This window comes from Panthera onca, chromosome A1, assembly GCF_046562875.1.
Source record: "Panthera onca isolate mPanOnc1 chromosome A1, mPanOnc1 haplotype 2, whole genome shotgun sequence".
In the NCBI taxonomy this organism is placed as follows: Eukaryota; Metazoa; Chordata; class Mammalia; order Carnivora; family Felidae; genus Panthera; species Panthera onca.
In genome coordinates this window covers 111,485,144-111,629,322 of record NC_138339.1, presented here as the reverse complement: position 1 = coordinate 111,629,322, position 144,179 = coordinate 111,485,144, and the positions used below count along the sequence as shown (strand labels likewise).

General features: G+C 38.2%; 1 protein-coding gene across 1 annotated transcript; it reads left to right on the top strand.

Annotated features, from left to right (window-relative positions):
• Positions 1-56,412: 56,412 nt before the first annotated feature.
• Positions 56,413-136,708, top strand: LOC144617350 (uncharacterized). Its single transcript, XM_078452617.1, has 3 exons — positions 56,413-56,475; positions 133,914-134,921; positions 136,403-136,708. Exons 1-2 carry the CDS (start codon positions 56,413-56,415, stop codon positions 134,586-134,588), a joined length of 738 nt encoding a protein of 245 aa, XP_078308743.1. The 3' UTR covers positions 134,589-134,921; positions 136,403-136,708.
• The last annotated feature ends 7,471 nt before the right edge of the window (positions 136,709-144,179 follow it).

Genomic DNA, 144,179 nt, shown 5'->3' with positions numbered 1-144,179 from the left:
TTGAATTCAGGAGATTCTAGGCTTCAGAATGTTCTTGCTTTCGGTAACCTTCACTTAAAAGAAGCAAATTATTTACAAGCTAGTCGTCTCATAAATGGCATGTCATGTGGATGCTCAGAGATTAGGCACTTTGTCGATGATAATAACTAAGCTAAAATGGAAGATATAATAATTTCCTATAAAAAATTTCATTGAGGGTTTTGGATAAACATGGACTAAAACTGAACTAAGACATTCTGCAAATCTCCCATTGCTTTGGGGCATGTTAAAGGACTCCAATGTAGACGCAGAATTGGCTGCCTGTTTACAGGTTCCCATTTCCTATCATTATTTGTTCAATAACCTAACATCTACAATTACCCTCCTAAATCCCTCAAAAAATCTATGGTACTCATGATGCCTTTTGAAAATAAAATTAATTTTGTTTTCAGAATTCTTTGCCATTCCCCCCTTCAGAAAACTTAGAAAACCCTATGGTGTTTCAAAATCATGCTTGAAAATCACTGCCTTAGGAAGTACAAATTGGAAAGTTCTGAAGATAACCAAAGGTGGGTGATGTTTGGATAAACTGGCAATTTTCTTTATAATAATGCAGAGGGTCAAGGAAACTCTTCCAACAGGAATGCTATACAGCTTGCCTTTTTTTTTCTTTTTAACAAAATGTCTTTCAAATTAGCTGCCAGAAACTTTTCTGAAAAACACAGTACTGCAAATGACAGCCAAATAAGGCCTCAGGTTTTAACAAGTGGAAATTTGAAAGTGGGCGAAATGTTTTGATAAAGTTACCCACGCCTAGAACAGCAGATAACATCTCTTAATTTCATAAAGATTTTCCAAAATACCTTTTTGTGAATTTTCAAAATTTGTTTTTTTAGATTATTCGGATTTCTTGATAACATTCACTTAACTAATTATTCACAGGCAGCAAAACAAATAAGAAACAAGATGTGTACGGGCTCTGGAACAAGGTTTGAAAAATGTGCCCCTGTGTAGGTAAGATACACGTAAGGCTGGATTTCCCACAACTGAAAGGGAGCTGTGCTGCAGCTTATTCAAAAGGATGGATAAAGTAAAATGATTTACACATGACTACAGAATGCAACATATGCTTCTCCCAACTATATACTTTTATTTTATTCTGTTTTATTTTTGAGAAAGGGAGAGTGTGAGTGGGGGAGGGGCAGTGAGAGAGAGGGAGAGAGAGAATCCCAAGCAGGTTCCTCACTGTCAGTGCGGGAAGCTGATGCAGGGTTTGAACTCGGGAACCCTGAGATCATGACCTGAGCCAAAATTGAATGCGTAACCAACCTAGCCACCCAGGCATGCCCCCACCACAGGAAGCTTGTTTTGACCCCCAGCTATGATACTGTTTTACTTTGTGGCTCAGTTCCTCATCTGTGAAATTGAATAATAGTAACAGCTATTGCATAAGAACCCTGCAAAAATTAAATATGTTAATACCCATGATATAAACTGTTGAGAAGACTGCCTGGTATAGAGTCAACACCCAATAAAAGATGCCTGCCACAAGCTGATACAAGGAACTTACAGAAATTTATACATGGTAGATATCAACTATGTGCCAGGTATCTTGCATTTCATTTCATTTAATTCCTGCAATAACTCTTAGGCTATTATTTCAGTACCACTATTTTACTGATGAGGGCATAAGGAGGTTAAATAACTTGCCCAAAGTCATATAGTTCAACAGTGCAGAACTGAGATTTCTTTGTCTATGGACAAAGAAACTCATTTAAACTCTGTACCAAATCACCCCAATAAAGAAAGCCGATCCAGTATTTAAAATTGATGACAGATATTTTTATAAAACATAGTAAAAATCTTAGTGTGCTGAGCTCTTGGTCCAGTTAACACTAATTTCTGCCCTTGGCTCCACTCAGGACATAACCGTGGCAACCAGTGAAGCCTGCCAAGTCACGAAATTTTTACAAAGGCACGGTATTCTAGGAAGGGCAACTTGAGGGGGAATTCCTGAGTGTTTTTTCATCTATATGTCTGTACTCCTTTGATACAAAGGAGCTTTTATTAAACTCCATGGTAGTTTTCCATTTTGCAAAATACTATATTCTTAAATTATTTCACTTTAAACTTTCATTGTGATTATTTTTCATTTAGGATTTATATCATTATAAACTCTGATGATAAAATTATATCATCCTTATACTGAAAAGTGCATCTGGACATGGCGGAACAGGGTTTTCAAATCATCATCATCACTAAAATTTTATTACTCTTGGGCTGATTAGCAGAGATCAAAAACAATAAAATACCTACTTGAGAACAGGAGATACAGACAACCCCTCTAATAAAGAGAAGGAATGATAAATATCAAACTAATAATAGAAACAGTGCCTCAAGGGTTTAGAGGAGTAACATATATATCTCGACCATGTAACTTGAAGAAGCAACAGAAGATGAATTTGACATTGAAAGAAGGTACCTATGGAAGAATAATTTTAAGATAGTTTGGAGGAGGTAGATTATCATGAGGAGGCAAGAAATGTTGGATTTTAGACTGTTTCCTATGGAAAAATTAGTAAAATTTCTTTGGGATATAAGTAAATAATAGAGATATCTACATAAGATTAATTTGGTGGCAGAGTGTACTATAATTTGGAGGAATCTTGAAGGCTGTTTAGTTTAATAGTTGCATCTCAATATGAATTTGTGTAGAAATGGAAAGAAAGGGGCTAATGACCCAATATTTGTAAGGAACATTCAAGTCAATGGGGAAGTCAAAAAGAGATCAGGTATTTCTTAACATAATCAATTATATTTTCCATCTAACTAAGTATGGTTCATCTAATGAATCATAAAAAGTCTGTGAATGTAAAAAGAGTATCTAGGGTTTATTGAACACACACACACACACACACACACACAAATATATATATATATATATATATATATATATATATATATATATATCTGTCTTGATTTATATGAGAGCTATATTTTAAACATACAATGTATTGGTCCCAGCTCAATTTAATAAAAAAAGATTAATTTTTTTCCTAGATTAAATGTTAAGTGTGCTTTTTCCCTCTAGACCAAAACTCAATGTTAGAGATACCTCTAATGAAATAGTAAGTCAGTATTTCATTTAAAAGAAAAAATATTTTATAGGACACAATTTATAGTAGCAACATTAGCACAGCATGTTTACTTTATTTCTGAGAAAACAGTTGCACTACAATTTAGGGAACACTCTTTCATTCACTTATAAAACCTTCCAGTTCTGGAATAGAATTACTCCTGATTAGTATGCTAAAATGATACACTAGAATGCCCTCTCTAAATATTAGCCAAACTTCAATAAAAACCATAGGTTTTAACGGCTACTAAAATTTTAACATATTTTAACATTCTCTATTTCTGGGTCTTCTTTCTGTGGTTGGAAGAGCCAAGCACTTTGCCTTCATCTTGCTGACAAAAATCTCCTACATCCCACTATATGTGTAGTAGACCATCCCCTACCATAATGAATGACTGAAAAAGTCACTAGCTGTAAGTGCAAAACAAAGATGCCCTAGGCATAAACCCTTAGCATCATTACCTAATTTGGCCATCACAATCATTCCAATGAGGTAGGTAATATTACCTCATTTTCAAGTTGAGAAAACTGAGGCATGGAAGTTAACCAACTTCCCTAGGGTCATACACACCCCGTAGGTAACAGAGTTTGAATGTTAAACCAAAGAGCCCTAGTCCAGTGTCTCTGTTTGTAATGACTACACTATACTGCCTTTGGATTTATAAAATAAAGTCAAATAAATTAATAAAGGTACTCTTAGCAAAATGAATTCATATAACTTAATGCAAATCTAATCGCACTACAAAATATCTATTTCAACATATTGAAGAAAAAATATCTCAAAAAACTAACCAATGCCCATTAGCAATGATACTTTTGAGGCTCCGATAGGTATTTCTTCATAAACAAAACATATCCAAACTCCCCAAAATTGTTCATCTTATCAGACCTTCAGAGTCTTTTGCTGTTTTTGTCCACATAAACACACATGCTAATGAACAAAACTCAACATGTATCCTAAATTCAGAGTAATATCATACAGTAGTAGTCTATTCAAAACTTCGACACTAAGGAGCACAAATTCCTCATCTCTTTTGTAGTCTCTGTACACATCCACCACTAGCCCCAGGATAAGGATTTTTAGTCTTTTTTAAATTAGCATAATATGACTGGAAAGCCTCCCTCTAGCCCTGACACATAACATCTGTTTCAGTCATTTTGTTTTTCGGACATGGTTTTTATGAGACAAAATAGTATATTTCACTGAAAGTGTCCATAATTCAGGGGTTTATAATTGTGGCTGGCAATTTGTTTTCTAAAGTTTAACATATTTAGCCAATGAATCCTCACAAGCAAATCGTATTTTTAGTGTGATACTTTTCATATCTAACTGTAAAGAACCTTCTCTAACCTAGTCATTTATGGGGCATGTTTTACAAAAGGCATCACAGAAACTGTAGTTTTATTCCCAATTCTGTAATTAACTAGCTAAGTTAACTTGAACAAGTTTATTCAGTTTCTCTGAAACTCAGTTTTCTATTTACAAGTCCTATAACTTTCCTAAGGTGTTATAACCTAAAAAAAAGAAAATGAAAAAGAAAAATCAGAGGCTGTCTTTGATTACAAGTTTCAGCTGCCATTTAAGAAAAATCATCCCAAACGCATCCTGAGGAAATACGGTCTCATCTATTTGCATGTAGTGATAGTATGTTCCACAGATAATGCTTTAAAAAGACAAACAGAAAAGATATATTCAGTGTTTAAGAAAATAAGAGGGTGCTGCACTAACCAGGTGCCTTGCTAATATTTTTATGGCCCTGAAACTTGTGAAAATTCCTTCCCGAACTAGGTAACAAAATTTATTCTGACATCTGAGTCACAGCTTGAGAGACAGAGTGGGAGAGCAATGCCTAAGTTAATTTAATATTTGGAATCAAAGCACTGTTTTACTTCTAACATAATGAAACTACAGAGCGACATATATTCACTATTACATAAGTCAGATTTTCTAACATTTCAGGACCTAACTTATTATTTAATAAAAGAGAAACCTCTGCACTCATCTTTCACAAAGTGTATCTCACCAGACTAATTTTACTCAATTTTAATGAGCACTGAATGGGGGAGAAAGCTTTTTGCGATTAAAAAAAAGGGGAAGGGGCTACATTGAATATAATTAAACAGGTTTCCTTACAATAAGATCTCTTAGTATTGTAATATGCTAATATGATTTATGAAAGCCAACTTGGTTGGCTCTGAATTCACCTGCATCTTCCAGCATGTCCAGAGATGGGTATTATCCTTACCTTGGCTTACTACAAACCTGTCTTTGAACACAGCTGATAGATAATGTTAACCTTCCCAGGTTTCTGATATGCTTTTCTTTTCTTCTTCTGAACTGCAGTGGAACAGAATGCTTGCAGCAAAACCAGGAGCAGTCCAGGTACTGCCTGGTACCAGCCTCTATTGGACTTACAGTTATTGTTATGCTCCTGCTCTGAGCCTGAGGCTAAGTCCACCCTCCTCTTTAACCGGTGTACCTCCTCTTGTAAAAGCCTTAACTTTAGCAGAGACTGTGAAATAACTGGACTGTGAGTCTAAATGCCAACTCTGTTGATAGCATGGTAGTTAGAAGGCTGTGAGCAGGCTAAGGAGTCAAAGAAATCCTCATCTAGAAGCCACTGTTGGTGAGAAGGTGCACAAAAGCAACACAAGGCCAAACAACTGCATTTCAAGATTTAAATTTCTTAAGAATCACTTGGAGAACACACCAAAGAGAGATTGATTCAGTAGGCCTGGAGTGGGGCTCAAGAGTTTGGATTTCCAAAGCTCCCAGGGGATGGTAATACTGGTCCATGGTGCCCTTCTTAAATCTCCAAGGATTAGAATAAGTAGCAATTGATAGCAATTGAAATCTATCTAGCAAATGAAGGCAATTAACTTGTACCCAGGTGATGCCATTTCAAATTTATATCCAGCCATTGGTGTAGTGTTTAAATTTGTTGCTGATTTTTTTCAAGGAAGAGATTTTTATTTTATTTTTTAAGTAAAATCTACCCCCAACATGAGACTCAAACTCATGACCCCAAGATCGAGTCACATGTACTCTTGACTGAGTACAGCTAGGTGCCCCTGTTGCTGATATTTTAATAAATAATGGATTTTTTAAAGTAAGCATTATTGGGATGCCTGAGTGGCTCAGTCAGTTAAGCGCCCGGCTATGGCTTAGGTCATGATCGTACGATTCGTGAGTTCGAGCCCCTCATCTGGCTCTGTGGTGACAGCTCGGAGCCTGGGGCCTGCTTCGGATTCTGTGTCTCATTCTCTCTCTGCACTTCCCCCACTTGCGCTCTGTCTCTCAAAAATAAATAAAAATGTAAAAAACAATTTTTTCTAAGTAAGCATTATTACATAACAGTACCATAAACTATTTTTTCAAATGAGCACAACACTATAAAAGATTCAATTCTAAAAGTAAATATTAGATCTGCATTTTTAAGGTGAGGCAAAAAAAAAAAAAAAAAAAAAAGAAGTTGAAAAACACACTCCTGCAAGTATGGTGAAATTCTTTGCCTGTTTCTACATTACTAATTGAAATTAAAACACAAACCTTACCTAAGACTTATAGATGACTTTCTGGATGCAATTTAATTAATTTGAAAGCATTTAACTGGATCAATACTATGTGTTAAGTTAAGTATGGACATAATGGAGATGCTGATCATTGTGTATCTGAGGACACCAGATTCATTCTTTTCTGTGTTCACAGTTAGCTGAAGCTTTCAGTCAAGTCTCCTGTGTGTATAGCATTGACAAGGACACTCATACTCAAGATTTACCACCACACTACTGACCACTCTATCATCTAAAATCTTAATCAAGAAAGTGTGCTTCCATCAACCCAATACTCCTAATCCTCCAGTAAGTCTATGTATAACTGTATAAGCGAGTATATGCTTTTCTTTCCAGTGCTTTCAAAGAAGTTATTCTGACCTGGAAATGCTCGAATGATGGCTAAATTATAAAGAACAATATGAGTTTTTTCCCCAAAATTATTATTTTTCAGCCCTAATAAAATAACTATGAATACTTATTACACTAATATATAAATACGTATTTTAACTAGTTTAAGAACCACCACTTATATTCTGTAATTATGTAACCACTGCATAAAGTCAGCCAGTAATTATTTAATCAGTTACAAAGGAAAAATAATGCATGACAAAGAAATCCTCCAGCTGTGCCCACAGTGAAGACTCTTCAACCTGAGCAGTGGTTGCCTTGTGATCCTTGTATTTTAAATGCCTGAAATATAGTGTGCCCAGAAGACATGTGTTAAAGGAAGGGAAGAAGGGAGCCAATGGTTTGTACACCTTGTTTTAATATTTGTTGTGCATTTTAGATAGTTAGACTAAAAGGACTGTGTGTCCAAATCAATTTACACTGATCTACCCATTAAAAATTTAAAATGTTTTAGAAATAGCATTACGAGGCATGTCTGCAATTTTACAAATGCATTACTTTTATAAATTATCCATGTAATATACAATCTATTCTCATTGCAAAAATTGTCAAAATTACCCAAAAATCTAGAGGTCCTATAGACCACCATCCCCAAACTTGGCCCTCCTCACAGGAAACCCTATGATCAATTGTGTCCCTCTTTCCAGACTCTCTTGTCCATTATAGGAACCACTAGGCCCATATGGCTATTCAGTACTTGAAATGTGGCTAATGCAATTGAAGAACAGAATTTTTATGTTTTAAATTTTTACTCATTTAAATATAAATAGGCTTTTGTGCCTAGTGGCTATGATACTAGACAGCAAAATTCTAGATCTCCATGTGATGTCATGAAAGTTATGTGCCTAGAGGAACATATACTTCTGTTTTCCGAGGCTTTTGTTTTTAAACACGGTGTCATACTTAATGATCATTCTGATCATTCAGCAACTTGTTTTCTTTTCATTCAACAAAGATCTCCCTTGTTATCTTTAGCTGAGACACAGTATTACACAGAATGGTCATTTCTCAGCTCTGTTAGCCGTGTCCCTATTGACGAGCCTTCAGGTGTCTAGATGTTCACTGTTACGTACAAACAACAGCCTTACAACCTCCTCACTGGGCACACATCCCAAGAATTTTTTTTTTTTTTTACAATAGGTACACAGAAGCAGGATTCTTAAATGATAAGGTATAAGCATTTTTCATTTTAATAGAAACTGCCAAATTGTTCTTCAAAGTGGCTGATTCAATTTACACTCCCACCAACAGTGTTTGAGTTCCCACATTTTTTTCTCAAACAGCCTTCTACTGCCATCAATTTCCCTGCACTAGCTGTCAAAGCCTTTTTTTTTCCTCCCTCAAGAATATCTTTTATTTTTGTAGGGTGGAAGAAATTAAGCAGTGCATCAGTGGCTACCATTAAAATTCACAGAAGTGGGAAAATATATTTCACTTTACTTCCAAGTCAGTGTTCAATTTTTTCTCTTTAACAATTTTAGTTGACCAAGCATTTCCCTGGAGTGCCTCTAATATGACAATATCTACACATTATGGAGGGCTTTTTCAAAGGAAAAAGCATTTACTTTCTTTTTTCAGTAATGTTCTGGCACTACTCAGTAAAATACGTTTTAAATTGCTTTTACTGTAATAAAGATAGATTGTGTTGAGAATTTATCCTTCTTGCCTAGTCCCTGTTTTATACATCAGCATAGAATTTTCCAATGCATGACCAAGACTCTATACTTCATCATGGCATTTTTTTCCTTGAGCAAAATTAATGGTCTAGATAAGGACCATTGTCAATTCACTGGATCCTGGTCTGACAATAGTATCAGTGCAGCAACCTCAGGTAAACATTTTTGTGTGACTGAAAGAGCCCTTGACTAGGAGTCCAGTTCTCAGTCTACTACTACCTGTTCTAAGGCCTGAGGCAAGTCCTCTACTCTCTAGGTCTCGATTTCCTTAACTGAATATGATGGCGATGAAACAGATGACCACAGTGGTCCCCTTCACTGGTGAAATGTACTGCTCCTAAGAACACATCACCCCCCCATATTTACAGGTAAATATTACTTGTAAAAATTACGGTAGTTGCTGAAAAAACAGGAAGAAGTCATCAGGAATGGTTTTACATAATATCAGTAAACACTTATTAATATGTGAGGCCAAGTACATGTGCTGTGTAAGCGCACATAATATTTATGCTTTTCTGCCTATCTGGAATGTTCATTGCAATCCCATCCTACTCATTCTCCAAAAGTATTGGCGACCTGCTTAGGGAAGATCTGGGAATCATAAGAAACAACTTGCAGAAATGTTTTAAAGCCTTATCTTCAAAAGACAGAACAGAAGATTAATAAAAATTAGAAGTTTTCATTCTAATCCCTGGCAAACTCTTGAATAAATTATTCAAGCAATTAACCACGAACCTTCTATGATGTAGGCACCAATATACAGGATTCAAATTAGGTTATTTAAAATTTGTATCATTTCCTTTCTGGAGACAGCGACTGTGCTAATAGATAATGGAATGAGTATCTTGTGTCATATTTTACCTGGTTTTCATAATGACATTTGACAAGATCTTTCAGATTATACTTGTGGGCACAAGGGAGCCAAGTGGGCTAGATGGATGGATAAGTGGTCCATAAAAACTTGGGCAATTGTCCTCAAAAAATGTGGAGTAACAGGGTCCACATAATCCCGAAAGGCAGTCACTACCATCATATGCAGAGTTATAAGCATTTTAAGATACAGACTTTACGATATGCATTTAATGTTTACCATATCTGACTCTAACACAAAACTGACAGGATGGCTAAAGTGGTAGGTTAGTAGTTTTCCAAACCAAACTGATCATTACAATTTTCTAGGGGAAATGTTAAAACAGAACTCAGAACCCCACCCCACAAATACTGAATTAGAACCAGCAGAGTTAGGTCCAGGAAACCTTTTCTAGTGAGTCTCATGATCAGTCACGATTGAAAGCCACAGTCCTAGATGATAAAATCAAACCCCAAGAACAAATCTGCTTTAAAAGGTAAATATTTTTTTAAAAGAAAATAAAAAAGAAAATCTTCAGAGCGTAGAAGAGCAGATCAGATTTAACAACATTAAAATGAATTTAGAAAAATGCAAAATCCCGTAGCTCAAATGAAATGTTAACAGCAATTCAGATTTATGGCTATTAATCTTATAGCTCTAACAGAATCAATGGAAAGAGATAACAGAAGCAACAGAAAACAGTAATGTCATCAAAAGCTGCATTTGCAGAAGCAGATTATGTGGAGTGCAATGGTCAGGGCTGTAGCATGTGGATTTGTGGCATATGCATGGGCAGTGCCCAATCCCAGAGGGAGACATTCACAAATTCACATGTAAGTGGTAAGATCCTACTGCGTTCTGACCAAACTGGGAAATTGTTGTCAGTCTTGGGGGCCACTTTTTAAATGAATGTTTACTTTTTTGATAACATATACCCTAAATTTACATTAAATACAAAAATGATAAATGTACATCTTGATTTTTTAATGTGGACATACATATGTAGGTAACATCCAAATAAAGATATAGAATATGTTTTTCTCAGTCAATACTCCTCCCAGAGGTAACCACTATTTTGAACTCTCACCATAAATTTGTTTTGCCTGTTCCTGAACATCATACAAACGGAAACAAACAGCATATACTATTTTGCATCTGGATTCTTTCATTTAACCTAATGACTGAGAAAATATTCTCACCTTGTCTGTAACATTAATCTCTTTCATTGCTCTGAAGTATGCCCCTGTTTGAATACACTGCAATTTATGTATCCTTTCTACCAGTGATGGACATTTAATATGTTTCCAATTTGCACGGTTATAAATCAAGCTGGAATGAATATTCTTGCTTATATATTTTATTGGACATAGCCCTCATTTTGTTGAGTATATGCCCAGGAGTGGATAGATGTATCATAGGCAAGTGTATGTTTATCCTACAGTAGAAAATGCCAAATAGTTTCCAAGGTGATCTTTCCAATTTAAACTCCTATCAGCACTGTGTGAGAAGAGATACTCCATATCCTTGCCCACACTTGGTATTTTCAGTTCTTTTAATTTTAGCCACTGTGATGAAGGTATAGTAATATCTTATTATGATTTTAACTGCATTTTGCAAGTGAAAACTGCATTTTGCAAGTGATGACTATTTTTCCATATGGGTTGGCAGTGGCATTGTAAATGTTTAACAATCTTCTGGGGAAAAATAGACACGTAAAATTTATTATAAATTTTACTATACCAAGTATATGTAACACATAATTTACAAACAATAAAAACTACACAATAGCCTTTAATTTTGAATTCTATAAAGCCAATTGATTCCCACAGAATGCATTCATTGGTTTTTTGCTGAATTCTTGTATATGTAACCAAACTGAGGTTGCAATTGACAAGAGTGTAGTTCTTACACGACTGTGGCTTGATAATTTGGTTTACATTAACAAGTAAGACAAAAGTGAAGCAACAAACACGTATATTTGATTTCACTCATTTGTCAGTAACTAGGGTCAATTCTTTGCTGCATCAGATCACGGTTTTAAAATTCCATAGGAAAGTTCCCTCACTTTTTTTGTGTTCTAATACAATGGCTGCAAACATAGCACACTTAATTTTAATCTGTATTATTAACATTTCTCTGTACTACTTTCTTAAGTCTAGACTGTCAGCAAAACAATCAACCCCTGATTTGTAGCACTTACTGATTTCCTTGATATAAATAACTTCATAGTCAATTTCAGGCAACCAACATGACATCACTGAACAGAGTTGGGAAGAGAAGTACAGTCACTCACTAATATGTGCTGTTTCCATCATACAGATACAGCAGACAAATAGGCTTAAGAGCACAGATAATAAAATGTAGTAAAATAAATAGGAGTGATAACTTCTGAGTATGTATTACCTGTTTTTGATATAATTTATGTATTTATCTTTTTAATTTTTTTTAAATGTTTATTTATTTTTGACAGAGAGAGAGAGAGAGAGAGAGAGAGAGCACAAGTGGGGGAGGAGCAGAGAGAGAGAGGGAGACACAAAATCTGAAGCAGGTTCCAGGCTCCGAGCTGTCAGCACAGAGCCTGACGCAGGGCTTGAACTCACAAACTGCAAGATCATGACCTGAGCCGAAGTCGGACGCTTAACCAACTGAGCCACCCAGGAACCCCAGATATAATTTACTTTATTGGAAGTTTATGTACGTTAATTTTAAACAATGATGTATGTAACAATTAGCTCACCAAATTTATGAATATTTAAAAATTAGTGCTTATGAGCCAGTATAGGCAGACCCTGGAACGTTAATGTTGTATATCCTTTCATTTGAAATCCTGTTTATTTGTGATTTTTCTAAATTTGGGTTGTACCATTGATTTGTAAAATTCTCTATAATGTCGAGATATGAGGCCTTTATCAGATATATATTGCTAATATCATTCTTAAGCCTAAGTCCCACTTTTTAAGAGAGAACTTGACAAACCCAGTATTTTGTTTGCTTAAACAAGCCATGAAAGGGGATACAAACATCTACAGATTATTATGAGCCTCTGGATTCAAGCCATATACGAGATATGGGAAAACTTTAGAGAAGGTTCATCATTAATTTATGGCATGTTTCGATATTTCACAAGCACATAAATGACCTACTGTAGTGATCACCAGCCATCCCACCCAGAGCTGGAGCACCTACAGGTACAGAATCATGTTGTCTTCAGATTGTAGAGGAATTCAAAGACCCACTATTGCTTTCTCCCTTCCACCTCACCATTCTATGTTGGATACATACCCCAATTAGCATCCTCTCCACCAAAGCGCTACAATCTATGCATTCATTTAAGAAATGGTAAAGTATAAGCAATTTTATTCTAATAATCCTTGAGGCGTTTGTGACAATGTATTTAGAGATATGTGGTAATTACAACCAAGAAGAAAAGACAATGAATTTAAATTCAACTTATGTGATGTAAGGTGATGACCCAACATCTCCTTTTTGTTCCATGGGTTTATACTGGGCCCCTGAACACCATGCAAGTCTTCTAATTCTTTGGGTGTTTCCCTAGTCCTACTTTTCTTCCTTCCCCAACTTTGCTTTGTTTTATTGTCTTTTCTAAACTATGTTAACACCTAGATGACAATACAAATGTGTTAATGCATAACCCCATCCAAAGTAATACAATTCATACTAACCAGGAGCTGCTAGAAACAATGCCCAAACCCATTTAATAAACTATAATGAGTAGAAACTCAGACACCAGAGTGAGCCTAATTTTGGTAAAGTTCAATCTACACAATGGTGGCTCTCAAACGTAACTGCATCTGGAGAGTTTTAGAAATTTCAGGGTCCATGCCGTGTCCCAAACCAAATAAATGAGATTCTCTGAGGGTGAGACCCAGCGTCAGCATTTCTTAAAAGTGGAGGTGATTTCAATGTGCAGCCAAGTTTGAGAATAACCCCAGGTTGAGAAATATTGGTATAAAACAGAACCTGCATCTGTAAATTAAGGTCATTCATTCCTCCCTGTCCTAAGTAAAAGAACACATCTGCGTTCCACCTCTGTGATGAAGCAGTACCTACTAATCAGAGATATCCTAGATCATCTTTTTCTTCCCTGGGCTACATAATCTTAGCTCTTATGTCTTCTCTGTCTTCAGTTTTCCTTGTTCAGGCTCCTATACCAGTTTTCAATTCACTGTCATGTTCTAACATAAAAATCCATTTTTTATGAAAGCACAGATATAAATTTCTGACTAAATTGGAGCGAGTTGTAATTCATATATGTGTATTTACAAAATACATTTTAATATGTGGCCACATTTAATGGGCCTGGGAAGCATTTAAAACTTTTTCTTGGTATTCCATGTTATAAATCAAAAAGTGCCAAACAACTCATTTGAGCTCACAAAGGAGCTAACCTAGGACTGAAACAGAATTTATCCACCTCAGAGATCAGTAACAGCAAATCAGGGAAGAAAATAGGATTTCCCACCAACAACTCACAACTCTCTGGGAGAACAAGGAAGTGCATGTCTATGATGCCCAGCAGCAACTTCCAAAATTAAAAAATTTACAACACTTTGAAAAGGGATTGTGCTTTAACATTTACACTTGTAAATCAAAGTCTTGGATTCAGAACCAAAGGTTAAAGTCAGTACAAATGATATTCTAAATGTGCAGAAGGAAGCTCCAAATCCTCTTAGTTCTTTCTGACTAAAAGAAAAGTAGAGAGTAAAAAGTAAAGAGTAAAAGTCTACAGGTCCTGACAGGGATATAACAAAAGGCATGGCACAGAATGGGTTGAAACATGCATTTCTAAAATTTGTATGGTAGTAAACCAGGTGTCACCTTTTTCATTTGTTAGGCTAATTAGTTTCATTTATTAGGCTAATTAATATCTTATAACATATTTGGGTTATTATTAATATGGTAACTAAGCAGTATTTGGGGGGAGTCTGTTTCAAGAACAAATATTTTACAATCTTAATCACTGAAAATTTAAACAATACACCAATTCTATTTTTCTAGCACTAAATTAATGTTTTAAACTAAACCTACTTTGAAACGGACACCACATTTCGAAAAACTTTATTAAGCATAAAGACATTCTGGTCTTAAACAGTGGCATGGTATTTCCAGTTTGCAATACCAGGTGTAAATACACAAGTTCGTAACTAAAGCCCATTCTCTCATTTCATAAGCACAAAAGGAAGTGCATCTGAGAACCTAAGGTTCAGGAGATGGAAAGACTGCTTATAATTTCACTATTCAAATATATTTAGTTTTCATATGTGATGACAGCAAATTTCTCCTACTGAAAACTCCTACTAGAAAAATATTCGTAACAATGAGCACTTCATTCACTGATTCACTCATTCATTCATTCAACAAGCATTTATTAAGTACCTACTAAGTTCCATGTTGGGATTATGTGTGAATGGACGGTATCACTGACCTCTCCTAGTCTCTAGAAGGGAATCTGACTCAGTATGTTTAGGCCAAGGATGGGGAGCTACTGAAATGCCCTTTCACTTTCTTGGTGTTTTTTTTGAGAGGATGAGAAGGAGGAAATTGCTGCTGTTGTCCATGCTCAGTAGATAGACAGGTGGTTGTTTTAAGAACCAGCTTTAAGCCTGCCTGGGTGGCTCAGTCAGTTAAGTGTCTGGCTCTTGACTTAGGCTCAGGTCATGATCTCAAAGTTTGTGAGTTCAAGCCCCACAGTGGGCTGTGCGCTGCTGGCACAGAGCCTCCTTGGGTTCTTTTGCTCTCCTTCTCACTCTGCCCATTCCCCACTCATGTGCTGTTTCTCTCTCTCTCAAAATAAATACACTTTAAAAATTTTTTAAAAAAAGAACCAGCTTTAGACACAATAGTTTGTAATAGCATTTATGGGAAAATTGTCAACATAACTAACCTGTACACGTGTTTTCTTCTTAAAATTTGATGTGGAATTTCCGATGAAGGTTTTTTGGTTTTGTTTGTTTGTTTGTTTGTTTGTCTGTTTTTTAGTGTTATGTATTTAATAAAGGGTAGTGCCACATTTTTGCAGTTTATATTCTAGCTTTCTGCTCTGTGGAGTAAAATGTGGGTTTACTTGTGATGCAACTCCTGTGTTTGTTGCCAATGACAACCGCTGTTTTCTTGATTAGGTTTCATGTGGTTGGTCAGGTTATGTCATGAGAATTACATTAAGGAGAAGTACTACAGGTTTGTCGAGTGCCAGCTCTGAGCAGTAAGAAGGTGGGAGCATGGCATTGGGAGTTGGCAGTGTTTCTTTTGGCCGGAGATTAGAAATGCAGACTCCTGGCACTCTACATATGCCCTTCCTCATCAATTGGCTCCCCTCTCCATTCCCCTGGCATCTGTTTTCTAGCCTCCGGGAAAATACACATGTGGAAAGCACCATCAACCAATTCTCATTTGCAGTTCTTCACATTTTTGTGGTTTCAAGAAACCTTGAACTGCAATCTCCTTCTGTCAGGATATGTATCTGAGAACAACCTAAATCAACTGTAATTTTCAACAGATTCTGAACCGGGATTTGGAAAGGTAAGGTAGTTATTGAATTGAATTATAATAAATTCAGGCCTCCAACTGCTTCCAGCTCTTCTCCCTCTGCGGGTTAACAAGTGTTTCCAAAGCCATAGGGCATTAAGAATCCTGAAGCAGCTAATTAACAGTGCTGAGCCACATCATGTGTAGCTTTTGGGTTTCAGGCAGCTGTAAAACCTCAGCTTCCTCAGGCTATCCGAATGTTGAGAGGGAGCTCTTAGAATTGTATTTTGACATTCTGCCCCCTGCCTGTGGCTGAAAATAACCTTTCAATAGGCACTTTAGGCCAGGATAGTACTCTGGGCATAAAAAAGCCTCATTGCCATGACTATGAAAAAGTAAACGAACATTTCCTCATGTCCAGACTGTGACTCACAACTGGCTTGTTAATGGACAAAGGAGGCCTGAGGCATTCTCTTGACACATCACCCAACCAAATAAAATATGACAATGGTGAGACATTGAGTTTCATAGCTTTGGATCAGTTATCTTCTAAAAGACAGATAACGCCTAGATGAAGGAGGTTCCTGATAGCCATTTTGAACGTTTTCTATTTTATACCTATTAAAAGATTTCATCAAGGGAAATAGAGGACCAACCTACTACACCCACAGGTAAAAAAAACAAAATCAGTAATAAAAGGAGTACCATTTTCCTAAAAACCTTGGACACGATGAGATGAAGCTGTTTTACCTTGTATATATGTGACTATAAGTTGTGTGCTTTATTAATAAAAGAGCCTGTCACACTGACAAAGAAAAGCCTTATCTCTTGCCTCCAGCCTATAGTCCATCCTCCATAGTGTTATCAAAAATGTCTTTCTGAAACATCTCATTCTCCTATTTGAATAACCTTGATTTCTTTTTTCTGTTTCATGGTAAATAATATGCACATTTCTTATGGTCCTTAAAGGCTTTCCCTACCAGACTCACATCTTTTCAGCTTCATCTCAGGGTACCAAGAAGGGTACTGTGGACTCAAAATGCTGTAGCCATAAAAATTTACCAAACATGCCGTGTTCTTTCAGGTCTGGTACCCCACCCACATAATTGCTGGCTGAATTGTTTGTTCCTTTAACAGTATGACTTAAATGTCACCTCTTTGAAATCCTTCCTTCTCCTACCAGAAAGTAGGAATCACATCCCTCATCACCTCCATTTACTCCTTTATAACCTACACTACAAGGACAGGATCTGGGGCATACCTTTTTTTTTTTTTTTTTTTTTTTTTTTTGGTTAGTAGGCTGTATAGCCAACATAAGGCTTGAACTCATAACCCTGAGATCAAGAGGTGCATGCTGTACTGAGCCAGCCAGGCATGGGGCTTTCCAATTTATACTCCATATTTATATTGTCCCTAGGATATATATGGAAGGTGCTAAGTGGCTTGTTGGAGGGAGAGATGGGTAGGTAGAAACATGACTGAAGTTAAGTCACAGAACTAGACCATAACTAAACGTTCTTTTAATTCCGTAACTTACTTTATACAATTTATTTTTAATGAGGAGGGTTTGAAGTGATTCCTAGGAAATATATCAGTTAGCAACTGACATTAATATTCAGTGACATTTGAAATTACAAGTGAAATTACAACATGAAATTCACTCTGGCATATACTGTCTCTCTTTCATCAAGAGACTTTACTACAAAGGATGGAAGCTCCATAGCCTGAAATATAAAAGCTGGGACTATAAGCAGCTAAAATTCAGTGTGATGGTTCAACATTTAGAGGCACATCTTAAAAATGCATATCTGGGGCACCTGGGTGGCTCAGTTGGTTAAATGTCTGCCACTTGATTTCAGCTCAGGTTATGATCTCACACTTGTGAGATCGAGCCCAGAGTTGGGCTCCACACTGAGCATGGAGCCTGCTTAGGATTCTCTCTGTCCCTCTGGACCTCTCCCCTGGTCACTCACTTTCTCTGTCTCTCTCTCTCTGAAATAAATAAATATTTTAAAAATGCATATCTAGGGGCACCTGGATGGCTCAGTCGGTTGAGCTTCCAACTTTGGCTCAGGTCATGATCTCACGGTCTGTGAGTTCGAGCCTCATGTTGGGCTCTTTGCTGACATCTCAGAGCCTGGAGCCTACTTCGGATTCTGTGTCTCCCTCTATCTCTGGCCCTCCCCCATTCATGCTCTGTCTCTCTCTGTCTCAAAAGTAAATAAACATTAAAAAAAATTTTTAAAAATTTAAAAATGCATATCTGAAGCCAAAAGCTATGAATGATACTAATATATACCGAATGCCGTAATTCAGATATTTAATTATCTATATTGTTAAAAATAGGCTGAATTAAGAGTATAATAGGAGTAAGGTAAATCATACTTGTTTAAAATACCAAAGTATGTGTAAAACCCAATGTCCTCAGCAACAGAAAAATGGGCAAATAAGTTCTAGCATGGTACATCCATAAACTGGTTATTATGGAGGAGTTAAAAGTTCTATCTTTGAAGAACATTTAATGATTTGCTAAAAATGTTCACGGTATAATGTTCCTTTCAAGAGGGAGAAAAGACAGGGTTTGAAAAAATCTAATCAAAGACTATTTGCAGCACGGTTAGTGGCTTCTTCACAGATCTTGGTACAGTGGCAGGACTTGGGCACCAGAAGCTCAGCCCAGTAATAAAGGCTTAACTCTGAGATGGGAAAGCCACTCTGAAGGGAACACAGTGATTACCTGAATTTACTGCCAGAGATGAATCTTTGGGTTGTGGAGAGAGCAGAGAGCTGTAAGTTAAGGATGTTGAAAAAAAAAAAAAAAAAGTGGGGAGTGCCTGACCAGCTCAGTGGGTGGAGCACGCAACTCTTGATCTTGGGTTGTGAGTTCAAGCCCCCCGTTGGGTGGAGATATTACTTAAAAATAAAATCTTAAAAGGAGAGAGAGAGAGACATGTTGAATATAACTTTGTACAATATTAGGAACAAAGGGAGAAAGTTAAATGTCAGTGGAGGAGATGCAAAGTAGAAGCATGGTCCCTGGGTAGGAACAGGACCTGATGAACCTTGGGGAGTGCAGGGGGCTGCTGGGCCTTTTGGAGGAGCAGGGGTTCCAATAAAGGGGGCTTGTTCTTTTGAAACACCTTTGGGAACTCCCAGAAATAATTAGTTGGATTGCATAGAAAAACTACCTCAGCAAATGTGGGCTAAAGCTAATGAAATGTACATTATTAAAATTAACATAATCTCATTTGTTGTCACAGGCTGGTAAGGTCTGGCAATTTTTAGGGTAAAGATTCTTCTTAAAAATTGAGGGCGCCCAGCTGGCTCCCTCAGTAGAGCATGCAACTCTTGATCTCAGGGCTGTAAGTAAGCAGGAGCTCCTATTGGGTATAGCCATTACTTAAAAATAAAATCTTAAAAAACAATCATTATATAGGTATAGGAGAAGATTCATAATGCTCATTTATCAAGTTTGTTGTAAGTAGTGATGTAGGTTTTGTAAAAATAAAATAAAAAAGAAAAAGCAACAAAACAAAATCCAAAATAAACCAGTGTAATTTTAGACCTCTCTGACCTTAAGGGTAAAAATACTGTCCCAAAGGAGACAATCAGTTCACTGTTCTCTGAGTTTGTTGAGGGGTTGCCTGAAGCAGCAAGCCACACTGTTAATAGAAACAGGGATGTTGATGACTCTAGAAATATTTCATGAGGGAAAGGGCTCCAAAATGGGGAAGCCAAACCTAAAGAAAATACTGAGTGTGGATATACCAGTTGTTCCAAATAGTGAAGGTCATTTCAAGGAAGAAAAATTGGTAGAAATCTCTTACTCAGAATTAAGAGCCAAAGGTGGGCAGTGCAAAGAAGCAGACAAACAACTCCTTATAAAGACTGGTTTCTAAGTGACTGGAGCCTTCTCATGACACATCAGGCTTCCTTGAAAGGCAGTATGTGTTAGGTCATTTTATGTTCCCAGGAAAAAGCTATCAAACGCCTGATCACGGCAGTCTCTGTGTCGGATAAGTGATTAGACTTAATGATGTCTGTGTTCCTTCCAGTGCTAAGAGTCAAGATTCTCTGGGTTTTGTCTCCTGAAAAAACTATTACTTGGAATTATTGCAATTTTCTTTGGCTCATTTTTTAAAAATGTCTTGTATTTTATTTTTGAGAGACAGAGAGTGAGTGGGACAGAGGCAGACAAAGAGAGGGAGACCCAGAATCCGAAGCAGGCTCCAGGCTCCAAGCTGTCAGCACAGAGCCTGGCGTGGGTCTCGAACCCACAAACCGTGAGATCATGAACTGAGCTGAAGTTGAACATTTAACCAATTGAGCCACCCAGGCATCCCTTCTTTGGCTCATTTAAAGTCACACTATGTGTTTAATTGTATTTAAAATACAGTGGTATTTTAAACTTTATACAGGTATAAGTGTATTCCTCATGGGAGTACAAAATATGCCCCAAATGGATATAAGCGATATTTTAAAAATTGAAATCCTTTGGTTTTGTGAGCGTTTTGGACCCTGTGGCCTGGTCATTCAGTATTCTGCAAAACAGGAGTTTGGGGTCAGCATCCTTGTAGGAGCAGAATCAGATTTAGGTAAAATGTTACCCAGAACCAAAGTTATATTGTTCTGAGATCAGAGGACAGAGCTGCAGCCCTGAAAACAGCTGTGCATCTTGTGAGCTAATGGGATTATTCCATTTAGTGGGATCAATGGAAATTAAAAGGCAGAGGCAGGAAGAGTTCTTTATGTATTTTTTTTTTTCACTCAGTGGGAATACCACTGGAGGGGGTCTGGGAGGGAGGAACTGAGTCATCATTTCTGTCTACTTTATGCCAGACCTGGATGTGGACACACAGGGTATCATGCACCCTCATGAGAGGCATGCAGGCATGGGCTCTCCGTGCTATAGACAAGGACACAGGGGTTTACAGGCAGTGGCAGTTTAGCCAAATGTAGAGCCTGTATTAAAATACAGCTGCGCTGAATCAAAGCTTATAATCTTTCAAATGACTAAAGACAAAATAATGATAATAATGCTAATGAATATTTTAAAATTGTATATTTCAAGTATTGTAGAAAGAAGCCACTTCACTGAATTTTGGAATGGTTAAAGTGGCCCCAAATTAAGATTAGAATAGAAAGAGTCAAGACCAAATGCATAACTTTACCCATTTCAAAACATTCTGGACTGTGTGAGAAAATAAAGCCATAAAAAAACAGCCCTCCAAGATTGAAAATAAGAGCAGATAAGCAATTTCCCACTAAAGAAAGAGGGCTACAAAATCATTGTAGAGTGTATGGAAATTTCAAAGGGTAGTGACAATGTCCTCTGATGCCCAAAGTGAATAACAGGATGTGTGAGTAAAGCTGCTGACCTATGACCAACTATCTCACCTCAGAACCCAGGAGCCGCTGACGTTACTTTTCATTTTCTTTCTCTTTCCTCTTCCTCTCTTTGTCCTGGTTTTTCATTCCACCCTCTGCCTCGATTCTGTTTCCTCCTCTTCCATACTCTGTCCTCTTATCATCCTCCTTTGTCTTTCCTTTTATTACCCTACTATGAATGGCAAATAATTGAAAATTTGTTGTATGTCATGAAAAACTTCTGTTCACTACTACTCTTCATGTTCAACCCAGGTAGGTGCAATCTGTTCCTTTCTCTGATAGTAGTTTTACTTTCCACTCTAACCCTCACCCCTGCCACAATGCATGCATGTTATGGGGACAAGGGGGCAAAAGTATGATGTCAATACTCTTTGTGACAAAGAAAATGTTCCTCACCCCTGTCTAAGGAACAGTTCTTGGTATGCAGGCTGAGTCACTACAGTATGTCCAGCATCACAGAATAATCTACTATGGCATTTTATAGGAACAATGTCAATAGAATGGCATCTGAGAAAATTCAAATCTATTGTTTAAAACTTCTCTGTCAAAGGAGCTTAATACTTTTAATGCACATGCAGTCTAAATGTTATCCTTGGGTGGAGAAAACATCAGTTGTTAAAAGCCTCAAAAGCTACTTGATCTTAGCCAAAGGCTAAAAGCTATGAATACAACTGTGGAGTTCAGAGCACTCAGAGCCACACAAAGCCACTTTAGAAAACCTGCAATGTGAATTCTGTTTCTTCTCAGCTGATGACACTGAATGCTTCCTTTAACCTCATGATTCTGTGTTTTAGAATAATGACATTGTGTAATCCTCAGAGAAATAGTGTAAATGGTGGAGAGGCCAAGCACAAGGTATCCCACCCCCAAATATGTAGAGAATTGGTCCTCAAATCCTGAGTATTATTTTACATTATTAATACTGTCTATAGTATTCATTTATTTACTCCGTTAGCAGTATCTATGATTGTTTTCTCAAATTTCTCAGTCAAAGGGCTGTGGCCTGTGAGAAATAAAAATTTTAAATGCTGAAATGCATTTAAATATAAATTTAATTACTGAAATGTAAGCAATCAAAAACAAGTTCCTGCCCCTAAGATTTCAGCTCTGGGAGGGAGGCAACAGTCCTGGGCTTAGCATCACAGGACTTGGATTCAAGTGTTACTTCTGCCATTAACTCTCTGAGTGACCTCAAGCAACTCCCTTAAGCCTTCTAGCTCTCTCTTTCCCTTTCTACAAAAACAGGGATTCTATCTATAAGTCAGAGAATGTGTAAGAAAGTGCAAGGAATACCATGACCACTCAAAAATGAAGCACTGTAACCAAAGCATTTATAGTCCAGTATCAGACACGATGTGGACTTCCAGGACACAATGAATACTAACACAGGAGGCACCTCAAAGAAGCAAAAGACGACCTTCCAAAGGCATGATAAGAGAAATCAGAGCTGTGGGCTCAGAAGAGAGGGAAATCTGTGGTGGTGAGGTCATTAAAAGCTTCCCTGGGGAGAAAAGATGATAAAGGGAACTTAATTAAGGAGGACTTAATTAAAGAGGTGCAATATGCTAGAAGGCATTATTCCCATTGTACTAATGTGGAAACTGAGGCTAAGAGGTGTTCTATAACAAGCCTGAGGCCACACTAGAAGCAATAAGTGGAAACACCTACATCTAAAACAAGTTTATTCATCTATTTTTTAATTACGAAGTCCAGGCACTTGAAATACTAGCAAAATCTTTGAAGTTTGTGTGTGTGTGTGTGTGTGTGTGTGTGTGTGTGTGTGTGTGTTTGGCAGCAGTGGCATGGAATGAAGGAGGATAGCAAGAACAGATAGGGAGAAAAAATGAACAGGGAATGCTCAATACAGATGACATATTTGAGGGCCTGAATCCTAAGTCCACCTGGCATAGAAATTTGCAAAGTGAAGCATGAAGAAACATTGAAGGAAAGGAGTGTTGGGACCTAGTAAATATGTGAAGAAGTTTGATCATTTTCCACTAAGAAATAAAGCCTCTCTGAAAGTCTTTAGCCAGGAGAGTCACCTAATCCAGGTTGCTTGGGAAGATTTGGTTCGGTACCATGTAAAATAATTGCATGGGGGAGAAAACACAGAAAAGGAAATCTAGCGATAGGTGGGGGAGGGGTGGCTCTGAATCAGGGTAGAAGAGACTAAAGGAAAGGAACTGATATGAAATAATTGAGAAAACAGAGTGATTGAGGAGAATTGGGAGTTGAAAGTGGTGGCTTCATCCAAAATTGATGATAGGCTTCAAGCTTAGGTGGCAAAAGAACAAGGACCATGTTAACAGGAATGGAAAAGTCAGTGGAGGCATTGATTTTGCAGGACTGAGAAGTCCACTAACAAACATGGATTTAAGGTAACAGACAGTCAAATGAAATCTCCAAAAGGGTAGCTGGGGTAGGACAGGGGCCTGATCATAGCCTTGGCAACCTCCACAGGAATTGGAGGGAATGGTGTGTGTATAATGTCCATGGAAGGGACAAACTCAGAGGCAATGATGTGAGAAGCACTCCTTGGGAAATACCCAGTGTCCAGCTGTGACAACTGAAAATTTCCATATATCATGAAGACAAAATAACAACCCTAGACTTCTGGTGTTTTTCCCTTAAGTGAAACTTAAAAATGGTGACCAAGCAGCTAGAAGGATGGAATTGGTTTTATGATTTGTTTATTTCATGCTCGATAATAAATGTCTAATTAATAATGTCCTCATACAAATCAGAATTTAATCGGAGACTTGCTTTCTAACTGGGTAGTGAGATTATAAAGAAGTAGTTAACTTTTACCATCTCAAATTTCAAAGGCAGTTACAAATGTCCAACAACAGCAAAAAAAAAAAAAAAAAAAAAGAACAAAAACAAAAACCCAAATATGTTCATAATCCATACTGGTTTAGGTTGGTTGCCAAAAGAGTTGAGCCTGAGAATCTAGCCTTCTAAGGAAAGAAGATTCATTCATAATGGCTTATTACCTAAAAGAAAAGAATGCTGTTTTGTTTTAAGTTGATGTAGTTATCTCTACACCCAATGTGGGGCTCGAACTCAGGAGCCTAAGATCAAGAGCCACAGGCTCTTCCAACTGAGCAAACCAGGCACCCCAGGAATGGTCTTTATCAATGTATTGCAAGTTATTTTAATGGCAAAGGAAAAGTTTTAGTCAAATGATTAACCACTTGACCTGTTCACGTCATGAGTACTGGGATCCATACCTTCTGAAAAACATCTGCCTGTTCAGTGATTAATCTGGACAAAGGGCTTTTTTACATTATTTTTCCCCTTAGGGGCTCACTCATGTGGTGACAGAGAGCAATTATATCTTTAAAATGTGACTATTTAGCTATACATGGTGATAATAGGATTTAAATATTTCAGTGGACTGTTCTAAAAATATAAGAATCTAAACAGCTCATACTTTATGCAGGAGGTTACCACGTGGTCCCTGCCAGTGTGGGGCTTTGCCTACATGCCTACATGCACAGCCACACGGACGTGCACACACAGATACATAGGCATACACACAAACATACAGCTGTGTGTGCGTGTGTGTGTGCACGCGCACACACATACACACACACCCCTTTAGCTATCTTTGAGGTAATTAAACCCTCCATCTGGCCTCATCTTCATTTTCAGAACAACTGAAGAACAATCATATCTGAGGAAGAAAGGGAATGAGTCACACTGAGATAAAAATTCTTAAATAGAAAAGGTGCATAAATGCCTCTTCAAGATGTTCATAAAGAAGGGACAAAAGGAAAACCATTTCACTGAAATATCATCTGTGATGCTGGCACAGCAAAGCAAAGTCCTCTGGACTTCCCAGGGACTGTGGAGAACATGTCTTCCTCCCTCTTTTCTCTTGGCTTGCAGAGCCCCGTTTTTTGAGTCTTTCCCTTGGGGCTTATGTTCCACTGACCTAGAAATGTTCACTGTAATTATACCAATTTCCCCCTCCTGCACTGTTCACTGCTCTTCTCTATTTTTTTATATTGCCTTTAAAACAGCAATCTTTACAGTAAAAACCTCAAGTAAAATATATAGTAAAACCAACAAAACATAGTTAACTAAGTTATGTAAAACAACTCTTAGTAATGACATCTTAAAAGTTACTGAATTACTAATCTATTGTGCAAAATGAGAAGTTGAAGATGTCAACTCTACTCCTATGTCACTTTTCTTAGCCTGGAAAACCAACAATGAATGAAAGAACTGGATGGATAGGGGTGAAACATCATCAGAGAGGCCGGTCCAGGCAGGGGCAACACAGCACCTCTAGAGCCTGGAGCAGAATCATGGGAGGTGGTTCCTGGAGGGACACATTGGGCCCTCTCCCACTCCCACTGTCCACTCAGCAGAGATCCTGTGTGCCTGAGTCTCCATCTCCTCAGTTGCCACACTAGGTCTCACATCCTGGGGGGCTGTGGGGATGAGGGGAGACAATGTGAGACTCTGCCGAATGCTGTGCTCCAAGAATGTTTGCTGTAGGAATTAGCTAGAGAAGTCACAGAGGCTAAAGTCAAAGGTCAACCTGTTTTTATCAATGTGAATTAAGTGCTCACAATTCAAAAGCTGGTGCCTTCAAAATCTAACAGAGCTTTTGCTTTGTCTGAAATGGGTCATAGAATAACCTGTGTATGTGAAGATTTAAAAAGGTAGTTGATTGATTTCCACGGGCAGAGAGGAACACGAAAAATTAGGGGATCTCTGAGGGAAAAGTGAAGATATGGGGCACATCCTCTCATCTACAGCTCCAAAGCTGGGTCTTACTAAAAGAAGCCAGACTGGACCAGATCACTCATTAGACATTTATCTCTGTGGCAAATAGGTAAAAGTAGAAAGACGAAATCACCTTTCTAAAGACTTTAATAAAACAGCTGTAGCAAGAAAATCTTTTAAATATATTGCATCTGGGGCACCTGGGTGGCTCAGTCGGTTAAGCGTCCGACTTCGGCTCAGGTCATGATCTCGCGGTCTGTGGGTTCGAGCCCCGTGTCGGGCTCTATGCTGACAGCTCAGAGCCTGGAGCCTGTTTCAGATTCTGTGCCTCCCTCTTTCTCTGACCCTCCCTTGTTCATGCTCTCTCTCTCTCTCTCTCTCTCTGTCTCAAAAATAAATAAATGTTAAAAAAATTAATATATATATGTATATATGTATATATATACATATATACATATATATACACATATATACATATATATATATATGTATATATGTATATATATATAGTGTCTGACCTGTTAAAATAGAATCCAAGTATGACATAAAATATTATAGCAGCAATCAGTCAATCTAATTGGCAACTTTCCTCGGGCCACAACACTGGATACCATGCCTCTATTTCCATATATTTCTCTGGTTCAGAAGCCACGTTATGAATTGGATTGTGTCCCCTCAAAAACATATGTTGAAGTCCTAACCCTGAGTACCTCAGAATGTAATATTTAGAAATACCATCTTTACAGATAATCAAGTTGAAAGAATGTCCTTAAGGTTGCCCCTAATGCAATACAATTGGTGTCCTTATAAGAAGAGATTAGGATGGAATGAGAAGAAAAGAGGCGTGGAACAAATCCTTCCCCAGTACCTTCAGAGGAAGCATGCCCTCACTGACACCTTGATTTCAGACTTCTGGTCTCCAGAACTGTGAGACAATAAAAGTCTTTTGTTCCAAACCACCCATTTTATGATACTTTGTTAGGGCAGCCCTAGGAAACTGATACAGCTGGCAATCAGAATTTTACTCAAATAACAGGGTAGGAAGCAGGGTTTGGTTTCTCTGGAGGAAGTTTTAGATCATGGAAGTCACTTAAACTCCTAAGTTTGAAAGATAAATCCACTTCAAATATTGCCTGTATGCAAAGGTCCGTAGAAATCCAATTACACAAATTTACAGTCCAGGCAAGGGAAAGAAATCAAATTACTATTCATGGAAATTTAAGCAGAGTTTATGACTGGAAAAATAAATAGTGCTATACCAACTGTGAAGCACTGTGATTAACAACTCAGTCACCAGTTTGAGTCTCAGCTCCGTCATTTGCCGAGGGCATGACCTTTAGTAAGTCACTGACACTCACTGATCCTCAGCTCCCTCCAAGGCTACAGTTGTGTAGACTCTCAGATGTGATGTATTTGAGGTGTTCAGCATGTGGTTTGCCACACGGTGACTACTGACTAAATTTTAGCTATTGGGATGACTATAAAGGGCACATAATACCTTTTTTTTTTAATTAAAAGGCAAACACACCCAAAAGTTCAAAAATGAAAAGTTTATTTGTTTGCTTTTCATCTTTTTAGAGGACACTTAATGTTTTCCTTTTTTTTGTAACTGATTCCATTTCTCTTTTCTGGAGTATCACAGTCCTTTGAAGGCAATGAAATGCACAGATTACAAATGTGAATATCAGATGAAAGATTGTGATATCCCGCTGAGCTATCTAGTTAACCAGAGAAGTAAAAAGCATTTTTTTGTTGGTACAAAAAGTTACTCTTCTCATGAACTTGGAAATATTTCAAAAGAAGTTTGCTGAGCTCTTAATTGGACCATACTATCACAACGCCAAGCCGCTTTTGGACAAACTACGCCCACCTTCTCAACTGTTGTTGTTCAGAATTGGAAGAAAGGATGGAAATTCAAATTCCCTGTCACACATATCAGAGTTGTTGTATCAATTTGTTGGGTCAAGCCTAAAATGCAGTGCTTTGTGGAACAGGAAACAAAATGAAACATCAACCAAATTAGTTTTACTTTTCAAAGTAAAAACAGGTAAGCACTCTACACATGGAAATGGAAGCTCCTGTTGGCTTGTGGGAAATAGAGTAGTATTTGTTATGAGAAAAATCTAGGAATTAGATCAGTAGGTGTTTTTTTAAGTTGATTTATTTCAGAGACAGAGAGAGGTGGGGGGGAGGAGACAGACAGACAGACAGACAGATGGAGGGGGAGAGAGAGGGAGAAAGAGAATCCCAAGTAGACTCTGTGCTTTCAGCACAGAGCCCAATGCAGGGCTTGAAACCATGAACTGTGAGATCATGACCTGAGCCAAAATCAAGAGTCAGATGCCTAACCGACTGAGCCACCCAGGCGCCCGTGGATGGGTAGTTATAATGGTCATGGACAAGCCAAAAGGGGAGAGGAGGAAACCTGTTGAGAAAGCTCGCTGTGCACTAAGAAAATCTCAAGAACCAGTTCACGAAACTGCCACCCACTTGCCTAAGTGGACCAGATATTTAGCTTCTCTTGACAAATGAAAATACTCTGGGCAGTTATTCTGTTATGCCAGGAGCCATAAGATCTCCATGCAACATGAAATAGTATCTGGATTCTTATAATATAAATATGGCTTTTAGCAACATTCACATATCTAACTCTCCAAGCTCTTGAGGATCACACCTGAACCTTAGGAAATATGTCTTACAATGTGCTCAGAGACAGTCAGACTTCATCTAGAAACAGACGGACTGCTACAAACACAGAGTCACTTCATGGAAGCTCAAACGGTGACGGCCGAGCCCACTACCACCCCTTCCAGCAGGGACTAGGGCAAAAAAGTCACAGGCTTCCTTCAGAATATCAGGCTCTGCTCTAAGAGCTTCACACATATTCATGGATATAATCCTCATAAGAAAGTCGCAGGCAGGTACTGTGGTTATCCTCATTGAAGAAAATTTTGTTTTTACTTCCGGCCAAACCAAACTGTACAATTTGCCATTTTTAACCATATACAGTTCAGTAGTGTTACATATATTCACACTGTTACACAACAGATCTCCAGAAATTTTTCATCTTGCCAAATTTAAACACTAAATCCATTAAACAACAACTCTGATTATTCCCATTGGTGCAAGAAAAAAACTGAGGTACACAGAGCTATAAGGTCACACAGCTGGGACCAGAAATGTAGTTCAGAAGCATGCAGTCCTTCTCTAACAGCTAGAGTCTTAAATATTTAGCTGTGAGAGAAAATTATTTGAAACAGAAAAACACACATTGGAACTTAAAAATGTATTCTTCTGAATACATAATAGTTACCGGATGGAAAATTAAAATTACCTATCATATGCACACAGATGAAGCTTTATATACGTTATCTCTGTTTTGAATCGACTGAGTTTCTCCTTTGTCCCACAGGGAAATACTTTTATCTTATTGCATACTCTTTCAAAGTATCTTGATGTAAATAAAAATATAAATATGTATTATTATATCTTCTCCCACTTGTACACAAAAATATAATAGCCTCCTTTATTACACCATTTGTAACATCCTTTTCTCATGGAATGTTTGTGGATATTATTTCTTGACTATTTATAGATAGCATATTATTCAACTGCACGGAAGTGTAATTTATCGAACCAGTCACATTTTGATGGGCCGCCATGTTGTTTTCAAGATTTCACTATTAGGTATTGTTTTGTAATGAGTAACATTGTACACACGTCATTACAAACGTATAAAAGTAACCTGTGGAATACATTTGCAGAGGTGGAACTGCTGAATCAAAGGGTATATGCATTTGTAATCAGTAAACGCTGCCAACAGCCCACCAGTCAGTTCCTCAGAGCCTCACTGATAGAGTATGTTACCAAACTTTCAGCTTTCTGTCAATCAAGTAAGTGTAACCTGGTATCTTAGTGTCTTTGTAATTTGCCAAAAGCTCAAGTTTTAACTGCAGGATAACATCATACATGGACACTGAAGTGTAATGCTACTTGCTTCAAGTATTAAAGTGTCCCCAGAGAATACATATACCGTATTATAAGTATTTTATATCCTCCATACATAAAAAATACATAATTTCTTTGTTCTGTTAACGTTTTAAGTATGATGCAGGGGTTGATATCAGGACTGTAAAATCATGGCCTGACCTGAAATCAAGAGTCAGATGCTTAACCCAGCGAGCCAACCAGGTGCCCTATAAGTAAATGGTAGATACTCGTATTCAACTTACCAGAAATGGAATCCTAGAACTTTAAAAAAAAAAAAAAAAAAAAGGAAAAGAATGTCAAGTTCACTCATGTATATAAGAAAGTTTAGGGGGAGGAATTAAAACATGAAAAGGAAATAAAATTTACAGACTAGGATAATAGAAGTGGGTAGGAAAGAGGGGAGTCAAAGAGAAAGAAACATTAAATAGGCCAGGACTAAGTGACTAGGCCATCCCTGCCTCTACCTCCTCACTCCAGTCTACACAACCATCATTCAGACTCCATCAATGGTGGCCAACTGGCTCCCAACATCTGTAGCTGTCCCTGCTATCCATTCCACATACCACAGACAGAATGATCTTTTCCAAGTAAAAAAAAAAAAATCATTTTCCCTGATTTTTCCTGTGAAGGACTAAAAGAGTCTGTTCTTCCAAGATTTATATACTGAAACCCTAACACCCAGTGTGATGGCATTTGGAGATGGAGCTTTTGGGAGGTGATTAAGGTTGGGTGAGGTCATGAGATAAGGCCCTCATGATGGGATTAGTGCCCTTATAAGAAGGGATGCTAGAAAGCTTTCTCCTTCTCCCTCTGTTTTCCATTCCATCCTCACCTTTTCTCTCTCTCCCTCTCCTCTACGTGAGAAGGCAGCTGTCTGAAAGTCAAGAATTAAATCTTTACCAGAAACCAACCATGCCAGTACCCTGATATCAGACTTCTAGCCTCCAGACCTATGAGAAAACAACTGTCTATTGGTTAAGCTACCCAGTCTATGGCATTTTGTTAAGGTAGCCCAAGCATACTAAGACATTTCCTGTTACAGTTTCTCACAGCACTGCATACCCTTCCTTCACAGGAATTACTACAGCTTAGAGGAAGACATGGACACTTGTGATTTTTTACTTATTCACTAGACTGTCGTCTTCAACAGAGAATAAACTGTATTTTTATTTGCAAGTAAATGTTCAATAACCATTTGTTGAATGAACGGAGGCTAAGACTGCCTATATGGAATTTCGATATCAAATGTAAGTTGAATGGACAAGTCAATTTGGTCATTCTACCCCATGTAACCACACACCCGCACCAACCATTTATAACCAAAAGTGTACTCTAAAGGTATACTCTATTGAAGGGGGCACTAATAAATAAAACGCCATTTTGTTCTGCTGAGCACCTGGGTAGATCTGGGAGTTAAAAGATGTTTGGAGCAGAAAGAGAGAGGTAAAGTGCTAAATCCCATTAAGTGAGAAAGATTTGCAGCTCCCAAGAGAAATGTTTGGGTGAGGAGGGATACAGAAGGGAGAGAGGAAGACCGAGCCAAATGGTAGAAGACTAACACTTTAGTTGGAGAAATGACTAGGTGACTTTTTTAAAGTATTATTTATTTATTTCGAGAGAGAGAGACACAGAGAGAAAGTGAGGAGGGGACAGAGAAAAAGAATCCCAAGCAGGCTCTGCATTGCCAGCACAGAGCCTGATGCACGGCTTGAACTCACGAACCAGGAGATGGTGATCTGAGCTGAAATCAAGAATCAGATGCTCAGTCAACTGGGCCACCCAGGTGCTCCTATGACTAGGTAACTTCTTAAGAATATGAGTGTCTAAATACCATTCCATTTCACATTACTTGTGAATGCAAATTGCTTTTATTTCTTCCAACTGTCAGTACAGTCTGACATGTACATAACTGTCCTGTGTGAATAAGTTTCCTTTCCTAGGGGAAAGGGAAAGCTGGTGGCTGGGAAAATGGAGGCAGAGGCTCAATTCTACCACGGGTCTCTGTGATGTGGAAAATGGAGGTCATGATGACTACTGTGAGCTAATTCCTAAACCAAAGTAATTCTGCTGAGGCAGAGCCTTGGGGCCTGATGTCATTGGGAGATGGGCTCTAACTCTCTTGGAAATTCTTAAAAGCTTTGGAGAGAATACGGGACTTTTCACAATCTGTACCATGGGGCTTTGAGCCAATTTTTTTCTAGATCTTAGGAAACAGGGTGACCTCAGTTGACCCCTATGAGGAAAAATTTCCATATCCCACAAACAATAAAAATCACAACTAAAGTTTAATATGGTAGCAACGAGGAACCCAGCTTCATGGGGCCCTTGAGCAAGTTCATATTCACACACCCAAGTAACCACCACCGCCCCCACACTGGGCAGATGAACAGTTCAAGTGGTAACTTCCGGGTCTGATTCAGTCTCGGAGTTCTGTTAATTGCAGAGAATGACTGCAAAGAAGGACACGTTACATAAATGCTTATGTTCAACAATGAGAAGACTTTAAGGAAGTATGAACATGAAGTAAAATTGTACAGAAATAATTCCTGGAGGATGTGAGAAGCCCAAAGGCATTATTCACTGAATAAAAATGGGATGGCATCTCATTTTTTTGATTGGGTGTGTAAAGAATGAAAACCTGAAACACAAGTTTGGTTATAAAAGTGAGTTAGGAAAGAAAACTTACTGTGTTAGGAGAATCAACAGTCACTGAGGAAAAAAAAGAACAGGAAATGGTTGACATTCAGATTTCATGCTTAGGTGACTAATAACAAATATAGTAAACCCTTGGTTCATGTCATGCAAATAGCTAGTGTAAATGATGTTTTGTTTCTTCTACTTTTGCTAGGGAAATCAGGTGGCCTATATAAAACTTAGAGAAGACTTGTATTGGATTGTCCATAACGACTTGGTAAAAGTTTGGCAATGTGACATCAGTAGCAGAAAACAGTTTGGGACCAAGAATGGTTCAGGGGTACTCTGAAATGTGCTTCCAGATACAAATTCCCAATTGTTCCCCAAGATGGCAGCACACGTCTCTAATCCTACTGTTGTCATGCTTCCCCAGAACACAATGTCCAGAGAAAAATCACTTTGTCTTGCACAAAGTTTAGACCAAATCCCCACCAAAGGCAGGGCTTATAAACGACATCATTAAAAAAAATAATAATAATAACGTTTATTTTTGAGAGACTGAGAGAGATAGTGTGAGCAGGGGAGAGGCAGAGACAGAGGGAGACACAGAATCTGAAGCAGGCTCCAGGCTCCGAGCTGTCAGCACAGAGCCTGACATGGGACTTGAACCCAGGAACCGTGAAATAATGACCTGAGTGGAAGTCAGGCATTTAACCGACTGAGCCACCCAGGCACCCCTAAACTGCATCATTTAAATAAAACCAGGATGAGGGGACAAATTTGTTCAACAAGTAGTATGTGGTAGCAAGGGTATGTATAGAAGGAAAAAAGGTTTAGTCATAAAAAAACAAAAAACAAAAAACAAAAAACTAAAGGAAGACTCTGGAATCACAAAAGTCCTTAGTCTGTTCCCACAAGGGGAAAACAGCCTCCCTGTATATGACATGTTTCCAGTCGGAACGGAAGTTCCAATCCCAGAGCTTATCTGACATTACTGACTAAAGACTACCCTCTAGTGGTCATTTCCAAGAACTACAAGAACTGGCAAAGCACAGACTTTTAAAAAAATGTGATAAAGAAAATGCAATAAAAAAATAATGAAACAAATAACTGATCACTCTTAACAGTAAGTGCAGATATGGAATCAAGCATGATTGTTCTTAACTACTCCAATTACCTACATGAGGTTGCAGAGTCCCAAATGCAGATTTATAGTTGTGATGTTTACAATATAAATATAACTCCAGTATAGATACCTTTCTAACAAAGACAAATTGACTGTAAAATATAAAAATACTTCATAAAAGTGATAAAAATACAGTAAGTATAAGAATTTCTGTGTTTCTTCATTAACCTCCACAGCTTTCTCAATTAGCTACTCCATAAGTAGCTGGTATAGCAGAGTCAATTCAGAGTCAGAATATCTGGGTGGTTCCCAAACTGCAGTCTGTGTTGCCCTAAGTTATTCATTTAACTGACAGGGAGTCATTTAATACTCCCTGGGGAAAACTATGTTATGTGTAAATCATCGTTGTTCTTCCAATCTCCCTGGGTTTGGGGGAAAATATACTAAAATGTATATGAAAATACTTTGTAAATCTAATGTGCTACATAAAAGCTTCTATTAGTCTTAAATCTTTAGATGAGAATGATGAGGTTGATAAACTGGTATCTGAAGGTGCTATTTAATTTTTTTAAGTTTATTTACTTATTTTGAGAGAGAGAGAAAGAAAGTGTGAGCAAACGGGGTAGAGGCAGAGACAGAGAGGGAGTGAGAAAAAATGTGCACTGTCAGTGCTGAGCTGGATGTGGGGCTCGAACTCACAAACCATGACATGACCTGAGCTGAAATCAAGACTCAGACACTTTAACTGAGCCACCTAGGTGCCCCTACTTAAATTTATGGTTTTTTTTTAATTAAAAATTAAAAAAAAATCAGTTCTAAAATTGTTTACTAATCATGCTTGAGGAGCACTGAGTGATTGTACTCCCAAGTTTTCCTGCAAATTTATACATGGAATCAATGACTAAAAATAGAACAACCGTCATATCTTGTGTTCTGAAGTTTATCTCACTAGAAATCCTATTTCCTTGTTAATATTTTTCGTGGCAGTTTAAATTAGTGCAGACTGATGGTTCTAAATTAAAATGCCCATCAATAAATCATAGGGGCACCTGGGTCGCTCAGTTGGTTAAGCGCCTGACTACGGCTCGGGTCATGATCTCAAGGCTCCTGAGTTCGAGCACCACAGTGGGGTCTGTGCTGACAGCTCAGAGCCTGGAGCCTGCTTTGGATTCTGTGTCTCCCTCTCTCTCTGCCCCTCCCATGCTCGTGCTCTATCTCTCTCTGTCTCTCTAAAATAAATATTAAAAAGATTAAAATCATAACTAAATTTCTATCGATGTTTAATTATTCTGAGATACAAGAATTTTTTAGAAAAATCAAATAGAAGAGAGCCTGCATATGGGACATACTGATATCATTATTTTTGAGAAAGAGCTATTTCCTAGGCTTATTCTATGGGTGTCTTTCATCTGGTGAGATCTAACTTTTTGGGTGGGATAGATTACATTAATACAAATGGATTACACTTAAGCTATTTTCAAGTAACTCCACTTGACTGAAATCAATATATTTGATTTTCCAAACCACTGGGGCAGTCGACACAGGGTCATTACATTTAGAATGACATGACATTGTTATAAATCTTAGTATTCAAGTGGTACTTTTGCTTTTTGTATAATTGTTATACAATGGGAAAATGTTTCTGGAGAATTAGAGAACTGTTTCAAAACGAATCATTTACTCCTAACAAGTCTGTTCTAGTCATGAATTACAAGAATAGCAAACTCTTTCCTGACAAGTCCATACGGACTTGCTAAATTGAGATAGGAAATGCAGGAACCAGTAGAATTTATTATTTTTCATCTCTAGCTTAGAGTGCATTTATCCAAGACTCAAAATGAATCTAAATATTTTGGGCAACATGTAAAGAGTAATTTATTATATTTCCTTGTTTATGGAAACAAAATTCAAAAGGAAAACATCCACAGGAGGCACATAAATAAAGCAAGGATAGGCGTTTCTGAACATAACCTTGTGGAAAAGACATGGCTACTCTTTCAACTCATAAAGAGAACAAGGTACCTCAGAAGTTCTAAAAATTTTCTATGTGTTAGAATCATCTGGAATCTTTGACAATGTCATGGCCAGACCAAAGCCCCCATCAGTTAAAATAAAAACTATATTTTGTTAAAAAAAAAAACTGTATTTGTTAAAGTTCTCTAGGAGATGCCAGTGTGTAGCCAAGTCTGAGAAACACTTCATTTTAGTTGAAAAACATACTTTACAGCATGAAAAGTTGTGGTTCTTTTTTTTTTTCAGACTAGTCATGATACGATCACAGATTATTGTTATAACCTCACTATTCTTACAACACCAAGAAGCAAAGCTTCATTTGATAGGTATTTAAGCAGATGAACAAAGCACATACAGGTGAGAAGCAGGAGTTACAGGATTTAATCAAGGAGTCAGCAGAAAATACAGCAAATGAGTTCAGCAGGTGCATGGAGGACGCCCTGTCAGGGGCTGCAGGGGGAGACATGCACAGGGTTCAATGTCTTTAATGGGTGACAAATAGCTGGGACCGCCAGTTTACAGGTAAATGAAGAAGAAATGAAATATGTGTTCCCAATGAATGATGAGCAGAGTTGCATTGTAGGGAAGAGCATGAGAGTAGGTGTTAATGATTTAAGAAGGTAAACGTGCCAACAAAACTAGAATCCTAACTGGTTCATTCCAGGGACTTTGAAAAAACAATCGCATGTTGTCACCAGTGGGACAGGGGAAATCAAGAGAAACATAACTTTATTTCCCAGAGCTAAGGCGGTGGTTCTCAAAATGTTACTCCAAGACAGCAGTATCAGCATCACCCGGGGGCTTGTTAGGCACATGGCTGGACCCCACCCCAGATCCACAAAATCAGAAGCCTGGGGAAGGGGCCAGCAACGAGTTTTTACAAACGCTCTAGGTGATTCTAGTGGCGTGAGAACCACTGCTGTAAAGTTTTTCTTGAGACTAAAATTCTCTCTGTAGTCTGGAACACACTTGGAATAACATATAAAACTGACCATTATATCATCTACATGTACTGAAGTAGGGACATTATAATGGTACAGGGTGACACGGTCACTGATACTTCACCTCTGACAGGAATTTGTTTTTCCTGGGAACCACTCAAAAGGACAGCATTCTTAGTTGAGGTCTTAAAATACAGAAAACTAGTTACTGAAAATATACCAGCATTGAGTGAACAGTGACGTTAGTGCAAATTTGTGACTGCAGGTACTAATATTAATAAATTTCCATTTTGTATAAGTCTTAAAATACTTGAGACATATGTCATGACCATCTCTTCCTTTATTTTTAATCTCTAGTTCTTTGTTAAACTTTTTAAAAAGAAAAATAGAAACATGATACAAAAACAAGAACGAATAGACTATAACTACATGCAACCATGCCGATAGATCTTAAGCACGTAAGACTGACCTAATGAGGCTAGACACAAGAGCAAGTATGGCTTCATCTACAGAAAGCTTAAAAACAAGAAAGAGACTCACTATTTTTTAGTACGAGAAGTCTTACGCTAAGTATCTGGGGGGCTAGTAACTGGCAGGAGGCTCCCAGGAGGCTTCTGGGGTATTAAAAACATTCTGTCTCTTGTTTTGGGTGCTGGTGACCCCAGTGTGTTCACCTTATGAAAAATTATTGATCTCTACACTTATAATTGGTGTTATTTGTATCTATGTATCTATTTATCTTTGATAGAAAGTTTTAAAATGTAAGAATAAGATTAATGTTATGTTAGAATTTTAAGAAGTTAGGATGTCTTCCTTTCAGCATTTCAAGTCGTGTTGGATATCAGGGTGGTGTTCTCGGTGGCTGCTAGGGAGGTCAATGGCATGTCAACCACCACAGTGAACGAAGCTGAGTGGATAGTGCAGTTTGGTCTTTGGACTCCAAATTTCCAAAAGAGGACGACGTGGGAATGATCATGTGCCAGTGAGGCTGGGCAATTCATTCTGGCCTCAGTGAGGTCTTGCCTAGGTCAGAACAAGACAAATCTGCAGAGTAGACAAGATTTTCAACAGTGCTCCAAATAACCGTCCAGCGGTCTATACCTGAGAGCATGTTTGTTCACCAAGTCTGTCTGGGCCACGCTTCCAGGCAGTCACTGGACACATGCCACCATGTCCAGTTGTGGCCCAGATCTTGATCTAATACATCCTTGGTGCTGTCCTCCACTTTCTCTCCACTCCCCTCCTCCTCCTCCTCCTCCTTTTCTCCTTCTTTCTCTTCAAAGTCTACCAGGTCTCCACGTTATTATCTCAGAAACTTTGATATTAGCCAGTTCATTAAACTGGTACTACTCAACCCTGGTTGCACGTTAGTGTACCTTGGAAGTTGTATAGAAACACTGATGTCCGGGCAACTGCAGAACAATTACATGGTAATCTATGGATACGCCCCCTAACAGGAGTACTTTTTTTTTTTTTTTTTTTTTTTTTTAACGTTTATTTATTTTTGAGACAGAGACAGAGCAGAACGGGGGAGGGTCAGAGAGAGAGGGACACACAGAATCCGAAACAGGCTCCAGGCTCTGAGCTGTCAGCACAGAGCCTGACACGGGGCTCGAACTCACGGACCGCGAGATCATGACCTGAGCAGAAGTCGGACGCTTAACCGACTGAGCCACCCAGGCGCCCCTAACAGGAGTACTTTTATAAGCTCCCTGAGTGATATGGTAGGACAGGTCACAGTTGAGAACCTCTGGGCTGGCTTACGGACTTGAAAGAACACTATTTACATGGCACTCTTCCCTAACAGTCATATCTGAATTTCCCAGCAGCCTGAAGAGCTTCAACAAAGGAGGGACTAATTTAATATAGTGTCCTCCAGATCCATGGAGCACAAGTTCCCTGGGCTGGCTGGGGTTACACAAAGCTGAACAACTCTACCTGGCTGTGGTCATACTCTCCCCCAGATACAACCTGGACCTTCTTCTGCAGACTTGGTTCATTCTGCAACACTGCCACTCACTCTAAGGAATGCCTGCCAAAAACAATCCTTTTTAAACAAACAAGGTTTTAAGGCATCTGCGGAAGACCTAATGGTATGGTCATTGCCCTAATGGGTTTTTAATGATGTGTAAAGTTCTCAGCTGATCGTCAACAAAATGTAAAGTACTATAGTATTTCATTAATTTGAAATTATATCCTCTCTTTGAATCAAGCTTATTATTTCTGTAATCTAAAATTCAGGAGTCTTAAGTATGAGAAAGATGTCTACTAAAAGTCCTACTTTCTTTTTAGATGCCATTTGGAATAGAGAGAGAAAGTATTTTTCTTTGATTTAATTTGATGGAAAAAGTTATGAAGAGGGAGGAGAGATAATAAACGCAGGGGTTTCCCACCTCAGTTGTCCTGACTGTCCTGGGTGTCTCTGGAGTGATATTGTCCTAATGGCAAGCACTTTCTTGCCAATACTATGAGATCAGTGCTCCAGGGAACTGGGGTCTAAGACCAGTGTTCAAGATCTGAGTCACTTGCATTCAATACCCACTTTAGACCAGGCAAAATGAGGCCTTGCCCTCGGAGGTGCCTCAGGGGGCGTGTTCTGCCCCTTCCCCAGCCCTGCTCCTTCCCTGTGAGAAGGCATCTGTGGGACTTGGGCATATACCTGAATCCTCCTTTTAGACAATGAACTGGAAACTGAGATCTTGGAAGTGCCTATCAAATGGTCCAAGCCAGCCAAGAGGGCCCATGTGGTCTGATTCTCATTCCTCCATCTGTCTTCTAGGGGACAGACATGTCACCAATGTACACACTCCTAGGCCTGAGAAGCAGAAGCTTGAGGGTAAGGACAATGTATATTTGGTTGGAACTTAGGTATACTGGCATGTCCCCACACATGCATAGGGTGACTCATGGTTCCAGATGGAGCCAGACAGAAAGACACGAGTGGTTGAGCCACAGCTCCTTCCCTCAGCACTGAGAGACTTAAAAATGCTAAATCGGAACCTAGCCTTCCAAGCTAATATAAAGGCATATTTTTCAAAGAAGGAGGATAAACCTTTGACCCTGAGGTAGGGAAAGAACCTAAACATTAAGCTTCCACATTTGAACTTAACCTTCCATGTCATAATATAGGCTTATTCATCAAGGAAGGAGGTGTGAGCTTCCTCCTAAGTCTGTTAGTGTGATTTACAACTTTTAAATACTTAAACATGTGGTAGTTAGTCCTCCACCTGTATTCTTATCTCATAATCTCCCAAATTTCAAAAGTAGCTGTGTTTCAAGCCCTTACCCTAGCTAGACCTACAGAACAAAACGTCTCAGGTTGGGCTGGTAAATTTGAAACCTAAAAAGTTCTTCAGATGGGCTGCACCCACAATTCCTTCGCCAACCACTACCCTAGACCTTCACCTCCTCTTTCAGCGTTTACACTAAGTCCAAGTGCCAACAAAGCGGTGGTGAGTAATTCATCTGCAAGCAGTGAAAGCAGATAAAGGAGAACAGATTTTATTGGAATGTGAGGCACAGGCCAAGTCCAACTCCATTCTGTTAGCAGTTAGGCTTACTGAGCGCCAAGGCCTGTGGCTTCCATTCTGATTTTTCTCAGAGCAAAGCCAAGCTGCAGGAGAGTTGTGACAGGCCTCTTAATAGCCCCTCCAAGTTCAGACCATTTCCCCCATTCCAATACAATTCTCTCAGTTTTCAGATTGGCTGTTCTTCCCTATGGGTTCCTGAGTCTAGTTCTCTGAAAAGATATCTATTTTCTTTCTCTGTCTCTACACCTCACTGGCTAGAATATTTAACCATACAAGTGTAGCACCCAGAGTCATGTGACCTCCCTCGACAGGTGAGAAACAGTTCTTGTTTGCACAGAGCCTGTTAATACTCTGCCCGCATATTAGGGTCACCTGGAGAGCCTAAAAAAAATTCCCAAGCCTGGCTCATTCCAACCAATTAAACCCTGATCTATGTTGCATGATGTATATATGTGATAAAATTATGGGGAACAGATGAATTTTCAATATTTTGCTCATGCGTCAAAAATTTCAAAGAACATTTTCCCCATAAATATCCAGAGACTTTGGCCATTCCTATAGTATTTTTTTGGCACTAAGCAGACCCTGGTTATGCATATAAATCCAGCTTTTTTAACTCTGCCCATTTCATTAAAGCTTGCAAGTGCTGCCCACTGGAGAGACATTCCACCAAAATCCAATCAAAGAACTTCTGTAAAGAAGCCTTATGGCCTACAGGTAGCACCAACACTCTCTTTCAGAACTTTGAAAGTAGTTGAGCCCCCAGGGCCTCATTGGTTAGCAGAGTAGTATGAGAGAGCCTTTTTTTTTTTTTTTACTGAAGGGGTGGGGGTACTATTATAAAACATTCTAGTGACATATCCAGTCTACACTGTAATTTAGAAATGTGATGTTTCATGTAGTTCATGGAAGACAAAAAGTTGCACGTGAAATTCAAATACAGTGACTAAGTAGAAACTTGGTGGTTACCAAAGATACCATTCTCCCAGCTAAGAAGGAAGGAGGGCTGGGATGGTTGTATGAGTTAGAGCCTATGAAGACACTTCCTTTTCTAGCTACTTCATATATAACTTCATAATTTTCAAAATTAGTAAGAAAAACACATACATAAATTAAGACAAAGCAACTTATATGGACCCATGAAGTGGGGATTCAAAAGTCTTTATTTCTAGGCAATAAAAATAATCCATGTAGCTAATTATGTAAGATCTATTAAATCTGAACCTCCAATTTTTAATTGTTAGAGCAATTTTCAAGAGTACATTTCATAATAAAGAAGAAAATAAAATCAAGAGAATGAAGATGATACCACAATATACCATACTGCTTGTCAAAATTACCCTGTGTAATTTCTATTTTCTCAATTTCACCAAAAGGAGTACTTTTAGGATATGGGTATTATCTGCCTGTATTATAACAGTGTGCTGAAGAGGTTGAACATACATCTCAGAGGCACATCTCCACACTGTGCAGATGGGGCTTATGTTGGATTTTGCATCAGGCTAATTTGAGTCATTAAACTACTGACAAGAAATGTGCTTTTTTCCTCCCTTGACAAAGGGCCAAATTCTGTTTCTACCAAGAGGACTTCTTGGTACAGCTGTGTCCCACCTCAGACTTAGTTCCAGAATCAGAGAACCAGGCTTAGTACTTCCTTTAAACTATAAAGCTGTGTCCTAGGATCTGGGGCTCTTTTCTGCCTGGAGAGCATACTCTCTTCAGTTGTGCAAGCATATTGGTTATTATGATAAGGATAGTTCACACCAGAGACAACTATATACACTGGATAAAAATTGTAATCTGCTTAAAAGGAGAGAAAAGGGTTTCCCAGAAGTCATGTAGAACTTTAACTGGTTATTACGCTTCAGAAAACAAAAAAGATAATTTCATTTCCAGGGCCTGGTTAAGAAGCATTCAAACACTACCCACAATCCTTTCAGTGGCCAGAAGGGGGCGCTACCCTCTTAGAAATAGCAAAACATGAGGTTAGAAAAACCCCTCCAAGAAGAACCAGAACAAGACTAACCTAAAACCGTCTTTCAATAAAAAAGATCAGTCGGTTTTTACAGAAATACATTTACCTGTTAAGGGCATGAGCAGTGGCGTTCACAAATGTAGACAGTTGCTGGCATTCATAACGTGGGATGCTGAACAGAAAGACTCTGGCTTATTTTATTTGAATTTATTTCCTCTTTAGTCAGGACAGGGTAATTAACATATATCGATTTCTCCTTAATGTGTTAAGTGCTGTACTGAATTTAAAATGATGACCCCTTTCTACCTGGAGCTTATAATGAAAAGATGGCTTGGTACAGACTGAAAATCTCTGAGGCACCTCCCGGGTCTGGCTCAGCTCTTCAGCAGCTGGGCCAGCCAGGCTGTAGTCTCCACCCCTTAGATGCTACATCACTTCCCTGACTGCCCCTCAGGGTCACTGCCATCTCAGACCATCTGGTCTGCAGAGCCTCCAGCCATTTTGGCCATCTCCCTCCTTCTTTTGTATTCCCATCAGCTTTCTTGTCTCATTTAAAGAATAAAATGATGAGAATTTAAATGCTTATTTGCACTTAAAAAACAGTGCATTTTTCATTTGTATATGCTTGCGGGTATGGGCAACAGTGGAAAAATCAGGAATGATTTACTGACCTTGAACAAATAAGATAAACATACCCAGAGCAAAAGTAAACAGACTCACTGTTCATGTGGCCTCTTTTCCTGAACACACAATGGACAGATGTTGACGTGAAAAAGTGGTATAATACATTAGAAAGAATTCAGAGGAGGGTGTAAAGGGGCTAATGTAGAGGCTGCATGTAGAATGTAGAGTGAAGTCGAAGGGCTGGGGCTGGGAACCAAGAAGAAAGAAGAGAGAAGGCAAGTGATAGAGGCAGGGGGAATTGAAAGCCAGGGATGTGTGAATTTGGTGCAGAATGTCCAGAAGACTTAGAACTGTCTGATACAACATATGATACGGATGATGTCTGTGGAAAGAAGCATGAGTCCCGCTGGAGAATTTTCAATGGATCAGAAAGCCTCCTAAGCTTTCATCTTTTCAATGTTCTCTTCTTCCTAGTTAGCAACCAACCTACTTTTGTTCTTTTTGTTCAACCACTTCTGTTCAACTGATTTCTGCTGGAGAATCACACACCCAAAATACCCAAACCTACTGTACACATTCTGTCTCACTTCTGCTGTGTCCTCAGTAGTAACTGTAACTACCCACAAAGAATTCTCTCTCACATTACTGCAATGGATGTTTCAAAACTGTATCACTCTTTTCAAACCTGATGTGGCTAGACATGTACCCTCACCATTAAATGATTCTGCACCCTACCTTCCTGTCCTCAGCCACTCTCCATAAGCTTAGATTTCCAGGAAGTGGTCATCCCGTCCCTTGCTCCTTCCAAGATGAGTCTCCTCTTTTTTAAAATATTTGTTGAACCTATTTATTAATTGTGAGAGAGAGAGAGAGAGCACAAGCAGGGGAGGAAAAGAGAGAGAGGAGAGAGAGAATCCCAAGTAGGCTCTACACTATCAGCCCAGAGCCCACTGTGGGGCTCAAACTCATGAACTGTGAGATCATGGCCTGAGCTGAAATCAAGAGTTGGACACTTAACCAACTGAGTCACCCAGGTACCCCCAAGATGAGTCTCCTCTTATCTCAGGGGAACCTCCCATCCAGCTGCAAAAGGCAACAGAACAGAATAAAAACTGTGGCCTTAGTACTTGGAAGGTTTGGATTCAAATCTCAGTGCTTCTCCTACCTGATTATGTGTCCCCAGACCAGAAACACAATTCTTGCAAGACTCCTCATCTGTAAACATGGCTGTCATAATACAACTTCTTCATAATATTTTGAGGATTATTGATGTGTTACTTGTGAATGTACTTCCACACTACTTAGCAATATTGTAAATTCCCTCAGATCCCTACCCGTTGACTTTAGAACTGAAGACTTTTAAGCCCAGAGAGTACATTATTTTCCTAAGTCACCAGGGTTGGGATGAGGATGAAGGACAGTGACCTAGTCCAGGCCCTACAATCAGTTATCTCACCTTTTCCTGTGTCCTAGCCCTGACCCCCTCCTATGATAGCACCATTTTCTTCTCATTTTGGCTGTTTATCTTCTCCTGAGTCCAAGTGTAGACCTTCCCTAGCATTCTATCCTTGGCCTTCCCTTCTCCCTCTGTATACCCATTCTTCACTAATCCTCTGCACCGTGACCATCTCACCCCTGGTGATGAGTATGAAGTGTACATCCCCATCCCTGAAACATACTTCCTCTTGTTCCTGAGTGATACTGAGACGTATTGAAGGATGAGCATAACCCTGTTTATAAATTCACAGACTCACTTTCATGACCTTATGGTACTCTAATAAGTAAAAGAAATTTTTTAGGGGAGTCTGGGTGGCTCATTTGGTTGAGCATCCAACTCTTGATTTTGACTCAGGAAGTCATGACCCCAAGGTTGTGGGATCAAGTCCCATGTCCATGCTCAGTGTGGAGCCTCCTGCTTAAGATTCTTTCTCTCTGCCCCCTCTCCCACACATGCTCTCTTTTTCAAAAATTAAAAAAAAAAAGTGAAATAAATTAAAGAATCTAGTTTATAAAGTAAGGCATCACAGAAAGAAAGAAAGAAAGAAAGAAAGAAAGAAAGAAAGAAAGAAAGAAAGAAAGACAGAAAAAGAAAAACATTCCTACTGACAATGGAATTGTCATCTGTTATCTTTGGCCTAAGCACAAGCTATTATTACTTTGCAGACATCTTGTTAGCAGCCTCAAGTGGTTCTCTCTGGCAATAATATATGCAGAAGAAAAGAGGTCAAAGGGCAAGCATTGAACCTAGCTGGAGGGAAGAGAAACCATTTCCCAGACTTCTGCCAGATCAAGCTTCTGTGTTCCATTTAAACTGGGACACAATGTAATATTCCTAAATTCTAATGCCAAAAGACCTGCTTATACTCCTCTGTACTTATAAGGTCTGCTGTTCAGATTTTCTCTTCCTTGCTTCCAAGGACTCATCTCCATATATCAGTGATGATTTTCTGGACATTTGTTTCTGGTCCAAGGCCTGTCTATTTGGGTGTTCAGGTGCTCTTATTGTTAAATAAAACTATCATTCTTGTCTTCCTAAGAGACAAGAGTGAGGGAGTTTCGGCAATGTTTGCTAAGTAAGTCAACTTTGTATTTGCTCAGGCCTCTCCTACACTAATGCCACCAACAGGTGCTGCTGTCTCTTTGTTATGTAGCTTTGAGGCATAGACTCCTCCCATAAGGTTGTCAAGATATATGTCTATGTCTATGTGTGTAGAGACTATATATAATATATAGTCTATATATAATGATTACTCACCATTATTAACTTAAATGTTTTGCTTCTCAACAAATTTCCTTTTGTTATCCAACTTGCACATGCATGTGAGTGTATACACACACACACACACAGATACATACACATTCACAAAGGGGTGTACCTGTCATTGATTACTTTTTGCCCAGGGAATGGAAATCCATCTTAATAATAATTCCATGAGGTATATTTATTGCTATTAACATAAAAAATTGAAAAGTATTCCTAAAAAAAAAAAAAAAAAAAAGCAATTATTTTCAAGTCTTCCAGCTTTCCTTTCTCCAGACAGTGGCAATAACATTAGACTAAGAGTCTACCAGAGAGAAAACAACGTACTCACAAAAGCAATGTGCAAAAACTGTAGGCCTGTGGAAGGAAACTCTTCAATAAAATCAAACTGCAGATCTTTCAAGTTTGCCAGTGGGTGGCGCATCACTGTCTGGGCAGGGTAATCTTTCTCCAGGCTCAAATCAACTCCTGGATATAAACCTCTCTGTATGCAACTAACCTCTTGGCCTCAGGGTGGCAGTGTTGGCCCCTTAATATATTTAAGCTCAGTTGAAGTACCTAAAAATCAAATCTAAAAATCTGAAATCAAACAAAATGGAAGAATAGATCAAAATAACATCAATATTCTGGCCCAAATTAATATGAGATATTCACATCCTCTAGGAACAGGAGTTTATTTAGTTACTGGACTTAGAAAAAAATAAATGCAAGACTTTTGAGAAATGATGACTTCTCCTTTTCTGGGTCTATCCTTAATTCGCCCTTCTTTCTAAGGACACTAAGGAATGGTAAATTATAGACCCATAGGCCAAATCAAGTCTGTTACCTGTTTTCATGAATAAAGTTACACTGCAACACGGCCACACTCATTTGTCTGTATGTTGTCTATGCCTGCTTTCATTCTGCACCAGACTGGAGTAGTTGCTACAGAGACCATACATACTAGGAAGTTTAAAATATTTACTATCTGGCCTTTACGGAACAAGATGGACAACGGCTGCACTCAGTCTATAGGATTTTTCAAAAAGGGACACAGAGGTGACAACGGTGAACATAGGAAACTTTGATATGTGCCTGGTCAGCCAGGAGGAGTGCCAACTTCTTAAAGAGTGTATCTGCAATATGATGAAATTACCCTCTGCCAACCATTTCTAGTGAGTTGCTTCAGGCAAATGGTACCAATAAAAGGAAACGTGGATGCATATCCAGGAACTATATTGTATCAGACATGCACCTTGCAGGGATGTAAGTGCTGTTTTCATCTCAGCTTCCAGTTCAGAGTTATACCAAAGAAAGAAAAATTCAGATCTCCTGCCACACAGGGAGGTTTGGCTTCGGGCATGGCTCTTTGGACTCTCCACTGGGAACACACTGCACTTCACAACGCTGGAAAGCCTGTGTTTGTTCAGAGAGGTAATTCCCAGTCTGATCACAAGAGATCAAAGCTGAAAATGTGCTAAGGAGGAGACACAATGTACAGGTAAATGGGGGAAATGGAGGGCTTGTGACAGAGAAAATAACAAGAAGCACTGAAGAGATAGACATTAGTAGGGACAAGGAACGTAACTGAGAAAAACACATACGTACTACTGGATGACAGATTTTTTTTTTTCATAAAGTCTGGCTAATGATGCAAATGAGAGATTTTATCCCAGTAACACTGTATCTTCAAGGACACAGACATCCATCAGGAAATTTTTAACATGGGGAAGAGTATACAAGAGTAGTGACCTATGGAGGAAGAATAATGAAAAGGATAAAAATAATAGATGCAAGTCACTTTCCAGGGAAGTGAGAGAAGCTGAGCAGGTGACTCAGGCTGTGGGAACAGGACAGCTGACAGGGGAACTCAATCAGGAAAATATTATATCTTTCCAAAAAGGAGCAAAGATTCATACTACAACTGTATCACAGGTGATTTTGGTACTGGTCTGTGAAAACACTTCAGAGCTAATTAGCAGATGGTTTTTTGAACACAAGAGGGTAGAATGAGCTCTTGGAGAGCCAGTGTGATTCACGAGGATTCATGAGTACACAGTGTACCACGTGGAACAGTGGTTCAGTCTGTGGGCTCTGAGGCCTGAGCTGGTCCTGCCACTTCCCAGCTGTGTGACCCTGGGTAAATTACTTATCTTCTCTCTTCCCTAGTTTTCTCAGTTGTCAAGTCAGCATAATAACAGCATGCTGGAAACAGGACTGTTGTAAGGATGAAATGAGTTAATACATATTAAGGACTTAGAACAGGGGCTGGCTCAGGTTGGTGCTATGTAACCATCAGCCATCATTGATGCAACTATGAGATCAGGGGCCAGAAGAATGCTAAGGATCTGGGTGAAACCAAATTGCAACAAAGCATTGCAGTCTCACTTGATGCACCTGAAAAGGTAATCAGAATGACAGAACAGATAAACAGATCCACAACTGGCTGTATAACTATAATTTCACTTCAGCTTGATATAACCTCTCTAATTTCAAGACTTGTGACTATCGTCAGCCCTGCCCTATTTACCATTCCTTTATCAATAAGGAAGCTATTTTATTGTGAATATTGTAAGATACTGTGAACTATTCCAAGTACACAAAAATAATTTTCAACATTTCAGAACTGACAAAATATGTCATACCTAAAGCACTAGTGATTTCTTTCTCACTGAACATATTCAAATAATGACTGTGAGGCCCCTTAGAGAACGGATTGCACTGTGTCACATGAAGCATGTGTTGAGATAAAATTCAAACATTTTATTCACTCTTTGATCCATCAAGTGTTTATTAAGTATTTAATATACAATAAGTACTATCCTAGGTACTTGGAATTCAGGGAACCAAAACAAATAATTTGTCTTTATGGAATTTACATTCAGGTGAGATCCTTGTTCACCAGAAGGTTCTTTGAGTCATAAGATCTCGGTTTCATTTTAAGATTCGCCACTTCCTACATAAACTTGATAAACACACTAATTTTTTCTCAACTGTAAAATGGTGATTAAAAAACCATCCCTTTGCAGCATGATTCAGGACAATTCATTTGATCAGCAAGTATTTATGACTTCGTGCTAGGCCTAAGACAATGAACAAGACAAGGTCCCTGACCCTGTGGAACTTCTATCTTTAATTATCAGAAAGATAAAATCAGGTAGTTAACATTAATAGTAAGATTTAGATATCCATGGAAGCTGTGGTTAGTATAACCAGTAATATAAACATGATTTTGTGAGTCTTCGGTAGGCTTCTGGGGGATATTCAGTGCAGATTTTGGCTGTTACCTAAACCATACGCCAACATCATAGCCAGCCCTATTGCTAGTATGTGCACAGATGCTGTGTTCCACACTCAGAGAGGTAGGGGGAAAACCCTACCATTTCAGAAAACCCAGAAGAATCTCTTTCCTGGGAGGTATCCAGTTTTGTTACCAAACACTCTCCCCTCCCACCTAGAGGCCTGAGGTAAGAGGTACTGTGGGTGGAGAAGCTACCCTCCATGACACCAGAACCTGAGCATGTCCATTTAGAAATGAATTTACAAATGGATGTTCCTAAATCCACAACAAGCAAGAAAGCAGCACAGTGAAGCTTAGTCTCTGGAAGTAGAGCCAACATGAATTGGCAGGGAGCAACTTCTCTGCGGTGAGTGTCGGGTAGGTGATCAGAGGACTAGTCATTCTGCAACTGTGAACCATTCTCTCCACCTGCTCTTTTATCCTGCTCTCGGGTAACAGCAGAAGCCAAATGCTCATTGCTCAGGTGTTCCTCACAGGTGGCAGCCCGTTGTGCAACTCCACCTGCTTCTGTCCCCTCCCAGGAAGGGCTGTGAAAGGTGATAAGCAGTGTGCCTAGACAGTCAGCTAACAGAGCCGTGAATTTACTAAGAAGCAAAGAGTGGCTCTGTAAACTTAAAAAATAACACAAAATCAGTTCTTCCTGTCCCTCATTTATGCCACAGATATTTTCCAGTATAGTAGGAAGAAGAGGAATCCTTTCATTTTTTGTCTAACACAATGAGAACCTACCATGGGTGGGGCAGTGTCCTGGGTATTGGGAACTTGACAAAGAATAATCTAAATCCTGGGGTGCCTGGGTGGCTCAGTCAGTTAAGCATCTGACTCTTGTTACCCGCTAAGCTCATGATCTCATGGTTCGTGAGCTTGAGCCCTGCATCAGGCTCTGCACTGATGGTGGGGAGCTTGCTTGGGATTCTGTCTCTCCTTCTCTCTGGACCTCCCCTGCTTGTGCTTGCTCTCTATCTCTCTCTCAAAATAAATAAATGAACTTAATTTTTTTTTAAAGAAAAGAAGAATCCAAATCCCTAGTAATAGTGACGAGAGTGGGGATGGGAAGACACACAACGAATATACTTATACTTATTAAATACCGACTGGGTCAATACTAAGGACTGAATCGTGCCCCCTTGTCAATTCATATGATGAAAACCTAACACCTGATATAACTGTATTTGGAGATAGGCCTTGCAGGAGGAAGTTAAGGTTAAATGAGGTTACAAAGATGAAGTCCTAATCTGATAGATAGGTAATCTGATAGCTCCCCTCCCTGGCCAAGTACATACATAGAGAAAAGTCCTTGTGAGCACAGAGTAAGAAGGTGGCCATCTGCAAGCCAGGAAGAGTGCTCTCACCAGGACCTGGCCAGGCTACATTCTCGTGTTGGACTTTCAGCCTCCATAGCCATGAGAAAATATTTGTCTATGGTAAGCCACACAGTGTATGGTATTTTGTCATGGCAGCCTAAATAGACTAAGATGGTTAGACAGTGGTAAGAGCTCAGTATTAAAACCAAGTAGAGTAAAAGGACAGAGAGCAATGATGGAGAAGCGGAGGCCCTGCAAGGAGCAGACACTGAGCAGAGAGCTGAATGAAGCTCGGACTCATTCAAAAGCAGCTTCTTGTCTCAGGTTTATGAATTGTAACAATCAGGACAAGCCAGGGCTTGTCTTTAGAAGCAATGAGCCACCCCAACAGGATTTATTTTTGCAAATATACTTCTCTTGCAGAGAGGAAAAAGTGTAAGTGATGATTACCTAGCTGTATGAGCTTGGACAAGGCCCTTAAACCCCATGCTCCAGTTTCTTGGGCTTTGAAAGGGATAATATTCATCTGGACCTCACTGGGGTGTTGGGAGGTTTACATGAGCTAGTAATACATGTAAAGCACATGGACCAATGCCTGACACATAGTCAGTGCTCAATAAACACTAGCAATTGTCATTACTACCATTACTACTGATGTCTTTACTACGATAACAACTACTGCTATTATTATTAGAAAGCCAGAGACAGAATATTAGAAAAGGAATTCCAGCAATGGTATCCTTCAATTACATTTTCTCTGAGCATTCTAGCTTGGACAGTCTCTGGGAAATTAACTTTGTCTGTCTCTCCCAGCTCCACCAGAGGGGCAAAACCAGTGATTAAGCACCATCTTTTGTGAACTGGGAAAGCCCTCAGTGACAAAGACTTTCTCTGGATGGAACCAATTATTTCTGCTCATAGATGCCAGAACATTCCTGGGAAGCTGTTCTGGATATCTCACTCATAGGTCAGAGTGTGGTAAAACATCTTTTCTAGAACCAAAAACTGTCAGCAAGATGAATATGCTCCTTCAGCTGTCCTTGAGGAAGAGCAAGAGAAAGAAGATGGGGAAAAAATGAGCAAGAAATAAGAAAGTTAGGAGTAGGGATACAGAAAGAAGTGAAAAGAAAGAGGTGAATGTGAGGAGACTGTAAGGGATGTTGGGAATTTACTGTTGACTCCATTGTCACAAGCATTGCTTGTCACAAGCAATAAAAAATGGAACTGGAGAATGTGATTATACAGGTAGACATTGTCCACTTGGATCCATATTTGTCTCATATTGGTAGGTTCTTAAAGAAATTGCTTTGTACAAAGTTTGAGTGCATTAAAATGAGTAAATAATATTGACAATTGTTTTCATCCAGACTTCACTTTTATGAAGGCATTTTTACAATTACATAAAGTGAAGTGAAATTTTTTTGAACCTGCCAGATTATAAGTTTCCTAAGGGCAGAATCTGTGCATATGGGTTTCTTTTGAGAATTCTCTTTTTCATACCAGTTTAAAATTGAGTACAAGTGTGATCAATAGGTGACTCTCCAGCAGTTCTCTGGCAGCTTTTTGCATGTTTTTTTTTTTTTTTCGAGGACTCCAAATCCACTAGTTCTAGAGGTTTCTGGTTAATTCATTCTATTCCAGAAAACTATTTTATTTTTAATATACTATCATCAGAATTTTCTACACCACCAGGCTGCCTACCAAACAGGTCTATTATCCATCAATACTGGCTTTTATTCTTACATTTTAGACTTGTTCTCTTTGATTTTTTATACTATCCTCTGAAAGCCAGGTGATCTAACATCCCTTTGTTTTGGGGAAGAAATTATCATGTTAGGCACTAGGTAGGACTATAAAATCTTTCTCACTAATGATGATTACACTGCAAGTCAAAGGAAAATCTGACAGGGAAGAAAAGGTTTATTTATTTATTTTTTTTTAATGTTTATATATTTTTGACAGAGAGACAGAGCATGAGCGGGGGAGGAGCAGAGACAGAGACACAGAATCCAAAGCAAGCTCCAGGCTCTGCACTGTCAGCACAGAGCCCAACCAGGGCTCAAACCCACGAACCGTGAGATCATGACCCAAGCCAAAGTCAGACGCTTAACAGACTGAGCCACCCAAGCACCCCAAAAAGATTATTTTTAAGTGAGGTCTTTAGCAAGACTATCTGGACAGTAGCTTAGCTTCTGTAACTATGAAATTAGGGTGGGAGAGGAGGGGGTAAAAAAAGAATCAGGAATTAGAAAGTCTTAAGGCAAATGAATGCAAATCAGAACTGTAGCAGAATGTGTTGATTTCTCTCTGAGGCAAGTTCCCTAGAGGCAACCAACAACAGTGGTATTTTACAACAACCATGAGATTGACAATCAGAAGACATGTGTCCATTTTCTGATACTGCCAACAACTAGTGGTTTTACCTTTAATAGTCATTTGACCTTGAACAGTCCCTTGGCCTGTCAGATTGGCAATGATCTTGTATGAAAAATGACAAGGATGCCTGCATCTCACAGGGGATGGTAAGGGTGCTGTGGGCTGGTGCTTTGTGAACAGTGGATTAATATTTATATAGTATTTATATAATTATATAACTATAATTAATGTTTTCCAGTGTTTTTATCTGTGTTTCATGTTCTGGCCTTTTCCCATTTTCTAACCTCTCCAGGACATTATTACTATTTCTTAGTGTGTGTACCTTTTTTTTTTTTTTTTTAATGTTTATTTTTGAGAGAGAGGGAGAGAAAGAGCATGAGTAGGGGAGGGGAGAGAGAGAGAGAGAGGGAGACACAGAATCCAAAGCAGGCTCCAGGCTCTGAACTGTCAGCAAAGAGCCCAATGCAGGGCTGAAACTCAGGAACCATGAGGTCATGACCTGAGCCGAAGTCACTTAACCGACTGAACCACCCAGTTGCCCCTTAGTATGTGTACCTTTGACCCTTTGCCCACTTCTGTCATTTATTATCTATTGGCTCATTTATTCAGTTATTACTGAGGGTTGCTACTAGATGCATAAATAAATGTTCTCCACAGGGGATCTTCAAATGATTACATGTCAACTCTCACAAGGATAATGTTTTTCTGAACTTCAGACGCCTCTTCTCACATAATCCTTGCATTTCTGTCCTATTCTTGATGCTGAATGGAAGGAAACTGTCTGGATGGTATATGTAGAAGGAATCCAATGGAGCCTGTTAAGGGCAATCTTGGTTTCTAAGTAGGAAGTTACAAGAAACCCTCTTACTTCACTTTTAGATGGGTCTCTTGTGTTTTCTGAGGAGTAATCACGTGACCAGCTAGCAATCAAGGGTATCAGTAGAAAACGTTTTCCTTCCTCTGAAAGGAATATGTAGAAAGAGTCTTAATGGGTCATTTTAATTCTTTTTATAAAAAATAAAAATCATTCTCAAGGTTTTTTTTCCTCCTGGCTCAGTAATACTCACCTCCCATTGTATATCTATATCTTATTCAAGGGATTAATATTGAAATACTAAGTTTAAATTTGTGTTTAATGTCTCAGTGAGAACTGACTACTTTTACAATTGGTTAGAGCTTGGAGTAATTTATAAAATATGCTAAAAACATCTAAGAGGCATTTTCCAGTAGTGAATCTGATTTTTAGCAAAGGAAGTAAATAAAAATTAGTGTTTGGCCACAATACAAAATTTAAGAGGGAAATGACATGATTAACTCTCATATCATATTAAGTCAGTTATTGATGCTTAAAAGGATAACTCCATTTTGAATCCATCATGGCTTGTTTATATATTTATTAAAAATTCTTACATTTTAAGCAAGTCACCTGTTTATATATTTGTATATAATCAGTGTTATATATTTTTATTAAATTTATGGATTATCTCATTGAAATTTGTTTTATTACTAAATATTTTTTTGATCTGTACAATTTTGAAAAAGTAAACGAACATATACCAATATGATTATATAGTTTAAAGTTTATTTACATTTCTAATAAGTGTGTGTCTTACAGTTTTAATTGCTATACTGTTTACCACACGTACATTTCAGGATAATTTTAATTTCACCAAATGTATCTAGGGGTATATTGGACAATGTTTAACAACTGGCTCAGGGGGAGGGGAGCCCTGATGTGTATCATTTGCCAGTTTCCATGGTGTAAATAATCACACCATGGCCAATTTAAACATGATGTTACAGAACATGGGTTGGGAATAAATACTAACAACAGGCTCTTGTAAGCCAGTACCAGCCAACTCCTGAACATTGAGGATTTTACTTTTTTCATCACTTCCTTTTTTTTTTAATTTTAGAGAGAGAGAGAGGGAGAAAGGGAGAGAGAGAGAGAGAGACAGCGTGAGCAGGGAAGAGGGGCAGCGGGAGAGAGAGAGAGAGAGAGAGAGAGAGAGAGAATATTTTAAGCAGGCTCCATGCTGACCCCGCCCCCCCCCCCCCAATCCAGGGCTCCACCCCATGACCCTGGAATCATGACCTGAGCCCAAATCAAGTCAGACGCTCAACCAAGTGAGCCACCCAGGTGCCCCTTATCATTTTCTTCTTTATCCTGTTGGTGTTTAAGCTTTATGTTCCATCTTATCTAATATCGTTACTTCTTCATTATTTTGGTTTACATTCACTTTAGATGTCTTTGCCTATTTATTTCCAATCTATATAAATAAGTTTTTAGTAATTTTCTATGATTTTAAAATTATTTGTGTGTGATTTGTTTTGGAGTGATAAACTTTGTACTTGTTTTTTAATCCAATCTGATACTGAGCAGGAGAATTTAGTCCATTCATATATAGCACAACATCATTTTTTGTATATTATAGGAAAGGGTAAATATTGCTAAACTTCATAGTCAAAGAATTAGACATAGGGAAACACACTTTATGAATATCCAAGTAAAGACAGACAACATCCTCTATTGAAATAAACATGTTTTTATGATCTTGATAAGCAACTATTGCAATATATTTTCTACTTCTGTTTTGTATATTCCTTGCACATTCAAGTAGATAATAGGTAGATAGATAGATAATAGATGAACCTCACTTTGAACTGAGAGTCATGATTTTGTATTATAGTTTTCAGTATACTAGACTAGGTTAGGTTTCATTTGTATTTTCTATCACCTCTCCCTTTTCAAAAAAATATAGTGATATCTTAGATGTTAAAAAATAGTGAGAGCAGAATAGAGAGGAAAAGATAACACTGTGAATAAAATGCTGAGGTGTATTTAGCATATTTAATAACGGAGCCAGTTTGCTGTTTGCAGGGTCGCTATTAAGTAGACTGATTTGCTGTCACCCCAACTCAAAGGCTCCGCCTCCAAATAAGACATTTTGCGAGGACGACTGAAACCAGAGCTGGCTCTGGTGAGTGGAACGCAATCCATGCATAAGCACATAAGTGTGCCATCTGTTTCTGCTACAGGGCACAAGGCAGGCCTGGGGTGAAGGTTCCTCAATGACTGCTGGGCAGCTGCAAACAACACAGTCAAGGAACAGCAACTGTCTCAGACCATGGCCCTCTCGCAGTATCCTCAAGGTCTGGAAGTGCCTGTCCAACAGAACACACAAAAGACTCTTTCCTCAGCTGGTGATGGACTACTGAAATCCTGGCTCTGCTACAGATGTTTCCTAATGGCTTTGTCATCTAAAACAGTCCCACCTTGCATTTATAGAATGGACAACCGTCCTTACAAATCAGTGTCTTCAATGAAGCATGCTGTGATTTTCTTTACCTCTAAACCTGCTGTGATTTCCATGCTTCTAGAAACGGAAGCGTCCTCAGAGAGGCAGGCACTGCACAGTGCCTTGGCACTTATCAGCTCAGGCCTCTCAGAGCTTTCCAAGAGAGTTTCATTTGTCAGCTAAGACTAATAAAATCCGACTCTTCTCTCTTGTGTCCCTGTTTAATGCCTTCCTGTATAATTCTCTAACGTAGATTCTAGCCACTGGCCGATAAGGCAATTCCTCCCGCTTTTATGATTTCCTGCTTATATTGCTGCCTTTTTTCTCATTCTTTGAAAAACAACATGAACAATGATGCTTTTATCTCCAACTACATACAAAAAGCAAGAATAAAGAAAAGGAAAGAGGTTTGTTCTGCAAAGCTTTAGCTGAGAGGAGCCGCCCAGTTTGTGGCTTCTCATTTTCCCCAAAGGCCCCTTTTAAAAGCCTCAAGCAGCCTCTTGAACTCCTGTCCACCATGCAACACTAGAAATTTCTATACATATTTTTCTGACCCTACGTCATGACCGTGTTATTTATTTTCACTCCAGGAAGGAGTAACATTAGCAACTTTTGGGTAGAAATGTTGGAAGCTTAAGGTAGTCTAAGTTGTCTCTTAAGTTTATGTCTCTTGCTCTGATTTCTGCACTAAACTCCAAAGTTAGACAGGCTAACTTAACTTTCTAATAGGAATCTGTCTTAACGTGGGCAAAACAGAATACCTATCCCCCCAATCTGTTCTTAATTTCCCCATCTGGGTAAATGGCAACACCACTTTTACCTCAAGCCAGAAACCCAGGAGTAATCCTCATCTATCTCTATCCTTCCCTTCCCTTGTCCAAACCATCAGCAAGATTCTGAAAGCTGGAAGGCAAAGGGGTGTTTTGAATATCTGTCTGCTTTTTGGCATCACCTCTGCTACTGGACCTCTACTCTGAGAGCTGTCAAAATCTTTTGCCAGCACTAGAGAAATGGACTCTAGCCTTCCTGCTACCCTTCTTGCCCATTTGCATATGATCCTCCTTGAAGCAGATAGAGAGGTCCTTCTAAAAATGTAAATCAGTTCACATCATTCTGCCAAGAACTCTTCTGTGGTTTCCCACTGCACTTCAAATACAGCCCATCTCATTTCCAGATCTGTCAGGAACTGGCCTCCACCTGCCTTTCTGACCTCATCTCATACCACTCACTCTCTGGCTCATTACTATTTAACCTCACTGGGTATGTGTTTTTTTGAAGATGACAAGCTACTCCTTGGGACCTTTATTCCTCTACCTAGAAGGCTGCCCTTCCCATACAAGTTCATGTGGCTGCTTCCTGCATACCATCCACATGCCAGTAAATATTGTTTTCAGAAAAGCCTTCCGTAGTTGACTGATTTAATGCAGGGTCTGCTATTCTCCATTGCATCATCCAGATTTATTTTCTTCATAGCACTGATCGCAATGAGAAATCATCTTGTTCATTTATTTGTGAGGCAGTTTATTTTTTCAGTCCTTTCTTTTGAGTGAGAGCACCACTGTATAAGAATGGTTCAAATGAACCACCTATGCAAGTATAAAATTTTTAGTAGCTACAGGAAAAAAAGCAAAACATATCTGTTTAACGTTATATTTTACTTAACCGAATACAACCCAATGCAACCCGAACTCGGTTAGCCTAATACAACCCAAATGTTAGCATTCCAACATATAATCAATATTAAAAATTATTAGTGGGACATTTTACATTCTACTCTTTCATACAAAGTCTTTGAAATCTATTGTGAACATTCCGTTTCTAGAACATTTCTATTAGGACTATTTCAAGGGCTCAATAGCCGAACGTGACTGGTGGTGACTGTACTGGAAAGCTCAGCTCTAGAATATAAGCTCTGTGTGAGCGGGGAACATGCCCGTTGTGTTAATTGCCAGACTCCTTGTATTGACAAAAAATAATTGTTCCTGACACATAGTACGCACTCAAGAAATATTTCACGGGTGAGAGAATTGCTAAAAGAGTTCTGAGATCTCAGTGGACTTCTTCAATAAAGATTGAAGATGTAATTTTAATGTCTAATTTCAGGTTTAAAGTGTTTTAAATAAATCAATTATTTCTACTGACCTAAAAGAAAAAAGGACTGATTCAAGAATGTAAGTAGAGATTTGTGGGATTTTTTTTTTCTTTTGTAGTCTACATTTTCTCTATGTTGTTTCTTAGCTCTCCCTTGGCACCTACTAAAGCCTTAAATGAAATGCCCTTTCTCAGCTCATCTCTCTAGAATATTCTACTAATGCTTCACATCTCAGCTTAAATTCTCACTACAAGTATTCCCAAGGCATCCCTGAACACACCTTTATTTGGGATCTCACTATACTTTGGATAGTGCTCTGATACAACATTAAACTTCTTAAAAGAGAAGTGTACTACTTTGTCTTGATTTCTGTGACAAGACTTCTGGTCCGACTCCTGGGTTCATAACAGTAACACTTTAGACCACTCCATGGGAAGACAATTAATTTTCCTAATGGGCCTTATGGAAAAAGTCTGATACACACTGATACATGTATGTTAATTGGGTGTAACTGATGGGTACCAACTTCCCTGAAATCAGAGGGAAAAGACATGTGATTGGCTTCTCACAGATCTCCACAAGTGACGCATTGGTTAGAAAATGGCAAAAAGACAAAACAATCAGACAAGGATCAAAATATAACCTTTGCTGCTGATAAATTTGGATTGGATATTGTGAGCAAATGGTTAAAATCAACTCTGGGCTGACCTAGCCTGCCTGGGAGAATCATCTCAGAGTCTGCCTTCCCAGAGTGCTCTTTTTTGCCTGGAAATGACAGAGTGAAAATAAATGTGGGAGGCTATATCTTCCTTGTCTGCTAATGGCACAGTACCTGGGCAGAGGAACTGTAGGTGGCATGGAGGACTGGGTTTCTGTACGTGGAACAGTTTCTCAAAGTTACAGAGAAACAGAGAACAGAGCTTCCATGTGTTAAAGTGATCCCTGTGCACCTAGCTCTCGTCCATGGCAGCCATACATGCTCTATGAGGAAGCAAAAGAAGCTGTGTACTTGGGTGGGTGCAGTACCCTCAAACGATATGAAGATGATTTACCTGATCTATCTCCAATCCTGTATCTTTTTATGAAGCTAAGCAAATATAGTACTAAGTGAAAATCCACTGTGATTTGTGAGTTTGACAACCTGAACCTGTAATAGTCACTATATCAGGGCAGAGACCAGCAGCCAGATCCAGGCTTTCGAATACTTGCTTTCAAGTGTTAGTCCTGAGACACAGCAGTTAGAGGGGGCTGCTTGCAGAAGGCACTTACTCATTTGTTGTACAATAAAACAAAGCTTCCCTCTCACACATCTGAAAGCCAGGAGAGTGAGGACAAAGAGAACAAACCTGTGCTCAGGGCTTGGACCGTTGGGGGCGGAGGGGGGGGGCGGTCATGAGAGTGAGAAATGAGAACACAGAGAACAAGATCACATGTGCCCTTGGTTTATAATGTACAACTTTACCCAACTGGAAGACTTGAACCAATGAATGTTAAATCCTTGTCATTTTACCAAACTGATAAGGCAATTTTTTCCCAAGAAGTAGTTGTGACTCAGGGGTGGAAACAATTTGTGTTTCCCTGATAGAAATATACAAGAAATAAAACAAAACACTGCTAACATTTTGCAAACACATCTCTTTCCAGCAGCCAGCTCACTCCTTAAAGTCCAGGCCTTTGCTTCCCCACGTGCCCACAGCTATTGGCCAATTGCCAAGGACTCAAGGAATAATGTCACTGAATAAATGAACAAAAAATTAATAACTATCCTAAATCCTCAACTTACACACTATACCAATAATTTTTTTTTTTAAAGTTTTAGACTTCACCAAAGTTTACAGTAGGGAGCCATGCAAAAACTATGTGTAATATGAGATTTATATTGCTTCATTCCTCTGAAGACCTCCAAGCTGTGTACATGAAAAACATTCATGTGAAATTAATCTCATTCATGTTCTTACTGATCTGTAAAGTCAGAAACACACTCAGTATTGAAAAACTGAACATTCTGAAAAACTACAAAGTACCAAGAGGCTCTTTCAATTCTTATAATTTCACACAAACACCAAATGCTTTGGGAATCATAAAGACCAGTTTCTTAAAGGCACTTAAGATGGAAGTAAATTCTTTTTTTTTTTTTTTTTTTTTAACGTTTTTTATTTATTTTTGGGACAGAGAGAGACAGAGCATGAACGGGGGAGGGGCAGAGAGAGAGGGAGACACAGAATCGGAAACAGGCTCCAGGCTCTGAGCCATCAGCCCAGAGCCTGACGCGGGGCTCGAACTCACAGACCGCGAGATCGTGAGATCGTGACCTGGCTGAAGTCGGTCGCTTAACCGACTGCGCCACCCAGGCGCCCCAAGATGGAAGTAAATTCTAACCAAGGGAGTAGAGGCTTGGAAAATGGAAAATGGATAGAAAAGCCTGCTTTTTTAAACAGAAAAAGGAAAATAACCACAAGAGGAAAAACTACTGTCAAATTAGTGGCAAATACAAATAGACAATAGAGAAATTATTTGATTAACTTGACTGTTAGGACATCTAAGAGCTTTTCCTGACATGACACTTAGAAAAATACCATTTAACAGGTATTGTTTATAGGAATATCAAAGATAGCAAGGAAGAAGATTGATGGAGATGAGCTTAAACAAACTATTCAACAGAAATTCTGAACAATCCTGAAGTTATTAGGAGGGCTAAAGGAACTCCTGTGAGTGGTCATGGGCTTGGGTTAACTATATGATATGCATAGGTTTGGTGGGTTATTAGATAGGTATAGACTTACTAACAGGGTAAAGATGTAGGCTTGAATAAGGGCTGCAGTAAATTTGAGAATTGTTAGTAAGACAAGAATAATGAAAGTAATGAGGGCAATAGATGATGCCCTCATTAATGAGGGCAATAGATGATGCTTATTAGGGCTAGAGTAGCTTCCCCAAGTAAGTGAATTAACAGGTGACCTGCAGTGATTTTAGGTGTGAGGCGTATGGCGTGAGCTATTGGATGAAAAGGCTAATGGTTTCAATGACTAAAAGTATAGGCATTAAGGGAAGAAGTGTTCCCTGAGGTAGGAAGTGGGCTAAGGATGCTTTTGTCCTGTATCGGAACCCGGTGACCATGGTGCCAGCTCAGAGGGGAATGGCTGTTCCCAGGTTTATTGATAATTGAGTGGTAGGTGTGAATGAGTGTGGTAATAGGCCTAATAAATTTGTTGAGCTGATGAATAGGATTAAGGATATTAATATTAGGGCTCAGTTTTGTCCTTCTTGGTTGTGGATGGCTAGTATTCATTTTGATGTCAGGTGAACTAATCATTGCTGTAATGAAATCAGATGGTTGTTGATTAGTCGATTAGGTGAGGGAAATAGAATGCTTGGGAATACAACAATTAGGATAACACAAGGTAGTCCGATTTTTGTTAGGGTGATGAGAGAAGCGAATAGATTTTTGTCCATTTTTTTTTTTTTTTCTCAGGGGTTAGGTTGTTTAGTGTTACTGCTGATTTGGGTTCTGGGTTTCATGGGTATGAATGTTTTAAAATTTTTAGCTGGAATAGTTTCAGAAAAAACTAGGATGTTACTTAATCCAAGCTTTTTGGGATATGGTTAAGTCCCCATTCAGGTTTAAGATAAATTACCTGATTGGAACTTTGAACTTATGGTCAGATAAAACGTTTTGATAGCCTCTGTGCTTGAACTGATCTTTAGCCTTTTTTTCAAAAAAAAGGTCAGTTTCTACTGAGACAAGCCCAAGACACACTAGGTAAAAAGGTAAGGTGAGGTAAGCAACAGTAGTTAAGACTGGTCGCATATTCACCTGACTGAAAGCTAGACACCTGTCCCGTAAAAAAGATGAGGAATGGGTCAACAAATAGGGTAACTTACTGGCCATATTTTCCCAATGCATTCAATTACTCAGTTTTTGGTAAGAAAGACTTCCTAAGAATGATTTCAGGATCTTTGAAGAAGTACTCTGTTGCAGCAGACTGAAAGTGTTAAAATTATAGCATCATTAAACCATGCCTTTATCTAATCACCTGACACTCAAATTAATCTTTAGTATTCCTAAATTGCACTTTGAAGTTAAACTGCACAGCATATTGCTGATTAATTTAGCCATCCAATATTTGTTTTACCCATTTCACAACTCCTTCTGACCCTTACTCATTTTTAGTGCCCAGAAAAAATGCTAGTTTAGAAACAGAAAATACTCATTAGGGAAATAAGACACAGAAAGAACACCAGGGACAGAAGTGAAGGCAGGTCAGGGTTTGGTCTCATTCTAGGAGGTGGCAGGTACTTCTGAAGGGGCATTACAGAATTGAAGGGCAGCTGAATGGCCAAATAACTCAGTCTGAATTTGATCATCACAAGACGTTTAAATAATGTGGCTGAAAAATAATATCATAAAAGCTCACTCTAAATTGTACATATTAAAAATACATTAAAATAAAAATTAGGCTCTTGGAATTATCTCTGCCATTTCCACTTGTATTAGGAGAGTTAATTGAGGTCTTAATGTATCTGTTAACTTATTACTTTCAAATAATGTTTATAGAGATTAGAGGAAACTACATACTTTATGGAAAACCTAAATGCTTGAGGGTTGGCAGAAGTAAAAAAAATGGAAAGGAGGGGGGAAAGGAACAAAGGAAATACAAAAACAATATGAGGCCAAATTAAAAAGAGAAAATATGGTGAGTAGCATTTTGAAGATCTAAAACACTTTCAAAATCTAAAAGAAAAGAGAGGGGGAAAAAAGAATCTAGAAATAGAGCAGAATGGAGCAGAAAAATACTAGCATGAAAATATAAATCTAAAACCAAAACTTCCAGTAAAAGAAAATATTTTATTTCTATTTTTTATAAAGATCTAATAATCTAGGGAACAGTAAGACTCTAAAGATAATTAAAAGGAAACAGGATGTGTAAAAGAGATCTTTCGGTAATGCTTTTGGAGTGTATTTTAATAAGTGGACTCTTATTTTAATAAGAGTGGACTTATTTTAATAAGGTGGACTCTTATTTTAATGATGCATTCATGCCTCAAAGGAGTTGGGGATCCTCTTGAAGATTTCTCTACAGAGTCCGCCGTACTTGGTTCTTTCATTTGGGACTGATTGCTACCCCTGGTCATCAAGCTGGAGGAGTTCAGCTGGGCAGGCATTGGCAAACCTCAGCAAGATGAGGTTAGCTTAACCCCAAACTACATCCTATTATGTAACATAAATAAGGAATCCACAAAACAGAACCCTATGAAGGCTGCATCCCATGAAACCAAGTAGATAAATTACTAAGTAACACACGTATAGTAAGAAGCAAGCTATATTTATATAAGGATTGGCCAATGGGCTTCATTTCAAGTGCAAGCTCTGATTCATTCAATGTGATCTGTCTGCAACACTCTGAGAAAGATTACAAGGACTAGTCTCAGAGCACAGGCAAAAAAAAATACTAGAATAAATGTATTTATAATGTGGGAGTAGTAGGAATTATAGCATTTGACACATATTTGTCACTACTGATTTAAAGAGTATCTACAGAGATTTTCTTGTGTTGTTCATGTAGTGGCCGGCCCTAAAGCAAATGGAGAAGAGATTAAGCATACAGTCACAGGAACACATTAAACACACAAATATATGCACATATACATAGACACTATATATGACACACACAGACATAAATAATTGTAACAAGGGGTGAAGGCTACAGGAACAGGAAAAATTTGACTTTGAGAATGGTATGTATTAGAATGTGTAATTGGCTAAAAAATCAGGTTCTTTAGTGAACAGTTAATTACTGGTAGATTTTATTTTTCTACATTAAAGGAATAACTTGGGGAAAATTCATTTTTATATATACCTAACTGTGTAAATTACATAACATTTAAACAATTATGTGGATTCTTTCCTCACTCTCTTCAAGATTAATTATCTCTGAAGCCAGCTTGGTGGGTGCAGGGCTAGTGGCCTCTGGTGACATCACGGCTGTTTTTCCCACATTCTAGAAGTACCATCTTTCAATTTGTCAGGGATCCCACAAAGAAAGGAAAGTAACTTTCTTTGTAGGAATTCTTGAGGTTCTGGTTAACCACAAAAACTAATGGCTTTATTATGAAGCACATTTCATTGAAAAAGAATCCAAAACCATCCGTTATACATATGAACATTTGGTCAGGGCCTATGTTCAAAGCCCTTTACAAAATTGCTATTATAATATAATTCTACAACTGTCCCTTAATTGCTCAATTTTTCCCTATTCTATTTAAGTAGTTTTCTTTTTTTTTTTTTTTAATTTTTTTTTAATTTATTTTTGAGACAGAGAGAGACAGAGCATGAACGGGGGAGGGGCAGAGAGAGAGGAAGACACAGAATCGGAAGCAGGCTCCAGGCTCTGAGCCATCAGCCCAGAGCCGGACGCGGGGCTCGAACTCACGGACCGCGAGATCGTGAGATCGCGAGATCGCAACCTGAGCTGAAGTCGGATGCTCAAACGACTGAGCCACCCAGGCGCCCCTATTTAAGTAGTTTTCAAAGTTATTTTCATTTCCCTTACTAATTAAATAGAAATAGCACAAAAGAGGCCACTAGTAAACCTGGCGTCACACACGTCTAATGGACATATATTCAACTAAAGTTCATCTTCTCTTTTTAAAATACCGTGGAAAGACATCTTGCTTTTGAAATTTGAAAAACTCCATTAGATGGGGCGCCTGGGTGGCTCAGGCGGTTAAGCGACCGACTTCAGCTCAGGTCATGATCTCGCGCTACGTGAGTTCAAGCCCCGCGTCGGGCTCTGGGCTGACAGCTCGGAGCCTGGAGCCTGTTTCAGATTCTGTGTCTCCCTCTCTCTCTCTGACCCTCCCCCATTCATGCTCTGTCTCTCTCTGTCTCAAAAATAAATAAATATTAAAATTAAAAAAAAAGAAAAAAAGAAAAACTCCATTAGGGCTTGTTTCTTTTCAAAATCTTGACGTCAGATGAAAACTCTATATATCCATATCTATGTCTATATATCTGAAATGTTCAGGATCACACTGTTACTGAGGGTTCATCCTTACTAGTTACCCGATAAGTATCTGTTTACAAGTAGAGCCAGCTTTAGCCAAGACATCAGTATAAGACGCAGGATGGGGTTCATTCATATGAGCAAGAAGTGCCTAAAAGAGAACTGACAGATATTCTCTACATTTGGATTCAAATGACAGGGTGAAAGATAGCATCTTCTCATCTGTAACTGGACCCAAAAAGACCATAGTAGGGGGAGGCTTTTCTACTGGTTCCAGCACACTGTTAGCCACCCTACCTTATGGCAGTAACTGCTAAGGGCAGGACATGATTCATATCTTTTGAGCTTTCTGTAGCTTCAGTATTTGTACACCCAAAACAAAGAAACATAAGACGTAGAAAATGAAAGTTTGAGAAGCTTAAGTTTAGATTTTCAGAATCAGTAATTTCTAGGAAGTCCAGGAATCAAGCCTGGAAAAACAAATATATTCATTCCAACCTGATCTGTCTTACCACCATCATGCAATAAAGCAATGTCTGCAACCTTTAAATAAATATGTATGCCTCCCATATGAGACATTTGGGGGTAAAACTGAGAGGTAAAAATTATTTACAATTAGCTATCATTGTTATCACTATCATTACCATCATCATTGTCTTCAGAGAGCATTTACCAAACATCTGCACATTTCATTAAGAGCCAGCTGCTGCCCTTTGGGCATTAACATTTTAGAATACTCCACACTGACAACTAAAGAATATAGAAAGAACTGAAAAACATCAAATATATTGGCTCAGAAAGGTAAAGAACATATTTGTATTTCATGAATAAGACAGAGCCGTGATCATTGCCTATTCTGATGGGTTCAGATTGCAGATAAACAGTTTTACTTTTTCTAACTATAAATTTTTAAAAATCTCTCAGTAATCCTTCGAACTGAAACTGTATTCAAATGTCATTTTAATGGTTAAGAAACCATCCTTGTAATACTGTTTAATTAGGGCACACAAAGCAAGAAGCTGTAAAAGTACTAAAAAGGGCTTCTCTTTGGGGACAGCACTGGTATGACTAGAAGCCTCAGCATAATAATACTGCTTTATAACTGGCTTAAAGAAGGAGAATTAGTTTCTGAAATGGAATAAGAAAAGGTCAGAAACAAAAATAATCTATTTTTCTTGAGAGATTGTTTTAGATGTAGCATTTTATTTGAAAACTATTGTTTCCTGCCAAGAACACCCCAGAACAGAAAAACAGCACTTTTTAGATTTGAGGGAGGAAAACTCACAGGATCAATAAAATGTGAAAGTAAGTAAGTGCAGAGAGAATGGTCAAGATGAGGGCAGACTGGTTGTCCCAGCGATCATCAAAGCTAGGAAAATGAGATGAACAATATCACTGTCTTCCAGGCTTTGTGGCCAAGGCAAAGATTTTCTGAAAAAATTGGTTACTTTTAATAATGATAACACACCAACAATAGTTGCTTGTATTAAATGTTTCATGCACCAGGCTCCGTGCCCAGGGTTTTACATGCATTATCTCATGTAATCACAGCACCAACCTGTAGCAATATGATAAATATTACAATGCCCCCATTAAGAATGGGAAAATTGAGGCTTCAAGATATCATGCAGCTTGACCTTAGTCATATCCTAAGTGTTAGAGCCCAAAATTGAACTCACCTTTGTCTGACCCTAAAGCTCTTAGATCTGCTTTACATATTGCCTTCTCAAGGTTCCACTTTCTCTGAACCATCTACTGTCTTAAAATAAAAGTGAAATCTTAAGAAGCGGTGCCAGAAGAAAGCACAGGTTGCCTCGTAGGCCAGAGCAAGGGAAGAGAGAACCCAGTAGAGCTGATGCAAAGTAGATCAGATAAAAAGAAGGGCCTTGACTGTGTTAACCTAAGTCAGCACAGGAAAAAGTATGACTGAGAAAAACCAAAGATGGACGAAAAACAGAAACATAGGCACAGAAAAATAACAACTGCAGCCATTCATAGAGAAAAGACATATCAACCTGAATTCCAACTCAAGTAAACACTAGGGTAGCTCAGAGTGATGACAGCCGATTCTAGAGATTGTACTGCTAGAAAAGATCCCTGGTCTGGCAGACGAAAGTATGGGATCCAAAGATCAAACAACATGAACAATTTGCAGGCCAAAGCCTGAGGTCAGCTTGGCCATCCATGGCTACCGCACAAACAGAAATTCCTGGGGTGCCTGGGTGGCTCAGCTGGTTCAGCATCCAACTTCGGCTCAGGTCATGATCTCACGGTTCATGGGTTTGAGCTCCACGTCGGGCTCTGTGCTGACAGATCAGAGCCTGGAGCCTGCTTCAGATTCTGTGTCTCCTTCACTCTCTGTCCCTCCCCAGCTCATGCTTTCTCTCCCTCTCTCTCCCTCCCTCCCTCTCTCTCTCTCTCAAAACTAAATAAAACATTTATTATTTTTTTTGAAAAAAAAAGAGAAATTCATGAACCTTTGTAGACTCAAAGGAATATGTTTCAGTGCCTTGGCAAGGATTACTTATGCTGGAATCTGCCAGGCTTCCAACTACTGACATAATTGCCCCGGGGTCCCACATGGAAACTCACCCACAATGTATGATCCTTAGAAAGATGTTGAGATCATGGAGAAAAGAAATTAGAATGAGTTATGATTAAAATGCTTTTTTTTAGATTATTTATTTTTTGAGAGAGAGAGAGAGAGAGAGAGAGAGAGACAGAGAGAGCTGGGGAGGGGCAGAGAAAGAGGGAGAGAGAATCCCAAGCAGGGATTAGCTCTGTTAGCATAGAGGTCAAAGCAGGGCTTGAACTCACTAACTGTGAGATCATTACCTGAGCTGAAATCAAGAGTCAGATGCTTAACTGGCTGAGCCACTCAGGTGTCCCCCATAAGTTTACATACCGTCTACAGCAGCAATGGTCATTCCTTTCCTAGTCAAGAATCCCCATTTCTTCTACAGAATATGTATAGACTATATATGTAGGAGATAAATTTATTTATATGTAATTAATGAGTTTTTCAACAACAACAACAACAACAACAACAATTCCTAAAATTGGTGTACTGCAAAAACAGACTTGAAATATTGAAAACCTAAACATTCATGTAAAGATGGTTTCTTGCCTCAGTTTTGATGTTTGGTAATTTGTATTTATGTAAATACAAATCTGACTAAGTATATCTGACTAGAATACCAACATATAGAACAGAGAAAAACAGGTCCCTTTTGACTAAAGCAGAGGTGAGAGTCTGAAGGAAAGTAAAGATGAGGTTAATCTGATGGAGAGGTCAATGCAGGTCTTGACAAGTAGTAGAATCTTAGGGAGAAGTGGCATAGTTAAATTGGAAAACAGAAGTGACAGCTGGAGAGTGGGATGTGTGAACCAGTGATTCTGGAAGTGGAGTTCTGTATTATGATAGTTGAAGCAAGGCTAAGAGTGTGCAGGCCACTGTGGAGAGGAAAAGGTACTCTGTGCAAAGGGCTCAGGAAACCAAGTGGTTCAGGCAACAAACAGGGTGTCCATTAGAGTGAATGAATTTGGAAAAAGAGACCAACTAATGTGGAAGATTCTGGAAAGGCAGTCAATGACAGCACAAGAGAATGGACAGTCAGCTTAGCATCAACTCCAAGGAAGAGAGGGAAGAATAATGTCCAAATGACAATGGAGGAGAAGGAGGACTCCCACTTAGTCTCCTCACCCTGAAGCGAGGAGGGCATGAAAGAGTAATAGCAGTTACCACAGAGATGTGGAGAGGGACAGGCAGTTTTAGTTAAGCCAAATTTCAAATAGGTTTCAAGTGTCAAAGAACGAAGTTCAGAGAGAATTTTCTGAGAAGCCATTGGGGACATAGGGAGAAGATGACTCATTTTAAAGAATAATTTTTCTCTGGAATTACTGAACAGTGACAGTGTTTCTGTTTCAGGCACTGTCCAGTGTCAATTTGTATTTCTTTCATTTTTTTAAGTTCATTTATTTTGAGAGAGAGAGAGAGAGAGAGAGAGAGAGAGAATCCCAAGCAAGCTCCATGTTGTGAGCGCAGAGCCCAATGGGGTTCAGTCTCACAAATCGTGAAATCATGACCTGAGCCGAAATCGAGAATTGGACACATAACCAACTGAGCCACGCAGGTGCCCCTAGTATCAATTTAACAAGCAGTTCACACTCCATTGTTGAGAAGTCTTGGCCCACACAGCCAGGGTGGTGGGGATTGTGGTGGTGATGGTGGAGGCAGTGGTGGTGACGTGTGTGTGTGTGTGTGTGTGTGTGTTAGGCAGGGTTGTAGGAGAGGAGGTCAGAAGTGGTCTTCTGGAAAAATCACTTAGAAGGATTAGAAAAATTACTGTGCCCAAGCCTTACATACAGATATTGAATACTATATAGAATAAGTCTATGCAATCTGATTATCTCTTTTATGTGTCAACTGATATGCCATGTCAATAATTTAAGTCAAAAGAGACAGATAACAGAACTCTAACAGAGCAGATCTGAAATAACTTTATGTCAGTTCTTAACTGACAAGAAACCAGCAAGTATTTATAATTGCGGGAGAATAATCAATAGTTGGTCATGACAAAGTTCTGTATCAACATAATCTGGAGACTATTCTATAGAATTAAGTGTTTGTAACACCAAGTTCATTTCTCTCAAATAATCAAATACACATTCAAACTCCCTTTTTGTATCAACAAATACACCTTGCTCTGCATAAACAAATCTACATAATACCAAAAGAACCCAAAGAACAAAACTCCACCACAAATACCAAAAATATGACAACTTTACTGTCTATTGTGCTCATCTTGACTTATTATCAACAGACAATACTATGTTCCCTGCCTCCACTTACCATCTTACTTTCCTAAAGTGAGAGGCCTTGTAGCAAGGGAGCATGTCCTTGCTGCTTACTACGAAGAAATATCAACAGCTGGACAGTATTGACATTTTTACATACATAAATTGATGACAATAGATTGTACCAGAATAACCACATTAGTGAAAGTTTAAAAATGAGATCATATACACAGAACTATTGGGAATGGAATGATTACATTTTAATTTGACATCTGATCATGCAAAGTTGTAAATGGAATTCAGAGGCCGTGTGGACTATGGAGGAAGATCAATGCACCAACCTGTGAAACATCATCCTTTGTAATCTCCAAATACAAAGGCTAAACATTCATTTGTCATGCTTCATGCTCTCTGATCACACTTTTTAAGCAAAGAAATTGTTGACTGGGCATTGTTCCCCAGTAAAGCCTGTGAAAATCAAATACATTTGTGAAGTGTAAATAAAATTTCATAGGTTAACAGTTACTAATAATAGCTTGTAATTGATGAACAGCCTGCTAGGTAAATAGGTAGCTTTGAAATTTCAGAAGTGATGGGGTTCTCCTCATAAATAGTCTAAAGGAGGTAGTCCTTTAGGAGAAATTTTTTGTACTTTGACCATCCACTATCTCATAACTCTCTTTCAATTGTCCCTTTCCACTTCCCAATTACAACATGCTTTCAGAAAAGGATTTAACATTTCTAATACACAACCAGATGGTCCTCGCATTTTAAATGGCACAACGAGCCTTGTACCAAGAAATAATGTAATGCAATTTAGTTCAAAGAAGTGGTACTGTTTTAGGGGATGAGGTCTTTGGATCCATACTGGCTTAGGTTTGAGTTTTTGCTGGGCTAGTTCCTGGTTGTATGTTCTTGAGAAATAACTTAACTTTCTGATGTTTAATTTCCTTACCTGTAAAATAAGCGTAATCATTTCCAGGACAACACTAACTTATGTGAGGACTCTGCATCTTATAAAAAGGTCTCCCCTCTGGGTAGATGCATCCCCTGAGATACTTGGATTAACAAGAGGAGTGCCTTGGATTTGAGCCCCACTCTCCCCTTCAGCTACATGCATTGTTTCAGTGCACAAACAGCACTATATACATGATAGTTACCTAACTGGGCTGTTAAGAAGAATATAGGAAATGGTGTGTGTAGACATGACTTACCATAGGGTCCCAGGCATTATAATTTTTTCAAAGCTATTTTCTTATATTCCTCCGAGCTTACATTTGATTATTGCTTGCATATATATGAACACATGCACACACACACACTCATTGAATAAATTGAATAAATAATAAGTTTATATTAATACTTTTTAATGTTTAACTTTTAAACTTTTATTTCTGAGAGAGAGATAGCATGTGAACAAGCAGGGGAGAGGAACAGAGGGAGAGAGACAGACAGACAGAGGGAGACACAGAGAGAGAGAGAAGAGAGAATCGTAAGCAGGGTCTACACTCAGTGTGGAGCCTGACACAGGACTCAGTCCCATGACCCTGAGATCATGACCTGAGCTGAAATCAAGAGTAGGATGCTCAACCAGCTAAGCCACCCAGGTGCCCTTTTAAATTTATATTAATAATTAATTAGTAAATGATAATACTTTCACTTGAAATATTGAAACTCTGTGGGGCAAGTTATTTCCAACTTAAATCATCAGAAAAATCTTGCATGTATGTGATGTATATAAGACCAGAGAATACAGACATAGTATTGCCTAGTATGCTTAAGAATAAACTTGGTAGAAAATTTCACGAGTAACAAATAGTGTAGTGACTTATCTGTCACTCTGTGTGTATGAACAGAAGGAAAAACAATAAATTAAAGTTATGAATGTAACAGGCCAGATCCCTATCCCAGGACTTGTCTGTCTGTCCTAGCTATGCTTACAATGTAATAATCTTGCTAGAATGAATTGGTGTATCATTTTCTCCATTATGAAGACTAGTTCAGTCTGAGGCCACAATGTGGCATAATTTCTTTTCTTTTTTTTTTTAATGTTTATTTATTTCTGAGAAAGAGAGACAGACAGAGTGTGAGTGGGGGAGGGGTGGAGAGAGAGGGAGACACAGAATCCAAAGCATGCTCCAGGCTCGGAGCTATCAGCACAGAGCCTGACATGGGGTTTGAACTCATGTACCTGAGACCATGACCTGAGCGGAAGTCAGATGCTTAACCGACTGAGTCACCCACGCACCCATATAATAGTTTTCGTGGAGAAAAGTGAAACATTCAATATTCCTCAGAGTGCTATGGGGGTACAAAGTGGTCTTCCAGGTAAAAGACAATACCTGCCTTATTCTTGATTCATTTTCCCTGGATTTCGTGCAGATTTGGCAACGAATAGTGCTGGTATTAGAGAGAGAGAGGGTGGGAGGGAGAGAGAGGAGATTCTGAAGAGAAAACCCACTTGGATTCTTTGTAGCATGTGCTCTTATGCTTGGAAAAGTATAGCTTCCTAGGAGAATATGAACACCCTTATTTCACAGTGTACTACAAAGGAGAAAATGAAATAACTTTAGCTACCTGCTAAGAATATAAACACAAGCACACTCACACATACACAACTATAATTAGTTCAGTGAAATGGAAACCTTAGGATTTCAAGGTAAAATTAACCACATTTAGGAAAGTCAAGATTGTTACAATGCCAGGAACTTCGAACCAGCTGAAAACAATCCCAAGACTAATTTAAGGTGACAGGCATTCCTATAACTGGTATCCTACTGAACTCTGAGAGAGAATTTTTCCATATTATTCTCTCAGGGCTTCACAGGATGAGAACCAAGACCTGTACATCATTTTTCTTCCTCCCAACAAACTCCTCGAAACCGCTATCAATATTCTCACAATGTGATACCCTATGCCATCTAAATCAGATGTATAAATAAAGTGTTTTTAATGACAAGAAAAAATATCAGGTTGAGAAATGATGACACTTCATATAATATCATTGGAATCCAGATCCCATTTACATGTGGTAATTGGGAATGTATTGCCCCAGTGGGCTTGGCTCTGTCAGTATTCTACCAACCAAAGCACCAGCTGACTCCCAGAGTCGGGAGAGAAAACCTTGGTAGAATTAACCTTGCAGAGGGGAACGATGTCACCATACACTCTCCTCAGCTCAACTCATGGAAAGAAAACATATTTCAGATAAGAAGGATTGTGGGAGAGGAATGTTCCTCTAAACTATATTTGTACTATTGTTTCCGCTAGTCATTTGTTTGGATAATTGGCTTTTCTGAATTTAAACACTGGAATCACAATGAATGACCCTTTGTTGAAAGCTTTAGCAAATGCATTAGTTACATTTAAATTGCAAACTCTGTTCCACTTTTCCAAGCTTGATAATGCCTTCCTCAGTCATGGATCTGAAATTGGGCCCCATTCACTTCTCAGAGCTATTTTTCTATCTTCAGCATCTCACCTGGGACTGCACAGATTTTTTACTTTATGCCCATCTCTGTTCCAAATGGCTATGGCAAAAGACACAAGAACAAATAGTGTTGTGTGTATGTAGAGAAGGTCACCTGGTCTAAAGATCTCCTCCGGTGCTGGCGAGTTCTCTAGAAGCCAATTAGCTCAGCAGGCAATGGCTAACCTGTTTACCACAAAATGTTCCATCTGGTGCTGCACTGAAGCATACTTTTATTTATTTATTTTTTTAACAACTGAAGCATTTCTTTTTTAACTAAAATTTCAGAAAACTATGTAACTAACACTCTCCATAGGATAAGGAGTCTGGATCTTTGAATAATTTTTAGTAATACGGAAGACATGTAGAAAGAAGTTTATTTAGTCATTCCCTGACACTGTAAGTCACGTGCTTGCAAATTTTCATTTGTCCCACAGCGCCCTATAATCCTGGAAATGAAAAGAGATTCTCTCTCATTGCAAAGGAGACAAACCTCATGCTTTTTAACTTAACACAAAGAGTTCCTCAGTCCACTCGGTTTTAAATGTATATAGTTCATCAGCTACTTTAACCAGGCAACCACAGCAGGGGTTTAAATGTTACCAAAATCAATTCTTCTCCTTCCCCTGTTCTGGGCTGTTCTTGCCCATCACTGTCTTCTGAGGAGCTGTCTCCCCAACAGGAAAGGCAGTCTTGGCAGCAAGAACACTCTGCAGCAATGCCATGGGGGCATAGGGCTTGTGACTGCCTAGCTCAGGGTGTGGTCACAGAGACAAGTTGCTGATCACTTACATAAAGGTCAATAGCAATTAGCTGCAGGAGTCTGTTTAGGAGCCTTGTGGTTATGCACTTGTGTTCAGAGTAAAAACTCCTCAATTAGAAATCTGTTCTGCCACAAACTACGTGGTGAGCTAATTCTAGAAAGAAATCTAGAAAGAAAAATAAGGAGGAAAACATTATCCATCACCTAAGGCTGCTACTGAGTTGAAATTCAGTTGTATCTGCAAAGTTAGAGCCCTTCCCACCTCTGCCACTTTGTATTGTGTGATAGTGCCCAGGTCACCAAACATCTCTGCCTTGGACTCCTCACCTATAAAATATATATAAATATATAAATAAAAATATAAATATGCGTATATAAAATCAAAGGGAAGAGTGAATAATATAATACCTCTTGGGTTTGCCGTGATGATTGAGTATATACAAATGCTTAAAACAGTGCCTTGCACATAGTCAAATATAAGTGTTAGCCATTGCTATCATCATCACCATAATTATAACAATCTTCATTGGCATTCTTATAACTGCTTTATTATTTATGTGACTGTGTTCTAAATGACAGCTCTTATTTCTAATATTACTGTTTTCCTAGCTTATCTGTATCTCCTAATTTTCCTATAATGAATATGTATTTCTTTGGAGTGAGGAAAAAATAGAAGTTATAATTAGAAAATAATGGTTTAAATTATTTTGGTACTAAGAAATACATACAAGAGGTATAAGAAATAATCTCTTCTCTCAAGGATGTGAATACGTAGATGGAGGGTCAGAGCATATTGTAACCAAACGAAGAGGCAGAGTGTAAACAAGGGAATTGGTTTTAAGTCTTACCCCTGCCTCTTACTTGCACTGCATCTGCGTTGAAATCACATTCACTATTTTGCCACAGTCCCACCACTTGAGACAGAGAAACAGAGAGAGACAGACACACCCAAAACAGGGTTGACTTAGTAGATTTGTTAAATGTTGTGTATTAACATGGGGGAAACACTGGAGAGATCCATGGTAAAATTCCCATTGCATATCCTGCTGTCTCTGCAGTTCCTCTCCCATCCATCTTCCCCTTACACAGACTCTCAAAGACTCTTCTGCCCTCTGTAGTCTCTATTATTAATTCTCTTCCACTCACAAGGCATTCCAAGAAGCAAACAGGAATGTCCTCTCTGTTGGGCACATATTCTTGAGAAGGTCGGGCAGATGTTACAAATAAAGACTCCTTTAACTTTATTTTTATATCCAGCAATTCATCTTTCTGGACATAGCTTCTTTTACCTTTTTTAAAAAAAATGAGACACAATTTCCACATAGTGAAATGCACAGATGTTAAGTGTAAAGTTTGATCAATTTGGATAAACGAAGGTACAAGTATAACCCATAACCCTAGCAGGACACACAATATTTTCATCCCTCTAGGAATTCCCTGTGTGGGACCCAGTTTCTAACCCCAGCTTAGCAGTCTGCTAAGCACTTAGGTATTTAAATCTATTTACTTCTCACAAACTCCTATGCTTCAAAGTAGGTACTATGTTCTCATTCTCATCTTTTAGATGATGAGAATGAGTCACTGAGAAGCCAAGTAGCTTGCTGAAGGTCAAGGGTATTAGCAGGAACCCCAAGGCTCAGAGCAGGCAGTGTGGCCTTCATGGCCTATGAACCACACTGCCATGCCAGGCAGTCTCTCAAATAGAAGGTAGCTTCTTGGCCCCCCAAAATTAAGCCTCCAGCTACATTGCATTGAATCCTCTCTTCAGTATACCCTATGTCCAAATACGATTGATTCTCCTGACTGGCCCCTGTTCTACATTCTACCTCCACTAAGCCAAGGCCATCATGTTTTCACAGATGCACTATGAGAAAATGTCCCTACAGGTCTCCCTGCCTCTAGTCCTTTCTACAACAAACTATCTTGGGACAGATACACACTCTTGTTTTTCTGTGTTATGCTTACATCACCCCCTGACAGACAGACAGACACACACACACACACACACACGCACGCACGCACACATGCACACACACACACACACACACACCTGACTCCAAAACCTTTATCTCTAATGCAAGCCTTTCTTCACTTAGGCTCATTTCAACCCCAAATTACCTTCCTATTACTTCAGTGTGTGAATTGCCTATCCAGTCAGTCCTGGTTTCTCATTTACTGAGCAACTACTATGTTCCAAGCACTAAGCCAAGGTCTATCAAATTCTACCTCCTGTTCAAGGTCTACCTAAGTCCAACTATCTGCATCCTCTGAAATTACTATAGCACTTGGGGTCCACACAACCTACTTCAGCCTCTAGTTGCTGAATGTGTTGACGTTTTATTTTCCCATTTGGATGTGAAGTTTCTTGCAAGAAAGAGGTATCTCCCAAGTGTCCAAGGCTTCAATCTACCATCTAGAACGCATGTTACACTAGGGCTGGGATGTGTGCTGCCTGTTTTGTTCATGATGAATTCAGATACCGAGAGTGTGTCTGTACACAGCAGGTGCTCAGGAAACGTTTGCTGAATGATGAATGAATCTCCCTCTACACTTGGTATGATGCTGAACACATAGGATTAAATCCATACCTAAATAAATGAGAGTTTAACATTAATCCTTCCAGATTATCTGAAAAAAATTGAACAATCTTTGAAGAGTTAAAAAAAATATATATAGCTTTTGCACTCAAGGATATACTAGCAGATTCTAGAGTTCCCATGTAGCTGTGGCAAGAACAGATAGAATACTATAGCTCCTCACAAATGACAGTTGATCAATATTTTGAAAAATAAAATTATAACATAATGAACTCATTCTTTGTACTATGCATTAGCCACAGCTTATCAGTAGTATTAATTGCTCATTGATATTTTCTACTTGCTAGATTTCAATCAATTCTATTACTTTGATGTTACCGCTTCATAATAGTGCCAAGTTTTTAATCATTAAAGATACTTGTATTCATTTACATAGTAGAATTGGAATGTTAGAAATACAGTATTTGAGAATTGGAAATATGAAAAGTCTACAGGTTTATTTTTTTCAGTACAGTTTTTTGTTGTCCCTTTGTTTTTAACTAGGATAGTTCTTTGTTTTAACAAAGAACTCAACATATAAAGAGATAAAAGTAGAGTTGTTCTGGTTGACACAGGGAGAAGAACAGGAGAACATACAGAGCTCCACCTGCTCACCCTCTCTTCACTATCCCCGAGGCACATGCCCTCTGCTGCTACAAAACCCAGACATGATGCCGGACACAGGTTCAATTATACCTGATCAGGGCTAGCTACTTACTTAAGATAGAAGAAAGGAGACTCAGAGAGGGCTCCCTGCCAAACATCGTTTAGCTGGACAGTAGTGGGGCCAGGAGGGATTCCTGACCTCAGGCAAGGGGTGTTTCCACCAGGGTGAAGTGGCCATACACCAAGGTCTTACTGACACTTGCTATTCTCACGTAAATCCTGAGAAACTTAACAGAAGACCATGGGGGAGGGGAAGGGAAAAAAAAAAAAGTTAGGGAGAGAGCCAAACCATAAGAGACTCTTAAAAACTGAGAATAAACTGAGGGTTGATGGGGGGTGGGAGGGAGGGGAAAGTGGGTGATGGGCACAGAGAAGGGCACCTGTTGGGATGAGCACTGGGTGTCGTATGGAAACCAATTTGACAACAAATTTCATATTAAAAAAAAATCCTTCCAGGCATTTTCCTACTTCCATGATGGAGGTCTGCTTCTCTCTTACAAGGCTGGCACTGATTCTTCTTACTAGTTGCCCTTGGTTCATAAATCCAGTTTTTGGGCAATGTCAGATTACCAGTCTAACAATTTGTTTCCATGACCCTTAATTGCTTGCAGCTGGCCTCCTGAAACTTCTGTCATGAAAGTAGTCAGGTTTGCACTCAGTTGTTCTGGTAAACTATTTAGTGCCTATAGAGTGCCTTTCACCTCAAAAGCCACTGTCTACAGGGTGATTTTCATGGCTGAAAGCCATAGGCAAACATTCACATATGTCGATCCATTTATAAAGCGGCTTCATGTAAAGTCCCATGACTTTAAAGTGGTACCTTTGCAAATGGATATCTCTTCTTTTTTATTATCATTATATGCTTACACAGACACACATCATTAGTTCTTTATTGACATCCTGTTTTATTTTTATCTGGTTTTAATGTTAGTTGTGAATGTCATCATAAAACTGTCTTCCAGAATACCTACTGATAGGGAAGAGGAGAGGGATGAAACAAAACTCAGTGCCATATGGGAGAGGAGAGTCCTGAGGAGCCCCACTGCCTGAGCGACTGAGCAGGAGATGAAAGCTTACGGGCAAACACTGAGCCAGTGGACGGCGGGCGGGCGCTCACACACTGCCTTGGAGAGCATCTATGCTCACAGCTCGGCATTAAAATGGAACGCGGGTAGACACCAGAGCTGTCAGTTCTGAGGCCTGACTCCCACAGTCCACAGTAAAACCCAAGGCCGCTGGAGGAAAGGCAATTAGGGTTCCCAGAAGGTGGAAAACCAACATTTAATTGGCTCCTACCAAGTTAAGTACCGGCAATGTCTTTTCATCCCCGACACCTGCGTGGTTGGACTTATCGATTATTTTTACCTTTTCCGTTTTGGGGATTTAGACTTCACTCTGTTCCTATCATTCAGGTTTGCTTTGGGAGGAAAGCTCTTGAGAAATGCATTTGCAGGACCATCCAGATGATCTCATTTCAATGACTGACTGACTTTCAAATATGTAATTTAGGCTTCCCCAACCTGGGTTGCTTCAGACTGTATATTATTTTTCATATGGTGGAAGTGTGAGGTGAATCATTTTAATAACTCCTTGAATCACATCCACCTACTTACTCTCTCTTGTGCAAGTAATATGCAGGCATGTGAGTAGTGCACGTCAAAGAATCAATAGGAAATCACAGTGGGCCCAGAGTTATGACATGGCTTCCCAAAAAGTCACATGATATTGGCCTGCATTAATAGAGATTCAGTGCCCATTATAAAAAGAGGTTATAAATTTGACTTCTCCAGTAAGACTATATGTACAGCTGTGTGTTCAGTTTTGTCCAGACACATTTTAAGATGATATTCAAATACAATAATTTGGAATACAGTCTGAATTCTTGCCTTGACCTCCATGATCTCCATGACGGGCACCCTCTATACCTTATCTGGCTCATTCCCCAAAACCCTCCTCCTCTGAATAATTTTTTGTTTCTAGATCAAGCCTGGCTGCTTCTACCCAAAGCCTTTCACTTATAATACCCCCTGCTTCAAAAGCTCCTCTGCCACACAGATTATTCCTCCTTATTCAGATATTTGAAACACCCCGATTGCAAAATCTACAGGACATGAAGATGTGCACACACACATGCACACATGCACACACACACACACACACACACACACACACACACACACCTTGTCACTCTCCTATCCACTCCTGTATGCTTTCATCCTGGTACTAATCACTGTCTGAAATTAGTGTGTGTGTGTGTGTGTGTGTGTGTGTGTGTGTGTGTGTGTGCATGCGTGCGTGCGTATGTAGTGGTTTATTATCCACCTCCCTCCACTACTCTTCTGTAAAAGACTTCATGAAAGAAGAGTCCATACTTGCTTTGTTGTCTGCTATCTCACCAGTCCCTATAATAGTGCTGGCACATGGCAGAAACTCAGTGTCAGTTAAATGAATCATAAATAAATGAAGAGAGTATGTCTGGTGTCAGTTGACCAGGGCAGTTAGAAAACAGAAGGGGTTATCTGAAAAACTACTGAAGCAAGTGGAATTTAGCCTGGCAAAGAGGAGATTTAGAGAAACCATGATAATTGTCATAAACAACCTGAGGGACTGCCACACAGAAGAGACACTGGTGAGGCTGGTGGCAGGATATCTGTGTATTGTGCACACTTTTCAGCTTTTGTCAGGGAGAACATTATCACAAAAAGAGCTCTTGAAAAACAATGTGTTTCCGCATTAGGGCCTTTCCTAAATGTGAAATATCCCAGAAAGACGTGGACCAACTGTCTGGTGTAGAATATAATCCCACTATAGACAAGAGAACATGTGGGAATTGTAGAATGAGAGAAAGTGGATTCTGGAAGAAATATCATTTATTTTAATTCTTTACTCTGAAAGGAAGAGCCTAAAGAGAAGTAACATGATTTGTCCCAAGGTGTAGTCAACACTGTTGGCTACTAATCCCACACCTATTCCCAAACTTATTGTCTCTTACCCATTTCTAATATAGAGGCTGGGAATGCTGAACACTAACTTTCCCAGCTTCTCTTACATTTGGGATGAACATTTGACATAGTTATAGCCAGTATGAAATGAAAGATGAAGGATACTTCTAGAATAGCATTGCTTTCCTGATAAAGGAAACAGAAGTAGGTATCGCTGCCTTTATCCTTCTTCTTGAAATGAAAGGAGATGTAATGGCTGGAGCTACAGTAGCCACTTTGTGGCTATTAGAGAAAAGTCAAAAGCACAGAGATGCTGGTCCTAACATTGTACTGAACAAAAGCCAGCAGCTAACTCTTTTTGGACTTCCTTATTTGTTTAAAAGGTTGTTAGGATTTTCTGGCAGCTGAAAGCATTTCTTTTTTTTTTAATGTTTATTTATTTATTTTGAGAGAGACAGAGAAAGAGAGAGAGGAAGGTAGGGAGGGAGGGAGAGAGATTGACAGTGTGAGCAGGGGATGGGCAGAGAGAGAGAGAATCTCAAGCAGGCTCCATGCTGTCAGGGCAGAGCCTGATGTGGGGCTCAAGCTCACAAACTGTGAGATCATGACCTGACCCAAAATCAAGAGTTGAATGCTTCATCAAACAAGCCACTGAGGCACCCTGCCAAAGGCATTTCTAATGGACATGCATATACTACAGAAAGTGTCAGAGTTAAGACCAAACTTACTATAAGATTTAATTTTCTATTATATAATTTCCTAGTATGTATTCTATATATTTGTATACTGCATAATATAGTGATTTCATATTTCCTAATACTCAGGTAGATTTTTCATTATATAAACATACTCAATTTTCAACTATTATGAAATGCCTGGTGTGTTCTAAACATAGGGCTAAGACCTGAGAAGTACGTGTGGTGACCGGCTGTACAAAAATCTACTCTGCTAGAATAGAAAAGCTAATGAATACATGATTAAATTTCAGTGAGATAAGAGCAGAGGGATGCCCAGGATGCAGACAACAGAGAAGCCCTGATTCCATGGTACAAAAGAGACAAAGAGCATGTACATCCTCAGGGAGAAGACATCTGCTGAGAGCTGAGACTTCAATGAAGAATAGAGGCTAATCAGAGCAAAGGTGAGGGGTAAAGAAATCTCTAAGCAAAAACAGACTATAGTGCATAGAGAGAAGCCCATTCAAGAAACTGCAAACAGTCTGACAAGACTAAAATATCGTGGGTGCATAGTGAGACAGTGGGATGTGGGGGGGGGGGGTTGGTTACTGAAAGGTAAGTCTGCAGGGATAAACAGGATTCAGATAAAGAAAGAGTCTTAGTTGCCAAGGTGATGTGTTGTGCATGTGCCTAAGAACAGGTCCTAGGAAGCTACTTAACTTTGAAAAGTAGGTGAGTGACCAATAACATTTATTAGTACATTTACAATTTGTAATTGTACAATTACATTTGTAATAACATTTACAAATACATTTAATAGTGATCACCCTGGTTGCAAGGTGGAGCATAAGATAGTGTGAAGAGGTGTAGGGGCGGTTCAAGAGTGGGAGTCAGGGAAGTGAATTAGGAGCAGAGATGATGGGAGTGGAATTTAAGAGAATTATCGGTGTTACTTGGGGCACCTGGGTGGCTCAGTCAATTAAGCATCTGACTCTTGCTTTTGGCCCATGATCTCACAGTTCATGAGTTTGAGCCCCTTGTCAGGCTTCACATTGATGGTGCGGAGTCTACTTGGGATTTTCTCTCTCTTCCTCTCTCTCTTTCTGCCCCTCCCCTGCTCATGCTCTCTCTCTCAAAATAAATAAACTTAAAAAATAATTTTTAAAGAGACTTCTCTGTGATTACTCAGAAAAGTTGAAAACTTAATTCCACACAAAATCTGCACAAAAGAGAAATCTTCTCAAAAGAGAAGTTTGTAGCAGCTTTATTTATAATTGTCAAAACTTAGGAAGCAACCAAGATGTCCTTTAAGAAGTGAATGGGTAAATATACTATCATACATCCATGCAATGTAATATTAATCAGTGCTAAAAAGAAATGAACTATCAAACCACAAAAGGCCCTGGAAGAACCTCAAATGTATATGACTAAGTGAAAAAAGACAATGTGAAGAGGCTAAATACATGATTCCAAATACATGACATTTTGTAAAAGGTAAAATTTTAGACACAGTAAAAAGATAAGGGGCTTCCAGTGGTTGGAAAGAGGGAAAGAGGAATAACAGGCAGAGCACAAAAGTTTTTTAGGGCATAAAATTACTCTGTATGATACTAAGATGATGGATACATTTCATTATACACCTGTCCAAACCAATAGAAGGTACAACATCAAGAGTGAACACTAATGTCAACCATAGACCATGAGTGCCCATGTGTCAATGCAGTTTCATTAATTGTAACAAATAAGCCCTGTTGGTGAGCAGTGGTAATTACAGGGGAGACTGTGCATGTGTAGAGGCAGGGGATAGATGGAAAATGTCAGTACATTAGCTCAACTTCGCTATGAATATAAAACCACTCTTAAAAAAAATTATAAAGTTCATGAAAAGAGAGAGACAGAGGGACTATATGAAATATTGAGAAGGTAGAAGTGAAAGGACTTTGGGATAATTAGGTCAAGAGTACTGGGACAAGTTAAGGATGACGGCCAGGTTTCTGACCTGGTTAACTGGAGGATGGTGGTACGTTTCCAAAGCTAGGTAACATGAAGGGTAGGTAGGAACAGTCCGGGGCAGGGAGATCCAGGGACAGGTGAGTGTTAGAGAAACATTGTACTACCTTAGATACAAATTTATTACATGTAGAGAACCTGTTTTCTATTCTTAAATCTATGACTCTAAAAACAAACAAACAAACAAAAACAGTAATGGAATGAAATGTCAAATAATTTGACCATCAAGTGGGAAACTCAGGGATGACTTGGGATGCTGGTTTTCATTTCTCTATATGTACCAACCCATCTCTTAAATAGAATATACACTTCCTAGGAATTTTACAGCAATAATTTTGTATTATGCAAAGATATTTGAATTAAAATGGCTCCTGTTGTTAATAATCATAAAAATAAATTCATTTGAATTCCCAGTGACCACAAAATAATCGGTCCCATTATCTTACAGTCACAGCTTGTACACATGCAAGAATGTTACGAAATGTCAATTAAAATAATGTTTTTCTTATTAAATGTTAAAATAATTATTTTCAGTTAGTTTAACAAAAGCTTCCTTACCTCAAATTCCACATTTCCGCATGTAAAGTATGTTTCAGTAGTATCTGTGTTTCATTACTAAATCCTTTTGGAATTCTGCCTTTTTTCTTAAAGGTGGAACTAACATCATAATGATTACTTCTAATTCATATTCATGAATGTACCTAATGGCTACCCCAGCCAAACAGTTAACATGGTTTCAATTTCTAGAAATCAACATTTGTAAATTGGATGCCCTTGAAAGTATTCTTTTAAAATATTTTTTATAATGTTTTGCTCACCTCTCATTAATTATATAGAAAAATAGAAAAACCTTAAAAAATGTATTTTTTTTTACCTCAGGAAACATATGGTCTAAATGCTTAAGGAAATGTGAGTCATGTCTGATGAGGCAACTACTGAAAAACCAGCTCCTTCTGCTACATTATAAATAGCATGATAAGCCCTATCGAAGGTCAGAAATCTAATTTTAAAATATGTATTTTAAGAGTTTTTATTTTAGCCATCTTGCCATATATTAGAAATGTGGCTTCCTTTTGAAGGAAGGGAGATGAAAAACTTCATTTCATTATATTTTCACTCAAAGATCCCTGAGATATTGCAGTGCCAAAACAAAACAAAACAAAACAACCCAAACCACCAAAAAACAAAAAACAAAACAAAACAAAACAAAAAAAACCCCTACAATCTTCCTATTTTCTGCCCTCCTTCCCTCAGAAAAATCCTTTCACCTTCCAAACAACTTCTAAAAATATACGTTTTTCTTCTCTGTTAACTGCTCTCTTGAAACTTAAAGATGTGTCTGAAGGCTTTGGTTGTCAGTGTTACTTATTTCCAAATTCCCTTCTGGCTCTCAGAGGACTCTTCCCTCTTCTTCCCAAATGAACACCTCTTACAGTTATAATGGATTTGCCAATATGACACAGGTGATACCATTTATGAACTAGCACATGGCACCTCCAGCCATCTCTCCCTAATGGTGAGCTCCACGTCCAGTGAATGGTTTGATAAGTGGAACTGATTAAATAAGTCCCCCAGGAAGAAAGGGGGCTTGAATGATGGCTGAAGTTCAGGACACTTATATATATAATCCCCTTCTCTTAAATGTGGGCTAGCCCTGTGAGTATGAGATACCACTCCCATAGTTAGGTTACAGTATTTGGGGAAGGTGCAGATGTAATTGAGCGTCCCAAATCAGTTGAGTTTAGAGTTAACCAAAAGGTCAGGGGTTATATTATTAGGTGGACCTGATTTAATCAGGAGAAAGTTCTTAAAAGAGGAAGTGGTCCCTTCCTGAAAAGAGATTGTCACCAACTAGTCCTAAAACGGCAAACAACTAAATTCTGCCAACAACCTGAAGGGGCTTAGAAAGACTCCAGGCTCAGAAGTGAATGTGCCCTGGTTGCCACCTGACTGCAGATTCGTGAGCAACTCCACTTACAACCCATCTAAGACTGAGCCTGATTCCTGACCCAAGAAAACTGTGAGATCCTAAGTGTTGCTTTAAGTCACTGAGCATGTGCGAGCGTGATACTCAGCAATAAAATACTAATGCATTCTCTTTTTCTCTGTCAACTTGCATTCATCTTTCAGGTCTGAGCTTTAGTTCCCTTCCTTTAAGGAGCCTCCTGGGACTCTCCTAATTTGTTTTGGCTCTTTTTTTATTTCTTCAGTTAAGAGCAATCACAGGTGGGAAAGCAACTGCCTATTTTCTCACCTGCATGTCTCTAACACACTAAACAAGGGTAGATATTGAAGCTAAGACAGGTGAGAACATATTTGTTTGATGGCCAAAATACCTACAGGATATCCAAGGAAAAGCAACATGTGAACTACAACACACTTAAATTTTAACGAACAAACACAGAATGTAGTTGGAACCAAAATACAGTGAAACGACCATAACGTTAACATTTAATGTATTATCTGAGACTGGCTACACATTGAGATGACTCAGAAAAACCCACAGAAGCCAATTTCATTGAATAATTCATGTGTGCATTAGCTGTGTAGATACGGAACCTGAATTTAGACATGATTTGTTACATAGCTTTGTTAGTTTTTATGTGAAAATTAGAATGAATCAAACTGCACATTTATGGTAATTTCTCATTTGTTGATTACCTCTGAAGAAAACACACAGTTCTTTCCACTGGGTTTCAAAGCCTGGTTAGCAGACAGGCTCCCAGAAGCAGTTCTGTGCTGGGGTTGAGGGATGAGTCATCTGTGAGATTACAAGAGGTGAACATGCCCTACATGCTAATTACATCAGGCTGAACCTCTTTCAGACATTAGAAATGAAAGCAAATATGTGTGATATTTTAATTCCACATTAAAGATAGGAGTTCAAATAACAATGCAGCTAAAATAAACATAAAGATCCAGAAATTCCTTGCCTTTTTATAATGACTAGGAAAAAATTAACCCTCTTTCTGTTGTATGCAAAACCATGTATTTATCCACCTTAGCTGCTGTCATACCTGATCTAATCTATTGCTGGACACTCACTGAAAGAGGTCAGCACAGATTGGTTTTTGATAGAGACAAAATTCTGCATCTTCAGCATTGCCAGACTGGTGAGCTGGGATTATTTCCTGAGGCCCATGAGTTCCCTCTAACTGGATCTGTCAAGCAGAGGAGCTGTCCAATCTAGGAAGAATTCAGTAATTTTCCAACTTTATGATTCAGAAAAATCACCTGGGATGCTTCTTTAATGTTCAGATGCCCAGGCCTTCCCCTAGAAATTCTGATTCCCTTAGGTTTGAGGTGAGGTCCTGCCATATGTGTTTTTAAAAAGTCCCAGATTTAATTATGATACAGGTGATTTAGCTCTCACACTTTCAGAATCATTGAGTAGATCAGTAAGGTATTTGCCATCACTGCTTCTCAAAAGACTTGCTCCTAAGACCAGAAAATGTTTGCTTAGTAGTCTCTGCTCTGCATAAGAAAGACCATTCAAAGAGTACTGGGTCCCTTTTCTGGCAAATCCTCTAATCCAAATGAAGGGTGGTTGCCTACAAGGGTTAAGCAGGGATGCAAATGCATAGAGCAGTCAGGTGGGGACTCCTCAAAACTGGAATCAGTCATAAGGAAAAGCCACTACTCAGTGTGCCCCATTCTTGGCAGGTGGAAAGGTGAGCTGAGTGTTGCCAGACTGCTTATGTTTACAGGAGAAACAAAAAAAAAATGTGATTTTTATTTAAGTGCTTCTGATTTTTGTAAACACAGGATTTTAAAAATAAAATCTGTAAGTGGGCTAAGGCATTCCAGTTTTCAATTTCTGCCTTAATCCACCTGGATGATTCTCCGTAACATTAAAAAATCACTGGCACTGGTGGTGACGTGAGAACATGAACTTCATAGGTGAGAAAGGAGAAAGACCACCCATCGACGTGATGCTCCCTCCTCAAGGAAACATAATTGAGAAAGGGGCTGCCTTTTCACAGAGAAATCAGTGTTGTGAGCAAGATGTGTTTCCTAGTGCTTAGAATGTGAAAACTCTCAAAACTGGATTTCATCTTCCTCTTTCCTCCTCCTCCTCTTCTATCCCACCCTCCTCCTCCTAAGGAAAAAGATCTTTGGATTTTCATTCCTATAATACCCTACGCTTAATTATCCACAATCTTCTGAAGTAAGTAAACTCAAGGTCAGATCTCCAATATATTAGGAAGATATGGAGGAAAGCACAGTTTTGTGTCTATCCCGGACTCAATCTCATTCCTCAGGCGTGCCTATAGCTGATGTCATCGTGGGCTGTCAGGAGTGTTCTGGAGGAGATGCATAGGGAAAGACACCATGGGTATCAGTCATGTGAGGCTGTGTCAGACTATTAGCTGTTCTCGGGGATAACAAGAACTGTCCACTGTTGCCAATGAAGTTCTTCACAAGCCACGTACCTTCAGAAATGCCAGGGACCATCTAAACCTCCAAAATACCAAATCTACGTTTTTCCTGAGGTGCCATTTTCTCCCAAACACATTCTCTGCGTTTGGAAAAAATCCTGGAGAGCACTGATAATTCCTAAATTAGGCAAACAACCAGGAAAACCTCTATAATCAGAGCCCAATAACCCCATATGGCAAATGTGACACAAGTCTGCTCTGAGAGTCCCTCCTGAAAACATTGACTTGTGCCAAGTTATACAGTGTCAGTTCTTCTGCCCCAAAACCACAAAGATCAAATAATATTTTGAGCTTTTGAGCACTTTTCTTAGTGTGAATACCATAAATATAAAAATATATCCCCTGTGTGGGGCAGAAAGATTCAAATATTCCATTATAAGCCTTTTATTTCATAATATATGATTGAGATCTTGATAATGATCTCAACAGGATGTTTTAAGATCCATTGGTGAGCACTGTAAAGTGTGGTTCTCCAGAGGAAAGCTTGGCTTAACTAAACTATGAACATGTTTTTAATGATTAGATCTCATTGGTTTATGTCTTAAAGATATTTCTTATTTTAAAGCCTTCATTTAAAAAAATAACAGACACTGGTCATTTTATTTCACAAACTGAAAAAAAAATCCGCTGATAGCTTATTGCCTTGAGATATCTGGCAGGCTAAATTACCTAATACTTATCCTTAATTTGGTTTATTGTAATTCAAGTGAATTTAGTGTTTAAATTTGTTAATGTAATAACAGAAGGTGTTATGAAAACTCACTTGTTTCATTGCATCCACAGTATTTCTGTTGTTAAAGCTAGAATCTGCTTTGTATTAAGATTGCCAACTCCTATTAAAATACATTATTTTCATTATGCCAATATTCAATTAAAATAGACACAGACATACATTAGAATATATTTCTTTATTCAAGTGCATATATCTACTAAAAAGGATGTTCACAAAGAATGTTCACAAAGGTTCAAATATCAATGAATGGAGACTCATCACCTCCAGTCCACATCCAGAACTGTGTTCAGTTCCTTTTGAAAATAAGCTCTGTCTTGCTGGTGGACAAACTACAATCATGGAATGCTATGACCTTGGACAAAATGAATGGAGAGGGACAGCTCCCATGAAAGGCAGGAGGATGGAGTGTGATGTCATCACGAATGGATGTATTTATGTTCCTGAGGGATATTCCTACTCAAAGGGAACAGATCACTGAGAAAAAAAAAAAAAATGGCATAAGAAAGGACTTCTAATGCTGTTAAATGCAGATTGCCAAACTATACCCAATAACCCCATTTTTTTAAGTGTGAATAGAGGGACACCTGGGTGGCTCAGTCGGTTGAGAGCCCGACTTCGGCTCAGGTCATGATCTCACAGTTTGTGGGTTCAAGCCCCGCATAGGGCTCTGTGCTGACAGCTCAGAGCCTGGAGCCTGCTTTGGATTCTGTGTCTGCCTCTCTCTCTCTCTGCCCCTCCCCTGCTCATGCTCTCTCTCTTTCTCTCAAAAATAAATAAACATGAAAAAATTTTTTAAAATAAAAAAATAAAGTATGAATACAAAAAATGGAAAATATATCCCAGTGTTAACGACAACAAATAAGTGAAGAGATTAAAAGTGAATGAAGCAAATCAAAACCACAGTGAGATAAACTTCACATCATTTAGGATGACTATTATCAAAAATATTTTTAAAATAAAATAATGGATGAACACAAATATCTCTAAAGCAAAAGATACATACATGTTTAAAAGCTTAAATGTATTAAATTCATACTTTTTGACAGAAGGCAGGTGAGAAAAGCAGGATAAAAGAAAGAGACTCATTATCATAAACTCCTTACAATAAATGGTCATCTGGAAGAGGAACACAGAATAAAGATTGTATTCTTGAGAAACAGATCTTTATTTAATAGAGATGATCTCTTAAGTATTAGATAGTGTGGATCAAGGGCTTAACTGTTTTGTTTCATTCAATTTTAACCTACTGAAGCAATACTGTGAAGACAAAAATAAAAATTTTAAAAACTACTCGAGCAACAAAAAGAATTGAAGCTTAATATTTCCAGTAAAATGTGAGTAACTTATAAAGAAAATGAGTTCAGGTAGGAATCTACTCTGTGTTCATTAAGCTCATTGTTAATGTACATGGCCAGCTGGAAAGCATGAGTGTCCCCTGCAAGCTACATTCTTTTCTTTTATTTATATTATTTAATTTTTTTTACATGTATTTATTTTTGAGACACAGAGAGAGACAGAGCACAAGTGGAGGAGGGGCAGAGAGAGAAGGAGACACAGAATTCGATGCAGGCTCCAGTCTCTGGGCTGTCAGCACAGAGTGCAACAAGGGGCTCAAACCCACAAACCGTGAGGTCATAATCTGAGATGATAACCTGAGCCGAAGTCGAATGCCCAAACGACTGAGCCACCCAGGTGCCCCTCTTTTATTTATATTATTAATTGACCTGTTTTAGATAGTACAAAGTGAACTTCAGCCTGATTCTCTAAATGTCGAGTTTACAGAATTACAACCAGTGAGGTTTAACCAACACTAAGGGAAAGAGAAATGAATGTATTTTTCAATTTTCTGTGAGACCTCTAAACCAAATACAGGCAAAAGAGAGTTCATACTGTGGTCCCTGAAATTTCATGGTGTTTTGGTCAATTATTTAAGGTAGCATTTCTGAAATGCTGAGTGCATTAAAAATGTTTAACAACTCTTTTTTAAAATCTCAATTTTTGTTATGGTTTGAGGTTGAATGATATTTAATTTTTTTGTTCTAAAGTTTATGTATTTATTTTAAGAGAGTGTGCGTGTGTGTGTATGCAAGTGGGAGGAGGGGCAGAGAGAGAGGAACATGTTAAGCAGCCTCCATGGAGCTAGAACTCATAAAATTGTGATGTCCTGACCAGAGGCAAAACTCAAGAGTTGATACTTAACTGAATGAGCCACCCAGACGCCCCTGATATAGAAAACAATACTGAAAACACAATATTTAGAGATGTTCTAATGGTCTGGGTTATATAAATGTGAAACAAATACTTTAACATGGCATGATGAAATAAATAAGCTGCTCATAAAACTGCAGAAAGAAGTTTAGAAAGAGAAAAGTGGGCAAAAAAGACCTATACCCAGGTTCGAGAACTAAATTGATTAATGTGTTGATCCCTTAACAATCTGACATACATACACCTCCTTTTTCACACACACACACACACACACACACACACACACACAGACACACACACACACACTTTTCAAAACATAAAATTCAACCCAATTTGGTCAGACACTACTAAATTCGGTTAGGAAATTAGAATCATAAAACTTGGTATTTTCAGGCAATTTGCATGGAGAAAAACAAAGACATTTATGGTAGAACCTCCAAATTCCTCTGTAGAGTATATATTTTACCCATTATGCATATGGGGTTTGGAATGCCTTTTTACAGAATGAGGATAATAATAATAATAGTTACCATATAAGCTTATGATAATTGCCCTATCCAATGTGTGATTTAGCATAGTAGCATAGTAGCTGCCTCCCTTTTAGGAAATGCAGAGACACTATTACGTGTCACCTGTTTCAGGCAGAGAGAAGAGGACAAGCATAGGCAAGCAGAGACATGTCAGAGCTTGGTATGTTTTGGGGAACCAATAAGAGGTTCACTATCACTGAAATATAAAAATAATTAGAGGGTGAGAGGAACAAAAAAGATAAAGCAAGAGATGCGGGCACAGATTATGGCCTAGAGTGTCTTGTTAAGAGCTTTGCATATAGGGTTATAAAAATAGGAGGTACCTACTGTGTCTATTACCTGGACCATTCTGAAGGGTTTCAAAGGGGATGACATTGGAAACAAGGGCAGAAATCATAAAGCCACTGCAGAGGTGCAAGAGAGAGCTGAGAACCTGAATACTGTGGCAGTGGGCATGACAAATAGAAATGTATAGATTGCAGAAATCTCTCTCTTCCATTTAAAAAAAGAACGTGTTTATTTCATCGGGGTTGTTAATTGGAGTTGTAGTCGCCAGCCTCAAGATGGCTCCAATGATACTTGCCCCCTGGTGTCCCTGGCCCTTCCTACACCTTATCAGGATTGGTTTGGGTGACCCAAAGAATGTACCAAAAGTGATGGTGTGTACTTCTTGACGCTGATCAGAAAATACATTGCTGCTTTTGTCTTGTTCTCTTTTATCACTTCACTTGCTGTGGAAGTCCACCACCATGTCGTGAAGGCATTCACACAGCCTGGGAAGCAGCCAACCTACAAAGGAAATGAGATTCCCCACCAAGAGCCAATACCAATGTGACAAGTGTGTGAGTGAATCACTTTCGAGGCACACCTTCCAGCCCCAGTCAAGCCTTTAGATGTATGTAACTGTGGATGATTTAATTTTTTTTATTTTTGAATGCTTTTCTGTATTTTTAATTTAATTTAATTTAATTTTTAATTCCAATATAATTAACACACAGTGTTAAAATAGTTTTGGGTGCGCAATATAGTGATTCAGCAACATGGATGACTTCATGAATACAACTCCATGAAAGATCCCAATCCAGAATCACCCAGCTAATGTCCTTCTGACCATAAGTAACTGAATTCTGCTGACAATACAAAGGGGCCTGAAAGAAAGCCTGAAGCTCAAGAAGCAGATTGTAGCCCTGGCTAGTACTTCGATTTCTGCCCTGTGAGTTCCTATGCTAAGAACTCAGCTACTGTGTGCTGAGGCTTCTGACCTATGAAACTATAAGGTAATTAAATGGGTGTTGTTTGAAGCTGCTAGATTTGTGTACTTTGTTACAGAGCAACAGAAAATTAATGTACGTGGTTTAGATAAGATCTTGAACTTTGAGCTGATGCCATAATGGAATGAGACTTTTGGGGACCACAAAAGGGGCTGACTATATTTTGCATGTGAGAGGGATATGAATCATGGAGGGCTTTCACTAGTAGCCAGCCTCCAAAATGACACCCAATGATCCTTGCTTCCAAGGATTCACTTCCTTGTCCCCTCTGACACTGAATAGGGCTGACAGAGAACTAAAGCTTCCTGCCAACAGCCAGCACCAATGTGCCAGCCATATGGGTGAGCTGTCTTGGAAGTGAATCTTCCAGCTCCAGTCAAGTCTTCAGATGAATGTAGCATGGATAGGTATCTTGATGGTAATATCATGAGGAACTCTGTGCTAGAACCACCCAGATAAGCACTTTATGCATTACTGACCCAGAGAAACTGTGGGCATAATAATATTTTATGTTGTTTTAAGCTGCTAAGTATTGGGCATATGCAGCAGTACTCAACTGATAAGAGACGTATAGAATTTCTAAAGACTGAGCCTCTGCCTAGGCTAAAGTAAACCATCAGTTTACTGAACCAACAGAAGAAGAAAAGAAGGGGTAAAAAAGTGCTTTTAAGCAGTATATTTACAGGAGTTTCCAGACAAGCACAAGCTAAACTTGTGGTCCTTGCTCCCATGGTTAGTGGATTACATGTCACTGACGGAAAAAAAAAAAGAGACAGAGACAGAGAAAACATAGACAAGAGACCTTGACAACTGGACCAGGCTGTTCTCCTTAAAACCTTCCATTACCTTTAACACTCCCTTAACACCTTTCTTTATATTTTGTACAAAAAGAGTAACAAGGGGCGCCTGGGTGGCTCAGTTGGTTAAGCACCTTGGTTTTGGCTTCCGTCATGATCTCATGGCTTCATAGGTTCCAGGCCTGCACCCAGCTCTGTGCTGACAGTGCAGAGGCTGCTAATGATTCTCTCTCTTCCTCTCTCTCTGCCCCTCGCCCACTCACACTGTCTCTGTCTCTCTCAAAATAAATACATAAACTTAAAAAAAATGTTAAAAAAACAGCAAGGAAATAGAAGAAAAATCTTTCTGGACCAAATGGTAACAAAGTGGAAACACACGCCTCATGGACATAGTGGAAATGGTGATAAGAAGGACTCCTTTGTACTGGGAAAGAGTGACTATGTTCTAGGATGAGGAATTTAAATGCACACAGGAGTGCATTCAACTTCATGGGTAACTTCAACTCATGGGTAATTTTTCACTGAATTTCAAGACAAATCAAATGTTTGGAAAATAGTTACATGGGAAATGTTGAAGCCATATTGAATACACAACTTGAGAATGAAAATAAGCAAATTAACTTTAGAAGGGAGTCATAAAAGTAACATTTTTTATCATAAAAATCACAAATACTTACTATAAAAATTATGAAATAGAGAGTAAAGAATATAAAATTTACCTATTATGCCCATACTTAGACCTAAACACTCTTAACAGCTTTTTATACAAGTATTATAAAAGTGAAGTATTCCTGCCATTAAAATTTATTTTTTACCTAGATTTAACTATCATTAATAAAATAATTTCCCTGTGCTATTAAGATTATTGTCACGTTATCTCTAATTATTTCCTTTAATAGTTTAAACTAAAAGAGTGTGTTCAATGCTAAAATCTAGGAGGCAAAGGAGAAACAGGAAAAAGCTGAGAGGAAAAAATAACCCTACTGTAAGGGAATTAATATCCACTTTTAGTGTAGTACCTTTCATTCTTTAAAAATATACATATTATACATACCCCTCCATATTTATAAAGAAAATATGTATACTGTGTTCATCTTGTTCTTCTTTTGGTTAGCAAAATAATAAGAATATTTTTATATTATTAATTTTTTTATATTTACTTTCAAAAAAAATACCGTCATCACATGATTTACTGGGCACAGAATATTGTATCATATGGACATAATTTACATATCTATGAAGTTTTCATTGTGATGGCTTTATTCTTTTGATAAAAATCTGAACACATATTATTTATTTTTTTTCTTTTTTAAGTTTATTTACTTATTTTTGGAGAGAGAGAGAGTGTGTGTGACCACAAGCAAGGTAGGGGCAGAGAGAGAGGGAGAGAGAAAATCTCAAGCAGGCTCCCCACTTTCAGTGCAGAGCCTGATGTGGGGCTCGAGCCCACAAACCATGAGATCATGACTTGAGCTCAAATCAAGAGTTGAGCACTTAACTGACTGAGTCACCCAGGTACCTCACATCATTTCAACTTTAGGTTATTTCCTTAGCATTAATTCCCAAAAGCATAGTTACTGAGGAAAAAAATTATAAATAAATTTAAAATTTTGATATAGTCAGTTTTCAATAAGTACTGGAGCTATTTATACGTTGACCAAGAACATATGTCTCTGCTATGACATCACAGGTTATGAGCACTTCCTCATCGTTACAACAATCTGCCAAGTGAAAAATTATATCTTGATTGTTTTCATTTAAATTTCTTTTGTGAGTTCTTTCATGTTTATTTGACATATTTATATTAGTATCAACCTACTAAGTTTTATAACCACTTAAAAGTGATGGGGCACCTGGGTGGCTCAGTCGGTTGAGCGTCCGATTGCAGCTCGTGAGTTCGAGCCCCACGTTGGGCTCTGTGCTGACAGCTCAGAGCCTGGAGCCTGTTTCAGATTTGTCTCCCTCTCTCTCTGTCCCAACCCACTCGCATTCTGTCTCTCTCTCAAAAATAAATAAACTTAAAAAAAAAATTTTAAAAAGTGCTATGTTTGTTTTTTTTGTATTGTAAAAAAATTTATAGATTTAAATAATCAACTATAATTTTTTAAATTTATGATTTCCTTTCTAGTTATCTTTATCATCATTTAAGTAAATTAAATTTTAAAACATTTATGTAGTTAAATATATCAAAATTTCATTTTATGATTTCTGCATTTAAAGTTGTGCTTTGAGAAGGTTCCCCAAACATTCAAGATTATGTACATATTTAGAATATTTTCTTCCGGATTTCTGTGGATTCCATTTTTGTAGTTAGTTCTCTAAAACTCTATATCTGAACTTCATTTTGAAGCAATAACTACAATCAGAATTTTTTTTAATGTTTATTTTTGAGAGAGGAAGAGAGAGTGTGAGCAGGGGTGGTACAGAGAGAGAGAGGGAGACAGGATCTGAAGCAGGCTCCAGGCTCTGAGCTGTCTGCACAGAGCCTGATGTGGGGCTCAGACCTACAAACTGCGAGATCATGTCCTAAGCTAAAGTTCAATGCTTAAAACCAATTGAGACACCCAGGCACCCCAAACACCTGAAATTAGAATCTAACTTTTGTCTCAGCAGTGTTTTTTTTTTTCATTTTTCATTTATAGTTTAATTTTTTATATGTATTTTAGACAACAGAGAGAACAGAGTGTGTGAACAGGGTACAGGGGCAGAGGGAGAGAGAGAATCCCAAGCAGGCTCAGCACCCAGTGCACCTGACCTGGGGCTTGATGCCACAAACCTGGGATCATGACCTGAGCCAAAATCAAGAGTCAGATATTTAACTGATTGAACCACCCAAGCACATCTCAGCAATGTGTTTTAAATTATTTTTTTAACGTTTATTTATTTTTGAGACAGAGAGAGACAGAGCATGAACGGGGGAGGGTCAGAAAGAGGGAGACACAGAATCCGAAACAGGCTCCAGGCTCTGAGCCGTCAGCACAGAGCCCGACGCGGGGCTTTAACTCATGGACCGCGAGATCGTGACCTGAGCCGAAGTCGGCCGCTCAACCGACTGAGCCACCCAGGCGCCCCATCAGCAATGTGTTTTAAAAGTAAATGTAGGGGCGCCTGGGTGGCGCAGTCGGTTAAGCGTCCGACTTCAGCCAGGTCACAATCTCGCGGTCCGTGAGTTCGAGCCCCACGTCAGGCTCTGGGCTGATGGCTCGGAGCCTGGAGCCTGTTTCCGATTCTGTGTCTCCCTCTATCTCTGACCCTCCCCCGTTCATGCTCTGTCTCTCTCTGTCCCAAAAATAAATAAAAAACGTTGAAAAAAAAATTAAAAAGTAAATGTAGGGGCACCTGGGTGGCTCAGTCGGTTAAGCATCCGACTTCAGCTCAGGTCACGATCTCGCGGTCTCTGAGTTCGGCCCCGCGTGGGGCTCTGGGCTGACGGCTCAGAGCCTGGAGCCTGCTTCCGATTCTGTGTCTCCCTCTCTCTCTGCCCCTCCCCCATTCATGCTCTGTCTCTCTCTGTCTCAAAAATAAATAAACATTAAAAAAAATTTAAAAAAAAAGTAAATGTATTACACAGTTAATTGACCGTCATCATTTTAAATTTAATTAAAAATTAAATTATAAATGCCAACTATAAATTAAATTTTATAAAATTAAAATAAAATGTCAACTGTCATTCCAGTCATTAACATTTATTCACCTTTTCCCATTCACTTTATTTCTGTTTCTCTTGATTTCCTATTTCATCCATATATTTGTGTGTGTGCGTGCATGTGTTTGCGTGCATGTTTGTGTGTGTGCGTGTGTGCGCGCGCGCGTGTGTGTGTGCATGCGTGCGCGCGCGTGAGTGTGTGTGTGTGTGTGTAGGGGGAAGGTGGCTTCCATGTATGCCAGACACAAAACACAGTACTTTCATATGTACCCATATTTAATCCTCAAAATGGATTTGTGGATTAGACAATACACTCTTTTAAAGATGGGCAAAGAGGGACATGGAAAGATCAGGGTGCTAGAGACTACAGGGATGAGTTCCCAACAAGTTTGAACATGTATCTAAGTTCCTGAGAATATTATTAAAATGCAAATTCTTCCTCAGTGCATCTAGGAGGGCCTGAGATTCACCCTTCTAACTAGGTGACACTGATGCTTATGGTCCATGGAATATATTTTGGGGAGCAAGAACAAAGACGACAATTGAGTAGTAGAACTTGATATATAGCTGGGTTTTTAGACACCTGTCTCTTTCCACTCTATCATGCTTCCTCTCTCTAACTGCTGTTAGCAGACATGTGTGATTGTCCTGCTAAACAGGTTCCAGCCTGAAACAAAGTCAGGTTTCTCAAGCCCCACTGGATAAACGTAGTAACAAGTACTTTAAAGATCTGAAAGTTAAAATGATGAAAAGAAATTTAAAACTAAACATCCAAACATGTATACTACAGAAAAAGTTCCAAGTATACTTTCCAAGAAAATTTATGAATTTCCTTCACTAAAATTACTTTTTACAAAAGACCAGAGAATTATGTTCTGAAGATAAACCTGAAGGGCTAAAATATTGAGTTTATACTTCATAATCTACCTATGTGTTAAATAAGGAACATTCACAATTATTGCCAAGATCTAGGTCTACTGCAGATATCTTTGATATGAGAACATTCTATACCTATAAACTTATATCCTCCGTGGATTCTTTCTTTTTAATTTTATAAATGTCTTAATGATTATTTTTGAGAGAAAGAGAGACAGAGTGTGAGCAGGGAAGGGGCAGAGAGAGGTAGACACAGAACCAAAGCAGGCTTCAGGCTCTAAGCTGTCAGCACAGAGCCTGACGCAGGGCTTGAACCCACAAACCATGAGATCATGACCTGAACTGAAGTCGGTGGGTTAACTGACAGAGCCACCCAGGTGCCCCTTCCTCAAAGTATTCTTAGGAAACAAGAAGAAATTACTGAGATTCAATAGGAGACTAACTTTTTTTTAATAGTCAATTTGAAAAGGAAGGGCATTTGTTTCACACAAATACATCTTTTAGATTCACATAATTATGGTATCCACAAAAGGCTTAATTTGAACTTGACAATAATAATTATTTTAAACTATGCATCAAGTATTCTAGACTATTGTCCTTGAATCAAACAAGAGTGACATATGATTCAGGCAATTGTTTTTCTGGTTTGTTCACTAAAATATGACAACTGTAGGACATATTATAACTTAGGACTAAAGGATCAAATGGGAATTATCCCTCCTAAAATAAGACCACAGTCCAGTGATGGACTGTGATTGAACACAGAGCTCATAATTCCAGTTCAATACCACCATTTCCCAGTTATAAGAATGATAGCATTTTCAGCTGAAAGCAGTACTAGAGATCATTTAATCTACCACTCCTCTTGACAATAACTTTGCTACTGCTTTTATTTATCAATAGTGGAAAAGAAAAAAATGGTATTTTTTCCTTGGCATTGGGGTTCTACACACAGATATGTCTTTGCTATTCCAGCTTAATGAGCCATTCTGATGTTCATACTCATAATACAGATGAAGAGAAGACTGTCTACAAGAAATTATTTTAGTGGAGGGAAAAAAAGTCAGGATTAAATGTCACATTAATGTGAAAAAAAATGTATTTCTGTAGAAGTATGTTTCTCTCATCAATGAGTGGGACAGATAAATGCATAAATCTCCCACACATCGATAGGAGAATAAATCTTGTAGTGATGAGTACATGAAAGATTTTCCTTTGAATCGTGCAGAATACACAGTCTTAGTAGCTGCAAGTAAGTTTGTAATTACGTTACTCTATTACTGATGTAGCACCTGCTCAATACGCTGAGACCTTTTCCTCTCATCACTGGTTTTTGCATTTAATTTGCATAATGTGCCAAAGAAGAAAAATAATGGATCTGGCTGAAATTTCAGCTGAAGTAAATCATGGAGAAAAATGGAGAAGCAGGCGTCTCCCTAAAAATATATTATAACACAGGGGAAGTCAATGTGAAATCTCAAAATGTTCATTTCCAAGTATCAAAACTACATTATTTCCAAACTTCTATAAGAAGTCTTGAATTCTTAGTCCTGTTTTAAAAATATTCTTTAAAAAAAAGAGTAGATTTCAAAGAAAATGAGTCGTAATAAGATATCTTTTTTCTACAACCCACCTACTTGGTAAAAAGCAGGAGTACTTCATTTTACATAATAGCTCCTCAGCATCACAGATTTGGAAATATGAAAAACTGGATCATGCTCAGCATTGTTCCTATCACATGCAAGAGCTCCTGGTTTCCAAGTCAATCTCTTTGTTGCCAGTCAGATTCTTAATCTTATTCCAGAATTCAGAACTAAGAAATGCCCAGCAAGGGTGCAAAGTCAGTGATGAACTGCGAGTCAAGAGAAATTGGGTTGCCTTTGATAGGAATGCTGAAGATGCAGACCCACACTTGTCCTTGTGTCCTTGGTCAGTCTGAATTTATACATCATGCATGTGCCCAGAGCAGGGAACAGCCAGACCCAGCCTGATACAATGAACAATAATTTGTTTTATTGTTTTCTAGAAAATCACATGTACCCTTAAATGGTTTTTGAGTGATTTACTAGGGCTTTCCTAATTCCAGAGAAGTCATTCTTTATTCTGTTTTTAAAGATTCTAACAAAATACATCAAAGGCTGCTATATCTTCAGAATATATGAAAAAGAATACTTGAACTTCAATTCAAACTTCAGCTCTGAATATAACATGGGATGGGTGATAAATAAATAATAACTTAAGCTACTAGGTTTATTTCCCTGATGAGCAACTCCATTTCTGAATCAATATTTATTTTTATGAAATATTGACTACTAACTTTAGAACTAGTAATATTTGGAAATATGGAGCCCTTGAACCCATTTCTGAATTTTTTTATGCACCAATAAGTCTATCAGCCAGATCCTATTTCTAAGACTCAGAAAACTTATGCTAAGGGGCATGGGTGGGAAGATCTCTGAGCATCAAACGATACCTCATTAACTGAATACCCAAAAGATCAATATTTAATAAAAAAGAAAATAAAAGGTAAGAAAAAAGGAAGGAAGGAAGGAAGGAAGGAAGGAAGGAAAGAAAGAAAAAAGGGAGAAAGAGAAAGGGAGGTAGGGAAGAAAGAATAAAGCTTTGACTTCTATTTGACACTCTCCATACACAGAAAAACATCTCAATGTTTCTGAGTTTTACCTTGGCCTATCATACAAAATAAGTATATTTCATAGACATATGGATATCTGACAGGTGAATGCTGTGCTTATATACTTGTGAAGCTGCTAAGACTAACCTTGCCATTCCTTCTTGATGTCCTCATAGTTGAACTCTGAACTCTCGTGGGTTGTTTGAAACAGAAGCACCAAAAAGCCTAGAATCTCCTTCTTCCCTATCTTTTTGCCTGACATCACATTTAGACTCAATTCCTCATTCTATGTATCCACATTCTTTGCCATGTAACTTTGGTCAGCTCTCCAACAAGAGTGAGAGAAGCTGCCTCACCCCTTGACTTTGCCCTCAGCCATGGAATGTTAGGAAATGTAAGCTAAGAAACCTTGGAAGAAGCTCATAAGTTAGGCCCCCTTCTATCTTTCTCATTTCTAGAAGAAGAATAATACCAGGCAAGTCCATGGCCCCAGGAGGAAGGTAAGAGAAAGATGAATGGAATATAGCCTACTCTCAGCTTGCAAAGATGTTGAGTCTACCTGATACAGAACAATTCACAAGTTCAACATAGATCAAGTGAATATCAGTTGACCCTCAGACTGGTCAGAAATAATGAATGATTGTTGTTTTAAGCCACAGTAATGGCTATCTCATATATCCTGTTGGTGCCTTAATGGGGTAATCTAACAAAATTAGTCAATTTCTCTATGGATATCAGTCTCAGCGAGAGCTCATAAATTTTTCCCATATACTTAGTTGAGTGAAAAAAATGAGAGGAAAGGGTGAACTTGTTTTTAAGTTAGCTCTGTGCCCAATGTGGGTCTTGAACTTACGTCCTTGAGATCAAGAGTCACATCTTTTACCAACTGACCCAGCCAGGCACCCCAGAAGAAAGGGTGACTTTTTTTATAAGGGTCTTCATGAAGGACTACTTACTATATGCTGGTTGATACTGAATGCAGGTTCTAAAACAAACATACAAGTACTAAAACAATACAGGAATTTATGCTTCGATGATAGGCAATAAATGATACAAATTCATTAGTATTGTTACCTGCTGTGGCAACTAAAAGTATGCTTCTTTAAATTTATAGCCATTATAATCTTTACTAAGTGCTTGTCTTCAAGTACACATCTTTCATTTCCTGGTAAGAACCAATTCAAGAAAAATTTCAGGCTAATACATGACAAACAAGAACCTATTTGCCAATAATTGCCACTGAGATATTTTTTGTAAAGGCATAAGAAGTACATCTTCTCAGCTTTGCCTTTTTTGCTTCCCAAAGGACAGTTTTATGTTTGATGTCAAAGTATGCAGTGCAGGAATAAAGAGGAGACAATTTCTAATGGACCAATAGTATCCATTCATATTATTTCTACCATCTCCAACTCTTTCTGTCTCACAAGGCCTCAGACAGAAATCCCTGTTGAGAGGGGTCCAAAAGTAATTCCAAGCAGTTCAAATGACAGCAGGTGTTTTTGCTTTAGCAATGTCCAAAAAAAATACTAAGAATATAAGTCATTTAGCTTTAAAAGGCAAAATTCTTCTCTAATTTTTTAAAAGCATGTCTAATGATTTTTTGGGGAAAACTTCACATATAAATATGGATGATAAATAGTCAAAGTTTTAACTAAATTTCCTAAAAATGAACTGAAATCAATGTCTTCAGTTTGTGCAAAAAGAATATGATTTTGTGTTACCTTGGCTGGGTAATAAAATGGTGTGATTCACAGTACCTTGGTAAGATTCCACCCAAATGAAGCACTCATGGAGAGAATAGTCAGAGTCCAGGGTGACAGAGGAGGATGAGGTCCAGAGTGCAGAGATAAGGTTGATCAGGTTGGGTCTGGGTTCCTAGAAGACTTCAACATGGATGAAGTTTCAGGCCTGAGCAGATTTACAAACGGGTCCTTTAAAAGTACTATGACCACTGCTAATGATGGGCACACAAGGACTATGGTTGGAAGGACTACGCATTTGGGAAGGATGGGAAGTTTGACATTGAACTGGAGCTTACTGAGTCATGAGTTACTCCAACTTAGTAGGCATAATGAAAGTAAGAAAAGTAAAGGATAAACCAGTGAGAATTACACATGGTTTATATGGACCTATAGAGTAAGAGCAGGGCTTGTGATGTTCCCAGTGATTTGGAAATAATGGGTCACATTTCAAAAAAAATTTTTTTAAAAAGACTCTGGTAGCTTTTTACTGTGAGAGCAAAAAGCCTGTGTAAAGGATGCATTAATGGGGATGAGTGTGGGGCCCATGGAGTCGGATATTATCAAGTAGATGGATGCATAAACTTGAAAACTTGAGACACTGAAATAACTCACTTATTATTGATTTGTCTTCATACTAATGATGAAATGAGATTTAATTAGGAGCACTTCCTTCTTAACTTAGAAATTCTACAATAAGGTGGGCAATCATCTTGTTCCATATACACACACTGCACTCAGTATTATTTTTTACTAACTATGTTGTACAATAAGAAATGATCATTTTACTGACGTTAATAGCTCCTATTGCAGTAATAATTAATAATTAGTTTCATGATGGCATTTGGGTTAATTGATGAAGAGACCATTCTCATGAATCACTTTTTAAAGTATACAATTGTATAATAAAAATAGGTTAAACTCCAGAAGACCACATTCAAACCAGAAACTGAAAATGAAACCTGGCACTCTCATTTAACTTGCATTTCATAACAAAGTAACCATAAACATCAAGTTTATATGTAATTTATACCTAACAAGTTAAATGTAATTGCTAATAAAACATAAAGTCAGGGTCCTCCAAAGAATCCCAATATTCTTTTTTATTCTAAATTTATTTTAAATTCAAAAATAAACCTACAGTTAATTTAGCAACAGTATCAGTAGAAATTTGAGAATCAATTCATTATTTTAACCCCAGCAAAAAGTTACTGAGTTGCCTATTTTTTTTAACAAAGCCCCAAGTAGCCTTAGTTGGAAGAGTATCCAAACCAATTTGTTAGCCAGCTAATAGACAAAAATACTGAAATAATAAGTAGGCTTCTATTTCTCAGTAAGGTAACTGAATTTCCCATATTCCCCAAACTACCAGTTCAATTCACTACATTAAATCAAGCAACCTTTCAAACCAGCGGGGAAGTAATCAGTTTGAGTGGCTCTTCAACAGCACAGAGAAAAATGGAGGGGAGGAGTAACCAAACATTTCATTTGTCAGAACATGTGCATTCTTGTTCCTTGCCTAATGCCTTTCCTTGTCCCAACTCTTATCTCATAGTGTTGGGCACTGACACCACCTGGGTGCAAAGGATTGTCCTTGTACCTCTGCCTTGTGGTTCCCTGGGCAAGACCCTTGTGAAAAATGGAGGTACTCAAACTTAAGAACTGAAAACTGTGGGTGTAGGGCTCTGAATCGGTAGTTTAAAAAGAAATCTGTTAAAGCTTGGTGAATTGAGGCTGTTTTCCTGCCAATTAGAGATTTATAAGAAGAGAACACCTGGCAAAAGCCTGATGAGCACCAGCCTTTGGCAAAACTGTGAAGTAGTCCAAACTTAGCATTTATCTCTCAGTTCATTTTCGAGTCTACTTGGTGCAGCTTGCTTGCCCTATTGTTATGTGGGCAGCCCAGGGCTTGTGGCCTCTGTTCTCACTGCCCAGAAGACAAGCAGGTGAGCATCCCTGAATGCAATCCCCACCCCTTGAATGTAGTCCTCACCTGATCATGCCTTGTGTCCCTGGATGTTTCCAAGACTTTATGTCCTTAAGCCATCAAGATGATTTCTGTCCTGTTTCTTTACTTTGGGGTCCCTATTCATAATAAGGCTAGCAGTTTTGACCAGCTAACTCATTTAACTTAATGTGAATGGGTTCATTAAGTTTTAATAACATTTAAAGTTCATATACAAAAGTAATACTTGCTTAAAACATAATAATTTGAAAACTCAGAACAAAATGAAGGAAAAAGTCATACATAATCTGACTAGTAGTGAGCATCCCCACTTACCTGCTATAATATGCAGAGTAAATATTCATGTGCTGTGTGTGTGTGTGTGTGTGTGTGTGTGTGTGTGTGTGTGTCTACAGTATACAGTGATGGTTTAGCTCCCACCTATGGAGTCAGATTTCTTGAGTTTGAATCCTGACTTTCTCATCTTGGGCAAGTGACTTAACTGTCAAGTGACAATACTAATAAGAGCTACCCCATGGGGTAGATTTGAGCACAGATGTGGGCACTCTTGGCCACAGGATGTGTTGTGGTTAGGGACATGTGCTCAAAGGTCAGTTGCCTAGATTTGAATCTCAGTTCCATCTTAGTAGATCTAATACTGTGGAAGAGTTCCTTAACATCTCTGTGCCTCAGCTTCCGTATGTGTAATGTGTGGAACCCAGGGGGCCAAAAAAAAAAAAGCCAAATAATATGCTGCTTTACAGCTTCTGTGTTGCTGTAACTAAAGAGGGCAAGGGAAAATTATGAACTATAGTTATTTAAATTTTTTAACGTTTAATTATTTTTGAGAGACAGAGAGAGACAAAGCATGAGTGGGGGAGGGGCAGAGAGCGAGGGAGACACAGAATCCAAAGCAGGTTCCAGGCCCCGAACTGTGAGCAAACAGCTTGATGCAAGGTTTGAACTCACGAACCGCGAGATCATGACTTGAGCCAAAGGTGCACGCTTAACCAACAGAGCCACCCAGGAGCCCCTTGATTTTAGTGATAAGTATGGCATTTCTGTTCTTGGGATCCATGCTTTTCAACACTAGGATCAACTTCTGTACCACTGTTTCAATTACACAAGAAAAATTTAAAAGTCTACTTGCTCTAGGGAAGGGGACACTGAACTCTCCTCAGTTTCTCAAAGGGATCTGTAACCTAAGCAATGGTAAAACTACTGCAGCACTAGATGATCTTCCTGCAGCAACATTCAATAATTTTAAGTTTTACATTGCCTATTTTGAGAATCTACTCTGTTTTAATTTTTCTGCTAGAATGACATCGAACATACTCTAAATTACTGTTTCTAACACTAAATTCCATGAGATTCTGTGTTTGGTCACATGCTCACAAATGGACTACCAGAGTTTAGAACAGTAAACCCAGAAGTATATTTTCTTTTATCAAAGCCAGATATAGTTCTGGCCTGTTATTTATATATCTGAATAATACAATATTATTTTATTGTATTAGTATTTTGCTGCTTAAACCTAAAACAATATTTTAAAGAAAAATTTGTTATGTGTTCAGTATAATAAATATTCCTGTGGGCTTCACGGTTTATAAATCACTACTCCAAATACCACTAAATACCAACTTTTAACTGAGGAGTCGATTGTATTTGGCTTCAGCTTGATAAGAATGAACTTGCCTCTAACAAAACACTCAAACAACCAGTGGGCTAGTTTTTGTTGTAGGCATTATGTTACTTTTGCATAGTTGTACATCCTCCATTGTTGATATGAATTTATCCTTTACAGATGCGTCTTATTTTGGTACCCATCTCTATCTATTGACCTGAGCTCTGAGGGGAGCTGTAACAAATGTTAAGTATCTTTCAGTTCCCAGAGTACCAATTTTTTTTTAGCTTAGGATTCAATTTTTCCCCCAAAATAACATATGTTTGTTAGAGTGTCGGCATTGTGACGAGGGGAGGCCTTTTGCCAGTCCTTAAAAATAGACATTATTTTAAAAATATTCCTTTGTGCCACTGATGAAATCCAAAAGAACTTCAAGGATGGAAGGGATGATGTGGTTTAAAAACCCTGAAGGGCTCCCTGCAAGGGTGAGTCTCTGCTCCTCCTGAAGCATTCATGGCAAGAGCACAGAGTGCAGCCGCATTCTTTTGAGCTGGCAGGGAGCAGAAATTCACCAAAATATCCTCTTCTTAGAGGCTCTTCAGAGAAAGATTTGCTCTCTGTTCAATAACCTCATGGCTCAAGCAGGGTATTCACAGGCTTCAGGTGGACGCGCAGGCGGACATTCCCCTCAGATGTCTCAGATGAAGCCCATGAAGTCCAGAGGATGCTCAGAGAGGGGCAGCTGGGGGTCTGAAGCCTTACACAATTAAAAGCTTTCATCGGACCTGGTAGAATCTTTATACTGTCAAATGCCCACACAACTCCAAAAATATGACTTTTGCAAGTGAAATTGTAAAATGTGTAGGCTATTTTTTTTCCTTTGGCTATAACCTGAATGTGAAAGAGATTTCCTGCGAATTGATTCTGACAAATGCTTTTAAACACCTGTTTGATCAATCAACACTTTAAAGTATTACCTTTCTAAAAATAAGCTCCATTTCCTATTTCACTTGCTCTTCTACTCTCTCACCAATGATTATTCAGTGTTAGCTAATGATTGTGATGAAAGAAGCATTTGTGCCTCGTAAACAGCTGAATATGTATAGAACATGTGCCCACCGCACATCTATGAATGCCTACAGAAGATTGCCCTTTGGATCTGAACGTGTTATTTCTGGTGGTGTTATTTCCTACGTAGCTCTATGTGAATAACCACCCCCAACAGACTGGCAGTACTTTTGTCCGTGTTGTTGCCTGTAGAGCATGCCCTTTGGGTAATGATTACAGCCACACCCTGCAGGGCTCACTTCTTTGTAAGGATGGAAAGATGTGGGGTTGCAGGGAGGATGTGTTCATACAAGGTGATAACCTGACCTTACTCCCACTAGGTTCTCCAGTGGACCTTGCTGAGAGCTGACCAGGATGCTTACAGACTGCTCCAGAGGACTGTGGTGTCCAGAGCAGCAGCAAACATTGTCACCGAGTGGCCTGGGAGTTAGCAAGCCCCACTCGAGGTTACCTAACACTCTCGCTCTGGGATAGTCTCAACAAGGAATAACAACAACCTTTTAAACAGGAAGGGGCAGCATGCTAAGGCTTTCTATGAAAATGCCTTGTATTCTCTGCTTGTCTTCCTATGGTTGAATTTATAAGATATATTCAAAAATAAGGTAAATGCTTGATGCCCAAAGTAGGTGGCCTTTAAAACTTAAGGGTGCAATTTATGTGCAAAACACTTTAGAATTCTTCAGAAAATAAAATATAAATGCGGGGCACATGGGTGGCTCCATCAGTCAAGTGTCCAACTCTTGATCTCGGCTTGGGTCATGATCTCACGGTTCTTGAGTTCGAGCCCCATATTGGTCTCCATGCTGACAGAGAGAAGCCTGCTTGGGATTCTCTCTCTCCCTCTCTGCCTCTCCCTGACTCATTCATGCTCTCTCTCTCTCTCTCAAAAATAAATAAACATTTAAAAATATTAAAAAATAAAACCTCCCAATTAAACTAAAATTGGTGAACTGAAAGGCAGAGGTGTTACTGGGGTTTCTTCATGCCATTTCCTCAGGGTCCTTGCTGGAGCCTCTTGTGGAGCCAGGAAGAACCTTCCCCCATACCCAACAGCTAAAAGCCAAATCCAAGACAAATGTTACCACAACATTCTGACTAAAGCTCCATAAATCACTTTTTATTTTGAAACAGGGTGAATATGTTACCTCCAAACAATCAGATCTTTATATTCATATATGAATTTAGAAATTTGACTTCTTTATATTTGGTTTCAGATGGTGGCCACCTATTCTAATAACAATGATGATAAACTAGTATTTACGGAGTACTGATTTATGCCTGTGATTTCACATGCATTATCTGCTCTAATCCTTTCATTGCAAAGTAAGCTTTGCTATTATCACAGAGGAGGAAACTGAGAATTAGAGAAACAAAGACACACTAAAATCATGTAATTGTAAGGTATGGTGCAGAAAATCCACTAACTCATTTGGACACGCGTCTGCTAGACATAAGAGCACTTTGCCTCCAGCATTGTTAGGTCACCTGGATTCCTTTAAGTCCTTTATATACTCTGAGATACTATAAAAATGTAATTTTTACTAATAACTTACTGTGAAGCAAGTTTATGAGTAAGAAAGGATACTAAAGCAACAATCTACTTTCAGTCTTCACTACCTTAGTGATCATTTGTGCCATTTATTTACAGCAGTTGAAAAAGTTAAGCAATGACAGCTACATTTTGCTAGAAAACCATTCTAAAAACTTGAAGAAGGCAGGACTCATATTTATTACTTCTTTTTTGTTTGTTTGTTTACTAAAAATCTTATTATCTGAATTCTCTCTGACTATAGCATTTCACCAGCACCTATGTTATCCAAAGCAACATTTTCACATTGGTGCTAAGGCGTCATTGTTCAGTCTCAAAACCACACTGTAGCAAAAGGAATAATGTTGTTTCCATCACAGATGAGAAATGCTTTTTCTTATCTATTCCAAATTCCACAGATGTCTTGGGATAAACACAACCAGGGAGAAACTTTTTATTCCATCACAGATAAAGCCAAGAATGAAAGAGGTATCCAGGTGCCTGTGTGGCTCAGTCACTAAAGGGTCAGACCATTCATTTCAGCTCAAGTTACGATATTGCAATGGTGAGATTGAGTCCTGAGTTGGGCACAGTGTGGAGCATGGAGCCTGCCTAGGATTCTCTCTCTCTCCCTCTCTCTCTCCAGCCCTCCCTCACTCATGTGTGTACACACACTCTCTCTCTAAAAATAAAGTAAAAAAAAAAAAGAGGTATCAAACATTTATGTAATTTACATATTAAAGTATAGCAAAGCTCTAGTATCAGTAATATCTCTAAAACATAAATAGCCATTTCTTCCTTTTGAAACTCCTTCTTGATCTTGAGGTGTCTCTGGGGCACAGATGACAGGCAAAACTGAAATTGTCACGATCTGCTTAATCAAGTGTCTCTTCAACAATGTCCGTAGGGAGTCCACAATGTCTAATGAGGTTTTAGGATGATCTGTTAGAGTAAGGTTTCCATCAGACACAGAGTTCTTCATTAATTATGATTCACCCCTAGAGACCAAGCAGTGTTTCCCTATCTTAAAAAAAAAATCCCTCCTAAGTACATATAAATTCATAAAGTAGAAAGTAAAACCTGACTCCAGTCCTTGAAGATAATTTGCAAACGAAAACCAAACCAAATGGCACAGGTCACCTACATCTGGAATCCTAAGGATTCTTCTGCTTTCAGAAGGTCAAAAATGAAGCTGACTTCATTAAGACTTGTGGAGAAAGAAGGGCCTGAGGAGAGAATTATGAGATGAGGCCCTTAAAGCTGGGGAAGGTCTTCAAGAGTGCACTCCTGGGACCTAGCAATGGTTCAAAGATGTTGTATGTGAAATGAGTACACATTTTTGGAAACTAATGGGCTCCAGTGAAAAAGAAAAGTACATATTGTTCTATTTCCCTTCAACTTAAAAAAAAAAAACACAAAAACCTCATTCATAAAAAGAAAAAGTTAAAACTATAATTAAATACTATTTGTCACTTATCTAACTGGCAAATAAAACTTTTATAGTGTGCTATATTATAAAGTAAACTGGGAATAAGTAAAAATAGGAGAGGGAAAACTTGGTAGATTTTTTGGAGCATAATTTAGTGATACCTATCACTTAAAAATATATTATTCCTCTGACTTAGAAATTCCATCACCAAGTATTAATTCTATAGATATGCTTACTTTGTATGCACAAGTAATTAAGTAAAAGAATAGTCACCGGAACACCAGGTAGTAGCAAAAGATGGAAACTTGATCATCCATCAACAGGAAACCAAAGAAATTAATTTTATTTTATCTATACAGTGGATGACACTTCAACTATTCAATGTAACAAGGTAGAATAAAAACTTAGTTATATGTGGAATTTAAGAAATAAAACAAATGAGCAAAAAAAAAAAAAAAAAGGAGAGAGAGAGATAAAGGCAAACAAAGGAGCAGACTCTTAACTACAGAGAACTGATGGTTACCAGAGGGAAACGGGAGAGGGGGGATGGGTGAAATAGGGGATGAGGATTAAAGAGTACACTTATCATGATGAAAAAATAAATAAATAAAATAAAATAAAATAAAATAAGATAAGATAAGATAAGATAAGATAAAATAAAATAAAATAAAATAAAATAAAATAAAATAAAATAAAATAAAATAGCAAGTAATGTGGTAGATCTACACATACTGTTAGGAATCAATCTCCTTCCTATACTGTTAAGGGAAATAAGTAAGAATCAAAATGGGATCTATTAGATCCCAGCATTTAGGTCAATAAATCAAAGTTCTCCATCAGGAAACACAGGAATAGAAGTGTCACCTAGAAAGTGTATTTGAGCCCTGAGAGACTAAGGGGAAAAAACGGATTTACTGTTTATGACTATCTTTTAATACTGAAGATCTTTCTATTCATGTGCTTATATTACTTCTTCAAACAGACTGACTGGGGTGTCTGGCTGGCTCAACTGAAAGAACATGTGACTTTGGATCTTGGGATTTTAAGTTCGAGCCCCACACTGGGTATAGAGGTTACTTAAAAATAAAATATTTAAAAATAAATAAACAGATGAATTAATCTTTTAGAAGACTTTGAAAAGAAAGCTATCTAAAAACAGATTGTAAAATCAGGTAAATATTGGTACACTGTGTCATTTAGTTGGCATTGAGAAGTGCTTCTCAAACATCTTGGTCTCAGGATCTTTTCACAGTCTTTAAAAACTATTGAAGACACAAAGATTTGTTTGTTTATGTGAAATATTTACCATATTAAAACTTAAAACGGGGGTGCCTGGGTGGCTCAGTCATTTAAGCCTCCAGACTCTTGATTGCAGGTCAGGTCAGGATTTCACACTTTGGGAGTTTGAGCTCCACACCCAGCTCTGCTTTGACAGTGCAGAGCCTGCTCGGGATTCTCTCTCTCTCCCTTTTGCTCCCTTTCTCAAAATAAATAAATAAATAAAACCTTAATTTTTTTTTAAAAAACCTTGAAACTGAGGCATTTTATTTATTAGTTCATTTTTAAAAAACAATGAACACATTTTATGAAAAATAATGTTTTTTCAAAAAAATTACTGAGAAGAGTGACATTTTTTCCATTTTTACAATGTCTAGTTTAATAAAGGACATCTGGATTTTCATCTCTGTTCCTGTGTTCAATCAGTTGCAATGTGATGTAAGTTAGTACTATGTAGCTTCTGGAGAACACTCCATGGATAAAATGTAGATTGAAAAGTTAGTACTATTATAACAATACTTATGGTATCATTGAATGCCTAAAAAAGTCCTGAGGACCATGTCTTGAGATCCACTGGTCAGAATAAAAATAAACATTACACCTGACTATTACACCTGATAGAAAAAAAATCACCTTCATTAGTAGCAATGCACTTTCCAGAACTCTCTAACTCCATTAGTTATATTTGCCTGTGCTAACACAGGTTCATGAAGCTCAAAGAAGGCAAGAGTGCTTGGAAAATACAAAACAAAACAAAACAAAACAAATCAAAATAAACCGTATTCCAGGAACACTGGTTTATCAAATTCAGCTTTCCAAAGGAGTAATCCTAGTAAAATATTCTTTGTGCAGCATAATTTCCAACACTAGCCAAACAAGATTACAGTTTTGGAAATAAAAATCTAACTCTAACATGTTAATATATTAAGAAATAGCAAACTTTCCCTGTTCTCCCTAAAACCACTGTCTTCACATTGCTCAATCTGTTTAGAACAAGAACTGTAGCATCTAATAGAGAAGCCTACAAAGGGTTAACAAACGTTATAATTGACGTGGCATTAAATAACAGTAATTTATCCTTCAGCGAAATTTTTATTTGATGTGCATTATGCTCATTTACTATACTCTGGTGATACAGTGATGAGCAAAATAAGGTGGCAACTCATCTTCATGGAACTGACGGTCTGGGTGATAGGCATTAATCAGAAAGTCTCGTAAATTACTAACAATGATGAAATAAAACTAAAGTAAGCTCTGAGAGCACACTATAGGGCCTGCTACCTTCCAAGGTTAGGGAATTAGGTACATGTGCTCAGAAGAGAATGTCATCTGACAATGTGGGAGATTTTAGATGTTACAGTTAGGTCCGTGTGGTTGAATTCCAGACAGCAATGTCAAGAATGATGTAAGATGAAGCTGACAACATGGGCAGGGAGGTGTTTCATGAAGATTCTTGAATGCCATGGTAAGGATTTCGGTTTTTATACTGAGAGCAACAAAGAGCTCTGTTGAAAGGTATGACAGAACCTTGTCAGGGTTTTATTGGTATGTTTACTAGACACAAAGTAAGGTGGACTTGCATCCAGCCTAATGATTAGTTTCCTTGTAATTCCTGGTGGAAGGTGAACCTTATCTTTGCTTGTTTGAGGTTCAAAGAATACTCTCAGATCTCAATCAGCAATGTATGATATAACATTCTAGGGTCTTCCCAGAGAGCTTTACTTGAAATTTGCTTTTCGATGGCTATGAAAACCTTCAGGGAGAAATGTATTTTCAGGATGATTAAGAAACATGTGAATGTTTTTCCAATCCTCTGATTCTGAGTTTTATCTAAGAAATCAGTTAATAACCAGAACTATACCTACTGAGACCACAGTAGTTTGGAACCTGAATCACCTACCCTGAGTTCAACTTCAATGTTCCAGTTTCCTAACAAGGGCTTCTATAAGAAAATGTCCTATGATAGCTGCATCTCAGTTTCTTGCCAACATGCTAGCATGATAGGCCTATTGTATTATCTAGAGTTTTCCATGAAGTCCCACATGGAAAACATTGTTAGAATTGAGTACCTGAAAACATATTGTTCTCCCTAATGCATATATATATATATATATATATATATATATATATATTCTCTAATACGTATTTTCCATATATATGTATACACACACACACAAACGCGCGCACACACACACACACACACACACACACACATATATATATTGCATTAATGGGAACAAATTAAATGTCCACAGTGGCCCATCTATAACTGTCAGAGTTAACTTCAATGACATTAACTACAATGACTCTTGTGTTTTTCTTCTTTGCTTCATTCCAATTATATTTTGCTTCTATTACAACAACCTAAAATCTATCTTGTGAACCATCTCTAATCTTTTTATGTAGTCACGAGTGGAATACATATATACCCACACAGCAAATCTATGCCTTCAGTTCCAAGAAGTTCACCCAATGTATTGAAAGAAACTCAAAAGAGAAGTTCAATGTGACCATTTCATTATAAACCCCTTTCTTTCAAGCATGCTGGAGTAGGGAGGGAAAAAGGGTTAATATCTATCTGTGTCACACTGTAAGAATAACTGAATATAAAATAAAGAATAATAAAGCATGCTTAAGAAGACACTGTGTGTTTACCTTAATGATATAATTTCCATTATAAAAATCAGACTGGTGGCATCAAACATATGGGCCATGGCCTCACTCCAAACTACTGAAGCTCAATCTGGATCACTAATGATTAACTAAAGGCTTACTCACCCCTGCTGCCAAAACAGGCAAAGTATATTGAAATGTAACCTCAGAGCCAAATTTAATGCTTTCTCGTCTAAGAAAGGTGAAGCCAGGATAATACACCAGAAGAGAGAGATCTAACAATATGGGAGTAGAAGACCCTGAGAAACTTCAGGGGGAAAAAAATCCCAAATAAAAAGGTGAGAGATACGTAGCTGACACCTATTTTTGGATACTTATAACTTAACCTCCATACACAAACACATGCTCACACATATTTCATAAACATAGAACATAATGTGTAGGGAAATTTCTCAGATGGCCCCCAGTGACCCATGCCCTTGAATTATTCTCTCCCCTTGAGAATGAATGACCAAAATTTGTAACTTGCTTTTAACAAGTGAAATTAGCTATGGCAAAGGTGGAGGACTTTTCAAAGATAATTAAGGTCTTTAATCAGCTAATTTTAAGTTATTCCAAAAGGAGATTTTCCAGGGTGGAACTGTCCTAAGCAGGTAGACCCTTCAAATGCAGGCCTAGAAATTAGACACTCTCTTCTTGGTCCAGAAGAAGCAAGGTTTCATGAATTTTACAACCATAAGGAAATAAACTGTCTGTGGTGGCAAAAACCACATGAGCCTCTGACAAGACTCCAGCCCTGGAAAACACCTTGACTGAAGTCTTTCGAGACCCTGAGCAGTGGATCCAGCAAAGCCAAGTCCAGCCTCCTGACCACGGAAACTGTGAGATGATAAATGTGTATTGTCTAAAGTAAGTAAAATTTTTAAATGCTGCAATAGAAAAGTAATAAAATGATGTAAAAGGTACCACGCTGAAAGAATATGTAGCTTAATTAGTACAACTTCAGTATTTGAATATAAGTGGAAGAAAAATTCATGAGGATTCACAAATGCACATACACGTATGTGTATACATCCATGGACACTCAAAATTTTCATCAAACAAGAAAAAACAAACATGTTTCCCCTACCTTTGTCCCAAAATTTTCTCCTTTTGTCCTTCTCATGTTAGTTTAGAGGAAAATACATTCATTAAGTAGACAACCGGAAGCCTCAGAGTCATCATTGACTAGTCACTGCCCCAGATCTCTTCTAAAATCTTATCACCAAATGCTACGACTTCCTTTTAACTAGTTTCACCACATTATTTAAATCAATCTCTCCTTGCCACTCATGAACTCTTCAGTGGAATAAACAAGGTTTCTGACTGATCTTCTAGCCCATCATTTGCTCACCACTCCCCCAAAGCCCAACTCCCTCCCAATCATAGATGTTATTCGCAGAACATTCAATGGGAAGTGACTGCAAGGTGATGGGGTAGGAAGGCTAGAGATGAGATACCAGATATGCACAGAAGACCGTGGATACATTTACAGGCCTTGTTATGAATTGAATGTTATTCTCAAATCAATGAGAAACCGTTGAAGGATTTACAACAGAAGAGTGATTTTAAAAAAAAAAAAAAAAAAGGTCAGCATAGTCTTCCCTTACAGGAAACCATTCTTAATTTGGAAATGAGAGTTCTAATATGAATAAGCAACTTTTTTGAGAGGAAAAGCTGCTTATTAACTCTGTAAGTTGCATAAGTTAGTTAAAATCATAATTTTTGGCAAATAGAATTTGGAAGCTGAAATTGCTGTCAGGGCCTGGCACAGTTCAATAAAAATGAGTTCTGGTTCCTTCTTCTCCCATTTGCTCAATGGTAAGACATGAAACAGTATTCATTCTGTCTATTAATATTGAATTAAAGCTTGCTGAGTGAGTTTGATCTCGAGGAGTGGGCACATCTAAATGGCCAACAAAGTTAGCATCTAACTAGCAGGAAGTAAACAAAGTTAGGAAAAAGAAAGGCCATGCTGTCAACAGGAAACATTTTTATAAAAATATTTGGACAATTGAGTTAGTTCTGAAGACTGGTAAGACATGACATAAAATCCGGGTGCCCTCAATCAAAATGCAAGCGTTTTTCATATGTCACTTCTATTTATACAACTCTCAGATACAAAAACAAAACAAAACAAAACAAAACAAAAACAAAGACACTTAAGAGACCATGTTGGTCTATCCTCAACTATTGAGAACAAAGTGGCCATGTCTAACCAGCTACTCTGCATATGATTTACCAAAGGTATATTTCTGGGGCTCAAACAGTGAATTTGTTCCCCTCCTCATTTCTTATCTATTTTCATGCTTGTATTACATATATTCTTGGGGGAAAAAACATACTACATGGACTCAAATCATGATAAAGTCTAATCCAATTCTCTTGTGGTTTAGAAGGGAAAATTCTGAGAATTTAAAAAGAGAGCAAGAGAACATTCTCATTCTCTATACCCAGATGACACAGATTTTTAAAGGATGACACAATCAAGGGGATGACTGGGCAGATCGCGAAGCAATCTGGTGGTCACATGGGAAAAGTCTTTTTTAAGGCCACACTCACATTTTTGGGATGTGGATGCCGAAGCCATGTAGAAAAGTGTCAGAGCTACTAACTGCACAGCTCACCAGATGCAGGAGTGGGATTTGCCACTCCAACTATGCTGAAGCCTGGATTGAGCCAACAATCTGGAAAGAGAAAATATGAAGAGGGTTCTCTTCTCCCAGGCCTAAAAGGGCATGACATTCTCTTACATTAAACCATGTGAAAGTGGCAATATGTGACAACTTCTACCTATAAAGATGGCTCAACCTTACCAAGAATGAAAGGTAAGAATTGGCTTTAAAATAGTGGTTTGAACACACACACGCACACACTGAACTAATGAAAGTATATAAGCAGAAAAACATATGCTGATATAATCAAGAAGCTTGTCTTTTACAGTCCTTTCAAAGACTTCTTTATATGTTTTTTAAAAATAAGGACTTATGTCAATAGTTTTGTTCTAACAAAGTGTTCTTAAACTAATCAAAGAGATTCACTGAAATATAAAAAGTAATCTAATTCAAAACAGTCTCCATCCTTTGTTCACAATCACATGTATAAGAAGTGAGATTCAGAGCTGATGGTGCCAGTGAAATGTTGCGGTCTAGATAAGGCCCCCTCACTCCACCTCTCAGCATCCCCAGGTTCTTTGCTTGCAAGAACACTTCTATTCCCATTGTTCGACAGGAAATTGTATCACATCACTTCCTTTATAACACCATGAAGAACTGAAATATGAGGATGGGAGAATCCTAATATGCACCAGAAAGGAACCTCAGCTGCCAAAAATGTGTTCTTACTGCAGAGACAATATCCACTTAATGTGATTGGGAAGACTGCATGGATAAGAGAGTTTTAACCCAGGAGTGGTAATATTTATGGAAGGAGATAGATGCAACCGTTTCTTTACTTTCTCTACCAGTTATTTCTTACTCATTTAAATTTTTTTTAATATTTATTTTTCACACACACACACACACACACACACACACACACACACACACAGCCTGCGAGGGAGACACACAGAATCAGAAGTGGGCTTCAGGCTGTTCTCACAGATCCCGACCCAGGGCTCAAACTCACAAACTGTGATATCATGACCTGAGTCGAAGTCGTATGCTTAACCAACTGAGCCACCCAGGTGCTCCCCTGCTCATGTTTAAAAGTAAAAGTATTTAGAAAATCCAAAGTAATATTTTATGTACAAAATAACCAACACTACTCTCTTTTCTCACCCAAAGCAAAAGTGATGCCAGGATGGGGTTCTTGTCCTATGTCAGCTGTCATGGTTTATCTCACCTGTCTTCAATCATTCCCAGGATTTTCAAACTGCCTGGGTAGCCCTTCCTCCCTTTCTCATAGAGACAGCAAATAGTCAACATTTACCTGACAGGGAAGTGAATAAACTTCAGCTTTAATTTTACTAACTTGAAGGTGTGATTCTTTTCCTTCTTTTGCCAGTAAGCATTTAGATTCTTCAAGCAGCAACTCTATGGGGCAGCACTCGAGGTCCAATTTGACAAGTACACAGGGTATAAAAATCCCCAAGTATCCTCCCTCACCTGGAAATATTACAGTGTCCAATAATCTCTTTCCATATGTTAATGATTAATGATGCCACATACATAACTTGATGAAATGTCCACAAATCCTACACTCTTCTTATAAGTAAATCATGACAGAAGACTCATTTTCTTAAACACCCAAGACGACGAACGGTCTAGAGTTCATGTTTACAAGAAACACAATGAGGAATGGTGTTTTGGTTGAGAAAGCACAAGGCTAGGGTTCCTCCTTAGGTGCCCTCACTGGCTCCTCTTTTCCTACTTGTACTTTAAATGGTGTTTTTGTGGCTTCTACCCTCGAGCCTCTTCTCCACCGACATCACTTCTTCGGGTGCTCTTACTGATACCAAATATACTTTGCCAGTAACTCCAAACCAACCTACACTATTCTCCCATTTTTCTGACCTTTAAAATGTGAGGTATTGAAAGAACCAGAACTTGGAATCAGCGGACTCTGGCTTTGAAGCACATGAATGTACAAGTTCTGTAACCTTGCTAAGTATTTTCTTCCATATCTGCATGGAGAGATAAGAGTATTTACCCCATGGAATGTTGTAAAAATTACATGTTGTGTCATCTCCATTAAGCTCCAAGGAGTACCAGGCCAGGAGAATAACTCAATAAATGGTTACGCTCAGGAGGTGATGACAATGATGATGATGATGAAAATTATTTATGAGACATTTCTATGTGTATGTGCCCAGGCAACTCAAACTGCATTTATCAGCTTTATTTGTCTGACATGGTTAGTAGTACCATCATCCATCCATGTGGCCAAGTTCATAGCCTAAAATTTCCATCTCTGCTTTATTCCTCATCCGCCCACCTTTCTTCCAAGTTGACTGCTAAGAATGGACAAACCTAGACTATTAATATTATCCTTATTTCTTCTGCAGCTCTAGTTTATGCCTTTTTTAACTTTCCTCCTGGAACTTTGTCATAATGTCTCAAATGGGTTCCTCACACCTTGCTTTCTTCTCCCCCTCCCCCTCTCCCCCCTTCCTTTGTCCTTCTTCCTCTTCTTCCCCTTCTTCTTCTTCTCTGATACCACCAAAAAGGAGACTTTCTAGAATGTACTGTGCTTCTCTTCAGCTTAAAAGCCTTCTATATGAGGGGTGCCTGGGTGGCTCACTCGGTTAAGCATCCAACTTCAGCTCAGGTCATGATCTCAGAGTTCGTGGTTCGAGCCCTGCATTAAGCTCTGTGCTGACAGCTCAGAGCCTGGAGCTGGCTTCGGAGTCTGTGTATCCCTCTCTCTCTCTCTCTCTCTCTCTCTCTCTCTGCCTTTCCCCTGCTCATGCTGTGTCTATCTCAAAAATAAATAATAAACTTTAAAAAAATTAAAAAATCTATATGAGGGTCAATAGGGATAGTATACATTAAAATACTATGAAAAAGTCTTTTAAACTTTATATATAGCTGCTCTTACTATTATCTTAGAAAGAAGTTTAAGTTATTTTCCTCTTTGAGAGGGAAAATAATTGTTACATACTTACCTAATACTAAGTGATAGAATAAGGGGAAAAAAGAAATGTAAGAAAACAAAGGAAATACATTCCAATTGTTCTTTACATTAACGGTACTATGAAAATACACACCAAACCAAAAATATACACATAGAATGGAAATATATAAGAATATTACAACAAAAATGATTTGAAATCAAATTTCTGTTTACACCATATTTATAACTCAATATAGTAACAAAGTTACCTGAAATCTACAAAAATGAAAAAGAAAGGAATGATTCTTATCAAACACTGTTTACAAGAATAGAAAAGTAGCTCATTTCCTAGATAAAATGAACTTTCAGAAAGGCAAACGAGCCAAAAAAACAGTATGGGTGTTTACTACTGTTGCTGCATGGTTTGTGTGTGAGACATATATCAAACATGAACACGTTAGTTAGTGGAATGCAGGCAAATAGACCTAATCAGACGCAAAAGTGCATGGTAAATGTTTAAAAGAAAATTCAATTGAATAAAAGTAAGACAAAGCCAAGGCAACTTTTCAAAAGATTTCAAATGCAAAGCACAAGAGTAATTCTTCAGTAACACACACATAATATTTGAAAGATTTCCTGGAATTGATGGATACAGAAATAATTGAAATTAGAAAACCAAAGCTGGAAAGATTAATGTACCACATTCCTTGCTAAAAAAATGAGAGAGATAAGGAGAGAAAGACACAGAGAGAGGTATCTTGGAAAAAATAAAGTGCATTAGGTTTAAGATGTCTCCTAAGAGAAAACAGTTGTTTCATTTTTCACCTTTTACAAATGAATTGAGAAAAACAGCTTAGGATATACCTACCTATGTGCTCACCATTAAAAAGCTGTGGTTATGTTTAATACAATGGCACAAGTGATCTACGTAAAAAATACAACACTGAGAAGATCATCTACAGGCATCTTTTAAAACTATCTTAACTAACACCTAAAACAGCTAAAAATTAAACGACTGCAGGGAAATAAAAATGTAAGATTTTAAATTTACCTTAAACATCCAAACAATTATGGGTTCATTATATTTTTCAGAAATACACTTAATTTAAAATTTTTTTAAAGTTTTTATTTATTGTTGTGACAGAGAGAGACAGAGCAAGAGCAGGGGAGGGGCAGAGAGAAAGGGAGACAGAATCCAAAGCAGGCTCCAGGCTCTGAGCTGTCAGCACAGAGCCCGATGAGGGGCTTGAACCCACAGACTGTGAGATCATGACCTGAGCCAAAGTCGGACGCTTAACCGACTGAGCCACCCAGGCGCCCCAATACACTTAATTTAAAAATTCTTTTATCTAACAGTATTCAGTCAAGTCACATCATATTCATTTAGAAAACCTCTCTTAAATTCATCTCTTCCTTTCCATTCTTACAGCCATGCGTTAGTTTCAGACTATCATGATTTATTCCTTATCTGGTTTGATGCAATAAACACCTAAATCGCACCTCCAATTTCTTCCCACTCCATGCTCCACGTATCTGCCAGAATGAGCTTTAAAAAATTCAAAGCTAAACATATAATTTCCCTGCTGAAAATCAATCTGTAACATCTAGAGGAAAGTTGAAAAACCTGTAGCAGAGCCTTATTTCCTTTTTCTCCCGTCACCACTGCCAGCTACACCCCCAATAACCTGAACTCCATGTATACTAAACCACTCTCAGGCTGGTGCCTTAGAAAATACTGACCAATAGATACACTAGCCTTTAGCTACCTACCTAACAAGTCCTATTATTTAATACAAATCAGATGATAGCAATATTCTGGTAAACAAACTGGTGATGTGTATTTGAGGAGACAACTACTGTATTTCAGTTTGGTCTTCTATCATTTGTAACTTGCTTGCATTTATTTTTTATAAGAAGATTTTTATAATAGAGAAGATTCAAAGTACTCATTAATTAACTACATCAAATATTTAAAGCAAATGCTTAGACACAAGCAGCATCCAAAGCAATAAACAGGCTGGTGGACGGATTGGTTGAGGGCCAACCCTAGCCGTATTACTGCTTTCCTGCAGACTCTCACCACATCCTCAGTAGCTTCTTGATGGGTTCAAACATTTCTAAATTTTGTCATAAGTTCCAACAGATGTTGTGACAAACATAAAAAGGAGTATGTGATCCAGTATTGTCAATTCAATAATCTAATTTGGTCAAAGCAGTTAAAAAAAAAAAGTATCTAGGGAAACATTACATTAAATTAGCTTGTTGGCACTGATCAACCAGGTCAGTGGTCTAGTTTACTTAAATTGCTCGTATATAGTCATGTCTTAATGCTAGCTAAGGAAGTAGAATTTTAAAGTACTAAAGCACACTACTTTTTCCTCCATGTGTGCCTAATTAATAAGATACATAATCATTATATTTGAACTCACTGAAAATTGGATTGCACTCCACCGGAGAGTAAATGCTACTGCAGTTTTAGTCTATGGTCCGTGTCATGGCTGCATTAAAAACAAATAAATACAAACCTGTTTTCCCTAAGTAGATATTTGTTTTCTGAAGTATTAGAATAGTGTGATTATTATGTGTTTCATGTGACTTATTATTTTTCATAACACTTCTTTGTGACTTTGGTTTACAAAATATTTCATTGTCAACAAAAATAGTGACTCCTCTAACAGCTTCCATGCCTTGCCACACCAAAAATAAAATTAACATACGATATTAAAGGACAACGTGTGTGAAATTGAAATGCCATTTTGTCAGAATAATGGTATATACTCTTACTTTCTCCTGTAACTGTTAAAGTTCTTAAGTCATTTTAAATTAACTGTTATATTCTCAGGCAAAAAAAATTTCTTAATTTTTACTAGTGGGCTTTATTGTCACAAAGAGCTACCAGATGCTGAGTAGTTATGAATACTTCATTTGCTTGAGCAAGAAAAACAGAAACATAATGAACTTTGGACAGAATGCAGCAATCCTAAATAAATTAAATAACTATGAAGACAAATCACAAAATAGAATTAAATTAATATCTAATGCCTTCATTCTGTTTCTTAGCTAGTCCCTTCAATATAACTCTTCTACAACATCATAATTTTGACAGTCCATGAGGCTACTTCTTTACTGACTTCCTGTGCTCCAGGCTTCTTCCCAGGGGTGATACTTACATTCACTAACACTCAAGTGTCTGTCACATCAAATAAAAAAATATTAACTTAATTCTTTAACTAAATGAAATATATGTTGAATACTCTGAACTGGAACTGTTTCTGCTCTCTATTAATAGTGTATCTAGCTTTATAAATTTGAAAACCTTATTAATTCTTAAGGCTCATTTATTTATTTAATAAATCTTTAAGTGCAAACAATGTGCAAGGATCAGAGGTATAAACAAAACTGACAGGGTCCTTGCTTTCAGTAGAGGTTACAGTTTGATGGAAGAGATAGGCATTAATCAAATAATTACATAATTAAACATGTACTTTTAAAATATGATAAATGCAATAAAAAAGAAATATAAGGTATTATGATATGTTTGGGAAAACTGAAAGTCGTAACTTAAAAGGTGATGTCTGAGGTATGATCTAAAGTATGAATACATATTATTAAAGCTAGTGAGCGGGAAAGAGGGGAATCAGGCAGAGGAATCAGTACATACAGAACTCCCCATGGGGGAAGACACATAGTTAGACACAAAGAGTAGACCAACCTGTAAATCCATCAAGAACTTTCCATCTCCCACAAACTGTGGATCTGTTGACTTTATATCAGTTAATGTATATGGTACCTTCTGAGTTGCTTTTTTTTTTAAGCTTCTGAGTTGTTAAGGTAAGTATGAGTTCCTTACACCCATATTCTACAGAATGATCATTCTCAGACTCTGTATTATCTCTCAAAAATTCTGATGAGAACAACATACAGTATTTCTCAGTGGGGACCTTTCTTCAGCGTCTGTAGTAGAAATCTCCATAATGAGCTCTATGATTTTAGTAGAGACTTCTGGTTATTGGTCATTAGACAAGAACCTGGCCTTAAATGCAAATGAAAGACTTCAGATGGCAAGAATGATTCTGAGTGGTGATAAAACAAAAACGTATATGGAAGACTCCAAACTTTTATTTTATATTCTAATGATTTTAACTGGCTTCCAAATGAACAACAACAATAGGAAAACAGTTTCACAGAGAAGGGCTGTGAGTAAATTAATCTAAAACACCAACCTCAATTTGGGTACATAAGTTCTAACATTTAACTGATCTATATTTAAATTCTTGTATTTCCCAGGGCTACATTTTGTAACTAGCTTATCTGGGAGCATTTAACTAGAAGTGGATATGCTAGAGAAGTCTAGAGAAGTAGGGGAACCTGCCAAGAAATCACAGAGCTGGGTATCAAGACTGAATTTCCCATTTTCATGCTACAAATAAGGAGGACCCAGTTTGGGCCCGGGTGTCCGAGAATTCTGAGCCAATCTTGGAGGTTAGACAAGTTGGACTTAACTGAGGGCTGCGATGATAGCAACCAAGCAGGTCAAAGAGCATATACGAGATGGAGTCTGAAGGAATTCTTAAAGCTGGAGAATGCAGCTACTCTTAATAAAGCACACACAGCATTTGGCAGTAAAGGGAAAGAAAGCATTGTTAAGAATGCTAACAAGGGATACCATGCCAATAATACACTTTCAATAAACAGCACTTTGATAGCACTTTGATCAATATGCAGTTATATAAGAAACAGCCATAGTTACAGGAAACATTCATACTTATTTCATACCTTATATAGTGTAGGCTAGTTATAGAAAACTTATGTAACATATCACACAGTATCCTTTTCACAAGAAAACATGGGGAAACATTTTTTATTCAGAGTTAAACAGCAGTGCAGTCTGCAACCACTCATTTTTTAAAAGCTTACTAATACTATGAATCTTGAACTGATACTGTTTCCTTCCTTGGATTAGCTGATTGGAAGCACAAAGCCAATTCTGTGACTCATTTCTAGCAATTACTTGGAAATTAGTGGAATGTTTTTGATTCCTTGTCTCATACTATCTTCATGCTGTTATATTCTCTTCTCTTTGACATTCTCATTCTACCTTGTTGTACAAAATTGTTTTGTGACACAATGCTATGATTTTTAGGGAGGAGAGAAAAGTGGGATATAAATAAAACAGGTTAACCTAAATAAATAGAAAATATTAGGTGTTTTTATGGAAAATTGATGATTTTTGCTTATTATAAAAGCAACATGCTCATTTTATTTATTTTATTTTTTTTTAATTTTTTTAACGTTTATTTATTTTTGAGACAGAGAGAGACAGAGCATGAACGGGGGAGGGGCAGAGAGAGAGGGAGACACAGAATCGGAAGCAGGCTCCAGTCTCTGAGCCATCAGCCCAGAGCCCCACGCGGGGCTCGAACTCACGGACTCACAGACCGTGAGATCGTGACCTGAGCTGAAGTCGGACGCTTAACCGACTGAGCCACCCAGGCGCCCCAACATATGCTCATTTTAAAAGAAATCAAATAAGAAAAAGAACATAAAACAATAACAAAGACTACTCTTAAATATTCTCTTCTTATACCTATAACTATTTAGTGCTTCTTCTCTAATAGAGAGGATTTTATGCGCGCGCACACACACACACACACACCTTATACCATAATATGCATACACACATCTCTATATACATAGGCACACACATATATAGACATAGCCTCATATGTGTAAATATAAGTATGCATGAATATACATAAGTAAATAGTACCATGTTCTATGATCCAGTCTCTAAATAATTTTTCCCCTTAACCACTTGTAGGATTTATAATTACACTTTGGTAAACATACATCTCTCTCATTTTTATCTAGTAGTCCTTTGTTGTAGACATGACCTAATTTACTTTACCAGTTCTCTATTGAAATATATCTGGGGGGCTGCCAGATATTTACCATTATGCACAATGTTGCAATATAGTACCTATCGGCTCACTCGTTCAATTATATCCTTAGGCTAAATACCTAAGCATGGAATTACTGGGTCAAAGGCAAGCCCATTTAAAATTTTGGCATATATTGGGGTGCCTGGGTAACTCAGTCAGTTAAGTGACCAGCTTTGGCTCAGGTCATGATCTTGTTCCAGCCCCGCATTGGGCTCTGTGCTAAGAGCTCAGAGCCTGGAGTATGCTTCAGATTCTGTGTCTCCCTCTCTCTCTGCCCCTCCCCAACTTGTGCTCTGTCTCCCTTTCTCTCTCCTTCTCTCTCTCTCTCTCTCTCTCTCTCCCCCCCTCTCTCTCTTCTCAAAATAAATAAAAGTTAAAAAAATAAAAAATAATAAAATTCAGGTATATATTATTGATTACACACCACAGTTTTCCTAATTTACACTATTTACAACGAATGTATATAAGAAAGTGCCTACTTCACCATGTCGCCTGTTTCTTTCGAATTATTCATCCTTTACTCTTTCTCTAAGATAATAGATGAAAAATTAAATAACATTAATATTTTAATTTTTTATTTTTGTCTGCTCACAAAGTAGAGAATCTTTCTACATGTATATTGCTGTTATTCTTTCTTCCGTGTGAATGTCCTCTTTATGTCTTTTGCCAACTTTTATCGTAAGTTTTCAGTATTTTTATTATTGATTTTAAGTGCTCTTTACTGTGGTGTGAGGTAAGGACCTTTTCTTATTTCAATAAACTAATAAACACCGCATTTAAAATAATTTATCCTAGTTTCAGTGAGTTGGAATGCTGTTCTCAGTAAATTCTACATGTCCACATATATATGGGTCTAATGTTTGATACTTTACTCAGTTCCACAGAACTGGTTTATTCCCAAATTAATATCACATTGTTTGAATTAAAAGAGTGTGTGTTCTGACATCTTATAGACAAAAACATCTTTTTAAAGTTTTTTTTTCCAAATGTCCTTTACTATTCTTACATATACTTTCAATCAAATTTTAAGTCAATTCCCTCAAATTCCACTGGGGATATGTCATTTTTAAATAAGACTGTGACCTTTTCTGTCGGAAGTGTTGCATTTTTCTAAAACCTCATTTCAAATTACTTTCAGCCATTCCAGTGAGAATATCATTTGACTGGTGTACAGTGTTCTCATAGTTGTTCCCTTAGTGAATTAGCCAACAACTTAGTTCACTTTAGAACACGGTGTCTTAAATTTAGTGGATTAAAGACTTGTTGAGAATCTGATGTATGGTCTCCCCAAAATGTGCACTTGCTTGCAAATCTAATGGATCCTCTTAACCAAAAGTCAGGAATTAATTTTGTGAAAGCAACTCTCTAAATAAAAAAGGAGAATTTATTCCATCAGGTTTTCACTGTGATGTTGTTTTCTCACAATCTGGATTATAAAGACTACTATCTCTCTTCATAATCATTATAATTTCTGTCTTCATAGTTTCAGTCAAGTGATGAGCTTACTCTCATCAAATATCATTCTATATTATCTAACAATGTGATGACAAGATCACCATACTAGGAGTTTTAAGGCTAAGTCTGAGTCCTATATTTGAACATGTGTATATGTCTATTTCTTTGAGAGTTCCCTTTGATTACCTATAAAATGAACAAAATATTGTTAGCTCTGTTTACTACACACAGATGATTAAGAAAACCAAGTATATCCTGTCTGAGAGCACTAACGGAAAAGGCAGGGTTTCACTATTATTATTTCCACATTTAAAAGTTCATCATTTATTGAGAACCTATATTAACCACACACTGAATAATATCCTAACGTACTTAATGGGGGAGACAGATATAAAACTGCAATTGGCAGCTGCTAGAGTAAAGATATATACAAAATGCAACGTGAAAGCCCAGAAGAGAAAAATATTCCTCTGCTTCTAAGACTATCCACACAAGTACTAACATAGGAGGTAAGTTTGACATGCTATTCATAAGTTTTCCAAACAGATAGGAGGGGATGGGATAGGGCATAGGGAAAACAGTCTAGGAGGAAGAAACAGCTTCAAAAATAAAGAGGTGTGAAAAGGCACAGAGAGTTCATCACCTGGCAAGAAGTTAGCGTGGTGATTTCATGGGATTTATGAAATAGGATAGATAGGAAGACTTTCTGTGAGGTAGGTAAACTGGGCTAGCATTTTGAAGAGTCAGACTAAGAAATCTAGATTGTATCTTGCAGGTGAAAATGAATCACCCAAGACAAGAGGATGATGAGATTGGGTGGTCTGGAGTATAAAACAGACTGGAGTCAGGAGACACTGAAGGCTTAAGGGACAGATGATAAGCACTTGATTAGGGAAGTAGTAATTGAAAAATATAAGAAATATTTCTGAGGTAGAATAAAAACATCTTGGTTGATTCTGAGATCTGAGAGTTTAGGGAAGGAAGAATACAAGGATACCACTCACTTGAGACTACTAGAGGAATGGTGATACCACACACTGACATAGATCGAACTAAAAATGCTTACTCTGAAGGCAAAGCATAACTTATTTTTCATTTGATCACCAAGGGTATCAAGACGATCATAGTGATGGTGGTATATGTGTGTATGGGATCAAGTCAATTTAGTTGATGAGTTTTAAAAAATAACGTGAAATGCCCTCTTCTTTGGGAAAAATTAGATTTCCTATTTTTAAATGTAGAAAAATGTTCCTCGGAGTAAAAATAACCACAACATCTTTTGAAATATAATACAGTGCTATTTGGTATAATCCCTTAGCAACATTCCTGCTATGAGCCAGGACTAGCAGCACTGAAGTTATAGACTCACATATTGTATATTTTTAAACATGGATATGGATAATAAGCTGTGAGAGGGACAAAATTTTACTCACGTTAGACTTCGGGGCTTTTGAGTAACTACCAAAAGTTGTTAACAGGGGTTACCCTTTTAAATTATTACTCTATGTGATGTTTAAGAACCCTTCCCAAGATGCTCTTTCAAACTCACCTTAATAGTTTGCAGATAAAAATTAGTGACCAATTCATCATTATGTGTGTGTGTGTGTAAGTGCATGTATGAATGTATCCAATTTGAAAAGTGAAAAATGTTTCGTTTTCTGAAGTTGTCTCTCTTGCCAATTTGGAGATCCCATTAAGTCTAGAACTACCAAATATTTCCTAATATTTGGTAATATTAGGAAATGTGAAAGATAACAATTTTGCTATTCTTTTTTGTTGATTACGTAAACTTAATGTCTTCACTTATTAAAATTTAAAGATGGCAACCTGGGGCGCCTGGGTGGCTCAGTTGGTTGGGCGTCCGACTTCGGCTCAGGTCATGATCTCGCGGTCCGTGAGTTCGAGCCCCGCGTCGGGCTCTGTGCCGACAGCTCAGAGCCTGGAGCCTGTTTCAGATTCTGTGTCTCCCTCTCTCTGACCCTCCCCTGTTCATGCTCTGTCTCTCTCTGTCTCAAAAACAAATAAACGTTAAAAAAAAAACAATTAAAAAAAATAAAAAAAATAAAAAAAAATAAAGATGGCAACCTTATGTCAGTTACCCAATATTAAAAAAAATTACTGTTTCTTAAAATCCAAAGTCTTAGATTCACTGATGTAGTCAGTTTAAATAATCAATTTTTCAGTCATTAACTTTGGTAATGTGAAACTAAAATTTTGCGTCATGAACTTAGATCACCATTAATTTTTTAATGAAGAAAAAATTCCCAAAAACCTTCAACAAAATTAATAGAAACAATGGAAAAATATCTTTTATAATCCAGAATAGAAAAGCAAAAACCTGATTTTTAGCATTTAAGTACTGCAATATAATATTTCCTTTTATTTAATATATTAATGTATTTAAAAGGCTACTGTCAAATAGATATTTCACATTCTGCATGGATTTTTTATTGAACATAATCATAGTCTTTATCTCTTTTTTATAAAATAATTTAATCAAACATTACCTTCTTGATATTTACATCTATGTCACCTAGAATATTTTCATTATACTCAAGGAATCATCTATACTATATGAATTTCCAACCTTTTTCTTCTTTAAGAAATTTTTTTAAGTAATCTCTACATCCAACTTGGGGCTCAAACTCACAATCCTGAGATGAGGCACCTACTGACTAAACCAGGCAGGTGCCCTTTGACTTTCCAACTTTAATTGTTTTTTTCAATTTATTTAAACTAACAACAAAAAACCAGTTCACCCATTTCTCTAATCCAAATCCCACCTCTGTCAACCACCATGTTTTTTGCATGTGTGAGCTTCGTTTTTGTTTTATTTTAAATTCCAAATATAAGATAGATAATATTTGTCTTTCTCTGACTTATTTCACTTAGTATAATGCCCTCAAGGCCTATTTATGTCACAAATAGCAAGATTTCATTCTTTTCTATGGCTGAATAGTATTCCATTATATCTATATACATCTCAATTTTCTTATCCATTCATCTATCAGTGGACACTCAGTTTATTTCTCTATCTTGGCTATCGTAAATAATGCTGCAATGAATACAGGAATGCATATATCTCTTTGAACTGGTATTTTCATTTTCTTTGGATAAATACCCAGAAATAGAAGCCTAGATCACATGGTAGTTCTATATTTAATTTATTAAGAATCAAATGGCAGTTCTACATTTAGTTTCTTCAGAAAGCTCCATATTGTCTTCTATAGTGGCTACACCAATTTACATTCCCACCAGTGTATAAGGGTTCCCTTTTCTCCACATCTGCTCCAATACTTGGTATTTCTTCTCTTTTTGATAATAGCCAATAGGACAGGTGTGAGGTGAAATCTCATTGTGGCTTCTATTTGCTTTTCCTTGATGATTAATGATGTTGACCATTTTGTTATTGAGAATATATATCGTTATTGCAGATTTAACTTTTATTTAATTCTGAGATACAGAGAAAGACAGAGGACAAGCGGGGGAGGGGCAGAGAAAGGGAGACAATCTGAAGCAGGCTCTAGCCTCTGAGCTGTCAGCACAGAGACCCAAGTGGGGCTCGAACCCATGTTGGTGAGATCATGACCTGAGCCGAAGTCGGATGCTTAACCGACAGAGCCACTCAGTTGCCCCATGTTACTGCAGATTTAGAAAAGCACATTACTGATGAAAATGTTTTGTTGTGTAAAAAGAAGTCAAAGAAATAACTAAATACTTTATCAGTTCAGTTAAGCAATTATTACACTTTGAAGAACTAAAGTTCAAGTGATTAAATTTATATATATATAATATATATAATATATAATATATATAAAAATTTAAATATTTATTTAAGTTTATGTATTTATTTTGAGACAGGGCATGAGTGGGGGAGGGGCAGAGAACGAGGGGTAGAAAGAGAATCCTAGGCAGGCTCCTCAATGTCAGTGCAGAGACTAATGCGGGGCTCGAACTCACAAACTGTGTGATCATGACCTGAACTGAAACCAAGAGTGGGACACTTAACTGACTGAGCCACCCAGGCTCCCCTGATATATATCATAATATATGATATATATCATATATATATATACACACACACACACACACACACACATATATATATAATATATGGTTTATATATGATAATGTATATGGGTTATATATGATATATATATGGGTTTTTTTACATTTCATTTGGTTTTCTTGGTAACATTGAGATTCAATCCTCATAATTTTATTATGTCAAATTTTTTATGTTAAGATTAAAAAGTCAATCTATCTTCTTAGATGTAACTTAATACAAAATTTATTTAACATACCTATGTTTTCCACAGAGTCAAAATAACTCATCACAAAATATCTGAGGATTGCCTCCTTTCTATTTCATAAACTTCCTCATTAAACCAAGAACAGCTCTTTTTCATTGTTTCAGGTACTCTAATTTTCAAAATTTCAGTCAAGACAATAAAAGGATCTGAAAATGCTGGTATACATGCTAAAAATAGCCTTTTAAAGGACATCTTTTTCTTGGTAGTGCATAGGGAATCACTCATCCATCCATCCATGAGGCATTTTCAGAGACATTAACTTGACAGACAACTTAAGCCCTCCATGTGAATGATGGCTCATGCACACATGAACACACACACACAATTTGCACATGTCTCACACTTTGGTCCCTTTTAGAAGATCAGTGGAAACAACAAGAAGTGCTCTGATTAGTTTTAATTCTCTGAACACTGTTTCGTATTTATTATTGTATTATATGAAATATACAAAGTCGACAAATACACTGGTTTGCCTCTATTGTGATAATTAATGCCAGTGTAACAGCCAGGATTTCAAAAGTTAAAAATAAAAGTTAAAATTTCTCATTACTTCCAGAGCCTGTGCAGTTTTTTTTTTTAAATAAAGAGGATTTAAACCATATCTCATTTTTTGTTTATTTGGACTTTATGTCCTGTGGTATCAATCAATATTAACTTCATGTTCGGTTTTATATATTTCTTGATGCTGTCAACATGCCCAGGTTCTGCGCACATTTATTTTTGGAGCACCCACTGTCTTTGCTGAGGCAGGACACCTGGGTTTCAGTCGTAGCTCTGGCACTCATAGTCACTGTGCTACAGAACAAGTTACTCATATCCTCTAGAGCTCAATGTTCTTATCTATAAAATGGAGATAATATCATTTCATTTCAGTACCGTCAATAGGTTTGAGTAAGTTAATAAATGTGATTTTTTGATACTTTTAAAGCATTGCTACCCTTGTCTTTAAAGAATGAAATTAATATCCATGTCCCTCTTAAAAAGTACATTTATTTGCAAAGGCACTTCTAATAAGGAAAAGTTTGACATGCAATGCATGAGTGTTTGGGAAATACCTAAGTGATATAAAGAACTGTAAGTCTAATAATTCTTAAATAGAATGACAATGATTTATCAGATGAGCTACAGTGGAAGCTATGGGTAAATATTATATAACTTTAGGTTTCTTTGAACCATTCAATTAAATTTCAAAGAGAAAAATAATTAGTGTAGAGAGGACAGCAAACAATAAATTCAAATCAGTGATGCAGTACCTCTACTCCAATTAGCTTATTTTCCCTCTCCATCCTCTCAGACATATTCTATTTTATCAAAAAATGAATTTAATTAAGAGACTCTACAAAGGCAATCAACCTACAGATTAATCGAGAACCCTTGTTCTTATTCCATATTTGTTAAAGACCCAGTCTCACAAATTTTAACAGGTCAAATATTCAAAGTGCCATGTTTGCCTTATTGCACCACCGGGGACCCACATACCTAGTGCTCAACACAAGTGGAAGACGTTCACTTTTTCAAACAAAGGGTAACACAGCATGTGGGTTTTAGCACTTTGAGGTGTAAAATGAAACTTGCATATTAATTTATGAATGTTTGCAAATCACACCAATCTTTAAAGTTTAAATTGAACCAAGCTGTGATCATTAACCATAATTCTCTTGATTTTTATCTAACAGGCATAAGGACATCAGCATGAAAAATGTCCACTGCCTGAGTGTGAGGAAGGCAAAGGGTATGAGGAGAATGTGGGCACATCAGGGTTGGGATATTCTATTTGGCTGGATTTCCCTTGACCATAGTGTACACAAGACACAGAGACATGCTTATAAAAAAAGAAAGAGATTGCGGGGGGGGGGGGGGCGGGGGGGGTAGTGAGCAAAGAAGGAAGAGGAAGGAGAGAAAGACAGACATTTAAACACTATTAATATTTTTTGATAAACCCAACCTACTGTCACTAACAATTAGACAAAAATCCCAGCCTCAGGTTTTCCTGTTTCTGCACCCCAACCTGATTTACAATTTACAATAACCCATCAGCCAGATGTATGGCTTGGATGCGTATTCTATCAATGCCTGCCCACATTTGAGGTTGGATGATGACAGCTCTACTTTGCCAGCATCTCCTGAAAGCTTATTTGTGTGCATCTGTGTGGGGCAGGGGATTCCTGCCTTGGAGGGCCTGGAATAAGGAAGAAAGGATCTGTTTCTGGGTTGCAGGGAGAGGGCCCAACTTCCACCTCCATACCTGACTTAAGAATCTGAGCTGACTTCTCAAAGCAGCTATAATTGGTTCTTTACACTACTCAGTTCCTTGGAAAAGGAGCAGTTGGCTTCTATTAAAACTCTGGGTGATATGCAGCCTCCTTGCCCTCTCTTCCGGAGCACTTTACATTAAGGGGAAATCACTGTAATCAAATCTCTGCATCTTTCCTGCTGCTAAATGAAACGAGGTACTTTCTTCCTGGGATTCTGCAAAGACAACTGGATGGATACACATACAGCCTGCACACACCACATACCAACACAGTGTAACTCCCACAGAGTCCTCAGCTCCCTCCTTCCATCCCTCACTCATCCCTCTCCTGAGGATTGCTGAACATTTTGCTCCAAACTCTCCAAGTCACCCACGTGTTTGTTCTCCCGTTTAGCTGTTCAATTTACTTCCCAACTTGACAAAGAGAAAGGGAGTTGGTCTCAGCCTTTTAGCTGCAATCCTGGAACCAAGCTGTCTCACCCATTCCTAGTCACCATCAGATCTGCCCCACCAACCCCCCTCACTCTGGGGGGAGTCGACTGACTACTGAGAATCTCCCTGGCTCAACACCCCACCCCTTTCCTTCACTCTTCTGTACTGCACCCAAGCAAACTGAATTCTTCCTGTTAAGTCCCACTTGCCGGGGTGGGACTGAACTGGGTGGGGAGGGGGTGGTGGGTGGTATAGACAACTGGAAATCTTTCATTCTCTCCCTGTCAATCTCTCTCTCTCTCTCTCTCTCTCTCTCTCTCTCTCTCTCTCTCACACACACACACACACACACACACACACACCCATTTATACTGTACTTTCAGGATCTCTTACACACACCTGAATCCTGACCCTCTCAAGCAAGAACAGACACGCCCCTGCTTTCCCTCCCTCAATTCCTGGAATAGAATTTAGCCCTGGGTCCTGGATTGCTAGTGATCAATAGAGCAACGAGGACAATCTGCTAACTGGGGAGGTGACCCCGTGCCTGAATGGGGGAGGGGGCGCTCTCCACTCACCGCCTGAGTCCCTGGAAGGAGGAGGGCCAGGACATCCTGGATTTCTTCAGGCCGGGCCGGTGGCCAGTCTCCACGGCGTAGGAGGTGCGGTCCATGGCGCGGCAGTACAGGTAGCGCTCGGTGTCCGAGTAGCCTCGGTGTCGGACACGGCCGGTGGCCCCGCTCGAGGCGTAGCGGCCTCGAGCGGCCCCGGGAGGTGGCGGGGGCGGTGGCAGGGGGGGTGGCGGTGGCGGCTGCAGCGGGCACTGGGGTTGGGGCTGGGGCGAGGGCGGTGGCGGCGGGGGCAGGTGGTGATGGGGGTGCAGGAGGCGGAACTGGGGCTGCCGGAGCGGGTACTGGTGGTGCTGCTCGTGCCTCCAGAGGTGCTTGGGGGCTTTGAGTGTAGCCCCTCCAGCGCCGTCGCTGCCCTCGCCGCTGCCCGCCTGGGTCGGCACGCTGCTCTCCTCTGCCTCCATCCTGGCTCACAGCTCTGCTCCCTGCTGCCCAGCCGGTTTCACCGCGCTGGCCGGAGCGCCTCCCGGATACTGCTGCCGCTGCTGCTGCCGCCGCCGCCGCCGCCGCTTCTGGAGCTGAACAGAGGCTGGGCTCAGCTTCTCACTTGAAGCCACCAGAGGCTCAGGCCGACCGAAAGGGGGCTCTGCCAGCGGGAGGGGTCACAGAACGTGACAGGGCTCCCTCCACAGTGGTTGTGGTAGAGACACGCTCCTGGGCTCCCCAGTTCACCAAGACTAGGGCGCACGGTGCGCTGCTTCACTAACAGTCAGTCCCTCCTTCCTCCCTTTCTTCTTTCCTTCCTTTCGGCGCCTGCGGCGAAAGCAGGAATTGTTAGCTCCAGACGCAGAAAAAGCAGTGGTGGTAGTGAGAGCAGCCTAGTGGGTCCAGAGCGCCTGAACCCTGAGACCGGAGCAGCTGAAAAGTTGGACAGCTCCTGACTGGTGAGCCGGGGCTGCGACTTTCTCCAAAACCACCTCAGCCAGTCAGAAGTCAGACCTGCCCTCCTGATCCTTCCCCTCCCTGTGCCCACGCCTTCCTCCCCTACTGCCCCCCACTGCCCCTGAGCTTTCCTCTGCACCTCCTCTTGCTTCAGCCTTTGAGAAATGGAGTTTGGTGTTTCCTGGCTGATTCACAGAGCTTGTTGACGAGGAGCCCCATGCTGGGGATTCCAAAGATAAGGGATGTTACCTGGCAAAGTTGCCCAGAATGGTTTTTGTGCAAGTTGCTGAAAATTTGTATCTGGGCGAAGACCCAATATTAGGATTATTTCAGCCTCTTTCCTTGACACAGAATTAAATATTATGTGGATCTTTCCCATAGTAGGGAGAATGCCCAATGTTTCCTCTTGAAGATCTTCCTCCAGCTAGTATATGATGTGGCTGCTGCTTCTGTGATTAAGGTACCCAGGAGTGGTCCTGGCTGGAAATCAAGGCAAGTAGTTGCCAAGGCTGAGATAGCTGGCCAGAGTTAAGGTTGATGTACCTTTTCCATTACAAACCTCTGTTTATCTTCAGGGGTTTCTACTGTCAGTGCCAGCTTGCGATTTTGTATTTCTGCCACTTCCAGTAGACAAATGCCACTCTATTACTAAAGCATTTTAAAACATGTATCACTATTACCCCAAAGAAATCAGAGTAATATTTGACACTAAAATCCAAATTCAATTTTTATTTGTCTTCCTTTATTTAGTATTTTCCTACAAGGTTGGCTTTTTTTCAGGAGCCAAGAGGATTTCAGAGCAATATATGTACAACATATTTTTCTTGTACTTTGTTTTGTATTACTGTATTACTCAAAGATCAAATGCTAAAATAATTTTAGAGTTAAACTTTATGGAAGCTACCACTGTACATTTATTATTTAAAATCTTATTTAAGACTTACAATGGCTTGTTGGAAGTGTAATTATTCTATTTTCTGTACACAGTCAATTTTGACACACCTGAATATGTACATTTTGTGCACATCATATAATGAATACTAAAGCTACCAGAATCAGGAACCATCTCTCAGACTGTCCAGAGTGCTGGAAATCCAATGTTCTCCATATAGTGGATGCTCAGTATACAAGTCATTGATGAAACACCATCAATGGAAATAAATGCTCACTTTGCTCATTGTTTCCTTCTCTAAGTGGGAGCAATTAAATTTAATGCTGTGCAAAAATGCTGTTTGGTATTTCTTCATGGGTTTCTTTCTTCCTCTTCCTTCTCTCCTCCTCCTCCTCTTCTTTCTTCTTCTTCTCCTTCTTCATGGTAGGAAATGTCTCCTCCAACATTTAAGTATCAGCACTCTGTCCATATGTGGCCATGTACAAAGTCTGAGAAAGGCTATGTTTCGAGAGCAACAAGGCAGTCCCCCTACTTTCCTCTATGTAGAACTGAAAACATACTTGACTAAGGCATTCTCTCTCCCCTTTACAGATGCAAGTGGGACTAATGGCAGTGTCCAAAGAATGCCTAGGAAGGCATCAAGCTGGTATCTTTCCAAACAAGAAAGGAAATAAAAGGAAGTATTATGCAGTATAAATCAGTTTTTTTTCAATTCACTGCATTATTAATAGTTGGAACCATTTCAAAGAAGTATACAAATTTCTTTTTTCCTCTGAAATTGTTACCACTTTTCTGCTCAATAGAGCTATGTCAGAATATCTATCTGAAACTCTTATTCTTGCTTCCCAAACAGTAACAATACAGTTTGTGATCTTCTTTCCAGAATAAATGGAATCATTTAAACCTAACCTAACCTGCTTCTCACTATTAGTTTTCTTCTTTCTTTCAATTAATGAACAATTTCTTTTTCCTGTATTCTCAATTAATTTTTAATGATTCTTTTGTTTTTACTATATAATTACAAGTCAGGTATATTTTTAAATATAAGAAAAATCATTTACCAAACTGAAGAGCTTTTGAACAACAAAAGAAACCATCGATAAAAGGATATGGCAATCTACTGAATAGGAGAAGATACTTACAAATCATACATCTGATAAGGGGTTAATGTCCAAAATATATAAAGAACTCACACAATTTAATATCAAAATAACATAGAACCCAATTTAAAAATGGGCAGAGAATTTGAATAGAATTTTTTCAAAAAAAAAAAAAAAGACATACAGATGTCCTACAGGTACATTGAAAGGTACTCAAAATCACTAATCATCAGCAAAATGAAAATCAAAACCACAACCAGCTATCACTCACACCTGTCAAATTGGCTATTACCAGAAAGATAAGAAACAACAAATGTTGGTGACGACTCAGAGAAAAAGGAATTCTCATATACTGTTGGTGGGAACGTAAATTGGTGCAGTCATCATGGCAAACAGTACAGAGGTTACTCAAAGAAACTTAAAAATTAGAACTACCATATGATCCAGAAATTCTACTTCTGGGTATTTATCCAAAGACAATGAAAACACCAATTTGAATAGATACATGCATTTCTATGTTTATTACAGTATTAGTTACAATAGCCAAGATATTGAAGCAATATAATTGTCTACTGATAGATGTATATACACACCATGTATATATGTATATGTACACACACGCACACACAATGGAATATTATTCAGTCATTGGAAAAAAAAAAAGAAGGAAATTCTGCCAGTTGAGATAGCATGGGTGGACCTCAAGGGCATTATACTAAGTGAAATAAGTCAGGGAAAGCTAAATATCATATAATTTCTTATGTGTGAAATCAAAACAAATGAACAAACCAAACATAAATACACTCATACATACAGGATGCAAACTGTTGGTTACAAGAGTGGGGAAAGATTGAGGGGGTAGGTGAAATAGGTGAAGAGGATTAGGAGGTACAAACTACCAGTTATAAAAAAAATCATGGGGATTTTATGTATAGCATAGAGAATATAGTCAATAATATTGTAATAACTTTGTAAGGTATCTAGACTTAAGGTGGGGATCATTTCATAATATACAAAACTATCAAACCACTATAACGTATACTTGAAACTAAAAGGATACTGTATGTGAATTACACTTCAATAAGAAATTAAAAAGAAAATCATGTAAGTACCTTCTAACATGTTCCCAATTTGAGAGTTTTCAACTTCTCTTATAGTTCCAAAAAATTACTTATAGAAGTAGTTTATTGCATGACCTTTGAGGTAAGACTGTTGGGTTCCAATCCACCACTTCCTAGTCATGTGACCTTAGCTAAATTACTTACCCCATGTCAATTATATACAAAGTAGGATTATTACCTATCTCAAAAGGTCTTGTGATTATTTAATGAGATAATACTTAGCATAATGCCTTATACACAGTAACTATTCAATAAAAGCTACCAATTTTGGTTATTTCTGATAGAGTTGAAAGAATCCTAAGTTTGATTTTTCTCAGTGGTTTCCAACCTTGGCTGCATCTAAGGAGCATCACCTTGAAGGGCTTTAAAAGCTTCCAATGTTAAGCTGTAGACCAGTTATTTCTAACTGTGATGTTATCAGAATCACTTAGAAAACAAGTTAAGAACACAAAAGCCCAAGCTCCTTGAAGCAGATAGAGCTTGGGGCTTTATACATTTACCAATTCCTCAGGTGATTCTGAAAACAGCCAAAATTTAAAAACCATTGCCACACATAAATGAATGAAATCAGTATTTCCAGGGAGGGGACCCAGATGACAGCATTTTTAAAAACTCCTTAGGTGACTTCAAGATATCAATAAATACCAACCCAGACCTATTCCCTCATTATATAGTTGTAAAAATACTTTAGTGTCTCTTGGTTGACTTGCTCCATGAGTCAAATATTTTTTGGCAAAACTGGTTTAAGAGCTCAGATTTCATCAAAATACACACTTTAGCTGTGACTCTTATTGTCTCTATGTTAAAAGAAAATCTTATACAGTTAAAAATTGAGACTTCTAACTTTCACTTAAAAACCCTTTTCATCAATCTTTAATGTTTCTTTACTTATCTTTGAGAGAGAGAGAGCATGAGCAGGGGAGGGACAGAGAGAAAGAGGGAAACAGAATCTCAAACAGGTACAGTGCTGTCAGTGCAGAACCCCATGAGGAGCTCAAACTCACAAAAGTGGGATCATGACCTGAGCTGATATCAAGAGTCAGATGCTTAGCCAACTGAGCCACCCAGGTACTCCTCTTTTCATCAATCTAAGGGTTGCATATTCATAGTTAAAACAACCAAAAATGGACATATTTAATGAGTACATCAATATTCCACTCTTATATGTCAAATTATTCATTTTTCCCAAATATTGACCATAAATGTTGGAGTTTTTCGGGTAAAATCAACGAGGGTTTCTAAAACTATTGCATTCATTTGGGCCTCCTTGAAAGTTTTCATTACTCACCATCAGGACATCGGTATATAAAGTGAAAAATTCACATATATGATCAGTGTATTTTTCCTGAACAAACCTAAATAATCAGTTTGTGCCACTACTATGGTACAGAGATTATTATACACCACCACCACCATCCTTTTCTGCCAGTGCATTTTAAATCTGCCCTAGCAATCCAATCAATCACTCAGCATGCTATGGGACAACTAACAAGGGAGAACATTCCTGTCAATAATGATGGAAAGTGCTAGCAGAAATGATGTCAATTAAAAACTAAGAGTGAACAAGCACCATTTCAATTCAGAACATGGAATTAAATGGTAAGTTATGATAACTAAGGGTCCTCTGCCAACTTTGTGATGACACAAAGATTTAAATTAAACTTTCTTTTTGCATATACCCTAGGTATATTTGAATACACGTTTGTTATGTTATTTGTTAGGATGCATCAATTTGATGCCAAACAGCTTAAAGTGGGAAATTTTCACCATCAGATACTGTCTTATACAAGGCCAAACTGCTGCCTACTTAGAAATATCCAAAGCATGTTTCAGAGTCTTATATTTAGCTCAGGTCTTCAATGTTTTTCAGAAACAGGGTTAGGGCATTTCCTATGGATATATGAAGGGCTTTTAGAATTATAAAAATCTACACATATATTAGATAGCATTGTGAATATTACCACTCTAAGTACTATTACTAAAGTCCCTATCCCATTGTTTCAATATGTTAGGTCATTTTTAGTAATTTTTTCTTCTAATATGAAACAAACAGCAAATATGTGAGGAATTAAGAAGTGCCACACTTGACTGCATTTTTCTCTATCACACTGAAGCAAATTCAACAATAAGTGCTTGGCTGGCCGTGTTTCAGTACTACCAAAGACCAATCTTGTAACTTTCTAATGAACTACTCCACTTGTCAATTCAAGCTAAAAATATTAGTTATATACCATGTGTCAATTACCATTCAGATTTTGGTATTTAATTGATGAACATGAAAAAAAAAATACTTGTCCTCAAAGAACTCTGTGTCATAAGGGAAGTAAACAAATAGACAAACAACTATAATTCAGGGAGATAGAGAGTGAGATGTAGGTATGGATGGGGATATGTAGTGTCTGGTATGGAAACACAGGAAGAATATTCAAAGCTTAAAGGGTCAGTGAGTCTTCACAAAGAAGGATCTGATGCCAAGACCTCAAGTTTAAGTTGAAATGAGCTAGTCATATCTTGTATGAACATATGTGTGTGACTGTGTATGTCTGTCTTGGGGAGCATCAAGGTAAAGGCATTCTGGACAGAAGTTGGCTCAGGCAGAAACTTAGAGATGAGAGTAATCACAGGGCACTGAAAATTAAGAAAATTTCAAGAAATTTTGTAAGTTTATGAGAAGGGCAGGTAGGCAACTATGCAAACATCTCATCATGTATCTTTAAGGAAGGGCCCCCACTAGGCAATATAGTTACTTTGTGTAAATTATCAAAAGGGCCCCCCCTAGATCAATCAGGTAAGTTGATGAGAAGGAAGCCAACAGAGAAGAAATTAAGGATATGAGAGGGAAAAGGAGAATAATAGATGGTAGAATGTCCCTGAGAAAGCAAAAGTAGATTGAACTTTAAGGTACGGATGGCCTTAAACTAGACCAAAGCCAACATTTCCATTGTGACAGGAAATGATGAATTCTGGGGGAATAAGTTTATTGTATTTATCAAAGATTTAACTTTTGTCATTCTGCCAAATAATTTTCACACATTATTTTATTTAATCCTTGCAACAATTTACTTCTTTCTTCACATTTTGAAAATCACAAGGCATCTTTCTACAGAGACTAAAAGGACTGTGCCATGCTCCTGCAGATGTTGAGTGTAACGCCGGTGATCTTTACACAGAAACATCTACTGCCTCATTGTCCAAACATTAATTCATTCAGCCAATACTTAATGAACACTTAATATGTGCCAAGCATAAGATCTGGATGAAAATAGGTGAATAACCCTGAATAGTTTTGGCTCTCCTGTTGTAATTGGAAGAAAGAGAATAACCACTCAAATATATAAATATGCTAGACAAGGCTAAGTGCTATAAAGCAAATTGAAGCAAAATGAGAAGTCAGAGTATGATGTTTGGGAATGAAGGCAGTAAGGATGCAAGCAAGCATTCCAGGCTATGCTAAATGCAAATGCAGACATTGACAGAGCAGCAGCTTGTTATACTGGGGAATACCAAGCCAACCATTGGCCTAGGGTAAAATAAGGTGAGGTTGTTTGGAAATGAGGAAAGGAGGGCCATGTTGGTATGGTAAAGATTTATGAATTGTTACTTGTATTCACAGAGCAGCACATAGCTGAATTTTAGATTTAACTAAAGAGATTTAGATTAATTAATGAGATTTAGACACCTAATATTCACTTAAAATGTCTTCAAAAGACTACGCTATAATGCCTCCCTGAAAAGATAAATTATTCTGTATGTAAAAAAACATGAAAATATGCCTTAGAGACAAACATCTATTGTAAGTAAAGGAAATAAATCTTTCAGAGAGAAAGACCATACTTCGGTATTCTATTGTATAGCAACAAGGTATTCAAAAGTACTTGAAGCTGTATATTGCTTCACCACTGAAATAACTACAAAATTGTGTCTGATCATACAGCAGCAATACACTTAAAATGACTAGATGTTACCAAATCCCTTGGAAGATGTCACAGAACTTTCAAAGTGACTGATTCGTGAGAAGTGAAGGATGATTACCCAGGTGCTAAATGTCCATCTGTCAAAAGCTTCCAGCTGACTTTTAAGAGAGGATCCTAAACTTCCAGTGTTTGATAATTAAATTTAAAAAAGAAATCAAAACGTTTTGAAATGTCACGCTCAATCTCATACATGCAAAAGAGATTATGAGAAGGAGCCGTTTCTATGAAATTAGGCCTAACCTACCAAAGGCCAAAAGTAGTTAAGAATCTTTAAATTCTAAATGCAAAGAAGATTTAACCTTAAAATTTAAGATGCTGAAAAGTGACAAGGTAGGCAGGGGTATGGCAAAAATGCATGCATTTTCCCCTCATGAAAAAATTTAAAATACTTATCATTTTATAAAGCTCCAATTAAACTGAGTTGAATATAATAATAAACATGTTTAAAATAAAGTTTTGTAATTTTTTTGAGCTTTAGTTTCCTCATCTGTAAAATAGAATAATGACAAAATACATGTGACAGGAATTTGTAAGAATTATATGAAGTCATTCACGGAAAGCATTGAACCCAAAGACTGTCATTTTATGCACCCAATCAAAATTTGCTGCTATTGTACTTGTCAGGATGATAACAATTAAATTAGATGATGAATTTAAAGCGAGGTCTGTCTGTAATCCAGATTTTGTGCAAAATACTGTGCTGTATATACTATGAACATATCATAAAAATGAAAAAAAGTCCTTTTGGGGCTTTATTCTTCCCTTATCTCCCTAAACCAGACAGTAATTGAGTATGGAAACACACTGAAAAGAGCTCCAAGTTTCAGGTGCCCAAATCAGAAGCCCATGATAGATGGGGGAAAGGGAAATGCTCTCTCAATTTGCAGGAATAAAGCCATTCTACAACTAACTATTCATGCTTAGATTCAGTGACCTCCAATGGATCTGTGAGTACTTTGAGATAATTATCCAAGACCACCAGATTCAAATCCTACAGTAGCTATAGCTAATATTAATTGAAAGATGAATAAGTTTAACTCATTAAGTCACATGGCTTTTCTTCAAGAGATAATAAATGTGCTATGTTTCAGCAGTGTCACAATTCACCCTTATAATCTGAAGTAAATAAGACTTCAAAGAGGCTTCCTGCATTGAGAGAAGGCTAGTTTCTTAATCTGTTCTCAAGAAATACACGTTCCCTCCAAAAGAGAGAGAATTTGGATCAGTACCTGGGGCATACTCACAACCTGACTTGAATTGTAGCACACTTATTCACTTTATTTGTGAATGCAACAATTTTAATGAAATGGTACTTAAGAAAACATTAAGAAAAGGTACTACTCATTTTCGTAGAATTTAACATTTCCATGCAACTTGGTGAGTGGAATAAAAGAAAATAAGAACCTTGAGAGAAGAAAAAAAATATATAGAATTCACAATTCAAAGAAGATTCATTGACATGTTAGTTTTTAATTTTTTTTACTGTTTGTTTATTTTTGAGAGATAAAGAGAGAGAGACAGAGACAGAGACAGAGACAGAGACAGAGGTGGGGAGGGGAAGAGAAAGAGGGAGATATACAATTCAAAATAGGCTCCAGGCTCTGAGCTGTCAGCACAGAGCCCCACATGGGGCTCAAACTCAAGGTGAGATCATGACCGGAGCGGAAGTCAGACACTTAACCGACTGAGCCACCCAGGTACCCCAGCAGATTCACCAGCATGTTAGTTTTTAATGTTTCTGCTTGCTTACTCTTTCTTCTTGCATATTTGACACCATGATTCAAGATTTTATTTATTTTAATCAGTGTAGTTTTGACATTGTATTTAGAGGAAGTAGAAGAAAGATATTAACCATTATTCTCCTCAGCATGACACTACCATTTTAAAGTAAACGGAAGATCCATGGTCTAATATTACTAAGGCTGAGTAATTTTCCCCCTGGCTCAGTGCATGGAAAAACAGCATATTTTCTTCATGCATAAATAATGGAAATCTCATCATTGAATTGTTCAGAATGCTTTCTCGAGTGTGCCAAATGTAGATCTAGATTTATTTGCACTGGCCTCTGTGCAGGTTCAAAGACCTGGACTAAGTGACCAGTTGTAAACTACACACTAGGCTTATTAACACACCCAGTCCTTTTTTGATGTTGGTCAAGTAACCCACAAATGCT

What these genes read in the sequence shown, in the direction of transcription:
- LOC144617350 (XM_078452617.1), top strand. Translation starts at nt 56,413, where the DNA reads ATGAACAATGATGCTTTTATCTCCAACTACATACAAAAAGCAAGAATA. An exon ending in GAATAAAGAAAAGGAAAGAG is followed by an intron (nt 56,476 to 133,913) that starts GTTTGTTCTGCA and finishes AGTGATCAATAG; the next exon opens with AGCAACGAGGACAATCTGCT.